The following is a 121,896-nucleotide window of genomic DNA, read 5'->3' as shown; positions in this document are numbered from 1 at the left end:
CTCTTGCATACAGCCATATATTTCACTTTTTGTGTTTCAGTGATTAGATTCATAAACTCTCGTGACCAAATTAAAGAAAAACAACTCATGTTTGCTCTGTTTGCATGACTGCTTACTCATGGTTACATTACCCAGGGCTAACGGAATTAACTTAGTTTTCTGGGCTTGCACGATACACACTGGACCGTGCACTATTCCTGCGGGGTTCACATCTGCTTCCATAAAATATAGTGGACTACAGTAGTTTGTAGCACAGCGTGTTGTGCAAACACAAACTACCCCTGGCTTGACACATCACACTAAGCATAGCTTGCTGAACTGTGGTTTACTGAATATACCGCAGTTGGTTTATCCTACAAGCCAAACACTGCTCAGAATCAAACGTACTTATAATACAGTACCTGCAGTGTAACAATTTTCTATCAAAACTGCTGGAAAGATAAATTACTTCGACTACTGCACGTTGTGCAATGAGTTCAGGGTCCAGCCAGTAGGTGGAGCTAAACAGGAGGCGGGGGAGCGATCGCTCTAGGAAGGAATCGGGATAGAGAAAACGGCGGGGAAAGCGAAGCGTTTGTCGATGAGTTTGAAGCTGCTGCAAGGAAAAGGGTTGGGGCTTATCTGCCTCTGAAGTCAAGTTAGGTAAATATTTCCTTTGACTTAATGTTGCCCGTTTCGTGCTTTTTCTCTTTCATGCAACTTTTGCAAAAAGTGGTAATTATGGGGGGAACAGTGAGCCACCAAATCCTCATGCGGTTTCTATGCGAGGCTGCAGTTGCGCGAGCAACCGGTGCAAAGGAATTAAGGAATTAAGGAATAAAATTAAGGAGGTGAGACCAGCAGCCTTCCGGGAACCGTGTCATCTCATATCAATGATCCTAACCAAGCCAGTTATATTCTACTTTAATGTGATGGTCTGGTTCACATCCCCTGATAAGAAAATGGGTTCCAAGTTAAGGCTGGTCCATGTTGTGAAGCATCTTAAGACTTGCGATGTGTGTGGCTTTGTCCACCTGTTTTGGACCTTCCCCCACTGAGCTCTAATTCAGTTCTTGAGAGTAGATTGTCTGCATGCAATTTTATACAGTAATGCATTATTGGGTAAAGTGCTGTTTCTGTGTTGTGTGTGTCAAAGCAAAGCCCTTATGTCATCCCTACATGACTAGGGATGTGATTCTGGGGACACAGGTGGAGGATAGTAGCATGTCTTGCTTATGGTTCTAGAAACGATTCAACTGTCTCTCTTTTCTATCTAGGCTCTCAGTCCAGGGATGATCCTCCGCGAAGGGCTGTGTCCTGGCCTCTCCGCTGAAATGGTCCAGGCACTAAAAGCCAATGGCATCAAAACAGGTAGCTGATTGGGGTGGTGGAGATTTAGCAGCAAGTTGTCCCACAATTTAGGGGTTACATTGGCTATCGTGAACAGAGTGGAGTAGATTCTTCAGAGAGTCCACAGATCTCTTTGAATTCTAATTTTTGTGTAGTTGGAAGTTGCAGTATGATTGGAAGAATGATCAGGGTGAGGTTAAGGGAAGAGAGAAGGACATAGCTATGATGGGACAGTATGATCAAGGAAGGAACAATAATTACTTTTAGAAAACTCTGGAAACGCTTTATGGACTTTTTGCTGAAAATGGATAAAAATGAATGGGTGATTTCGGGATTTACTGATTAAAAATTTTTTGTTTATGGGAAGAAGGGAACCATGATATGGTGAAAATTGCAATTACTATGTTTCTAACTGCTGCAAAGAAGATCAGAAGCCGCTTCTTTAGATATCTTTTTTCTTTTTCTTTTATCTTTCATTTTTTCTTTTATTCTTTCGTATTTCCTTCTTTTTTCTATTTTTCTTTTTTGTTTCTGAAGTTTTTTAAGCTTATGTAAAATCTTCTTTTAATAAAATTACATTAAAAAAAGCTGTGATGGGATAAACCAGAGATCTATATTTCTCCACCCCCTGCATTTTCCCATTTGTTTTAATAGAGGTATTGTACTAGCTTTCACCAAAGTGGGGGCTGTCACATGCCTTGTGATGGCATTTCCCAGGATTCCATAGCAGCATGGTGAAAGAGTATTAAAATCCATAATAGAGTCTGGATTGATGCATCATGCTAAGCCAGTGGTTCCTAAACTGTTTGACCTGATTTCCCCTTTTCCTAGTCTCAAATAATGTTATTACCCCTACAGGAAAAACAACAACAACAGACTGTCATTTTATACAAGTGTCTTGGAAGCAGTGGTCCCAAATTGGATCTTCGACTCACAAACAAGCAATTACAAATTGTTCCAATTCTCCCAGGATATGCCCAAATTACCCCCAGTTTAAGAACCACAGTGCTTAATTTACTTTAACTATGATTTGTTGAAGAAGTCAAAATGGCTGAATTTACATTCAGTTGAAGCCAGGACTAAACAATCCAGATTCTAGGGCAATGCAATGTATGATCCAATGACAGGAGAGCCAGTGGTGGGTCATGGACAGAGGCTTGGTAAATTGGGCGTGTGTTCTGATGAAAGAGAAATTTTGTAGCATCGCTGGGTAGTTTGTAGATTTTTCCAGCTGAAGTTTTTTCCTATTTTTCATTTCCTCTCATCTGTTTTCCCAAATGTTTTATAGTGGTTGATCTTGTCTCATCGGATCTGGAGGAAATTGCCCAGAAGTATTCCTTATCGTACAAGGCAAGTACAAGAGTCTCTAGAGATGGATTTATTATTGCATATTTCAGCACGCAAAATGTTGCATAGTTCTGGCTCATCAGGTCCTAAAAAAACAAGAAACAAATATCCCCTGAGATTTCATTGTGGATGGAGGGATAAGATTTACATTTGTTTTTGTAGAACTTGAAAAATGTTGAGAAACTCTGATAATCATTTCTGTGATGGGTTTTATTATAGGCTGATCTCTGAAATGCTAGTTTAAAGGTTGCCTATCTTTAGGGCCATGAGCGTGTTAGAGACTCAAAAGAGTAACCTGGGTGCCACCAAAACTAAGCCTCATGAGGGTGTTTGCAGGGGTTCAGGAGGGCCAATGATGACGCAGTCAGTGGCATATATGTGATCATGTCAATGTGTGTGTGCTGTCATTTTGGTGTCATCACAGTTTGCAACTGATGCTGCTTGGCCAACCAGAAATTATTGGGGATCTCTTTTCTCCCTCTGTATAATTGTACATGTGTGTTTGGCTGATTTTTTCTCCTCTTCCTTATACTCTAGTTGATGTTCTGTCCCCCCACATGGCTCATGTTCCTCCCTTCTCCCCATTGATCTTTCTAGCCCCTTTTTCTCATCCCCTATGCTGCCCCATAATTTGTCCTCAGGCCCCCTAATTTTTTTTTCTTTCAGTATCAGCTGATTGTCAAGCAGCATAAAGTTGACTTGCAGCTGTGGAGTTGTAGGCCTGAGGTCTGCTTTATCCAGAATAAACAGGGAAAAAAAGAAATAATTAAAATGTTTGCTTTAATCAGGAGGGGTAAGGGGCTTTGGTGGGCACAGTAGAGAACAGTACCTTGAACGTTAGTTCATAGATAGGATAATTTCTTGGCCTGAATATTAGCCTGGAAGGCCTTTTGTTCCTCTAGCTCAGCGTTTCCCAACTGTGGCAACTTTCAGAGGTGTGGAGTTCAATTCTCAGAATAATGGCTATGCTGGCTGGGGAATTCTGGGTACCGAAGGCCATACATCAGGAAGTTGCCATGGCTGAGAAACACTGCTCCAGCTGCTGGTTATTTTACTGCTTGTTCATGCTAAGGCTGCAGGCGGTAAAGGATTGGCAATCTTCTGTTACAGACCTTAGTTGCAGTACGACGTGTGTTGCTGGTGCAGTTTTCCTCCTTCCCGGTCAATGGGGCAGATCTCTATGAAGAGCTGAAGCACACCACAGCAATCTTGTCTACTGGAATTGAGAGGCAAGGGGTTATTAATCAGAACACAGTGTTGAGGGGGACATCTTGTCTAAAACAGACCTGCTCCATTAATTTTCAAGCTCACATGTATAAGAGCTTCACCACAGAGATGCAGGGAGCATTGTTCCACATCCTTGGAGAGCCATGTACCAGGACAGCTTTCCATTGCTTTATTTCAAAAGCAGAACATAGCTAGTGGCTGTACTGTCACAACATGCTTACATACAGTTAACTGAACCATGGTTTTACTTCACCCCATTTCCTGTGTTTGCAAATCACACTAGGTTAAAATGAAGTTCACTAGCTTGTGGTTCAGTCTGTGTATGAATCCCAGAAGGTGGACTGATTGAATAAGCCATGATTTAGTTGACTGTGGATAAGCAGTTCATGCTAACTCAATCACCATATCAGCTGTTATGATAGCACTGTTGTTAACTGAGGAGGGGGGTAGGAATGGAGTGAGACTTTGGGGCTAAATTCCATCTGGAGACCTCCAGGTTCCATAGGCTTCTTCCTCATAGTGTATTGTGAGGATAAAAGCAGGGAAAGGACCTGATGGAAAATTAGTGGGAAAGGCACATGTAAAAATCAAAGGAATCCATTTAGTGTTTTTCCCCCTATCTATTCAATAATACGTGTTTGAGAAATAATAGTAATAATAACTTATTAAATTTATATGCCTCCCAAGTCCCAGCAATTCTGGGTGCTTCTATTTTAACCCAGGAAGGCTTGGCATTATCATCAAATGTGGTGGTGGTGTTGAGGACTTTATTTTTCTAAAAAGAAAGTAGCCCTCTGAAAATTGGGTTCATTGGCTGAGTTTGGAGCTAGAGGGAGCAGAAAAATGAAAATTAACAATCCCGATGGAGATAAGCATGAGCTTTAATCAGCGATACTTTGGTTTCTTTATCTCACTCTTCCTCCAGGAGTTCAAGGTGGTTCCAGGAAAGGCATGTTATAAATCTAATGAATAAATAAACAGTTAAATAACAACCTGGTGAGGGAAGTGAGCTAAGAGATAATGACTGCCCTAAATTGCCCAATTAATTTCCATGGTTGAGGATGTTTTTGAATATGGGTCTGAGCACATTAAGCAGTATCCTGTACTGGTCCTGTTATGGATCATTGTCTATCCAAAGCAACCATCTCCTGGGCTCCTGGTTTGCTGTAAGTTCATTTTTTCCCTCTTAATATGGCAAAGGACAGTCTTCTCCTTCCTAGTGGCTTGTAGAAAGATTGGCCTGGAGTGATTAGTCAGGATAGCCTTGGTGGTTGGGATGACAAGAGCTGTAGCCTGACATGTTTGAAGGCTTCTGGGCTGAGCAAGGCTGATGGGCAGATGAGCTGTTCTAAAAACTGTGACAGGACAGGGGTGAAACTGGCAGTTCGGTCACTCCTTGGTTTGCTGTGCCCTCTGTTTATTTTGGGCAAGCAGCAGAACTGAATTTCCAAGCCTAAATGGAGACCCCTCTTTTGTCCTTCAGAGAGAAGACACTCAGAGAGAGAGGTCCACGTGAAAAAGTGAAAGATGAAGACTGGGATGTGCATGTCCTGAAATTCTCATTTTTCTCCTCTTTTGCTGTTTTAGCTTGGACAAGCTTCTTGACTCAGGTTTATACACGGGGGAACTGACAGAACTTGTTGGAGCACCCAGTGCTGGCAAAACTCAGGTTGGCTGTTCTTGACATATTTGGTTATTAGAACAAATTGTATGTTGCCTTCTCATTGGACTTTAGACAGAGTACAGTCTTACAAACGTGCAATATGTATACTAACATCATGAACAAAACCATGTTTTACTCAACTACTGTCAAATGTGGAGGACTCTTCATTTCAAAGGCCCTATAAAAAACAACTTGTCTGGTTTTGATGTTTGTTTTGCTTTATGCTAGCAAAATGCCTTTTGTTACCCAGGTGTATATATCTAGGGAGAATTTGTATATTGCAAGACTGTATGGGAGATGGGATGGATTCAACACTGTTCCAGGTTGTCAGAGATAGGTTAGGCTCTCCCTGTAGGAGTTTTGATAATGGATATTGGTTTACCTTATATGAAAGAGGGAGGGCAGGATTTGAATTAATGTGTCCTGTTCTTTAGGGGGTTGAAATCCAGCTTTTCCTGCAGAGATGGGGCTGTCAGAAGATTGGCCTGAATGGTAGTTTGAGGCAAAGGACAAGATAATACCTTCCTTTTTCATGTAGGGAAGCCAGGGGCATTTTTATTTCTAGTAGTGGGGAAATCTTCTCTACTACACTTGAGAGCAGCAGTCTTCTATCCAATAGGGTAGGGCAAGAAGCAATGGGTGGAAGCTTGTCAGAGGGAGATCCAACCTGGAAATAAGGAAGAGTTATGCAGTGGAACAGCCTGTCTCCTGGAGTTGTGGGTAGTCCATCACTGGAGGTTTTCAAGAAAAGATTGGACAACCATATGTCCGAGATGGTATGAAGACTCCTGCCTTGGGCAGGGGGTTGGACTGGAAGACCTCCAGGGTCCCTCCCAACCCTATGATTCTATGATTCTGAAATTGGAGGATGTGCTGCACTAGAAGCCGGCTAAAGAAAGAGCTTTGTATATTTTTATAGTTTCTGATTATGGCAGACTAATTTCTCCCTCATGAAAGACAGATCAAAGCATTTTCTCCATGTCTGATTATTTAGCCCAAGATTTTCTGCAAGTAGCATAAAACTTTGATGTGATGGATGTAGGTGTTTCTGAGTCATGGTGCCCTCAGCTTGGTACATTCCCAAGCTGATCTTGCTCACAAACACCATTAGTCATTATAACAATCCATTCCTGCCTCTTTGAAAATTGGCTGCCTTCTGGAGCCTTCTGACTGGATGGCATCCGTGTGCATGGCCTTGTGTTAGGAATAGCAAAATCCTTGATCTGGCAGACATCCTGGCACCATAGCAGCCTTTTTTCTTCTTTTTTCTATATAATTGCATTAAGTCACCTGGTTTTTAGTCACAAAATCTCTTGGAGTAGCCTGCATGAGTTTTATCTCAAGGGGCACAGTCTCTACCTGTGGGCTTATAATATCAGCTATCGCTGACCTGCTGCTTGTAGATATGTTGGATTTGGTCATCTGGAACTCTTTCCAGCACATCTGCAGCCATCAGATATGGAAGCCTAGGATGAAACACAAAAAAATGGGGGACATGGAGAGGAAATAAGCAAAGCTAGGTGGTTGCCTTTTAAAGTTAGACTTGGCTCACATATTACGCTAAGCCATGGATTGTTTAATCCATAGTTGTCTGGCTTCATACATCATTGTAAGCCGAAAGGAAAACAAAGCACGTTATGATGTACGTATAATTACTGGCTTCAGTGGGACACATTCAGGAAGGGGAAAATCCCAATGATTGCTGTTTTTTTTCAGGAGGGAGGTCAGTGCAGTGGAACCTTTTCTTATCCATGTGGAATTGTCTGGGTTGTGAGTCACTTCCAACCCCAAAGTTGTTTTTCCTTGGCTCTTAGCAACCTGTCCAAGTATTCGTTCAAGTGTGGTGAAAAATTAACTGCACAGTTTCACTTGTAAGGAGAAGAACAATGGTTTTCCTTTTAAGAAATCAAACTGCTTATGAACCAAAAAAACGTACTGTAGGGCAAAAAAAATGGGTTTTGCTTAATGATGCATGCATGCGTGCTAGAAAGCCCTGCCTTAGAAAAATGTTTCTTTCTGCTTGAGAATGTGGAGGAAGAAGGTCTTTTGTAAACAGATGCTCACCACTGGGGAATTTTTGCATGGCCCACTCAGCTAAATATATTAGATAATGTGCTTGGGTGTCCTCTCGTTTTGCTTCCATGTGCCTGCAGCTCGGTAATCAAGCTTTGTGGCTTATCACGCTATCTGAGCTCCAAGTGGCTGCCATCTCATGTCCCCCAAATTCAGGATCCATAATCTATGACAAATCTTTGTGATTTGCAGGCTTTTCCCAAACTTTTGGAAGGTAAGCTGTGACAGGCTGCCTTTGAGCAACCTAATTTCAGAAATCACACATGAGTCTTAAGCTCTGCCTCTTGTTATGTCTCTAGGTGTGCCTCACTGTAGCTGCAAATGTATCCCATAGCCTCAAGCAGACTGTCCTGTACATTGACTCCACTGGGGGTTTCACCGGTATCCGTCTGCTGGAGCTGTTGAATTGCCTGACTGAGGATGAGGAGGAGCAGGTCAGCCAAGTAGAAAGTACTTGTTATGGGTGTTGGTTCCTAGAAGAGTATCTTCAGTTTCTTAGGTTCACTGGCCAAATAAAGAGGCACCACTGGAATTCTCTCAGCTGGGATGTATCATAGTCCTCTAAGCCAGTGTTTCTCAACTGTGGCAACTTTAAGATGTGGGGACTTCAACTCCCAGAATTCCCCAGCAATATGTCCACAGATCTTGAAGTTGCCAAGGTTGAAAAACACTGCTCTAAGCTGTAATAGGATGCTAAACTACCAAATACTGGAAGGTCAGGTCATTATCTGGAATAAAGGAGGATTAGATTTGAAGAACTTCTGATCCCCCTGTACTTTTGTTTTGGAAAGTTGGTTCAAATCCCAGCCTCTCCATATAAAGCATACTTGGTCTTTGGGTGATGTGTCAGAGTTGTACTCCAAAAATTAGTAAGACTGGGGAATGATTTCAATATGACTTTTCATTTACATATAAACATAATTAAAATGCAATAAATCTGAGTATTCACCAGTTGTATATTTAACAATTTCCCTCCTTTGCCATATTAAATATAACAATTGTGCTACAAGTTTTGTGAGATCTCTGGGGATCCCACACTAGGTTTTGGGAGCTCCATGTAACCTGGGACCACAGTTTATGCATGAGATTGTGCATTAAGGTGTTGTATTTTGATAAGGACGGTGGGACACATTCAAGACATCTTTCAGCTATGAAGTTTAGTGATTTTTAAGTTGGGCCAGTTGCTATCTCTCAGACCAATCAGTCTCACAGAATAGTTGCCACAATAGTAAAATTAGAGGTAACCCCTATATGAGTCTCCTGGAGCTCTCAGAGGAAAGTTAGGATAGAAATATCGATATGATGATGATGATATCATCTAAGGGAACCCTCTTCTCCAAATCCAGTTCATTGGGTTCTGGATTAGTATGATTAATATGATTTCTGCCTTTAGGGTTTAAACATTTTTGCTTGTTGTGCTAAAGCTGAGGTTTTCGAAAGAGCAAATTGTATACATAAGAAACATTTAGTGTTGGAATAGCATAATTGTTAGAGGACTATGCTTGAAACAAACAGTACTGAGTCTGAATTTCACCTCTGCCAAGGGGAGTAAATGCAGGTTAGCCTTTTTCAATCCAGTGTTCTTTGGGTGTCTTGAACTACAATTCCATATAATAAAAAATGTATTGAATTGGTGGGGATTATGAGTGTTGTAATCCAGTCAGTCTAGAAGGCATCTTCGAATCATGTCTACTGACTGATGCTGGCTGGGGAATTCTGGGAGTTGAAGTCCACATACCTTAAAGTTGCCAAGGTTGAGAAACACTGGTCTAATCAGTACCCAATAGACTTCAAAGTCCTCTCCCCACCAAGGCCATGCTGGTTGGGGATTCTTGGCTTTTAGTCCCAACAAATTCGAACGGTTCTAGGTGGGAAAGTCTAACCTAAACATTTACTGATAATCAGTACTTGATTTTGAGTTATCAAAAGCAATGTTAAATAAATGCTTAGAATTAAGATGGTTCTTCTATTGCAGAATGTTGAGCATTAGGGCATCTTCAGTCAAAAAAGTCAAGATGGTGGGGTGAAGCTTTGATCTCATGCTTGTGGCTACCATCTTGATTTTTTTACCCTCATCCAGTGAGCATGCAGACTTAACAAGGGCATCCATGATGTATTATCTTACCCTGTTCCTTACCTCATTACCTTGTAGGCTGAGGCATTGCGGAGGATCCAGGTTTTTCATGCATTTGACGCCTACAAAATGCTTGATGTGCTGCAGGAAGTCCGCAGCTATATGGCCCAGCAGGTGGGTGCTTCTTGAATCATGTCTACTGACTGACGTTTGTTGATTTTTCTAGCCAGTTGAGGTCATGGTATTGCTTGCCCTGCAGTGTTGGCCTCTGTAATTCCAGAAGCTTTAGGACTAAAGTTTTGCGGTCCTGTCATGTTAAGGCATTGGACTGGCCTCAGAGAGACCCAGGTTCAAATCTGCTCCCAGCCACATAAGCTACCTGGGTGGCTTTGGGCCAATCACTGTTTTGCAGCCCAGCCCACCTCACAGAGTTGTTGAGGGGGGAAGTAAGAGGAAGGAGTGATCTGTAGATTGCGTTGAGCTCCTGAACAAAATGTTGGATATAAATCTAATAAACAAAGAATCACACCCTTCTTTGTTATTAACATAAATAATAAGCATATTTTTTTCAGATAAGAGCTGAATTTGGTCTTTATGTGGCAGGCAGGGAGCTGCACTCTAAAAGTTTGCTGGGGCAGGAGAGGAACAAGGGGTACAGCTAAGACAAGAACCGATTTTAAATTAGAATTTATCAAATTAAATACCTTTAACAATGTTCCCCATATTTTTAATAAAATTCTGTCACATTGAGGTGGTGGGAGGGTTACGCTGCAACTGAGCCTGAGATCTCAAATTGTGCTTCTTACATTTTCTAGGACTGAGTTCTGCCATTGGAAGCAAGGAGCTTCCTTTCTCTTATGTTCCACTCTTTCTGGCTTTCTGCCAGTAAAAAGCTTTCAAGCACTTCTTTAAAACACATGCACACACACACAAAATAACAAAATCCTTAAAATACAAAATCAGTGCAGATGCTGTAAATGCTTCCTAGCTTCCTGATTTTATGAATTTCTCCAGGGATATTTCTACTCTGGTTTCCTTGAAGAAGAGAACATTGTCTTGGGGGAGAGGTGGAATTAGGTTGTGATTATTGTAAACATGCAAGTAGAACTAAAGCAAAACCAGCATCTGGGAATAACAATGTGGATATTTGCAGCTTCCAGGCATCCTCCCTTAGTCAGTTTTCAGTTCAGTTATTTTGGCTCTTCAGAACCACCTCCAATGAATTCAGACTGGCTCCATGCTGTGTCTGCTTCCTTCCAAAGCTGCTGGCAAATGCCACTTTTGCAAAGGCTGAAAGCCATTATGGACACATTTTCAGTTCATTGATGAACATTTGCATTCTTTAATTAGAGTGCAAACTCTAATAGAATCATACTTTCTGCTACCTGGAATAAACGTGGTTGGGACTACAGCTCTAAAGATTCTCAGTCAGTTTGTGGCCATGGTGGCTGGGGAATGCTGAGAGTTGGAGTCTCAACACATTTGCAGAATGCCAGGTTGAGGTAGGCTGGTTTAGGCAAAATTGTACACTCTGTTTATGGATTCAGAATACATGAATGCTAGAAGGATGGAGGAGAGCAGGGTGGGTAACATTTTTTAGGCCAAGGGCCAGGCTGGTTTTTGAGTGGTATGTTGGGGGACTGCACACCAAAAAATGAGTAGGGCCAAAACGAGTTTTAGATTAACTGCTTTTCAATTTTAATTTGATTTAACATTACCCTAAATAAATGAAATACAGTTAATATGCATACTTCTACATATTGAAATATTTCAGCCATTTGTTACATTAAACATGAAACTTTTGGAGGGTACCACAAGCTGTGTTCTCTGTTTAGAGAGGTAGATTGTGCGTGCTGGCCATTATCCCCCAATATTTGCAAGCATGACTGGCCCATTGCCTTATTGTTTGATCAGGGAAATCTGAAGGGGAGTGGAATGGTCTCTGTGATCATGGTATTATTTTATCACACTTTGTGACTGCACAACGAGTTTCACCAGCAGGTGAGCTGGCCTTCAGATCTGCCTGGACAGACGAGATTTGAGGCTGAAGGAAGGGGATGGAGATAATGCACAGAGAGCAAGGCCGGCATTGCACGGTCCCTGTTTGGCTTAATCCCTTTTACTGGGACTCACACCCCTATTCTTCCTTCCTGTTCAGGAAATTGCTTTTCACTAGTGAAGCAACAGGGAAGACTGGAGTCATTGGTCTGCTTTAACTTTTTCAGATCTAGCAGATATGCATGTTCTTTTCTCTTGGTGTCTGTTGCCATCTCTAGCCACTTAATCTCTGACTCCATCTTTTTCATCTTGATGAGAGCCTTCCAGTGATGCCCTGTACTGCTTCATCAGGCAGTGAAATAAATCCTGCAGAGTGTCCTGCATTCAGCCAATATTCATGCTGCTTCTAAAATCTTCCTACTTGGGGTTGGGAGGTCTTGCCATTTCTCAGGTGCATGGACTGGAATCTAACACATTCATGGCTGCCTTTCTCATTCCTAGCAACTAGAACTAAAACTCCATATATGCTTGGTTGCTCCTTGTTCTTAGGGAGAAATCTCATATTTCTTCCTTAATACCATGTAAATCAAAGGAGAAAATGTACATAAATAAAAACCAGAGGTGTTTATTGCTCAGTTTACGCTGTGTTGTCCTCCAGTGTTTATAATTTGACTGGTGCTACCACGTACTAGGTTGAGTCCTTTAATCTGGGGTCATTTCTTATCCCTTCTTTGGCTTCCTATCACTCTTAACCTTTTCCCAGCCAGGTGCCAACCCAAGGATGCTCTCCTGGTGTAGCAGGTCTTTTACTTTTGGGGGGTGGATTGCTACTATCTTAGCATAGGAGGAGGGAGGAAATCCCTTCCTCCAGAGAAAACAGGAAACCCTTTTGCTTCTTCAAGTTTGCTATCACGTTTGATATAATTGGAGAAAACTGATGGCTGGACTGAAGGTTCTAGCCTTTAATAAACCTTGCAGTCAAGTGTCCAAACTGGTTTTAATAGGACAGCTGTGCAGGCAGGAGAACAGTCTTGAACATATAGGACCTCAAATAATAATCTAATAGTTACTGCCTAGTCACTGTCCCTTCTCCATCCTACCAACCAACCCCAACTTTCTCCTTTCCTTTCCTAACCCATTACTGGTGATCAACCACCACGGTCTCACCATTCCACCTAGCTTTGTTTCTGTTCTTCTGAATTCCTGAAGAGGGCTATGGTTACAGAACTACTCAATATAATTAAAATAGACAAACTTCCAGGCTATTCAGATGCCTTTGTTCTGAGACTAGTATTTCCTGGTGTGGAATTTAGGCATAGATAACATAGGATGTGTGAACGCATGGTTTTAAACTATATGCAACATTGAATTTTTGAATGCTTCATGTTCCCAATCTATTCTCATATTCCAAAGAAAAGTACCTTTTGGTTTTTTGTAACTTTCTGATTTGTGTCATTTGCTTTTTGCTTTTATTTATTTTTTTAGATATTCAGTACCTCTGGACCAGTGAAGCTTCTTATTGTGGATTCCGTTTCTGCTGTGATTTGCCCTTTCTTGGGACTTCGGCAGCCTGATGGTCAGTAGTGGACATCTATCATCTCAGGGAACGTTTCTTAATATGCTTCATTAATGGACATATTGTTTTGCAGAGTCATATCCTAGACAGGTCCATGGTTTAAAGAGTTTACAATATAATATTTTGAAACATGGAAGACAATGGAGAGAGAAGCATAAAAGTACAGTACACAAGGATCAGAAAAGGCCACACCATAGCCACCTAAGGTTGCTTGTGGCATACAAATAATTGTGAATAAACATATCATAGCTTAATCTTTATTCTAGTTTCTAGGGTGTGGTGTGACAGCTTCCACATCTTTCAGCCTCTGTGGTTCCAGCTCCTTTGCACCAGATTGGTGAAAGCTGTCACAAAATATCATTGGACCTTTCATTCATGCTAGTAATCAGCATAGTTAGTTATGTATTTGATTCTCAAGGGATAAGGTTTACATAACCGACTTAATCCTAAACCTGAATTAATACAATTGCTATGTTTGCTAATTAGGCTGTGTCCAAAGAACTAAACAAGTTATAATGTAAAGTGATAACTTGATTCACACAATGTGCTAAGTCAATGGTCAGGTTCCCACTACATGATGAACCACAAATGACCTAACTCTAGTTTAGTTTAGTCTAGCAAGTTGTACAAGTCTAAAACCCAGAAGGCTTTAGTTATCTTGCTCCTTGGCCACTGTGGATTAGTGGGAACTTGTCATAGATGATATCGTTCATCTTCAGCATGGTGAGAAACCTTTTTGAGCTTATATATGGTTTTTGTAATTGTAACATATAGCTTTGAGAATTAGACTGTCAACAAGATGGTACAAAGAAAAATGGTACGAAGATGCCTTTGAATTGTGATGCCGGACAAAACAGTTGAGAATACCTTGGAATGTAAGAAGAACTAATTGTTCAAATTTAGATGATGTAAAGCCAGATTATTCACTAGAAGCACTAATAATGATGCTAAAGCTTAGATATTTTGGATATCTAATGCAAAAGCCAGAGTCATTGGAGGAGACTGATGCTGTGAAAAATCAAAGGTAATTGAAAAAGAGGCTGACAGAAATCAAGGTGGCAAAATACTTCCATTGTTGACTCAAGCAGGAGCTTACAAGAACTCACTGAAGCAATTATTGACAGACAGTCCCTCTGTCAAACAATGTCCTTTGTTTGACAGAAGCCACCTAAGGCCATAAGATGCCCATCCCAATCTAGGGCATCATTTCCCTATTTGGTGTCTCAAAAATGTGCTGCGTTACAACTGTCTTCCAAATAAGCATCCTTAGGATCACACTTCTGCCAGTTGGATACTTGTAAATACTTACAGCTAAAGAAATGATTTTTAAAAAATCTGAAGTAACAAATGGGCAGGGCCCTTTTAAAATCAGAGAGCTAAATGTTGTAGCTAATACAATTTTGGAAGGCTTCTCCTCCTGTATGGATGTGATCCAGAAAGTTTTACCTGTTTCCCTTCTGCAGGATGAGTGTACACTTTGGGGCAACCCTCAGTGTCTAGGGGAAATACAATAAATACAGTTAATTGTATAGCTTCAAGCGCAGTGATCTCCCTTTCTCTCTTCATAGGCATGGCCCTCATGATGCATTTGGCTAGGGAGATGAAAACACTTGCCAAAGAGTTTGGGATCGCCATCTTGGTAAGTACGGGGACCAGGCTTTTCCTTATGCTTGCTTTTGGCTTTATGGGCACAGGGATGCTTCAGTTCTGCTCTTCTAGTGTGAGCTAGTTCAGATATTGTGCTGCCACCCTCCGCCCACTTTTTACTCTAAAAGTAGTTTAATTTAAAAAAACGGGTAGCCTGGATTCGGTAAAGCAAAGCTTCAACCTCCAGCATTATCTTTATTTCTAAGATTTTTTTCCCCAGATGGGCCCCATGAGCCTTTTAGAATATAAAAATGAAGAATCACTCCAGCTCATTGCTCTTTCGGAAATTACAGGTGATCTTTCACTGATGGTCTCATATCCATGATTGATAATTAGATATCAGACCTCAGATTTTGTGTATCTGCAGTTTTGATTCTCTGTTTTGTTACTTGCATAACATGGCATTTGTGCATCTGTAAAATATGTGTTTTAAGAGTTAGGTTGTCTGTACAATGTACCTGTATTTACTGCCCCTCCTTCTTGCTTGGCCATAGCAGATCTTGCTGGGTCATCCTGGTTGTGAGACTCAACGTGGCAAAGAAGGAGGTGGCCTTCTTCCCAGCATCTCATTGGGCTGGTTGATGGAGGGAGCTGCCCCAGTTGCACGAGTGGCTCACCCTGGTTCTTTTGCTGTTTACGTGATCTTGGTGGATAAGCCTCTTCCTTGTGCCACTGGACATGGTGCTGCATGCAGTCCTTGTGCAGCTTGCTCTGCTGGCTGTGAGCAGCTCGATTGAAATGCTCCTCCATCAAAATTGTGAAAGCGTATAAAATATGGCATAATCCTTGAGAAGATCATTTGAAAGTTGTTGTCCTATCGCTCTATCAAGGGATGAAATCTTATTTTGGGCATTTAGCACATTCTGCCTATTCTCTTAGGTTCTTTAGATAAAATGTCCCATGCAGTTGTAGCCCATCTGGTGGCAGGTGAATGCTTGACCAGCCAACCAAAAACAAAGAGTACTGAAATGATGAAACCATCTGCTATCTTTTAGTTGACAAATCATGTGACCAGAGATACTAGTGGCGGTTTTAAACCAGCATTGGGTCGCTCGTGGAGTTTCATACCTAATACTCGGCTGCTGCTGGAGAAGAGAAAAGACACTTCTGAGAAAGCAGGTCGAGTCGCATCTTTGATGAAATCTTCTCGACAGGTGAGAACGTGTGGCAACTGTCTATGCTGTAGGCTCCATATATCAAACTTCTCCAACCTAGTGATGTTGAGATGTGTTGGAAATACATCTCTCAGAATTCCTTGCCAGTATAGCCAAAGGCAATCACTTATTGACAATGTAACCTAATACTTAGGAAGCAGAAAATTCCCTTTGTTCTTGATTTATTGCGAGTCTTACAATAGGGTTGTAAGACTCTTGTAGAGACTATTTTCCAGGGGGGTTGTTTGTCAGGGGGTGCCGGGGAGATGCATGGGAGCAAGTAAGAGATCTGCAGCTCCTTCATAATAGCCACCTTTCATGTTAAACACCATTCATATCCCTTCTCCCTTTCCCAAGAGAACAGCCTTGGCAAATTTGGCATCTCTGGATAAGCTGTACTACAATAGCTTGCATGACTCTTAGCCAGCCTGTTTACTAACTACAATTCCCCTCAGCCTCAACCACTGTGGCCAGGTTACATGCTTGCTGAGAATTGTGAATATTGCAGTCCAACAGTTCTGGAAGGCACCAAGATTAAGAAAGAGTTAGTAGAGTTTTGGAAATGCAGAAAAGCCATATAGACTTATTATGTGCGCACACTGTAATGCAGAAGTAGAGATGTCAGCACTCACTGTTTTTGTCTGAATGTGACAGGCCTTATCAGTTGCTAGTACTGGCTGAAGCTGATGGGAGCTGATGTCTAAGAGAATTTAGAAAATGCAACTCTAGGGAAGTTTATTTATTAGTATGATTAAGAAATGGGACTATGTTAGGAACTGTATTAAGAAAGAAGCAAAGCTAAAAAGATAGGAACAGTTGCAATTGTCAAGGGCTCTCATTTTGTTCTAAAAGCTACAACTGATTTGTGTTTTTTTTGGGTTCTGAGCAGTAAACATATCCTATCTGTCCCTTTTGATATTGATGGGCATGTAATTTTAATTGCATCGTGTAGTTTTCAAGCATATATATGAAAGGATAGGAAGCATGGAAAGGTTAATTGTCTTAGAGTAATGGGCATATTTGGAGTTTTGAGAACATATCGGCATTTTCACAAAATAGCCCCCATTTTGGTAAAAACTAGTGAGATTACCCCCCCCCGGCTATCTTTTCTAGCCCATTTACTTTTGGGGGGGCACTTTTCTAAACAAAGCACCAGACTAACTTTTTGTTGTTGTTCAGCCATTAAGTCGTGTCCAACTCTTTGTGACCCAATGAACCATATCGCGCCAGGCCTTCCTGTTCCTCACTGCCTCCCGGAGTTTGCTCAATTTCATATTCATTGCTTCGGTGATGCTATCTAACCATCTCATCCTCTGCTGTCCCCTTCTCCTTTTGCCTGCAATCTTTCCCGGCATCAAGGTCTTTTCCAAAGAGTCCTCTTTTCGCATTAGGTGGCCATTTGAGTTTGAGCTTCATTATCAATCCTTCCAATGAGCAGTCAGGGTTGATTTCCTTTAGGATTGACTGGTTTGACCTCCTAGCAGTCCAAGGGACTCTTAAAAGTCTTTCCAGCACCACAGTTCAAAGGCATCAATTCTTCGGTGCTCAGCCTTCTTTATGGTCCAGCTCTCACAGCCATACATTGCTACTGGAACCAGACTAACTACCCAATATTTTATTTTATAAGAATGAATAGGTGGCCTTTATTTACAGAGGCATTCTTGTAAATTAATGACATTGGAGTTCAAAATTTTACTTTTCAGGTTGTAAGAGTCTCATTTAATGTTTAATTTTGGAGCTGTTCCATGGGAAGTGTCTGTGAGAACATTGGTGTGTAGTGCTCAGATTCAGAGGGCGTGTCTCTGACTGAACAACTCCAGCTGTTAAGGTTGGCCTTCCCTTCAGTAAGATAGGAGGGATGTGCCAAACATTTCAACCCCAGAACGGGCAGTTTGAGTGTCCCAAGTATGGCTATTGCTCATTCCAAGATAGGATTGGCTTTAGAACACATGTAATGGCTTGTGCTGGGGTGAGGATGTTTTGTCATAGAAAGTCTTGCACATCCCTATCAGGTAGTAAAAATCCTACCACTCTCCAGTGGTAGAAGTAACAAGAATATTCATTATTTAATTTCTATACTGCTTCTCATTGATAAACAGTGACCTAAGTGTTCAACAGTGGTTTGAGAGAAACACACTTTGGAAGTTTTCAAATCTCTGTGTTACCAGAATACTGTCTAGGACTGCAGATGTAGGGGCCTAAATTTAGAGAAAAAATAGTCACACAGGCCAATCCTTCTTAGGATTTTTACCATGTATTTTCTGCTATGTACTTGTATTGGGACTCTTACAGTGTTCTTCTCTTTTACAGCCTTTTGGGATTCAGGCAGAATTAGACCTGAGGAACTGGGAAGTGAGAAAAAGCAGTCCAATGACATCAGGAGAGGGACTGAACAATAGAATGGTGTGTCTTTCTGATCCACAGTTGGTTTCCTGAATATGCAGATCTGAAAGTGGAAAGAATAGTTCAGTTTTTAGAGGAATGGAAAATAAAGACCAGTATCAGCCTTCTCCAAACAGATGTCTTCCGGATTTATTGGATTTCAGCTCCCAGAATCCCCAGAGAACATGGCCTACATAGCAGAGCTGATTTGAAGTCAAAAACTTTTGGAGGATACAGTTCCTTCTGTTGGAACACTCATATTGTGTTGGATAATTAAGAAAATATGCATGTGGATTAGCTAAAGTTATGGCTCACTTTTTCAGCAGTTGCAACTTTTGTAGGTAAATGTACAGTTTGTCAATAATAAAGGGACATTGAATGGAATTGTTTATCCAAGGGAGTCTCCATGTTCTTCCCAGTATTGGTACAATGTATTGACATCCTGACCCTTGCTCTGTGAAATGGACTAGTCAAATGTAGGGGTTATATTGATTTTGCTTAACAGATCAAGGACGTTTGATATTATATTCTATAAACAGGAGAAAAGGTAGAATATAAATCAAACGATTTCTCAGGGCTCTTGTAGACCTTTTTTATCAGGTTGTTTGATGAACCAGAATGCTACTTTGGGCTGTTTGTATCAGTGATGAGTCCGGTGCCTTTAAGATGTTTGAAACTTCAACTCATATTGGCCCCAGTCCACATGGGCCACGGCAAGGGATTGTGCAGGTTCTTGTCCAGGACACCTTATTCCTGGTTTATACAATGGAATTATTTTTCATACAGAAATATTAACGTACACAGTCTAATATACTTTCAGATAATGTATATTCTCAAGCCCCCCAAGTGCTATGTTATCCTTCAATTATAACAAAAGAGTGCTCAGACTGCAGTACTAAATATTTCACTTACATTGAAATAAATTCCATTGAACTCTGTTAATATTATTTGATTTGTATCCCATCGTTTTGTCCTGCATAAGATTTAACTTTCAGTGTACTTCTGGATAGATTGCATAAAATTGCAATTAAAAATATGTGAGCTCTTGGAATGTTCAAACAACACTATTATCTACAAACGAACTATTACAGCTTAGTGTGTTGTATGAACCTAGTCACTAGATGGCTTGCACACTATTTATTGCAAGCATTTTTATGTCTATTCTTTTAATTAGGTTTGGTTTTTGCTTGAAGTGGTGCATGAACCCAGCCATAATGTTTGGTTTGCACAGTATTTATTGCAAACATTTATTTGCTGGCTATTCCTTTAATTTGGTTTGGTTTTTGCTTGAAGTGGTACATGAACCAGCCATGCAGTTTCTAAACCATGATTATTTCTTAGATCAGGGTTCTCAAACTTTGCAATACTGTGAACGGATAAAAAAATAAATGAATTTGTGCAACCCCCCCCCCAAAATGATTTTGTTGGATTTGGGGTTTGGACAAAAAGACCAACATATACCATTTATTATAAGATAACTTCCATCATGCTTTCCTAATTTAGGCTTACTTTTATCAGCATTATTAGTAGGTTGGTCAACTTTTGATTTTCTCTTACTCAAGAGATGTTTCCGTTTTGAAAGGGTAGAAATTTAAAATAATAGAAAAAATAAGTTTCACTAACATACTTATACAGACACTCCAAAGACTACAGATACAGTATTACATATCACATGGCAAGTTACCAGCCAGTGCAAAATGGTAGACTGACAGGTTTAGTCATATCTCAAAAGTTGCTCCTGGTAGGTGAATTTTGACAGTGCTTCCACTCTGCTTGTGCAAGCCTGTTCAACTTTAAATTGTGAACTCCCTTGACATTTCTAGTAATCTCCACTTTCAGATTCCTTGTCTTAAGCCTCTTATGCTGGTTGGGAAATATGGGAGATGTAGTCCCAACCTGAACTGGAGCACCCTGGCTCAGGAAGGATCTTCTAGAGTCTAGACCTAGACTTTTCCTTTTCTGGGGTGGAAAGAAACCCAAAGCACTGAATCACAGACTGTCAAGGTTGGGGTAAACCAAGGAGATGATCTAGTCAACCCCTCTGCCAAATGTGGAATCCACCGTACAGCTTTTTGCTTTTAGTTCTGGATTCCTCATTTTCATTCATTACATTTCCTAGCCTTTCATTTGGTGGAGAGTTACTGTAATTTCCCCCCTTCTCCAGACCAGGTTTTTCTCATTTCTTTCAAATTCTTGGCTTGTCCACCTGTTTGCTTGCTAATTTAACAGGAAGGAATCAAAATAAAATATAAAAAGAACAAAAAATTCCAAAACAGCAAGGATAGTTACTACAGTGACCATATTGTATGTCCTTTATTTCAGAAAGCTGTCCTTTACATTTATTTATTTTCTTGGTTTTGCTCTTGAATTTTCCTTTGTAAATCAAAGTTATAAACATAAGCAATTTTTTAAAATCCTTATGACCCTCTCAGATTTGCCCCTTTTTCAGATTTGTCCTTTATTTTTTTCCAAGAAAATATGGTCACTATATATATAACTGATGCATTGCAATTCGGCTATTTCTGGAATTTCAAATATACAAGAACGTACACAACCACGTCCTGAATGTTTAATAGTGTAGAAAAAAATGATTTCTTTTGTTTTATCCTTCAAAGCAATATTGGAACTCGCGAATACTTATCGTTTGTCAACATTTCCCTCCACGCTGAGGTAAATGATTACTTTCACCTCCCAGGTGGCCTCTCTTGCCTTAATCTCGTTTCCCTCTCTGTGGCGTGAGCCGCTCAGCTTCGCTACCCTCCCCTTCAAAACCTCAACCATAGATAAAAAGCGACAATCCCAACGCAGCTTTGCTCTTTAGCACCACGCCAACGTAGCTCCGCCTCCCCGTTGCCATAGCAGCGGGGCAGCAGCCAAAGGCTGGGCGACCGTCAGCCAGGCGGGCGGCCGAGGGGTGGCGCCTTACCCTGGCCCCGCCCACTTACCATCTGGCCGAGGCAGTTGGAGCCTGGCCTTCGAGGGAGGAGGAGGCGCCGCTGTGTCGCGGAGGTCGGGAGCGGAGCTTTCTCTGTGGTGAAATGTAAGGAGGGAGAGTGGAAGCCGGTCAGGAAATGGCAGCAAAAATCAGAAGAAAATCTTCTTTCTTGCTGCTTTTAGGAGGACTCTGCGCTCGTTTGGTGGTTGGGGTATCTCAGGTCTGGAGTGTGGAGGAAGATGTGGGAAAATGAATGTGATAAAGGCTATGGGCTAGTGTAAGTCTTGTTAAACTCGGGAGAGTAAACACATTTCGAAGGAGGGGATGTGTCACTTCCTTGATCTCTTGTTGAAGTTTGGCTTAGCTTTTTTGCAGCCCCAGCTGGTATTTCCCAACCTGTTGCTCTCCAGGTGTGTTGGGTTATAACCCCACCATTTCCAGCTGCTGCAGCCATGCAGTTGCAGCCCTATGAGAGTTGTAGGAGGCCATCAGGCTGGGGAAGCTTATTCTAGTGGAAATGCATCCCCTCCTCTCAGAAAACAAAATACACTTCTTGACTCTGAAAATGGATCAATAGCAAAGGCATTGAAAGCCCAGAAAGCAGGGCATGAGCTGTGACTCAGGCTGTGTGGTGATCTGATCATATATAAAGATTATTTTTTTATGAAAGCTGAAATATTGAAAAACATAGCATGATGCTTTTTATGTACAAACAGGGCTGCAAGAATATTTGTTTATGCTTCCAGCCCTACAGTCTGCTGTTGTCCAGATGGGCTGGGTCTACCCAACAGCCAAGCTGGCTGGGAAAGTCTGTGGCAGCTGGAGAACACCAGGATGGGGAGGGTTGGTCTGCACTGCCTTCCAGCTGATGTCATCTCTGGTAACTGAGAGGAAGGTCCCTAGGATCCCATGCAAGTCTGGCTTCTGTTTACTGTGCTGGTAATCAAGTTGAGAAATTTTTTTTGCACTCTGTTCATTTGCATGATGCCTCCAAGTGCAGTAAAACATTCGCTTGTGAAAATATCTTCTGGTTTGACAGTTGGATTGTAGACAATATTTTATGTTATGATTAATAGTAATCACATGACGGCTTTCTTAAATCCTTCCACTGCTTTCTTATCTGCTTCTGCATCCAGCATAAGCTCCTTGTCCTTGATTTCAGAATCTTCATGGCTCTAAGCCTATTTTATCTTGTTCATTTCTTTTCTTCTGCAGTTCAAAGGTTTTCCTTCTTCTCCTCAGGAGATTTGCCGTTTCCAGAATTATCGCCTCTGTGCTTGGAATTGGCTCTACAAACAGTTGTATCATACCACTCATTTTTCTCAAAAGTAACATTTTCCACAATGCTTTTGACACCATCTGTATCTTATTTCCAATGTAAACCTGTAACTAACCCCCCAGCCCCAACGCATATAGCTGAAACAGAAGCTAGTATGGTGTAGTGGTTTAGGGCCAGGGAGACTGAGGTTCAAAGTCCACCCTTAGCCATTGGAAACTTATTGGGTGACTTTCAGCTAGTCACGGATTTGCAGCCCAGCCTACTTCACAGGATTGTGGAGATGAAATGAAGAGAGATCCTTGTGTAGGCCACCTTGAGCTCTTGGATGAAAGGTGGGATATAAATCTAACAAAATAAATATTTTTCTAATTTATGTAACCTCACTTTCCTTTGTTTTCTTAGACCATAAGCTACTCACAGCTAGAATCCCGCTTACTTGGGTATACAGCTTTCTTGTAGCAGGGAGCTACACATTAAAAAAAAAAAGGTTTTGGAGATCTGACTGGTAAAATGATATCACCAGAGTAGGTAGGTTTATTATTATTTTTTTTGGCCTTTTTGGGCTTTTGGATTCTAAGGGGCAAATTTTGCTCTATAAAATACTCCCCAGCTAAACAAAATGACCCAAAGAATTTCCTTAGGAATGAAATAAGTACCTAACATTTTTCAATGCTTATTCATTTTGCCCCTTAAAATTCCCTTTCCTCCAAACAAATGAAACCCAGATCAAATGACCTGCTCTTTCCGGAGGGAGCTCTTTAGGGCCTCAAAGTAAGTAAGTGGTGGAACCTGAGGTTATCAGTCAAATACTATTGCTGCATGATAGCTCTACATTAATTGTAATAATATAATAAAAGATTAATACTTCAAAACTGCGTTCTTCTCCAAATATTGCCCCAATCCAATGTCACTTTAGATGGATCAAACCTCCTATCAGCTCCAGCCACTTGACCAGTTGTGGATGGTGGAAATTCATATCCAAAATACAATGGAAGATAGTAGGTTAGGGGAGTTGTGCTCAACTCTCACTATGTCCTTCCTATTTTCTTACAACAACATGACGTGGTTTGTGTTGTCTTTTTCCGGGATTTCATTACCTCCTTGCAGTGCAGAGTTTATTTTTTCCTTGTAGTTGAATACATTTAAAACTGGTATGCATTAAACAGCACGTGGTGTAATTTGATGTGTGGGTTGCCCTCAGACTTGTGAAGTACCACAAGCCTTTTCTTCCTTGTTTTCTGTCTGACATAAATAAGGAACAAGAGGAAGTAGGTCTTAAATTTCAGCATTCTCCTGAACTGTGATGTAGTTTAGAAAAATGGTGTTTGTTTTCTTGTTTACCCCAAATAAACAAACAGTTTAGAAAACAATAGTATATTAACAAACCCCAGTTAAGATCAAAATTGATCCTTGAGATAATCTCAACTAGCTGCCTGTTGATTTTGTTGGAAGATGTTGCATGGGGCAACAGGAAATGCACACATTCCATGAATCAACATGGCTTGTACATTCTTCTTGGGTGTAATGAGATCTTGATAAACATGTAGCCAGTGTTGCATGGTGACTTGTGAGAATCAGTAATGTAATTGCTCAGAAGAAACCCGTGGAGATGGTTGTACGGTAAATGTATGCTGTTCTCAAGGCTAGAATATTGTGATCTCATACGGTTTAATGGGCTTGGAGCAAAACAGGATACTGCAGCAGCAGAGGTCTTTGCTGTTCACCACATATGTATAAATATGATGATGAATTGTAAAAAATACAGATCCTGCAGTATTCTTTACGGTCTGATTTAGATAGCTATATCCTCAAACCTATGAACATTACCCATTTTTAAAGTGACATAATCTTTTAGACATAGGAGGAGGAGACCTATATGGTAGCCCAAAATCAGGAGGAGTCTGGTAGTACTTTTTCACACTGAATTCAGTAGAATTTACTTTCTAGTGAGCTTAAGGGTAGAATTGCATTCTAATTGAGAGTTTTAAAAAATTATAAAGGGCCTTATATGCTTCTCCTGATTACTTGTTAGAGAGCACAGTCTTTATGATGGTTTCTGAGAAAAAAACCCTATATGTGGTTATATGTAGTTTATGCTGTCAAATGATCATAGAAAGATGTGTATATGTGATAGCTGAAAATAATCCTGGGGTTTCTTTTCTAAGGAATCACATTGTCTTGATGTAACAGCATTAAGATAAGAACTAAGAAAGTGGATAATGTAAGTAAGGTAAAGGCTGCTTATTTTATTGTTTCATCAGTGTTTCACAGCCTCCAATTAGTATTTTGGTTGATATCTTTGGCTTGGCTATGAGGTGACAGTATTAGCACCAATATGCTTTGGGAAAGGCTGTGTTATGTTGTGCTAGTGAAGATTACAGAGTTTGTTCTCCAAATCTGATAGTGTTTTATAGATAATTCAAGGGGGAAAATCATAGGCTGATCTAGTCTTAACTAGTAAGAAGCAGATGTCAATCTGAATTGCTACTGGATTCTAAGACAACTCTTGCTTTGAACCTGTTTAGATAGCTAATATAGTTATTGCATCTTGCTTATTCCTATATCAGAAGTTTTGGAAGAGAATTGTGTTTCCTAGCCTGCTGCAGTTTGTGAGGATACCAATGATACCCGCACATTCTGATATGAAGTTGCGCTTTTCATTATTGGACCTGCTGGCTGAGGCTACTGGGAGTTATAGGTCAGCAGCATGTGGAGGGCCACATGTTCTGATGAAGCAACCGGTCCAGCTAGCCCAGTATTGTCTATTTAATTATCAATTGATTTCTGGTATCTTTCCTAACCTTGTTATCTGAGGGTTTTTTTGACAAGTGTCATTAGAATTGGTCTGATTGAAGTGATGCAAATAAATTTCCATTCCATACTGAGACATTGTAATCATCCACCATCAATTCTTGCTGCAATTTCCATCTTCTATGATGACATAATTTATGATCTTGCATAATGCACTCCATGTATACTCATATTCTCTAGAGCTTTTTTGTTTCCTCATATAGCTGTGGCTCAGGAAACCTGCCGAGCGTTCACATTCCGATGGCAGAAGGACTTGATTGTCAATAGTTGCATAGGCTCAAAACTAGTTTGTACTACTTCAATCAGTCACATTTCTGTTAAGTGTGGAATATGATTGAAGTCCTGGAAGAACATGTTTAGCTAAATTGCCTTATACTGGGAAAGTTTGTGTAGCACAGCAAGCGTAATACGGCTTAACAATGAATAAATGGTATGATAGCACATGCTGTTGTGATTATACCTGCCTGCTTCTCCTGCAGACAGGGACAGCTAAGAAGTCATTGACAGCTCAGTGGATAGCTTGTATGAACCAGGAAATCTGGTGTCTTGAAAAGAACAAGTCAGAGTTCTTGATTCTCATAAAACACTAAACAAATCATAAATAGAGCTGTCCATGGTTTGTCAGCTGCATCTTCTTGTAAGAAGAATTGATACAATCAAAATAACTGCCGTTGAAGCAACTGGCATCAACATGGTGCTCATTAGCCATATTATGGTCTTCTGTGTTCTGCAATTAGTCCACCTAGCTTTGGGAAATCAAAACATCCTAGAAAAACACAATTGCAAATTACTTTTGTATCATTCCAAGAAAACTGCATAGATATGTCATGTAAATTGCCAGCTCATCTCAAATGTGCTTTTTCACATTTTAGCCTTGTGTGATATTCTCACTAACTGGCTCTGGAGAACCAAAGTTTAGGCAAGCATCTTTTGCCCCACTACCTGGAGTGATTTATTCTAAGGACTTTTTTTTAATTTGGGCATTAGATTTGGTTTTTGAGAATTAGGGAATCTTTGTCATCATGCAGCATATATGAGAATGCTGGTTAGTACTTAATAGCAGAAAGCACCCATGTTTTGAAAGTGCTGTGCTGCAGAAATAATGTACAATCATTTGTTTTAGTAGTTTATACAACATTTGTGGGATTACTCCTCCAGGACCAGGCAGTCTTACACACTGCTTTTCCCACCCCCTTTAAAAAAAATTATGGGATTTGTTGGATTTATTTAAATTTGTGTTTCTAACTATCTTGTAAACCACTTTGGGCTCCTTGGGAAGAAGAGCAATATAGAAATCATTAAGAATAATAGATGGTAGGTACCTAGAAAGTGCCAGGGCCTATGTATAGGCAGGGCATTAAAAGTCTCTCAGTTGTTTCAGGTCACAGCACATTCTGAAAGGAGCTTCAGTAAACATTAGAGCAGGTGTGCAAATGATTGCTATAGTAATCAGCAGAGTCTGTTTAGAAGTAGTTTGTGCCAATGTGAACTTTTGAAAATCCTTTCCAACTAGGATCTTGCTGGTGGGAAACTTCTATCTTGCTAATGTTGTTTTTTTGGAACATTTGCAAAGTATGTGCATTTATGCTAGATAGATAGAAGTGTGCTTTATACCTTTATCTGCAGAACAAGAAGGCATCCAAAGTCAGATAACAAAGTATGTTGCTTCTGCTGCTGAGATATCTTCCTAGCTTTCAGCTGTTGATTAAACTCATGCGTCATAAGAGCAGGTTGGATAGAACTTTCGAGTCCTGTGGCCTCTTCTATGTAGTAGTGGCTTGAGGCTGTCTAGAAACTCACAAGTAGTGCTTGAAAGAACATCCTCTCCTGCCATGTTAGTTATATTTAGAGGTGTTTCAACTGAACCCTAACCCTGCCTGCCAAAAATACAATAGCTGCTTTCAAATATCACATGAAGCCATAATGTGTGTTTGGTTTTACACAAACTGTGAACCCAATTGTTGTGTTTTTTAGCCATGGTTTATAATTTACTGTTATATGTGAACCCAATCATTGTGGCTTATAAAGCAAACTATGGCTTAGTATAATGTGTGAATGCTATTGTAGTGCAGCTTGTGTGGCTCTTAAGTTGATGCAGGCCTTTCTATGCAACGATGGTCACTTGCTGTCATTAGGTAGGCTTGGAAACTTCTGTTTTTCAGCTGGGAAGGATTCAGGATGTCAACCTTTGCATTGATTTCAGTGCATAATCATGGTGGCGTAGCCATATTTCTCCCTCACAAAGTTTTTTTTGCTGGTGCATCTTAAAGCTTTATTCCATTCATGCATTCCAGTGCCAGCTGATAAGATATTTCAGATATTCTGCTGTTTAGCCAGGGTACATGTTTTGTGGAAGAAAGTCTCCAGAGGATTATTTTTTATCTGTGAAGTTGGTTTACAGGCTAAGCATGAGAAAAGGATTTGTAATATTAGCACTCCAGTAAATTCCTAGATCCCTGATTGTTCATTGGAAGGACTGATAATGAAGCTCAAGCTCAGATACTTTGGTCACCTAATGCGAAGAGAGGAGTCTTTGGAAAAGACCCTGATGCTGGGAAAGATTGAAGGCAAAAGGAGAAGAGGACAGCAGAGGATGAGATGGTTAGATAGCATCACTGAAGCAATGAGCATGAAACTGAGCAAACTCAGGGAGGCAGTGAAGGACAGGAAGGCCTGGCGCAATATGGTTCCTGGGGTCACGAAGAGTCGGACACGACTTAACGACTGAACAACAACAACAACAAAATTCCTAGATATCCTCCAGAAGTTTTAGATTGCAATTATCAGAATCATTGGCCTGCTGATTGAGCTCATGGAGTTATAATCCAAAACTTCTGGAAGGTCCAAGTTACCTACCCTTTCACTGAATTGTTCTGAGAGCAAAATCTGTGCTACAGCTCCTATTCACACCAGTTCAATTTGCTTACTGTATGCTGGAGGAGTTCATCCTCCCATCACCTTTGCCTGCTTCAATCAAGTGAGTTCCTTTTGAAAATTCAGAGTCAAAGTGTTTGTAACTATTGTTAGTTTTTTTGCTAAGCTGGTTGCTCTATTCACAGAAATCTCCCATCAAACTTTGTAGTCATGGAAGGACTCCAGTTGTGTCATTTTGACTAACTCGACAGTATTTTGGGGTTCATTTTATGCCTTCTTCCCAATGCAAGAGGGTTATACAAGTAGAGGATCCAAAGGCAAGATTACAAGTTTGGTTATGCAAATTCCTTATAAAGCAGAAGGGAGAACAGAATTTAAAGTATGGTATGACTGGGTTATATACTATGCTAGGATAGGCTAAAATGGGAAAAGGTAGTTTGTGATTCAAAGTGTTTATTTATTTAAATAATTTATGTGGCTGCCCATCTCACAAGAGTGATTCTGGGTGGCATATAGGGCCTAAAATAAAAACTACAATATAAAACCCGTGGTGCCTGAGGTTAAAATAGTAAACATCAATCACAGAACAGAAATATATCAACAGCAGCAGAGCTGACCTATCCCCCTGGCCCAAACATCTGGGGAAACAGCCAGGTATTCAGAGCCTTGTGAAAGGCTAACAGGATCAAGGCCTGGATTTCTGGTTGGATGCTGTTCCACAGGGCAGGTGTTGCCGGTGAGAAGGCAGAGCTCTGGGGTCCAACAAGATGACACTGTTTGATAGAAGGGATCCAAAGCATGCCTTCTCTACTAGATCTGTTGAGGCAAGCAGAAACAGTAGGAGAGAGGCAGTTCTGCAAATAGCCTGGCCCTATGCCATATAGGATTTTATACGTAATAACCAGAACCTTGAATCACACCTGAAAGCCTACTTGGGAGCCAGCACAGTTTGTGAAGCAGAACTTTTATATGAGTGTAATGAGAAACACCAAATATTGCCCACACTGCTGCATTCTGGACCAGCTGCAGCTTCTGAATGCTTTTCAAGGGCAGTCCGATGTAGAGTGCATTACAGTAATCCAAACAGAAGGTGACTGAGGCATGAGTCACTATGAGCAATGCCTCCTGGTCCAAGAATAGGCACAATTGGTGTAGAAGGTGAACTTGTGCAAAGGCTTCCCTCATCATGGCTGCCAGCTGCTCTTTTGAGTAGGAGCTGCGAATCCAGGAGGACCGCCAAACCGCACACCAATTTTGACTGGGGAAGTGTACCCCTGAGCAGAGTTAAAGATGGAATATCTTTGGAGGCTGGGGGACTAGGATTGAACTAAAGCCTGTTTTTCCCCATCCAGATCCTCATAGCCTCCAGGCACTCGGAAAGGACCTCCACAGCGTCGCTTGGTCAACCCAGGGTGGAGATGTACAAATGGGTATCATCTGTATACTGTTGATATTGCACCCCATGGTGATGGATGACCTCACCCCAGCTTCATATAGATTCTAAATAGGAGTGGGAAGAAGGTAGAACCCTGAGGCACCCGTTTGTTGGAAGCTGCAAGTCGTGGTCATGTGAGGTCCTTGCTTAATGACCCGCAATTCTCACTTAACAACAGCAACAGGGACTGCCAGGATTGCTGTTACTAAGCAATGTGGTCACTTTTATGACTGCATTGCTTAATGATGGAAATTCTGGTCCCAATTACCATCGTTAAGTGAGGACTACCTGTACATTGCATTTTGTTAACTGGGATTTAAGGTTTAATATAGTTTTCTTGAGCAAGGAGGCCTCAGACTTGGTTAACAAATCTAGCTTTTGTAATTTTGGAAGAAACCAGGAAAGCTGATTCCAATATTCCTTTTCCTCTATACGTCCTTTCTTTGTAGGCTGTTATCCTCCTGATTCATGGTGCTATTTTGTACTTTCATGCATAAACTGGAGAATTCTTACTGAGAAGAAATATGAGAAATTGCTGCAGGCATTTATGTATGCAAGCTTTACTAAAGAAAGCAATAGAAATGGGATTTGTAGCTGCAACTAATAAGTTGGATCTGATATGTCTAAATTAGCACTGTTTGTTTTCCAGTGTTTCAGGAGGACTGGGAAGACTTTCCTAGTGCTGTATCTAATGATTTTTCTAAGTGGACATTCTGGAGATTAAACTTGTGACTGTGCTTGCCACAGAGACATAGCTTTTCTTTGATATTGGTAGTCTTGCTTCTTTTATGGAAATGCATTCTTCTAGGTACAGGGAGAAACAGCTGTGATAAATACCAGTAGGCCCTTCCAGCTGAAATGTTTTGAAGCAGCCATGGAGTGGAGGTTGATTAATGCTTTGACGGAAAGTATTAAAGCTTATGGTGACTTGGATTTATACAGAACAGCTTTTATCCCACTGGTGCTAATGTAGAGTTGCTTGTAACTGTTTAAAAAAATATGTTGGCATACCTCGTTCCAATCAAACAGCATGCCTATAAAGGCGCTGGTTGGTGCATAAAGTTAGTAGGCTTGCAATGCCATTAAGGACTTACTTAATTCTGTCTGCTAGAAAGCTCCCTTGTATAAGCCCCATGGAAGGGCTTACAAATAAATGAGTGTGAAAGCAGAAGGGTCCTGAAAGATCATGTTTTATGTTAGTGGGAGCACTTTGCTTAAGATAGTGAGATGTTTGGATATCATTGCTGCCTTGTCACAAATGAGCTCTTGACCAATTTCTTCTGAGTGGAGGAGGGGATGTTCAGTATATGTTTATTTCTTTATTATTTCAGTTTTGAGGCTGCCAACTCCATAGTGACTCTGGATACTTTACAATTAAAAATTTAAAAGAAAAGTTAATTCAGCCACTCCTTCTTTAGTAACTACATTGGTTAGCAATTGTTCACTAATACGATGGTAATAAATGGTAGCAAACAAATCATTTTCCGACCAATGTGTGTACTCAATACCAGATTTCTATGCTTGATAACAATGTGCGCCAAAGTAAGAGTAATGGGGCATTGCTGCATGAGAGAGCTTTATCTAAATGAGATGGCAGCAACCAGTGATCTTCGCAGCATCTCTCTCTCAGGCATGTGGTTGGCTTAGTGACCATTTCACTTAACAGCAGTTGCTGGAATGGATTTCAGTCGCTAAATGAGGAGAGGGCGTATATCAAAGAAAAAGTGTTAGCTGACTAGAGACAGAACCCAAACCCAAAGTGGCTCAACCACCATCCTAGTCTAAGGCCTTTAACAATCTGTGGAAATTCAAAAGGGTAGGAGCAGTAGATGGATCTCCAGTCTACAGGGTATGAGCCATCACCCAGAAGGGACGCTCCCTGGGTTCCACAAAGTGACACTGCTTAACCAACAGAACCCGGAGCATGTCCACTCTAGTTGACTTCACAAGAGGGGTAGAAACATATGGAGACAGTCAGGTCCTATGCCACAAAGGTTTTATAAGTGATAAGCAGCACCTTGAATTGTACCATGAAGTGAATTGGTAGCCAGTGCAGCTCATGAAGCAAGGGTGTGTGCCATGTGTGTACCATGACATGCCCATCATTGCCTGTGCAGCTGCATTCTGAGTAGTCTGCAAGGGCAGCCCATATAAATATTACAGTAGTTAAGAGGTGATCAAGGAGTGAGTCACTGTCTGAAGAACCTCTGGAGAAGGAATAAGGAATGGTCTTAAAGGACAGGAGGAAGAGCTGCTACCAAGGCAATGGTCAGATAAGTGGGGCTTGAGCCTGGGCCAAGAAAATAATTTGAGAAAATGTCTCAGATAAGCTTACATGGATAAAGTGAGGGAGGGGGAAACACCTTCAGACTTGCAAGATTCTGTTACTATAGCTGTTACAATAAAAAGTAGTCCTGACCTATATGGCATTGGTTTCTTAGTCTGCTCTACCTTGTTGGGCTGACAGCTCCCAGTCCAGAAACGGATATAACTGGCACACCAGATGAACCTGTGCAAAGGCTCTCTTGGTCACAGCTGTCTTCTCTTCTTCGAGCAGGAGCTGTAAATCTAAGAGGACCCCTAGATTTCACACTAGTCTTGCATGGAGAAGTGCAACCCCATTAAAGACTAAAGACGGAATGTCCCCAGAACCAGGGGAATCAAACAAAGCCACTCAGTCTTGTCAGGATTGAGCCTGAGTGTGTTCCTCCCCATTCAGGCCTGCATAACCTCCAAGCACTAGTCAGGACTTCAACAGCATTGCTTGGTCAGCCTGGAATCAAGAATTATAATTGGGTATTGTCAGCATATTATTGATACCTGATCCCAAACTGATGGCTGTCACACAGTAGTTTCATGTAGATGTTAAACAAAAGGGGAGAGAGAGTTAAGTTCTGTGGTATCCTACAGTGAGGGGCCACAGGCGTAATCTCTCACCCTGATTGAAACTGGCCACAGAGAAAGGAGGAGAACCACTGCAAAACAGTGCCTCCCACTCCTAACCCAATTGGATACTGTGGTTGATGGAACTGAAAGCTGCTAAGAGGTCAAGGAGCACCAGGGTGGATGCACCACCCCCTCCTGGCTCTACCACAGGTTATCAACAAGTACAACTAATGCTGTCTCTGTACTGAACCCTGACCTGATCCCCAGCTGAAGTGGATGTAGATAATCTGCTTCTTCCAGGGCAGTCTTTATATCCTGTGTTGCTCTATAATGAAACCAGAACAATGTATGTTGGGATGCAGTGTATTTTTCCATCCAGTAGCTGACCCAATCCAGGCCACCTTAGCTTTGTTAGATAATGGTTAGTTAGATAATGGTTTCATTATCTAACTTCAGATCAGTCTCTATTACAGTAAGACAGTGTTGAAAAGAAAGGAACTGCAAAGGAGTTTCATTCGGCTCTATTCTTTTTAATGCTGTGCCCAGAAGGCCTGTAGGGTTTTGGATCCTGGTCCAACAACTTTGTATTTAATGTTGTTATATCCCCAGATGTACAATACATATTCTAAATGCATCAGGCAAAAAAGTTTATGGTACAGTATGAAGGAAGTGGCTTGCCCATAGCTCTGGCTTTTTTCTTCTTCTTAAGTGTCACTAGGAACAAGAATGCCATTAGGAGCAGGACCAAATCTTAATCTTCATTTTTGCTTAATGTGGTATGTGACTCCACCTGTTGAGGCTCACATGCTTGCTTATTTATTCATTTATATATACAATTTACAGACTGTCAACTTCCAAAAGGACTTGAGGCAGTTTACACTGTAAAGAAAAACAACAATTAAAGCCATCATCAATTAACTAAGGCAGCCCAAGTGCTCAACACAATAAAAACTCTTTCTGTCAGCTCAGCTGTCTCCTTGGATTTGGTGAGAATGATGCTGTTCAGTGCCCTTCCATTGATCTCTGAACGATTCTCCATTGGCAGCTGTACAGACCCCCCCCTTCACGGGCCACAAACCCAGTGCCATCAAATTCTTTGGCTAGTCAAAAACCACTGCTGTTGCACTGACTGCTGCTTCTCTCTCCACCACCCAGGATCTGGCAGGTACCATCTGGTATAATCTTCAGATCTTCCGCTTTCTTTCTGATGTTTTTCTCTTCCACTTTCTCCATTCCTCCCTCTACCATCTGTCTTGTTCTTCAGTTGTGATAGTACCCATTCCTTCACTTTATCATTTTAAACACAATTGCATAGAAGCAAATAGAAGAGGATCTGCAATCTGAGAATGGCATATTAATGCATTTTCATGTGCCACAATTAACAATCCAGGATAACTGGACTGGCTAGCCAATGGCCATTTATTTTTGTCCAAACCATTGTTTATGGCATGGTGTATCTGTGAACCAGATCTCTATGGTTTATCTAAAAATCATAGTTAAGGTAAACTGGTTTGCATTATATTGAGTTCAGTCACTCTATTGAGGTATGTGAAAACTCAGCTGATTTTAATCAGCTTTTTGATCTAGTTCTTGCATTTTATTAAACTATAGTTTGCTTAAACATTCACTGAGTAACTACAATTGGCTGACTTCATGCATTACACCATAAATATATTGGCAGAATTCTCGTAACTTGCTAGGCCAGTATCAAACAAACCACATTATGGATTAATGTGATATGTGAATCTAATCTGTGATTGCATAACCATGTGATGTTAAGTCAGGATTTAATGTTACATGTATGAGCTCTGGAAGTAAAGCCTTGAGACTGTACATCACTTGGGCCCCATTCCTCTTCCTGCACATCTAGGAAGAGGATTCTTGCTGTGTTCTTGATTTGTGTATTACTGGTCATGGTTCAATACCAACTCTTGTTAACTAAGCCATGTATTTTTGGCTTGTTTAGCAAGTGGCTACAATTTGTAATAGATGCTCAGAGATATTAAAACTATAATTTAGCATTATTTAAATAATCTTGAATATAATACTGGCTCCATATTTCTGCTTTTCTACATGGCTAATCAAAATGTGCTATATTCCTGATTTGTCTTTTGTTATTAAGTTACCTTGAGCAGAGTTTCCTGTTTGATAGAATTATTTTTAATTCTAGAAAACGGTGGTTCATGAAATAGCTGTGTTTGGAATATCTAAGACTACCTATATCCACTTACAAGTTCAGATGATTTTAAATCTATTATTTTTATAGTTCAAAGTATTTTTATACTTACAATCTTCATTCTCCCCACCTGCTGAAAATGATGCAACACTTCAAGTTAGTGTTTATTTATTTATTTTTCCAATTTATATAGCCACCCAAGCGACTCTGGGTGGCTTACAACAAAGTTAAAACAGCAACAATAAATGCCTAAAAACCACTCTAATTATTAACAATTAAAACATCAAAAACTATAAGAACCGAGCTAAAACAAAAGTAGATGAAGGGATGTTAATAATAATGGAGCCATCTCACTAGCTCACCTGTAACCTGGGGTCCCCAGGCCTGCCAACATAACCAAGTCTTCAGGGGCCTCTGGAAGCTCAGAAGCGATAAGGCCAACCTCACCTCAGGGGGAAGAAAATTCCACAATGCGGCCACCACCACAGAAAAGGCCCACCACCTAGGGCCTGCTAAATGTAGCTCCCTAGATGATGGAACCTGTAACATGCCCTCTCTGGTGGGATGGGCAGATGAAATCGGGGAGAGGTGGTCCCTCAGGTAGCCTGGCCCCATGCCACGAAGGGTGTTGACTCCTGGTGACTGCCTGGGCAAGTTTCCGCAGTTTTCTTGGCAACATTTTCAGGTTTGCCATTGCTTCCTTCCTAGGGCTGAGAGAATGACTCGCCCAAAGTCACCCAACTGACTTTGTGCTTGAGGCAGGACTAGAACTCACAGTCTCCTGGTTTCTAGCCTGGTGCCTTAACCATTACACCTAACACAGTAAATGGTAAAACCAATCCTGTGCATATTAAATGCCACTTTCTCTCACAAGGAGAAGGTATGCCTTCATCTTTTTAAAAATCAAACATGCCACTTCTTCTGAGTAGTTGGTGTCAGGTTTGGCATTATTTTATGGCTTGTGTGAACTACAAAATCTGTGCTGCCCAATTATGGTCTCTTTTCTTCTGTATGGATCTCTCCATGCATTGGGATGAGCACTGGAGGCTGGACTCTGTTGGGCAGGAGGTGATGGGCATGCAGAACAGGCCCTTCCTGGTTCTAGTGGTTACATGGTAGCCTTGCTTCCTAAGCGAAACCCACGGCTTCCAGTATTGCTCACTACTTGCAACATGATTAAAAAAAGTAAAAAAACTGTGGGGTAAATGTAAGTTTTTTTGCTGTTAAGATTTATTTTTGTGGCTATGGTGTAATTTCTTGATAGGATTCTATGTGCTTTAGTGGCTCTGGGTATCCTTAGATTAAACAAACAAAAAAAAAAGCTTAAGACTCCTTTGGGTCAAGTTCAGCTGGTAGCTTTCTTCAAACAATATGGGAGAGGCTTGCTACTCCCTTCTTTCTGCATATTTTTTTTACTTCTGAATCTAGTCTGCAACTCTAGGATTTCCTGGTGATCTCATCTATGTGCTAACTAGGTCCCAACTTGTTTAGTTTGTTGAGATCAGCCAAGCTTCATTAAGTGCTACTAGACAATTTATATATTTTATGTAAAAAAAAGGTCCCACAAAGGCCTTGTTAAGATGGTTGTCCTGTGTTACGTCCCTGAGTGCAGAGGCAAATGTTTCGGAGAATAGGTAGCAAATAGCTGGCCTCACATGTTTTTTGAGCTATGGTTTGTATAACAATAGTTTATTAAATCACAGTCAGCTGGCTGTTCATAACACATTAAAACCAAACCAAACAAATCATATTTTGGCTTCAGCAGTATGTGAACCCAGACAGTTTGTCTTTATGAATGACAGCAGTACTGTTTTTGGTCTTATTATATCTAGCATTCAACTACATTTAGTAGAAACAGGAGAACCTCCTGCTTTCTGGTCTGCATTATTGAATTTATAAACTGCTACCAAACTAAATGGCATTTCTTCTGACAAGCCAAACAACAAGATGTCAAGAAACAGAATTAGGTCACTGTGTAAAAATTGGGGTTAACCCCTTCCCCACCAAAATCTGAAACACTACATCATATGGGTTTAATGTTGGCCTACCCCACAGAGCTTTCTAGAAGGACTGATAAAACATTACTTATGAAATGTACTTACATATATAAATGCCACGAGTGGGTATCCTATTAGACACCTATTTTGTTTAGCTTTAAAAAGATTCCTGCCAGGCCAAATATAAACCATAGCACAACTTGCATTCTGAAAAATGATATTTCCTTCCATTTGAAAGATACGATGATTCTATGCAGGGCAGAACTAAAGCAGCATTTTATAGTAGTTTAGATTCAGCCACCAGTTTTTTTCTTACGTGGTTAAAGAACAGGTTTTCCCTGTTAATTTCTTATTTGGACTGTACCTTCCACTTTGTGTCACTGATTAGAGCACAAAAGATTGTTTTGATCAAATTCCAGCTGCATACAGCAAATGTTCATAAACAGAAGGAAGTGAAGCAATCTTGGTTTCAGGCAGTAGATAAAAACTGAAGTGACTTAATATATACTATTTTGTTGATAGTTTATTTCTGATAATGAATTTAAACATCTGAAATCGGCATTACTACCATTTATCTGCAACTTCACCTTTTCTCAGTAGGATATAATCTTTTCTGTGTTTTGCAAGGTATGCAGAGTTTTGTGCTGGCTTTGTGTTTTGCCTTGAAGCAATCCAAACCCATCCCCAGTGAACTGATGAAGCTGGTTATGCCATTTCAGATCAGTGTGCAACAGGGTTTGGCTAGCTTGGTGAGCTTTGGTTCATGGCAGTGGCTGCATTCACACACGTTGCTAAGTGAAGAGACTTTAACTGTGGCTTGCTGAACAAGCCATAGTATCTTAGTTCACAGGCAATGCTAAACAGTTAGTGAGTTCATGCATCACACTAACCCAAAAATAAAATCCAACCACTGTGATAGTTTTGTTGCTTTTTGGAAAACCCCTTGATTATATCTGAAGGTCAAATTAGAAAACCAGATCATATGGATAAGGGTATGTGTGTGCCGGAATATAGGGAGACTACAAACTGGATAAAACTATGAGTTTTCATTTTGACTTCATGAAATATATGCCCCTTTTTCAGATTGGGTAGTCAATGGATCAATAGTTTCGTAAGTTACACACACACACACACACGCACACACATTTCTGTAACATTTTAATATCCAACTTCTAAAATAGTAAGGTCATTTTGTCTCTTATAAAGATGAGCTAGACTAGTATGGCATAGGGCATGTCTTAAAACATGTAAGTTATAGATAGTGGCTGAGTATTGGGTTTAGCAAATCACTTACTTGGAAGGAGCTGTTCCTTTTCCTGAGTGAGGGGGTAACTGCTTCTCTGGTTTAATTGTGGAATAATCTGAATTTCACTGGATTAAGTCAAATGGAACTTTTGGGACTCCTGAATTGGGCTCTGAGTAAAAATTGTGTAGCTGGTCATACTGGCTTGTTGTGCATTGCTAGATGAATCATCTGACCTTTCATACAGTTAATTTTCCCCTATTGCAATTACTTCCTTGATTAAATTGTAGCAATAGTTGTCTTAACTTTCACTTCTTGTCTCCCTGGTGCTTTGACACCATGTCACTATGAAATCTTTTTTGTAACAATAATTTTCAAAAACTGGTTCAGCACATTCAGGATTTAGGAAATAGCAGGCTGGACTTCTAGTTGACAGAAGCTGCTACTAACATAATTTTACTGGGCAAGTTACTTATTTTGCACTATCAATAGTTCCACAATTTATTTTCTATGATGCAGAATTTCTTTTTGCTCTTTGCTGTTGTCTTTTACCTTTGATCTGGCAAATGGTACATTAAGAAGTGAGTGGCTATATTAAATCAAATAAAGAAAGAAAGAATAAAGCATGGCATATTCCATTAACTCTGCATGCTGATGAAGGTTTGAAACTACAATCAACTTGGGTCCAGACACTAGCCTATTTAGTCCAATGTTGCCTATTCAGATTTTCAGCAGATTTTCTGAAGTTTTGGGAGGGGGAAAAAAGATTTTCCAGTATTGCAACATTTGACCCTACAATCTCTTTGCATTTTGTGGAATTACCTGTGACAAAAATCAGTAAGATGGTTTCTCATCATTTTGCTGTAGGAAACATATAACATAGCCTCTTTATTGGCCTTAGAATTTTTTTAAAAAATACACGAACCACTTCCCCCCAGGACAGTTGATATTGTTCGCACGTAAAGTAGGTGCTCTTTGATAGTATTGCTGGCAACCATACAAATTTGATTAATAATAAATAAAACCAAGAAAAACATTCAATTCCAAGTTGTAATTCACACATTCCCAAAATCTCATGTCATTAATTTTGTCTCCCCCCAAAATCAGTACATGCTAAAAAGAATATGAAGTAAAATTAGAATGTCCCCTTTGTCTCTTAGCTGTTCCTCCTGCCAAAAGAGAGGTATGTGCATCTACTGGTAAAGTAAACTGCAGAGGTGCAAGTAGAAAAACTCCCTATATTTCAAAAGTCACATTTCTATATTCAAAGAATGTGTCAGTGGGGTACAAGAACTGAGGGCCAAAATATAATCGCTGGTGATATCAGCCTCATTCCAAAACTGCTTGTTGCTGTTGTACAAAGGAATCATGTCTATTTATGGCTTGAAAGTTTTGTTGAGATTGGTTTGAATTTATTTGTGTTATACCAATTATGAGTGATGGGGTCCAATAAATTTTATCTGCAAAGTTATGAGACTTAGTTAAATATCCCTTTCTTGCATTTGGAGTTGTCCTTAAACTTCCTGATCATTGGCCACTCTTGGTGGGGTGCCAGGAACAGACATGGTATTGCCATTCAGTCAGTACCAGGGAACCTAAGGAAGCAACTATTGGTCTATCATTGCCATATTGGTTGTCAGCTATTCTTCATAGGCAATGTTTGGGCAATGATCCAGTGACACAACTCTACTAAAACTCTGATTAAAGGGACAGCAGTAACTGGAATGGGAAGGGAAGGCAGGTAAACCTGTGTGCAGTAACTGAGATCATCCTTGCTTTCTTTGTCTAAGAAGAGAGAGGAACTCTAAAATCTTATGTGATTTGTGAGGTAGACAACTGGACTATATTTTTAAAGATATCATTACATATGTATAGCACTCTTATAAAAAGTTAGCAATGCTTTTATAGTATTGTTTTAAGGCGGGCTAGTATATTATTTCGAATTTGTTCAAATTTGTAGAAGCTGAAGCCAAGCTAATGAATTCATAGGTCTGGGGAGACTTGAACAAGGGATTTGTAGCTCAAACTCTAATCCTTTCCATTATAAACATGTGAGCACATCAGCTCCACACTTATTTATGAGATTCATATCCTGCCTTTCTTCTAGAATATAGCATTTGGATACCAACCAGACATTGGTCTCCTATATATTTGGAAAAGACATTTTGGAGCATATGGGAGTATGAATGTTGTACCTGTATACAACTCTTTAAAACAGCCTTGTCTTTTCTCAGGATAGTGCAGCTGCTTTCAGTATTGTATTTTTATTTTTCCTCTGATCTGCTTTCAGTGGGTAGGTTTTACTTAAAGAAAAAAATGGCTGAACTTATTCCACTTTCCTTTTACTGAAGGATGTTCTTGTATTGGTTGTCAAAGTGTTTATTATAGCAGAAAGGATTAACTGTTTAAGTAGACAAAGATGTACAGATTGGTCCTTAGAAACCTTATAAAAGATATCAACAATGTCACATGACGTGACTTTAGGAGGCATGAGTTTTGATTGTTGTGTTTTGGAGTTTAAAATCCAATACATTTTAACTGAACAAAACAAATTCCCCCATCTAGAAAACTAGAAGTTTAGAGAGGTGATCCATTGCAGCTTACTCCAGACGTGGCCTCAGCACAAGCAAACAGCCCAGCTTTAGAACCTATAAATTGAACTTGTCCAGTTAATAAGGAGGTGCAGCACTTCTGCTCTTAATGAGATTGAGCCATTTTGTCATGCTATGAAACAAGATAGTTTATGAGAATCACCTCTGTAGAAGGGAGAATTTGTCTCTTAAATCGCAAGAAAAATTATGCTGTGCTTTGGTTGTCTCTTTTTCCTGCTTTCTAAGGTCTTCTTTCAAGCCAAGAAAACTGGCTTCTTTATCCTGTTGACTGACTTTTTAAAAAAAATTCACAGCTATCATGTGGGCGGCGTGTTGCAACTGGTTTTGCCTGAATGGACAGCCTGAGGATATGCAACATTGCTCGCAGCCAGGAACTCGAGCATACTCCAATGCTGGCTACAGCTCCTTCCCGTCTCCTACCGCTTCCGAGCAGAGTTGCAAAGCCTGTGGGGTGCATTTCAGCAGCTCCTTCCTTAAGGTGAGTGATAAGATTCTTTGGGACTTGTTATTGTTATTGGAAGAGGCCTTCATTTTAGCCTTATTTTAGTATATGCAACATTTAGTGCCAGTGCAGGATGATTTAAAGCCCCTACATCATATGCTGAAACAGATCAAGCTGCAGTGTAGAAAAGTTGGAGGCTTCTTTTTAAACAAAAGTTTGAGATCAATATTAAATCAGAGATTTGCAACTCCCAAATTTTAATCTGAGCTGGTCATGCTGGTTGGGGCTGATGGGAGTAGGCATTCACAGGTGGAGAGGACCCAATTCCTACTTTTGCTTGTAATGTTTGGTATGTGTAGCTTCATTGAAGTTAAGAGCATAGAATCCTGTAGTTGAAAAGTACTGCAGAGAACATCTAGTCCAAGCCTTTGCTCAATGCAAGATCTGCCAAAATATTTTGGGCAGATGGCTATCTAGCATCTGTTTGAAGGCTTCCAATGAGAGGAAGCATAAACTACCACACACCCCGTTCCACTGGTTGACCGCTCTCACTGTCAGGAAATTATTCCCAATATCTAATTGAATCTGCTTCATGCAGTTTCAGCCCATTGGTTCTAGTCCTGCTCTCTGGGATAATAAAGAATGATGGCTCAACAGCTATGATGGTACAAGAAAAGTAGGTGATGACTCGTATGAGAACTACTCTAGAATCCCCCTCTTCCCCAGGATAGGTCCATTTTGATACATAAAGAGATCAAAGAACTACAGTTTGAGATAGAGGAGGGGCTTGTAGCTGTGAGAATTGGGTAATTGCTTCCTTCCCTAAAGCAGGGACATACAACCTTTTTCTGGCCAATAACCATACTTGGCCAGTGAGTGGTGTAGACAGGCTAGAATGAAAACTAAATTTGATTTAACTTAATTTATATTGAACACTAAATTAAACGTTGTCAATAGTTTGATTGACTGATCGATTATGTGCCATCCAGTCATTTTCAGCTCCTAGCGACCACATAGATAGATCTTCTCCCTGATGATTTATCCCTAACCTCTTCTTTCAAGTCTCCCAATGATGCACTCATTGCCACTGTAACTGATCCATCCATCTTGCTGCTGGTCATCCTCTTCTTCTCTTTCCTTCCACCTTTCATATGTTTAATACATTTCCCTCCTGGCACAGTAAAAATTACAACTGGTACCAACTTTTGAAGAGGCTGTGAGGCCTGATATGCAGGCCTGAGTCCCAAGGTTAGGCTCTCTGTTAGTATGACAGCGCTCATAAGGCCGAAAGAGAAAGTGTGGGTTAAGAGAAAGCTCCTTATACACACTAATCTGTTTACCTTGGAATTCTAATCTATCTTCATAGATCCTTCTTTTACCCTGCTCTAGGAAAAATTAAAACAAAACAAAAAGAAGGTGCTCTAGATAAACTGCTCATATATATAGAATAGGTTTCAAATGCATGTGAAATGCCCCAACTCAAAAAATAGCTTAGTCATACAGTTCTAAAAATGGGAAAGGTTTTAGAGGGAATTACTTTTAAAATAATGTTGTCAAGTATCCAGCTAAAAAAATAAAAAGAAACAAAACCAGGGAAGGCAGTTATTACACACTGGATTCCAAATAAACTCCAGTACTTTCAAGCTGATCTTGCAGGTTTATTTTTTCTCTACTTGAAAACAATGTTGAATTTCAGAATATCTGCAGAATGCTGTGTAGTAAGAAGGATCAGAGAGAGGGAGTGCATGATTGGATTAGTTGTTTCATATAACGACTGGTGTCTAGGAAAACATTCCCCTAATTGGGATGAACTGTTTTGCCTGCTGTCAGTGGTATAGCCAACCAGTTGAGACTTTAAACCACTCTTCCCCACTTCAGCACCCTCTGGATTTACTGGGACTGCAATTCCCAGAATTTCTCCGGCCTTTCTTCAAGCATACTTGGAGTTGCAGTCCTGATTTCTCTGAAGGGTGCAAGGTTGGGAAGACTGATCTGCAGGTTACATTTAACTAAATCAATTTTATCCGTGTTGAAAGAGTTGCAGATTTCAGTTGAAGCAAAAGTAAGATGTGATATATTAATGAATTTCCTGTGATACCGCAGGAATGGGCAGGCAGCTGCTATCCTGAAGTTTTAGATTACAGCTTTCATCTTACTTTATCTCTGGCGAAACTGGCAGTGTTGATAAGAGTTGAAATACAAACAACCTAGAGGGTTCTTAGGTTGCCTACTCCCTCTTGATGGGTCATTGTTAATCTTTATCACAATAGAGGCGGCTGTCACAGAAAATAAGTACAGCTATTTCAAAATACAAACAAGACGTATTGCGATCTTACTCCAAAAGGAACCAAACCCAGATAAAATCTGCAAATCTTGACATTCTTCCTAGTTATGCACCCACACCTCACTTCTCCAAGCTATAATGAACATTTTGTCATAACTTCTGGTCCCTAGTAATAACTGAGCTACAGCTGAGACAAACTAATGTTGTGTCTGAGAAGAGAAGAAGGATCCTCTATTGCTGTTGTGAGGTATAGTCTACAGCAGTGGTTCTCAAACATTTTGGTCTCAGGAACCTTTTACATTCTTAAAAATGATTGAGGACCCCAAAGAGCTTTGCTTTATGTGGGTTATATCTATCAATATGTACTGTTTTAGAAATTAAAACTGGGAAACGTTAAAATATTTATTTGACTTCACAGACCCCTGAAGGGTCTCGGGAACCCCCAGGTGTCCCCAGGCCACACTTTGAGAACCACTGGTCTACAGCACTGTTTCTCAATCGTGGCAACTTTAAGATGCATGGCTGGGGAGTTCTGGGATTTGAAGTCTTGAAGCTGCCAAGGTTGAGAAATGCTGGTCTACAGGATGAATTACAAGCTCAGCTGACAGTTTATCCTCACCTCTGAGGGCTTTCGTAGCAAAAAGATCAGAGCAACTTATGCTCTGTTGATGAAATTTGTCTCCCACTTTGCCAACTTATGGGCAGACAGCCCCTTTCTCTGAAAAATCTAGACTAGTCTGGAGCCCAAATGGTGGTGGGAGATTGCTCTGAATGGATGAAAGAATTGTGCTGCAGTTCCATCCCCTTAGTAAGTATAATCACTGAGACTGTCCATAAAAATACATCCAGAAGTTGAACAATAGAATAACCTCCATCACCTATTTATTGCCTTGCTATTCCTTAAGGCAGAGGCAGAAGTTGGATTTTCTAGCTATTCTTGTCCTGTGTACTTAATTCTTGTGCACCTGACCTCTCCAGAACCACCAGGGTCCTGTGAAACAGGACATAATCAGCATACTTCTCCCAAGAAATATTTATTTCAGTAAGGAGTTTCCCAAAGTGTTTTTCCCCCTCCTCTGGGAAGTCCTTCCAAGAAATGGCAGGAATCCAAGCTTTTAGTTTCTCAGCAAGTATCTGATCTGCTGCATGTTCTCAGACAAAATATGGTGAGCAAGAGGGGGAGGGGGATGTCTGAATGGGCATGTGGCCTTTAGAATAGACAAGAGTGTGTCCTTTTGCATCCCCCCCCCCCAAAAGAATTGGGACTGACTTCAGCAACTGATAGCATTGGGCAACTGCCAGGACGACCAGTCATGGTACCTTGTTGCAGCCTCTTGTTGGTTTCTTGGATTTATGGTCTGCCATTTGTTCAGGAGCTCAAGGCTGTGCATGTAGCATTCTTTTCCCCATTTTCCTCACCACAATCCTGGGAAGTAGATTGGGTTGAGAGGGAGCAATTGCCTCATGGTGGACTGGAACAATTCTGAAGCAGTTAAAGAAACTTGCAACAAACAAGACTGAATTATATGTGTAGTTTGCAACTGACTCTCTTTCCTTATATTAAATGTGTAAAGCCAAAATCTGAACTCTAATCTTCCCTCTCAGCAGCTTGCTTTTCAAAATTTGCTTCAATATGCAGGGGTTAAAAGAAGAGATAATTTTTCTCTGTTGACAACGAGTTTTTAATTTTTAAAAGCTTCCCTGGGGGAGAGGTTTTAAATCTTCACTGCATTTAATTCAGGACCCACGTGTTTACTCTAAGGAGTGCCTACTCTAAGCTCTAAGTTTTAATAAGTTTAAAGCAGTGTTTTTCAAACTTGGCAACTTTATGCTGGCAGGAGAATTCTGGGAGTTGAAATCCATACATCTTAAAGCCTTAAAGCCATTGCTTTAAGCCCTAAAATGTGGTTTATTTCAGGTTAGCTTGGTGTGATATAAAATTGTATAAGGCATGCCATCAGTCATTAGTTGTGGCATAGTTATAATTTCATATATTATGGATTGGCAGGAGGTAAGAACTAAGTCTGTGTATTTCCTGCATCATGGGGTTTAATCTTTAGTTAGCAGATCATAAGTTTCAGTTGATCTATTTTAATTCTGTAAAAGTTTTCATACGTGAAAGATATGAAAGGAGAGAGGTATAACTCCTTTCTGATTTTAGAGAAGTCAAGGATGTGTTGCAAACCTCGCTCTAGAGGAGGTGTTTCCCGTTTGTTTATCTGTCACTTGCCATTTTTATTGATGATTCTGCGTAGCAGGCCTGGTACATTATGGTAGCAGATGCCAGAAGGAAATTGTTCACTCTGATGACAGGATTTATTTCTATTTATCAGCTCTAACTTCTTCATATGGGATGATAACAAGGATTGGTATGGCTGTGAACGTTATTTAATGAGATTAAGTTAGTTTTGACTCCTCTGGAGCATAGACGATGTGTGATATGAGTCTTATCTGAACTGACAAGGAACATTAATTTCTCATTTGCATGAGAAGAGGTTCAGACAGAAAGGATTTGCTTTGCTTGTTCTTTAGTCAAAGCAGTGAACCCAGATGGGTTGCTTAGGGAGACTTGTGAAACATGTGGGACAACACTTCCTTTTGTTAATTTCCCATGTTCTTAAGACATAAATTGGGAAACATTTGACCCAAAGTGACCAGAATTTTCTGGGATAGAAAGGACATAATTACCACAAGTTTTTCAGGCTGTGTTTGTTTTGGAAGCACTTTTACTGAAAAGGCTTTTATGGATATAGAGGAACAGCACTCTCTGATTGCTTCGTGCCAGTGAGGAATCAAGTGCTTAATGCAGAAAGTCTGCCACAATCTACATTTTGTTTCAGGAAAACTGTACCCACAAAAGCTCTCTGGCACTGCCCTGCGCTAGAACTAAAGCCCACACTTTGGCAGCTGAAAAATCTGCAAGTATTCAAGTTTGACAAAGAGTTCTGGCCTGCATGAAACTTTTGCATGTTAATTATGCCCGTGACCACCATTGAATCTGTTTATGTTAGGCACTGAGTGGACGGTTGCGATAGGCATCTACACTGTACATTATGTGAGGTAGAGGATGGGTCAATAGTGGAATAAGCACCGGAGGGAGGAGTTGGATGGAAGGCAGGCAGCAAGATATCAGAGAGGGAGAGACTGGAGAGAGCTTGTGCAAAATAGCAGGTAGCTTGTGCATAATAAATGTAATGGGTTATAATTTAAATAAATAAATATAACATAAATAAGGGAGGACATGTGATATTGTCAAGCTCCCAAAGTATTCTTGAGAAGAAAAATGAGCATATTGGCAACTTAAAAGAAGCAAGGACACTTTTCTCTTATGGACGCTGCAAGTTCGTTGGCTGTTATAAAAAAAAAGAAAGATAATGGAATCCCACACATTAACTGAATTCGTTGCAAGTTTGTTGGCTGTTACAAAAATAAACAGATAATGGAATCCCACACATTAACTGAATTCCAACCCATATATAGTGATAAATACGTCTCAGTAAATAGCAGCCCGCCAGTTTAGTTTTCTCAATGTAAGTGTTCCATTGCTCTTTCTGTCTTGTCACAGGTCTTCTCTCCATTGCCCTGCCATCCTGACCCATGTCTCACCCTTTTGCTGTTTCTCTGTATTCTCTCTCCTCATTCCACTGCTTGTCCTTCAAGTTATAACCAGTAGAGGTTTGGAGCTACAGTTTAAGCAGAGTTTAGTCCATTGTTTTCTTTCATTGTACACTTCTGCGGTTGGTTCTAATGACTTTTTATTTATGCAATTTCTATAGCCGCCCATCTCAATCTAAGTGACTAATGATTGTGTTCACTTCTGAGATGCTAGCATTTGATAAAGTTGTATTTTCAGATAGCAGCAGCAACTGGTGCTTTACCACCCAACAGAGTAGCTAGACTGGAAAATTGAGCAGGCATCCCAGTGTAGCACCCTTCTTGCTTCACAGAAACTGGTGCTGTGAAACTGGCTTCTCATGACTTAAATCATTGCCAAACCAGAATGTGGGAATCTGTTGTTCTCTGGGGATTGATGGGAAGATGGTTAGCCTGCCTGCATGTTTCTGATGATTGACAAGCCACATGTTCTCATTATTCACGAGCAGTGTCATGAGCTTTTGAGAAAATGCAAAAATGTAATCTCCTCTATGGTTTCTCTGCCTCTGATGTTTTCCTGTGACATTCTTCTCCCTTTTCCCCCTTCTGAGCAGCATGTCTGCTTGGACTGCAAAAAGAACTTCTGCCCTTCCTGTTCACACCAGCCTGAGAGTGGCCCCTGCCTCTGCCACCTCTGCGAGCGATTCCGAGCTACAGCCTTTCAACGGGAAGAACTCATCAAAATGAAAGTGAAGGACTTGCGAGATTATCTGGAACTCCGGGAGATCTCCACGGAGATGTGCCGTGAGAAAGATGAGCTGGTGTGCTTGATCATCGGTCAGCAGCCCTTGAATCCCCAAAGAGTACCCCCAGTTCCTCACCCAGTGTCAGTTTCTGTTACCCAGGAGGAGTGTACAACTATGCCAGCCTCACTGGATTATTCTCCAGAGCAAATTTCCAGAAACTCTGCCTTGCAGACTGAGGAGCATCCACAGGTATAAATGCCTTTGCCACCCTCGTCCAGGTACCTGTGTACTCAATTAGATGCCTTGGCGCAAAGTCCTGTTGGCTGCTGCTGTCCAGTGTGAAGATGTAGCTGGAGTGTAGAATTTTTAAAAAAGGAGGCCTTATACAATGTATTGGGGAGGAAGCTAGATAGCGGAGTATGTACTTTGTATGCAGAACCTCCCAAGTTCAGCCTCCTGGCATCTTTAGTCAAAAGAAGGGTAATCTCAGAGAGGCATTTGCTGTAAACCTGGAATACTTTAGACAGCTTTCTAAATTTTGAAATGCTCTTAAAATCGGATGGGTCAGGGTCTCCAACTCAGCCAAGTTGCTCTAATCCTTGTTTGTTTAGCCATCCTCTCCTCTCCTCGTAGCTGAGAGACTGGGAAAGGCTACATCTCTTGAAGTGTTTGCTTTTCAGTTTAAAAGAATTAGTAGTAGTGGTGATGTGAGAAGCCTAGCAGTTCAGTATTGGGTGGGTTCTGTCCCCTGACACCTCCAACCTCTTGTTCTTAATTACACCTCCCAAGATTTTTTGTACTTCTAGGGGAAAATAATGCAGAAATGCCCTCAATCCTGGGAGTGAAAGCTGCAAGCAGGTTTGAGGGGCATATGAAGGAACCATGTTTCTATCCAGTGTTTAGTCTTGACTGAGTATACTTATGTTTGTATAATCTGCCCCAAATTTAGAACTATAAGAATTGCCTTCCCCCTCAAAGTATCTGTCCAGTTTTTCTGGATTTATTATTATAAAGACCCATTGCCAATAGAAGGGGAGAGGCTTGCACTGAGCTCAGAGCTTCCCTACAGAAGTCTTTTAACTTCCCTTTTGTTTTTTCAAAGAGTAGATTACACAAAAGTTACCTTCACCTGTGCAGAATACAGGAAGAGAAGTGAGTTAAAGCTTTATGGTTAAAGATGCCCCCCTCCTTTTGCCAGGTTATGACAAAATCTGAGACGACAAGCTTTGACTCTACAGTGGAAATGTTTCACTTTCTGCAACTCCCCCATCCTGCCATTAGTAGTTAAAATGAGTTTCTTCTGTTCTTACCTTGCTTGACTTCATGGGAGCTTTTTTGTGGCTTGGGCACATGCATGTGACTTGATGCTTTTAGTCAGTGAATCCTAAATAGGTAGGTCCTTGTTCTCTTCAGACATTGCTGTGGGAAATGCATGGCCACCTTCCAGAGAGAGGGCATTTGTGTCATAAAAATGCCTTGCATTCTCCATGATGTCGTGTTGTGTCACAATGGAAGGCAGCAGAGCAGAGCCAGGACTTCACAGCACGGTCTCCTGCTAGTTCCCTACAACTCCATCATGACTGGCTTGGCTCTGCTTCCTTGGAGATACCACCCAAGGGCCTTCCTACTTGAGCCAAGGCAGTCCTAACAGGGCTTAGCCAACAGCAAGGTGAGGATCTCAACCTAAAGCAAGTCCCTTATCCAGTTTTGAAGTGCTGATGATGCTCTGGCTTCTCATTATTGCTTGTGCATTTTCTTGGGCTCTTGATGATCACATGAGGGAACAAGAGAAGGCCAGCTGGCCTCTCCCCATCCTCCTCCCCAAATTTTCTGAGCAATTCAGTCACATTTTTTCTTCTTAGGCAAATGGGCATGTGCTGCCGAGCCAGGACGATATGGCAGAAGTTGAGAATGCAGTGGAAACACTGACTGAGGAGGAGACACAGGTAAGGGAGTTTCATTGCCTGCTTTTCAGGGGCTGGATGTTGGAAAGGGGAAGGCTGTTTTTCTTGCATGGCTGATACAGTCTGAGTCATCCCTCTAGTGCTAACAGTGGTATCAGAAACTGAAGAAGTCTTTTATATGCTGAGAAATGCTATGGAAATAACTATGTTTTGAAATGAAAAGAAGTGCAATTCTGTAATGGGTTTGGAGCTGGAAGAGGTAGGATCAAGTCTGCTCTGACCACAGGATTCTTTTGTGTGGCCTTAAAAAAAACTCAGCTGCTTAATCCCAGTGGCAGGACAGCTATATAGCACTTACAGTGAGCCTTCCTTAGACATGATAATCCCAGCTTCTGTACTCCCCTGCATTCTTGCTCCCCACTTGCTGAATCCCAACGACGGAGCATATTCTGTGCTGCTCTGATTTCAAAATGCCAGGTCAGATGTATGTATACAGTGGGGCAAAAAAGTATTTAGTCAGCCACCAATTGTGCAAGTTCTCCCACTTAAAAAGATGAGAGAGGCCTGTAATTTTCATCATAGGTATACCTCAACTATGAGAGACAAAATGGGGAAAAAAATCAAGAAAATCACATTGTCTGATTTTTAAAGAATTTATTTGCAAATCATGGTGGAAAATAAGTATTTGGTCACCTACAAACAAGCAAGATGTCTGGCTCTCACAGACCTGTAACTACTTCTTTAAGAGGCTCCTCTGTCCTCCACTTGTTACCTGTAGTAATGGCACCTGTTTGACCTTGTTATCAGTATAAAAGACACCTGTCCACAGCCTCAAACAGTCACACTCCAAACTCCACTATGGCCAGGACCAAAGAGCTGTCGAAGGACACCAGAAACAAAATTGTAGACCTGCACCAGGCTGGGAAGACTGAATCTGCAATAGGCAAGCAGCTTGGTGTGAAGAAATCAACTGTGGGAGCAATAATTAGAAAATGGAAGACATACAAGACCACTGATAATCTCCCTTGATCTGGGGCTCCACGCAAGATCTCACCCCGTGGGGTCAAAATGATCACAAGAACGGTGAGCAAAAATCCCAGAACCATACGGGGGGACCTAGTGAATGACTTGCAGAGAGCTGGGACCAAAGTAACAAAGGCTATCATCAGTAACACACTACGCCGCCAGGGACTCAAATCCTGCAGTGCCAGACGTGTCCCCCTGCTTAAGCCAGTACATGTCTGGGCCCGTCTGAAGTTTGCTAGAGAGCATTTGGATGATCCAGAAGAGGATTGGGAGAATGTCATATGGTCAGATGAAACCAAAGTAGAACGTTTTGGTCTAAACTCAACTTGTCATGTTTGGAGGAGAGAGAATGCTGAGTTGCATCCAAAGAACACCATACCTACTGTGAAGCATGGGGGTGGAAACATCATGCTTTGGGGCTGTTTTTCTGCAAAGGGACCAGGACGACTGATCCATGTAAAGGAAAGAATGAATGGGGCCATGTATCGTGAGATTTTGAGTGAACACCTCCTTCCATCAGCAAGGGCACTGAAGATGAAACATGGCTGGGTCTTTCAGCATGACAATGATCCCAAACACACCGCCCGGGCAACGAAGGGGTGGCTTCGTAAGAAGCATTTCAAGGTCCTGGAGTGGCCTAGCCAGTCTCCAGATCTCAACCCCATGGAAAACCTTTGGAGGGAGTTGAAAGTCCGTGTTGCCCAGCGACAGCCCCAAAACATCACTGCTCTAGAGGAGATCTGCATGGAGGAATGGGCCAAAGTACCAGCAACAGTGTGTGAAAACCTTGTGAAGACTTACAGAAAACGTTTGACCTCTGTCATTGCCAACAAAGGATATATAACAAAGTATTGAGATGAACTTTTTATATTGACCAAATACTTATTTTCCACCATGATTTGCAAATAAATTCTTTAAAAATCAGACAATGTGATTTTCTGGATTTTTTCCCCCATTTTGTCTCTCATAGTTGAGGTATACCTATGATGAAAATTACAGGCCTCTCTCATCTTTTTAAGTGGGAGAACTTGCACAATTGGTGGCTGACTAAATACTTTTTTGCCCCACTGTATGTATAGACAGTCCTTCGTACTTTTTTAGCCAACACTGACCCCCAAAGCAAGTCAAATTTTACTGTATGATAGAATAACAGGGGACTTTGTGTATTGATTTATTTATCAAATTTCTAGGCCACTAATTCGAAAATGACTTTGGGTGGTTTCACAAAGTTAAACAAAACAGTATTACATAAAACAGCTATACACAAAACATTAACCATCTGAGAATACACCACCCATCCTTCCAGTCCACCACCATTGCCCCCCTCAGCTTAAAGGGGCCCACCCAACCATCCTAACCAAAGGCCTAGGGAAAAAGCCAGTTCTTAAAAAAAACATATGAAGGTGGGAAAGATATGGAACATATGAATCTTCAGAGGGATGTTGTTCTAAATACAAATACAAATTTAATAATAAATAAAATAAATGGCAGGAGCAGTGGCAAAGAAGTCATGTCTCCTGGGTCTCAATAGATGACATTGCACAATCTACTGGACATGCTGACTTTGTTGGGACACCCAGGACGGGATGTCCCCATGGAAGATGTGCAAGCCCTCATTTGAGGGTATTGAGGATAATGAAGAGGGGGTGATTATAGCTTACTGCTGTAGCTTTGTTATTTTTTTCTGTTGTAGCTTCTTAATTTTTTTCCTTGTGTTTTGCTTTGCCCTTGGTTGTTTGATTTCATTCCTGTTGTGAATGTCTAATTTGTTCTATTTCAGTCCACGGATTCAGAAGATAACCTCGTTGCGGGACGGAGGGCATCCCTTTCTGACCTAACAAGCGTGAGAGATATTGATGCCCTCTCAGTGAGGCAGTTGAAGGAGATCCTGGCTCGCAACTTTGTTAACTACAAGGGCTGTTGTGAGAAATGGGAGCTGATGGAGAGGGTGACCCGCCTTTACAAAGAGAAGGACCTCCAGCAGCTGGGTATGAAATTCCTCCTCCCGTTGCCTTTTACTTGTATACATTAATGACAGTTAAGAGGGATTATTTGGACTTTAAAATTCCAGTGGGCCTATGGAGGAAGCAGTTCCTTTGGCTGACTTGCGCTCATTGATATCATTGTCTTTGGGAGAGTATTGGCACTGGAACAGATCAATAGCTGTGTTTATACAACATGCTTAACCAGGTCAAGTAATCAAGCAGGAGCATTTGTACATATGCTAGGTCTAAATCTGATAAGCTTGGTTAATATTAACCTTTGCCAGGTTTTCATGGCCTAACAACCCCTGCCCTTTTAATTTAGTTTATAGTTTAAATATAGTGGGAAGTCAGAAAAAGAATTAATTCACTGTTCAGGCAGAGCATGTGATATGAGTGCTGTCACAAATATAATAATAACAACCTGAGTTCTCCTTCTGCCAAATAACATTTTCTGCCTTTCATCCAATTACCTTAAAAAAATGGAAAGGAAGATGATGGTTACATTAATTTATCTTGCATCCTATGGCAAACTCATGCTTTTCTTTCCTATTTCAGTTTCAGATACAGATGATCAAACTGGTAAGCATGTTCTTTTTGTCTTCTCAAAGTTGTAAGCTGCAGCTATTTCAATAGAAATACTTATTCCCTTCCAGTCTTAAACTGATATAATTTGGTTGCCTTATTTGAGCCAGTAGACATGTGTATGCCTTAGTGTTTGTGCTAATACCAAAACTGTGACACACGGTGATGTCATCATGTAAATGTACTTTATGTACATCAATATTATGTACTTTTGGAATGGAAGACCATAGATGTAGTATTTAATGAAAGCTCCAGAAATTACTTTAGATACTGGCCACTTTTTCTCTGCCAATGCAGTGGTTCAAAATTATGGGACAAATGCACAGGGATCAGTATAATAAGCAGTTTAGGCAGAAGAGAAAACAAGTGCATTTGCATAATGCACCTAGCATTACTGAATTAATTCATTTTCTGAGTTCATGCTGTGCACTGAACCATAGATTAACCAAATAAGGATGGTTTTCCACAACGTAGTAAGCCTCAACAAAACCTTATTGTATGAGCTCTTGATGTAATGAATTCTGTTTTGCTAGAGATCTTCAAACAGAGGCTGAAGGATCATCTGTCAGGAATGCAGAGGTGGATCTTATACTAGGCAGAAGTTTGAACTAGATGACTTCTGTTGTACCTCCCAACTCCATGATTTTATGAATCTTATCAAGATTAACCCTAATGGAGCTTAGCATGTTGTGTGAGTTCATCTACTATACACATGGTTAAACATGTCGTATATACTCAGCCCATATGCTGCTCAGAGTTTCCTGAGTATATGGCCTATGGCCAAGAATTGTGCCCTAGTCTTGAAACTGTTGCAGAATGTGGAGATAGCTACAAGCATGAGTTTTTTTTTAAAAAAAGAAATACATGAAAAAGGAGAGGCATTGCGTATCTCTCTTATACACACACACACACACACACACACACACGCACTCTCACTTTGTCCGAAGGGGAAAAGACATGCTGAGGAGCAAGAGTGTGCCTAGAAGATATGGAAAATAAAGGAAGCAGACAGAAACTTCTGAGTTGGTAGCATGCAATTTTTCTTCCTCCTAAAGCAATAAAGAGACAGAGCAGTGGCATCATGTAAGGGGGTACACTTTATTACCTTGTTTTTGATGTTTTAAGTGTATTAAACCCAGTCACTCCTTATTTCGTTTGCTTCCTGCCAGAAATTGTGTCTCCCATGCTCAAAAATCTTCTCTTGTTGTTCTAGCTCCATCTGGTAATGCCACACTCCCTGGCTCTGAAGAAAATCTCTGCAAGATCTGTATGGACTCCATCATTGACTGTGTCCTATTGGAGTGTGGCCACATGGTGACTTGCACAAAGTGTGGGAAACGCATGAATGAGTGTCCCATTTGCCGGCAATATGTGATAAGAGCCGTCCACGTTTTCAGGACTTAAGGGCACAGGAAGCAGGACTAATATTGTCTTAGATTCTTCCACTGTGACAGAAAGCGCCAGTCCCAGCTACCCAGTCCCCATTCTTAAGAAGCCCACAGATGATAGGTGAGATGAAGGATGGAGGGCTGCGAAGACTTGAGCTGTGATTGGCTGCATACCCCGTCTAATACTGTGCATTATACCACAGTGCCTGGAGAGCTGGACATCCTCAGTAGATCTAGAAAGCAACATGCCTTTCCTTTCTTTGTCTGCTTTTGACAGGGCATAAAGAAACTCTTGATGTTTCCAAGACATTGAGGCTCTTCCCCTCTGGAGTGAATAAACAAGGTGATCTAAAGAGGAAGAGAGATTTGCTCCTCTCAATTCTCCTTTCTCTTTGTCTAAAACCTTGAAGGGGAGGGTATGTATTCCTTTTTTAGGATATGTAATTTTTTAAACTTTGGTTTATTAGGTAGCCTTGCAGGTCAGGCTGAAAGTTGCCTCTTCCATTGCCTTGGATTCTTATACAGAGTAAATCTGTATCCTACCACAGTGGCCATGGTGACATATCTATGTATGAATGGGGCTGTGGGTGAGGACAGGACTTACAAAGATGGAGATTAAATTTTGCTAGGTTTGTAGTGAATGGGTATCTCAGGGATACTTTTTTTTTTATAATTCTGTCACGATCAAAATGTGGTGGCCTTTAAGGAGATTAAGTTGCATTATAATTGATTTGTCTTGTGTTATCATTGGGGAAAACCCCTATATTTGTATTGGATCTTGCTCATGGAATTTGCATTGGGGACAATAAGGAAGAACCAGTCCCATTTTTAAAGGCCATTGTCTGATCATAAACTACATTAGGGCCTATCCTTGGCAAAGGATCCTCTTCATTTCATTCTTTTGTTCTATGTTGGTATTCATTACCTTTCTGATATGGTATCTCATACTGAGATGAACAGATGTCCAGATGCTTTCTTCAGGAGTCCAACTACTTGATTTTTTAAAGTATATATATTTTGCCTTTGAATGCCAAGTGTTGGCTTTTCATTTGCTTCTGTTCTAAAAAAAAAAAAAAACTTCTATCCTTTCATAATTCAGTGAAGCACTGGTAGAAATTGGATGCACGAGGTTAGAGATGGGACTTTTCACTCGTAAGGTGGAGGGGCTTCTGCCATGTTCTGCTGAGACCATTTTTGAGTGACTATGCAAATGTGTTCAGCTGTCAGACTACAGTTCATGAATTCCCATGAACCTTGGCCTGAATCCTACTTTTACAAGTGATGGAGAGGACTGTTTTAGGAAGAACCATGGAGAAAGCTCATCAGTAATTGTTAAAAATGGCTTGGAAAAAATCCAGGAGAACTACTTAGTTGTTTACATACTACCTTCTTCCAAGGGTATTTCAGAAAGGCTGTTTTTCTCTCCATGTTGTATAAAAGCCTTAAGAAATATGACACTTTTATATCAGCTGCTTCCTTCACTGTTGTGTCTTAATTCCCAGTCAACCCAAGTGCTTTCTCAAATTCTGGCTGTTTCCCAAATTGTTAAATGCCTTGCAGGTTGAAGATGCCTTAATTTGCCTTAAACCCACAGTACACAATCTGGTACCTTCCAGATGTTTTGTACTGCAATTCTTTTAGCCTTAGCAGCAAGGGAATTGTGCTTCAGAACATGGGAAGTGCACGATCCCTGCCTTAAGTTCTGAGGTGTGTGTAAAATAAGAGGAACTTAGGCATTTTCTTTACAGGTTGCACTGATGGGTAGATTGGTTTATTGTGGAGAGGCTGCATCACAAATCTTTCCCCCCCTTTCCCCTTCTCCCATAGATTCCACAGGCACCCAAAGCAAGCTTTTTTAGAAATTAGTGTGCACATGCAGTATATATTATATAAATTACCTTCCTCTCCCTTACTGTTTCCAAAGATCTAGCTTCAAAATTGCACTATTGGGCATGGCGATATCCCAAATGCCTGGCACATCAGCCTCGGTCCTTGTTAACCTCTGTTCCATCTGCTTTTTCTAAACAGCTTTTGATAACATTTTGCAAGATATAACCTCTACATGTATATCTGTAACCTCTGCAACCACTATCATTGTTTGTGGATAGTAAAAAGCTTTTTTTGGGGGGGGGCGCGCTTTGGTGCAATTTTAAACTGAAGAGTAACATGGATTGGCACTGTATCAAACCAAAGTTGGAAACAATTTATATCCCATTTCTTTGGGATGGGGGGCGGGAGACAGGAAAAAACTACTTTTTTCATATAGGAAATCTTAAAACTTCAGTTAATGTTAGAAATCTTATTTGAGTCACTGCTATTTTGCTCTTAAACTTCCCTTTTCCCTCTTAGGAAGGACTTTTGCTTTTTGCTTTACATTCCAGTTCTGGGCAGTTAATGAATAAAGGAGCATATATGGTGAATATTGTGAACATAGATGTTGAACATGCATAAGAGAAAATTGCTGGTACGGGTAACAGTGGTGAAGAAGAGGTAGGAAGCTGAAGAAGGAAAATACCCAAGTCTACCTGTGACTAAAGTCCAATGTGAACAGGGAGGTGACTTAACGAATTAGTTGCTGCTGGGCCTTCCCAAAGTGTTGGGCTATTCTGATCCTTCCCACTCAGGAAAAAAAGGAGTTGGGAGGAGGACAATTGCACTCCAATAATGGGCAAAACAATTGGCTTGTTTCCTTCTTGGCATCACTTGGTTCAATCATTAAGTTCCCACTGCCACCCTGTTTTGATTCAAAATTTGGTATTTTCCATGACTCTGATTTGAATTTTGGTGAAGTGAAATCTTCTCCATAAAGTGATGCTGCTTTGCGACTGATAGGAGGCTGCTGCTGCTGCTGCTGCACTAAGCTGTGGAGGATTTCTTTTGTTCTGCCAGAAAAAATTAATACAGCAATGTATGCTTGTCTGAACAGTGGGAAAGTTAATCTTGACTGTGAGAAGCTGTCTTTCAACAGGCCTCATTAGCACAGAGTTCTGCTTTATAATTTTATAATAAAATGGAAATGTGTTACTAAATTATGCTCCTCTTCACTTTTTAACAAAGAATATATTTCAGGTTTCACATGAGGTACTTGATACTTTGATAATGAAAGCTGGAAACCTATCCTTGTGTGTGACTATGTCTTGGTGGTGTAACAGTTTGAACCAGAGCATGTTGTGCTACCAGTGTAAGTGAAACTCCAGTAGCATCCAACAAATTCACTTAACTGTTCCTTCCACTTTTTGCAATGGATAATTTAAAATCCCCCTTGACCATTTTTTCTGCAAGTTGCAGGTGGGTATTGTACCACCTCATTTACTCTTGTGGCTCTCAGATGAAAAGCAAAGCCTTGCTTTGAGTTCCATTATCTATGACATAATGCTCAAAACCGTCTGGAACGAAATGCTCCATTTTGTCCTAAATTTGGGGGGAAATTCCCCCCCACAGTATTTTGTTTTCAGTTCAGAAGATTTCACAACTCCTGCAAAATAGACCAGCTCTAATTATCAGTAGATATGACTGGTTAATGTGAACTTCCATGAAAAATGCAGTTGGGCTGTTAAGTTAAAAAACTGTTTTGTAAGAATGCAAATGCAGACAAGTCTTTTCCCTGCCTTTCTCCCAGATGGAGTACCACAGCAGAACTAATAGAACATTGAAGCCACCTCTGTGGTCCATGAATTCCTACTAGCACCTTTAGAATCATAGGGTTGGAAGGGACCTTGGAGGTCTTCAGGTCCACTCCCATCCAGGGCAGAAATTTTCATACCATCTCAGACAAATGGCTGTCCACTCTGCTTGAGAACCTCCAGTGATGGACCACCCATGACGACAGGAGGCAATCTGTTCCACTGCTTAAGAGCTCTCAAGGTCAGAAAATTCTTCCTTATTTTGAGTTTAGATTTCCCTTTGCAAATCATCCATCCATTGGTTTTAGTCCTACCCTTGGGAGCTATGGAAAATAAATCCACTCCCTCTTTTCTGGGACAGCATTGGAAGACTGCTATCATGTCTCCCCTTAGTCTTCTTTTCTTTAGGCTGAACATACCCAATGCCTCTAAGACCTTCATCATCTGGTTGTTCTCTGCACCATTACAGTTTCTTAGCATCCTTGGATTGTGACAGAACTGGATGCAATATTTCAGGTGTGGTCTTACCAATGTAGCATAGAGTAAAGCACTCATGTCCTGTGATCTTGACACTGTACCTCTGATGATGCAGCCCAAGTTTGCATTAGCTCTTTCAGCAGCTGAACATACTGCTGCTGGCTCATGCTTAACTTACTGTCTACCAGGATGCCCAGACTCTTCTCACAAGTACTACTGCTGACCCAGGTACCAGCTATTTTGTACCTATGCATGTTTTTTCCTAAGTGTAGAACCCTATACAGGTAGTCCTTAACCATTTGTCCAGTGACCAAGTTACGACAGCGTTGAATGAATGATAGTTATGACTGGTTCTTGAAGTTACGGCTGTTACAGCATCCCTCCAGTCACATGTTCAAAATTTGGGCACTTGGCAACCCACCTGCATTTATGACTACAGCATGTGTGTCAACACCCCCCCGCACTCCTCCCTTATCTCTGCCCTTTTGGCTGCCCCACCGCTCTGCACCCATGCCACCCCCAGCTGACCTTTGCTGTCTTCTTCCTGCCACTGCGCCTTGGCCAGGTGTGCCTCAGCAGCAGGAGGAGTAAGACGATGGCAAAGGTCAGCTGGGGATAGCTGGGATGGCTGAGTGCCGGGCATGAAATATCACGAAGAGTCAGCAGCTGCCTTGGTTGGGTGTGCCACATCAGCAGCGGGAGGAAGATGATGGTCAGCTGAGGGTGGTGAGGGTAGGTGGTGGAATGCAGGGTGGCCAGAGGTTGGGGGGAGAGGAAGCCAAGGTGACTCTGGCAGGGCAGCAGAGGCTCATCTGCAGAATGGAGCTCACTGAGCCTGGCTAGGGAGAAGACAGCAGGATGGAGCCTGCAGTTTGCGCAGAGCAGGAGAAGTGTGAGCTCCTCACCGAATGATGGCGTGGTTCTTGCCTAATGACCGCAACCAGGACTGCCAGAACTGCTGTCGCTAAGTGGTGCGGTCACATGATGTTCTGCCTAGCTACTGCTTTGCTTAGCTAGGGAAATTCCAGTCCCAATTAGGGTCGTTAAGAGAGGACTACCTGTATATCTTCCCACTGAATTGCATTTTGTTGGATAGGGCCCAACGTTCAAGTCTATCCGTATCTTTATGAACCTTGAACCTGTCTTCTGAGGTGTTAGAAATCTCTAGCTTTGTGTCATCTCAAATTTGGTTAAGTGTCCTTTCTGTCATTTTATCTAAGTCATTTATGAAAATACTGAGCATTAGGTCCAGGACAGAACCCTGAGCTACCTCACTGGATGCTGTTCTCCATGTTGACATAGTACCGTTAAAGACCATGTGTTGGTATGGTTGTTCAGCCCCTGCAAATCCATCTGGTAATGAGACCATCCATTCAAAATTCTATCAAAAAGGAGCAGTGTTTCACTTCAAACAAAACATAGCAGATAAGTGCATGCTAGTGACTTTTCTAAAAAGCACTAGGCGCAAACAAGGATAAACTAAACTGTCAAGCAGTGAAGGGCTGAGAAATAGAAATGACTAGACACACATGGTTATGTAGTGCCAAATTGATCTTTAAAAAGTTGTATACACAATTTCTGCACAACGTTCTGTTATGAAGAACTGATTTGTTTTATGGCACACGTGAGTCATAATTAGGGAAGGGGGCTTCCAGATAAGGTTTTTTCCCCCTATATTTCATTAAAAAACCTGAACATTAAAAACAAGTGGAAATACTTTAAATTAATTTCTATTAAGTTAGTTTTTCATTCGGTACGTAATTCATTCCAGATGGTGCTTATTTAACGGGTGCAGTTAAGGAGTCTCCAAATGTAACCATGTTTTCCACTGGAACTATTTGCTTACAACAGATAATCTAGCAGGGAGTTACCAGCCTTCTCTTTCGAATGCATTCCCAAATCCACTCAGGGGACACATGCTTAGCAGTTGGGTTGTCTTCCATCCTCTCCATCACGTGGGTTGCTGAAGTAGCATCATACTCTTGAACCAGGTCTCCATTATAGGCTATGAAATAACGCTTGAGTTTCCCGAAACCCTCCACAGAAGGAGGAAGATAAAGCTTAACCCCAGTGAATATGTCCAGTAGCATCTGCTGTTTTGAGGCAGGAAACGAGAGGATGATGAACAGGCAGTGAGAATTATTTTGTTTTTTAAAGGTTTTTAAACAGATGGAAACAGGGCTGTTGCAATCTATGCTAACAACTTTCATTTAGAGAAATGTACTATAACATTCAGAGGCGCTCTTCACACAACATGCTTAAACAGGTCTGCTGAAGATTCCACAGCAGCTGCATTTGCTGAAAATGCTAAGCTTGATTAGAATTAACCTTAGTTTTTTTTTCTTGCTTAGCATGCTATGGGAACCCAGACTATTTGGTTAAATGTGCTGTGTGAGCCTAGAAAATAGGTTATTTTAGTGAGCATGTTTTGTGTGAATACCATCAGTGCTAGAATTTAATTCTACACCGACTCAGGAAACATACAATAAAAAAGAATGAGCGATGAAATAATCCAAGAATCTTGTTTTACTTCAAGAGAAGGAAGATCAAGGAAACAGTAAAACATTTGAGAAACTGATTTGCGATGCATTGGTGACCTGTGATGACCAGCAGGGAAAAAATGAACAGCCTCCCAGTCAGCTGGAGAATCACCCTTCGGCATAGATTCTAGCCCTCAAGGTTGAAAATGCACACACAGGTTGCTTGCTGAATTGCAAGGCGGTTGCACCCAGCATCGTTTCTTGCCTTCCTCCCACACCCAGATAAATTTTCTATAGCTTGATGGGGGGGGGGGTGCACTCATGCGGGAGTGCAAAGCTGCCAAAATTCAAATTAATCAGCCAATTGGTTTTTTTGCGTTTTTTTCTTTAAGTGAGAAAGCTGGCTTTTAAAATCTACGAACAGGAGCAGAACAGTCAGGTTTACTGCAGTCATTTAATGGCTAAGTCTGATGGTACTTTACTGGGTCTCAAATAGGGCCTGGTGTTCTCACTGCCTTCCTTTGCACAAGAGAGAACTGCTCTGCCAGCTCTCCAGTTCATCTTCTCTGCAAGGAAAACAACAGCTGTGCTGAAGAACTCACTAATCCAGCTTTGTGATGGGCATGCGGTGCTTGAAGCTTTTAACAACGAATCTGCTTGCTGAGACTATCTAGTTCAACATTTGTTTCTAACAAGGAGGAAGGAGACGTGGCCAATCAGATGCTTTTGGGAACCTTTCAGCTCTGTTCTCAGCATATCCTCAATAGGTGATTGGCAGCAGATCATCTTTTAATGGAGAAATGCAATTCAGTTATATTAGCCAATAAATGTGGATCAGACAATCCTGTCTGACTCTTCTCTAGAACAGTTCCAGTTTGGGCAACACAACCTGCTCAGGTATTTCCTCAAGAATCAGCACTGAAGTGGAAAAGAAATTTGGAAATACAGATTGACTGCTAGTATGAAATGCCTGGGAAATGGAACAGACGCAGGTAACATATACTTGGGGCATGAAGTTCAGCTCTCCATCCTTATAGAAAGCTTAGAATGTACAGAATAGATGACAAGGGGGTTCCGTTCACAGAATCTGCAAATTTGTTTACATGGAGACTCTTACCTTTCTTTTGTCCGCCTCCAGCTCGGGTGCCTTCCTTTTTTCTCCTCTCTTTCCCTCAGTTTTCTTCAGTGGAGACCTTTCTACTGGTTTGCTGACTAATGAAAAAAAAAACATTTCTAGATCAGCGATGAGGAGATGGCAAAAAACAATGAAAAAAAATTCCCATAAGGAAGACAATCTTGCCTGTGCAAATAAAGGCAGAGGACACCTTCAGACAGGCTCTGCAGCCATTCCCTCTGAGAAATATTGTATTGGAAAATAACAAATGTTTTAGTCTACAATTTTAAAGACTAAAAAAGTCCTGATTTTATAGCCGCCTTCATCTTAAGATTCAAAGTGGGCAACAGGTAGTTAACATTGTTTCTGCAATGACTGGAATGCAATATGTACCTTCTCACACTGACCACTAAAAAGCAACTTGGGGAAAAGCTCATCTTTATATTGTACTCCAGCTTGACTAGAAATTGGGGTAAAGAGCACTCTGAACACTGGTGGCAGAAATCAAAACAGAACCTGATCCAATTTCTGCTGGATTACAGTCCTACATGAGAAGGGAACTGTTGTTAAGCGTAGAGAACAGCCCAAAAGCATTTTAGAGCTTTCAAAACAGACAGTGGTAATTAGCCCCACATATATGTATCACTTGTATAGTGAGATGGGCGGCATACAAATTTGATTTATAAAATAAATAAGTATCTACCAAACAAGCCCTAAAACAATATCATTACTGATTTAATAGATTGCCTAAGTATTGGATACCTGACAATTTAAATGGCAGCCACGAAAAAAGTGCTTAAGTTGCAAAAAAGGCGTTGCAATGTTAGGTTTCTAGAGGAAATACAGTATATGGGGTGCACTGCAATTATTCCAAAAGCCACGGTCCTCTCTGAGATCTTTACAGAGCAAGCCCTTAGCAGAGAAATCCAACTGGGGGAAAGTAGAAATGGATCCTGGGAGAAACTTTAATACCTTTTCCCCACTGTTTACCTTCAGGCTTCTTGGCTTTTGCGGGGGACTTCCCGGAGTGTTGTTTTGCAGCCTTCTGAGGAGAAGATGACTTGGGCTGGCCCTCAGTCTCTCCACTGCTGCCTGCTGTAGAGTTCTCCTCCTCCGCAGCTACCACCAGGAAGTCCGATTTCTCTTTGGACAACTGGTACAGCTCCTGCCCACAAAGGCCAGAGAGTTCCATGAAGGGGAAAAAAAAAGACTTTCTAGCAAGCCCCTCCATAACCTCCCACTTCTATTTGCAAGGTATAACACAAAAAGTCAGGTTCTTCTGGAACAGACGGGAGAATAGGTAGTTGAATTATTCCCAATGAAACTTCTGGGTAACAAACAATCTCTGTTTGCTTAGAAACATCCATAATTACTAGAGGGGTTTGTGGCAAAGGATTCAAGAAAGGATTGTGGCAATCAGCTATACTGGCTAAGAGGTATGAACGCTGAATACCACGATCAAAATGCTTCTAATGCAGCAGCTAGTTCTCAAGAAGTTTGAGAAAGAAGATCAGTGGTTGGCCTTAATACCAAAGCAAAATGTGATGTATTTTCAGGAAATAGTGGGATACAAATGTATACATTCTTCCTAGTGGCGGCCCAGAAGAGATACTTGGGAGAAACGCCAGATTCCAGCTCAACGGGAATGGGGGAAATTTTGGATTATCAGAAGCCTCAATTTGCTGTCCTACTTTAATATCTTTTCTTTGGTGTGTACATACTAACATTTTATTTTTCATTACTAATACTGTTGAGTATTTTCTCTGGGATTCTGTAATATTAACAGGAAATAGAACTTAGACGCCTTCATTCAAGCCAACATCTTCCAGATAGATTTGTTTGAACTATCCCCAGTGAACTTTGGGCAAAAGCTGATCTACAAGACCAGATGATCAGAAGCAGCAACCCAGGATCCCATTTCCACAAGTTGTCACCCATATGCTTTTCAAAAAATTCACCAGTGCAATTTAGAGGGCAGGAGTCTTCCCCACAGTATTTCTGCAAGATGAGGAACCCAGAAACATACCGAGGGACCCATTCCTACATTTCGTGGCTAGCAACAATAAACAATTCCCCCTTTCCTGTTCCTTATCCCTAGCACTGCCACTGAAAAATGGAGGTATCTTATAGCTATCTTGAATAAGTAGGAGATTCAGGAGTCAAGGATTCTCTTAAAAAAAGGTAGCCTGAGATATAATGGGAGTAGGGAAAACATATGTAAGCAACAGAGAAAGATGAATTGTGTGTTGGTAAAGAGAGATTGACAAGAAGGCTGCTAAGCTGGAGGAGGAGAACTGGGATATATGCATCATGCAGAAATACTGAGTTATCTGAAATACCAGTAGAATCATACCTCTTAGATACGGATCTCAGTATATGCATGCTCAGAATATATATGCAACATGGCTATGTCCATGGAACAAATGTCTCACCCTGAGTTGTGGGAGGGTAGTGGACGTCGTCCAATCTTTGTCATCTCGGATACGAGTACACCGGGGGAAGCGGATGGAGATCCCATCAGCAGTGTGGGCCTCTGCTTTAGAGAATTCAGCACCTGTGATCTCCCAGACTGGTGCTTCCTAAGACAAATGGTAACAATTGGAAAAATCCTCCTCCTTGCCAATAAAGCAAGAGATGGAGTACTGCCTGCAGACACCACGGGTAATGTGGAGTCCCTGGTGCTCTCTGAGCTTGGTTGTTTCATTACCCAACTAGGTGACATCATTGATGTTACCTAGTTGGGTAATGAAACAACCAAGTTCAGAGAGCACCAAGGTCTCCACAGTTCAACCCTAAGCTACAGATATTCTCTTCTATTGGAACCATGAGTAACCTTGGTTCATTAATTCCATATATATTTTTGTGCTTTTTATTAATTTTAAGAGACAAACATGGAATTTAGCAGTTTCTGGATTGTGTGAGCTCAATTTGAATTATCGTATCAGATAATTTAGCCAATCAGACGAATCAATTCAAAGTCCTGAACTGATTCAAATTTCTGAATCCAATAACTGAATTAATCCAAATCATTATGTTGATTTGCTTTGAGGAAAAAAGTCTTTTTATGCCACTGAAATACTGGATCAGTTTGGAAGCATCCAATCTGGCTTTAATTAAATCATCAATTCAGAAGGGTTTTTTTGATTATGACATTCAAATGAATCACCTTTAGACTGATGTTTTGCAGTCCTAACAGCATAACAGAGGACATTTAGGGCAGTGAATCCAAAATAAAACATTCCTGACAGAAGGTTATCTGTCTCTTCTTGAATATCTCAAGGCAATATCCAGCAGATAATCAGGGCTTTAGTGCAATTTTTGCATAAAGTGTGACTCTGGCACAGAACATTGCATCATGAGACTTGCTGAACTTCATTCTATTTTTTTTCAAATTTCTAATTCTTATGGCTTCAAAATGGGTATGAATGTACATAACTACTATAAGATGCAGTTTCGTACGCCCATTGTTCCCGGCTTTCCATAATTAGATTGGTTTTTATCTGCTCTCAGGGAGGCAGTGAAGGACAGGAAGGCCTGGCGCAATATGGTTCATGGGGTCACGAAGAGTCGGACACGATTTAACGACTGAACAACAAAAAGTATTCTTGCAAGATTTTCCTGTCAACGCATTCAGAAGCCTAGAGAGAAGTAGGGTTATACAATGCTATTTAAATTTCCTCTGTAACTTTGAGAAGATGAACTTTGTAAACAGAATGAAATCATAGGGAAAAATGTGAAAGAACAAAGGTCCTTTCCTGCACTGCAGTGGACCTTTAGTGGATTCCCTTCCGTGGGATTGGTCATAGCTACGCCGGTTTCACTTCAGCAGTACTGCTGCATCTAAGGCCTGCAAACGACTTAAAAAAGCTCTCCCAGGAGGGGTTCATGGTAGGGAAACCACTTTTGCCCAGGAAACACCCACTCCCACAAGACATTTTACCTTTGGGTCTGGAACAATGAAATCAGGATAATAATTCTTATTAATCTTTAGCCAGTCTGGAATTTTACTGGGATCCTAGGAAGTGGAAGAAACAGAGGCACCCATCAATTTAACCCCTTATTATAGGATGGGAAACACTTTAATAATGATTAAAGGGGAAAATGGCTCCCAAATCACACTGCAGTTTCCAAGGCTTCTGACAGAGAAGGGGACAATCTGCCACCAGTGAGCATTTAATACCTGAATAATCCGAGGAGGTTAGAGGCCTAGTTTAAAGCAAGGCAGACTCCTCCAGAGACTGAACCAAGAGCCTGTGTTCAAGCATTTCAGAAGCTCTGCTGACCGGCACAACTCTTTGTTATTTCAGAATCAGAATAAACAAGGTTATTCTAGCTTTCTTTCAAATTAGCAACCTATATCTGGCTTCAATGAGGCAATGTCAATGAGGCAATAAAATCTGAGACTGAGGCCTGAGATATTCTGGGGTGTTCAGTAGTCTAGAAGGCAGGACCAACGAAAGAATAGTTTCACTTTTCTAACAGCATGAAGATTTTGAGTAACTGGGTTCACACACTGTGTGGTGGGACTGGGCCCACAGATCATGGTCTAACCATGATTAGCTAATGTCACAATTACAGAACTCCCTATTGTCAGAAACCATGATTTACAAACTGTAGTATCTGTACAACATACTAAGCAAAAACCAAATCACAGAAGATTATTTTCAATAGGACTTTGGCTGTTATTGTGTTTGTGGGAAACTGTTAATTATTTCATAATTGTAACTGCTTTATGGTACATGGAGTTTTATAATAGGGATGATATAGAAGCATTGCAAATAAGTTTTAGCTTACTATAGGTGAGTAGGTTAGAAACTTATCATAGGCCAGGCCTTATCTCAAACCAGCATTATTCTGAGATACTAGAGAAAGCGACAAAGTGATTAGAAGAATAATTCAGTTTCAATATAATAACAAATAGGAATGAGAAGGAGCAACCCTTAGACTTCTGCACCTCTTCCCTATTTATCTGTGAGGGAATTTTATAAGCTTCTGCTTTGCAAAACCATGTTTGTTATCAAGTTAGGACCAAACTATGGTTTGGAAAAACAGCTTGCTACATGTGGATAACATGACAAATTTTGGCTTATCGGAGATTAGAAATAGAAGCTTTTAATCTTCCTTTGGATGCAGAGATAGAGAGAAAGAAGCATGGTCCTCCATGAACTTTAAAAACCCAGACCTGGAAGATCATGTACATCTTTTTATATAGTTAATTTTTAACTAAATTAATGTGGATATTTATATTTTTAACTGTTTGGGGGTTTTATTTTAATTGTGAGCCACCCAGAGTCACCCTCTGGGGGAGATGAGTGGCATATTAAATAAATAAACACATAAATATCATCTGAATATAATATTTGTGTGCATAGGCAAATGAGCAAAAGAAAAAGAAACTGGATCTTGGTATACTGGAGAAGATAGATTTTAATGCTAAAAAAGTTACTTTTATCTATAGTATTTCCAAGTTAGAGCATGAACTTGGTGGTTTCCCTGCAAGACAAGAGCCACAGGGGGCTTCCAAACACAAACCTTGCTGATTTTCACCATGTCCAATTCCTTCTGCAGCCGGGCAAGTGTGGCATCATCATGTCCACCAGCACATTTGGTCACTGTGCACCACTTCTGGCTGTCAGGATCATAGCACCCCATGAGAAAGATGGACATCATCCCACCTAAAGCGACGAGAGGCAGACAAAAAGGATCATCTGGGGAGTTAAATCTATTTTATCTTCCAGAAACTCTTCTCATAAAGACACACAGAATTTGCAATGGAAGCAACCTCAAAACTTTGTTTTTTGAACGTTGCATGCCACCCAATGCTAGCACTCTCAGTGGTGGGAATTTTTATTGGCCATGACTTAGTTGCTGGCCTACCACTTTGCTATCCTAAACATTGTGTAGGTTGGAAGTGAATTATATTGTGAAGTTTTGGTATTTTTTGGATTTTTAGGTAGATGTTTCCTGAGAATTGGTTAAAAGGTTGAGAAAAGCTGCCTGAGGCTCTGAAAAGCCACTGCAAAGCAATGCACACAGGATTAAGCTAAAAGTAGGCTTATAATGAGACAGATCCCTAATCCAATCAGTTCTTTATGTAGCACCGTGAGGATTAGACTCTTACTATTACAAAACATCCCATAGTTTATTTTTTATTTATTTATTTGTTATTAATTTTGTATGCTGCCCATCTCCCCCCAACAGGTGACTCTTTTAATAATCAACCATGTGTCCTGCATGTACAAATTCCTGTGTTCCACCCCCAATAACTCCATTAGGATAGAAATTCCAATCTGAAATCCTGGAGAGCTATAGTCAGTGACTCTAAACAACAGTGACTACACTGACTCAGCATAAATGTAGGCATTTCTGTTCCTTATTGAGCTGCATGTAGGAGTTCCTACTTCAAACTTCAACATCTCAAAACTCCCCTCTAAAACCGTGGAGAACTACAGCGGGTCAGTATGAGCTAGAAAGAAAGAGTCTGGATTCTCAGTCTGGATTCTTAAAGACACCCACCTTTGCTCCCCTGGCCATAGAAGGCACCCAAAACCACCAGGTCTGCTGTGTCTGCCATTGCTCCCTCGTTCAGATAGTCCTTTTTCACTTTGAGCCAGTGGCGTTTTCCTGGTTCATAAATACTCTACCCAAAGCAAAAGCAGAAAGGGAATGAGATAGACTCCAAAGATGGAAGGCCAGCACCATTCTCTCTACGCAGAGCCCACTTTTGGAGGCCTTTAATTGGTATGTGCATTCGAAAAGGTAAAGAGGGGAGCCAGGTCAGAAGACAACTTAAATTACATTCAGTATGGTTCTCATGATTACTCCTTATGTATTTTACCAATTTCCTCTTTGGTCACAACAAAAATTTCAATTCAGCAGCAGCTTTTAGAGGAACTCTGGGAAGTTTTTTGGGAGTTGCATGCAATCCCGGAGCCTCAAACTGCATAATTCCACTCAAGAGCGTATCACATCCAGAATTAAATATGTCACTTTTTAAAAAAAGGAACGGTGTATTGGTTAAGATGTCAGATTACCATTGGGGAAACCCAAGTTAAAGTCCACCTTCAACCACAGAAACACACTGAGTGACTTTGGGCCAGTCTCTCTCAACCCATCCTACCTCACAGGGTTGCTGCTGTGGAGAAAAATGGGAGGATGGAGCACTATATAGGCTGCCTTGAGCTCATGACCAAAAAGGTAGGTCCAACAAGGAGACACAAAAGTAACAAATGCACAAATATCTGCTGGTATTTTATTCTGTGCCCTCAAGTCAGTGATGAATCCTGTCAACTGCTTAGAGCAGTTCTCTTGGCAAGATTTTCAGAAGTGGTTTGCCACTGCTTCCTTCCTAGGGCTGAGAGTGACTGGCCCAAGGTCACCCTGCCGGCTTTGTGCCTAAGGCAGGACTAGAACTCACGGTTTCCCACTTTCTAGCCTTAACCATTACACCAAACTGGCTCTCAAAATAAGCTTAGCTTACTAAAAAATGAAGTAATTCCCCTACTCCTTCCCTAAGAATCCTAGGGATTTTTGTTCCTGGCTGTAGCACAGTCTCCCACTTTGCATCAATACCCCACTCACTCTAGGCCTTCACCCCCCCAAATATTAAGTGCAGCCTCTACAGAAGCCACCTGTTCCAATTCACAGCTGTTCTCCAGGATCAAGGCTGGGAGGTCTTCCAAGTGCTACCTAAGTGGGGATCTGTGGAAATTGCCTCAGGAATTAGCAACAAGGGCTTCATCTGGACCTCAGGGAGCTAAGGGGTCTCCTGAACACATTTATACTGGCCACTGGGAAAACAGCAATTGATCAGCCTGCTGCGGGAAACCAACAATGTACTGTGTCTTCAACAACTTTTCTATCCCTTTCTAGAGGTCTGTTTATCTTCAACAAGGAATTTGTGACTTAACAACAATTATTTTACAGCCCTTTCTAGCTCTGAGTTCCTCTGAAACAGTACCAGATGCCTTGACAGAGTCGGGGTAATGAATGTAAGTGGCTTCTCCAGAATCCCTTTCTTTTTATCGTCCTGGGATTAAGCTCTTTTTTCTTGGAGATTTGGGAGGAATGCTGAAGAGGACAGTCAAAATGATCAGATTGTACATCTTTCCTACAACAACAGGCTTGAAAATGGGGAAAATCTTGAGCTAGGAAAAAGAAGGGATGTAACTGAGGTGTATAAAATCAAGCAAGTCATAGAGGAAGCAGACAGGGTGATTTCCCCCTCTCTCAAAACACCAGGAGCAGGACCATCTAATGAAGCTGACTAGAAGGAGATTAAGAACAAGCAAAAGGAAGTTCCTCACAAAGTACATACAGTCTTTGGAACTTATGACTGTAAGATGGATGGTTGCTGACCTGGATAGCTTTAAAAGGAAACTGAATATATTCATGACAATATCAAGGCCTATTAGTCTTTAATATGGGATGGGAGGATGACACTAGGACATTTCTGAAGTCAGAAAGCAGATGCTTTCCAGTTACATATTTTCAGTTTTACAGACTTTGCAGCCTGCAGGCATAAATGGGCATGGCAAAAAAAGAAGCCTACGTACCTTCACATCTTTCAGCACTAATCCCTCCAGCCCTTCGCGGATGACCCGGTTGATCATGTCTGCAAGGTCTGAGGCTTTCTGGAAAGAAGGAAAACAGAAAGTTACAAAGGCAGGACTGAGATTAGGGACCCCACTAGACATTTAAATGTTACTGAAAGTCTTATCCAGAAAATCTAATTGGCCTATTGCCCACTTTATTTCAGATAACAAGCCAGCCACATAACCTAGGGGGAAACGCACTCTTTCATTTTGCTTGAAAATTCCCTCCCTACCAAAGACTTTCTACCTCTTATGACCTATGTTTGGCATACATACCTTTCATGAATTATAAAGTTAGAGGAGTTAGCATCCCATTACAGCCCATTTGTCTTAATTGTGCTACCTATTCCATTTCCTCAGACCAGACCAGAAAATCAGTTCCACAGAAACACCAGAACTATACTATACTGAGATTGGCTATAACAACAGAATCTTGCAACCTTGACTGTTCTTTACCTCCCCTCCTTTTTATACCCCAGTGAATCAGGGAAGAGCCTGCTTGAGTCGCTTCCGAATACTATTTTGCTTCCCAGGATTTATTGTTTCAGCCCTCTTCGCTTAAGTAACAGTTCTTGCATATTTCTGTCAAGGGTATTTCCCTTACTCTTGACACCATTCTCTACTCATCCAGGTGTGCTGGGAGATGACAGGAGTTGTACACAACACCTCTGAAGGGCCCCAGGATGGGGAATCTGGAAAGAACACTTCATAGCTGGTCTGGCACCTGGGGGGAGGGGTGCTGTTGTTTTTATTTTGTTTTTATTGCTTGTTGTGTGCTGCCTAGAATCACTGTATGAGATGGGCAGCTATATAAGTTCTATAAATGAATGAATGAATGAATGAATGAATGAATGAATGAATGAATGGCATCAGGCTGGGCAAGAGCACACAAACTTTTGTGAGACACAGAAGGTTAAGCATCCAATGGCTCACCCATGTATGGAAGATCCAGAGAACCTTCCAGCGTACATTTTTAAGCTTCTCCAAGTCTCATTTTTGCCATCCAAAATGGCACCTACCGTGACATGCTTCATCTCTGAAAAGAGAATTCGGTTGGGGATTTCCACCATGTTATCATGGAGAAATCTGCGACGCTCACGCAGAGGCCTAAAGGAAACAGACACGGGCAAGTCACCAGACGAAAGAAGTGGGTGGGAGAAAGTCCCTTTAGTGATTCTAATGTCAAGCAGATCCTGCACTTTTGCACATACTTTGTTGACCACGACCAAAAATAATCATCTCCAACTGGACATTCTCCCAGAGTGCTGGCTGGGAATTCTGGGAGTTAAGGTGTTCACAGACGAGGTAGGTCAAAGAAGGAAACTGACTGTTGTTCTCTTAAAAGCTTCTGGATGGCTTCGCCAAGGTCATCTTTATGGGCAGCAGATTTAAAATACTCTGGAACATCCATGTTCTGCTTATTGTACATTCCACCACAAGCCAACAGTCTTTTTTCGCATGAACTCACAGGACCACATAGTGGTGCCTGGCACAGGTGAACTGACAGTATCTTCCTTGCTTAGAAAGGGTTAAGCTAATACCTTCACAGCTCTGTGGCTCATGGTCAACTCTGTTTTCTTGACCCATCAATCTTTTTCTCTCTTGGTCACTCCAAATAAAGGGGGCAGCTTCTTGCAATGAAGAGGAGAGGCTCTTCATTCAGACAGAGACAATGTTGATTCAATGCAAGTCTTAGGTCAGGGTTATGTAGAACTGTATGACTTGCACTTCTTTGCACCTCCTGCCACTCACTTGCTAAGCCAGAAATCCTGGCTTACAAACCAGAACTGGCTGTGTTTGAACAATACCTTAAGCCAAACCAACCACAAAGTAGCTCAGGAAAATGTCTATGTCTATGTTCACACAACATGATTAAGATGGTTACTGAATCAAACCATCTTTTGGGTCCACTCAATACACTGAACCATCAGTTAATCAAACAGGCTAGGCTTGCATGTGCTTAGCTATACATATACACATCTAACCAAACCACACTGTAGAATGTTGTGTGAATCACCTGTTAGGTCTTTATCTAAGCTCTTTAAGTAGGTTGTGGGAACACAGTTACCATGATTTAGTTTGGAGCCTTTGTGTAGAATCAGTTTAAACATACAGGGTGCATGTAGTCTGGCACAGATTTACATGGAGCAGAGACCCATATAACTAAAAACATAGGCCTTGGTTTTCTTTGCTCAGATTCAGGCTGATATAAGAAACAATGATAGTGACACAGGGTTCTACTAGGCCCATCTTGCTGGAGAGGAGGAATGGCACTCATTATGCACTCACCTGTCCATCAGACTGACATCATTGAAATAGATGCAGTCAAAGACAAAAAGGCAGACATTGGCATCTTGGAAAGCAGCTTTCTGCAAAAGGACAGCAAAGAAGCTGAAATGTAACATCATTTTATGAGCAGCAACAAACAAGGCTATTCTATTCTGGAGAGGGACAAAGCTCTAAGCTAGGGATAGATAACCTGTGGCCCTCCTGTGCACCCCTTGCAGATTATTTTTGTTTGCATTTTTTATAAAAACAGTCACAGAATTGGAGAGGGCAAACCAATTTCCTCCCTTTAAAAAGCACCCTCCCTATTGCATAGAACTGTGATGCTGAAATCTGGCCATTTTGCCTTTTAACCAAATTAACTCCAGTTCTAGTATTACAAGGGGGAAAAAAACCCTCTGTGTCCATTTTTTCTACATCATGTATTCTAGTATAAATCTACAGCACCACAGCCTTTGCTAATGTGGGATGAGAATTCTGGAAGCCACCTCTCTGGAGAACTATGTTGGAGAAAGTTGGGCTCCATTCTCTCCCCATAATCTTTTCATTACTGCATTCTTTCTATTAAATAAAGGCTGTTCACTCCCTGTACTATAAAGAAAGGCTGCTATAGATTACTCCATCTCTTTCGCGATGGGAGAGATCATCTTCTGATGTACCTTATGCACCCCGAGGGTCCCAAAAGGCAGAGGCTTCCCTATCCTGGTGTCAATCAGAAGAACTTCAGCGTCCAAGATCATACTGTGCCCTCCTGGAAAGGCCTTGGGGATGAAGTCCTTAAAATGAGCCACCTGATGAAATGCAAGCAAGCAAATATATTCTGTGAATTTTTCAGCGTATCCACTGGCCAAAGAACTACTATATGGTACTTAAAGCAGACAGAAAGTTTAGACTTGCCCACTGTTTCTCAACCTCAGCAGCTTTGAAATGTGTGGACTTCAACTCCCAGTACTTTTCTCCAGAGGCAACCCATCAACTCCACTAACCTTGTGAGGGAGAACTGGTTTCAGACTGCGGCTGAAATAGCTGAAATGATCTCCCTTTTTGTGCACTTGGACACGCTCTCCATCATACTTAATTTCTGCATACATGCCATTGGGACACTTTTTCATGGCATACTCAATAGATTTGCAAGCTTCGGCCTTAACAGAATAGGGAAGAGAGAAAAATCCAGTTTATAACTCTTAGCTTATAACTTCTGGCAAAGGAGACATGGCCCCACCCAGAGCAACCCTCCCCAACCAAGCACCTCTCAGATACCCTGGACTATAATTCCCAGAATTCCTAGCCAGCATGGCCAAGGACTTGTGCACATACAGGTTCTTGTTTGGATGGAAGCCAGTGCAGATACAACTGCATGCATGAGGGGTCCCTCTTTAGAGATCTCTGTATAGGTGTCTGAGAGAAGAATAAGTCTCATAAATGATGCCAGAGGGCAACACTGTCCACGTATGCAGAGCAGCTTTTCGGGGAATGCCAGACTAGGACTAGGGACAACGTAGGGTAAGCAGTGCTGTGTAGGCTGAATGACAAAGCAATACAGATGATCAACAAGATTTTTGCTTTCCAGGAAATACACTGCAAGGAGGAGCCTCACTTTCCTATTTTTAGAACAGTAAGAGAATTAGCTTTAATTTGATCATGGCCTAGAAATGCACCATCAACAGCTGTAAACTCTCCAAAATGCATAGTTAAAGGACTATACAAGGGTTCTCAAGTATGGCAGACAAGCTAACAAAAATCAATGGAACTCTTCATTTTATCCTTGGTTTGATTTTTTTATACTGCAGGTTTGATTATATTGTTCTACAGCTGCTTTGTAAATTGCTGAGTGATGGACACAATGCAAACAAATAAAAGAATAAAAAAAACATTAAGATGTTGGGCTTGGACTACTGAGACCTTGGTTCAAGTAGCCACTCAACCATATAGCATACTGGGTGACTTTGGCCAATCCCTCTCTCTCAGTCCTGATGTCAGGGTAAAATCAGAGAAGTCTCTTATAGGCCCCTTTCTGCTCTCAGAAAAAAGGAAGACTATAACTAAATCAATGCTTAAACTAAGTAAATACATGCTTAACTACCAATAAAACCTGAAAGTAACAGGATGACACAGATAAAGAGGTTGTTCCAGAGCCTGATGCTGCAGCTGAGAAACTGTTGTTCCTTACCAGCATGGGCTGAACTGGGGTCATCAGGGCTGCCTGGACACTAAGAATTTTCTTCATGCCTGGCTGAGACTCTTGCTGGTTTTTCAGCACTCGCTCCACCACGTCATGGAGGTTACGGGATGCTTTGAAAGCCTCAAAAGCATTGGGGTCCAATGCATCAAGTCTGGATATGAAAAGAGCAGGATAATTATTGTTTAGAAAAGGAATGAATGTAGTGTAGCTGGACAAGAATTGGGGAGCCTCAGGTTTAAGTCCATCCTTACCCATGGAAGCTGACAGGTGACCTTGGGCCAGTCATTTTCTCCCTATCCTAAAGGGATACTGTTGTGGGGAAAAAAATAGGAGGAATTGCTGTGTGTGCTATCCTGACTTTCTAGAGGAAGGGCTGGGTTTAAATCTAAAGAACGGATGCATAAACAAATTTTAAAAATGACTGCTTCTAGATTCTACCTGTTCGGTTAAGACAGATTTCTCCAAGTTGCATCCGTCTAAATATCTTGAATTTACTTTCCAATTATTAGTGATGTTGACTGGGGCTGGTGGGAGGTTTAGTTCAACAGCATCTGGAGATGTTATTAAGGGTGCGTGTTTAGTTGGAGAGACGATTTATGGTAGACAACAGAATCTCTATGACAGGGACTCCTTGAGTGTAAGGCTGTTCCTCAAGGCACCCTATTTTAACACTTTCAGCCTTTTAAAGAAAAGTAATAATTACTCTTTTAATAACAAAAGCTTTGCAAGGTCACGCTGCAAAGGCTATCTAGTCCAGCATGGATTCTGGGAAGTCTCTGGACCAAGCCTGAAAGGAACGCCTTTCTTCCACTGTGACTGACAATCAGAGTTCAAAGGTTCTTGGAACTAATTAGCAGACCTCTTGTCTATCCAATTATTTAATCTCCTTACTCACACCACTGACATGCTCTGTTTTTAAATTTCTGACATTCTCCTCAACCTGATCTCAACTTACACATGCTTCGCGCCAGCGTTCATTTTCAAGTCGTGCTTAATCAGCCGAATGATGCACTTCAGGTCATTAGCGGTGCACCTAAAAATAGAGAGGCATACAAATGCAGTATGCTTATGTGAATACGCAGCTGAGAACCTGGGCCTCTAGTTTTATATTTTGTGTATGTTTATGCTGCCCCAAAACAGGACCTCTATCATAGGGAATGGGAGCAGAACCTGTTAAGCTCTGGAAGCACTAACCAATGTCTGAACACACATCTAAGCATGCATACTTGCTCCAATTTGATCACCCCCCCCTTTTCAAATCATAAATCTTTCCTTTTTTACCTCAGTGCAATCTCTTGCAGTAGGTTTTGTTGCTCCTCTTCTTTGGAAAGTTTGGATAACTGCGTCAGGAACTCATCAACTTCCTGGATTGTCAAAAGGCTCTTGGCAGCAGGAGGGCAAGACCTGCTTTGCTCAAAAAAGATCCGCACCGTTTCCGAAACATCACCCTGATTTAAAGCAAAAAAGGAGACAGCTGCAAAGAGCACTGCGGCATGCAGAGGAAGAGGCGTCTTTGGCTTGTAATTTGGAGTGTTTTATTGATTAGTCTTGAATGAGTATGACTGAAATTTCACTGGACTTACATTTAAATGTAATTAACCTTTTTTTTTTTCTGGCATCACCCACTTTGGGGAATGGAAGTTCTGAGTGCCTTTTACAGCTCAGAAATCAGATGCCTTTCTTCCCAAGGGCTAGAGTGGATGTGCAGAAGCCATTAGCTAGTAAACTATCAACGAAACCTGCTTGAAGTGTCAAGCTAAAAGTATTTGCAAAAAAAAAAAATCACTAAGACGTTGCAGGCTGCCCCAAGTGAATGGGATTGAGCAGAGGTGCACAATTTTCGGAGCAATGGTACAATTTTGGGAGTGATGGTGGGCACATTTAGAATTTGGGAATATGATGGGGGTAAACTTGCAGACTCTGACACAATGTGTCTGCTGGAGAAGAAGAGTTACAAGCCAGCTACTTAACCAAATGCTACTTGACACTTTCTCTCTCTCCCCCTTCTTATAGGACACTTCTTCCTATTCCTATTTTTCTTTTCTGGACAGCTTTTTCTTCAAAAAGAAAAAAAGTATCCATCATTTTCTAAAAAGCTGGTGGATTTTGTTTAGGGTCCAAAATCATTTTGGTAATAAAGATAACAATAGAGGCTGTTGCTCTGTTTTGCAGACAGGCCAGTTTGCCATTTTTTAAATTATTATTCTTTTTAAGTAAAAAAATCAAGTAGGAAAAGGAATCTAGTAAGCACCAAACAAATTGCCTGTGCAAACTGGCACTCTTGGAGTACCAAGCTGGAGATTTTCTCTAAAGAGGCATGTTGTATGCAGTAGAGCCCTTGGTGCTCTCCGAGCTTGGCTGTTTGCTTGCAGACATTTCATTACCCGACTAGGTAATGTCATCAGTGCCAGAGAGAGTGGGGTTTGCTCTCTCTTTATACACAGGAGCTTGTTATACACAGGAATACAGTCAACCAAAAATCCAACTCCTTTTTGCCCACCTGCTCCAGGTCTCGAACCATGTCTTCCTGGCTGCAGCTGAATATCCTACTGAAGAGCTTGATGATCTGTTTGTCATTCAAGTTGTAAACACTCTTAATGACTCCGGGCAAAAGTAACTTTACTGTTAGGTAGAGATCACCACGAAAGCCATCTGGAAGAGGTACAGATGTTTGCCAAGGGTCAGCAGAGAGAGGCTACTCTTTTCCAGACTGGCAGCTGACTCAGCCTCCCTACTCCTGTTCTAGGCTGCATTTGATGAGAAGAATAATGCTAACCATTAGGGATAACAGACACCTCCCTCCCCAGGTCAACATCTGCTAGGTGATCCTGTGCCTTTCTTAGTATTGTGCTATTTCAGTGCTTTTATCAATAGAGATCCTGCTACTCCCCCCACTCCTAGTGCCCTCCCCCAGGGCATCTCTTATCCTTAGTATTATAATAAATCACACACACACACAATACATTGCTATTAAATTATAATAAACATTATGTTTATCCCCCATTTGAGTTGCCTCTGCCCAGACCTGAGTGCGCCTGCCAATGAAAACAAAGAGAAATAGGTTGTACCTCCACTGCTTCCCTTCTGCAAAAAGTCCTGAATTATCTGAGTTTTGACATTGTAACTGGATTTGTCAGCCACCATCGCACACAGCTTCCTGAATTCCCGCAGCAAACAGTCTTTGTGTTTTGGATCACTCTTCTCGGCGGACAAGCTTGGCTTGTGGGAAGAGCCAGAGGTAGCTATTTCCTCAGAAGTGCCTGCCTTTGCTGAGCAGACAAAGAATTTCAGAGCAAACAGAAATGTCCTGATTTTATTTATCTACTTACTATATTTTTATTTTATACATTTTGGGCAGTTCAAGGCAGCAAACATACCTAATGCTTTCTCCTTTTATTTTCCCCACAACGACAACCCTTTGAGGTGGGCTGGAGTGAGAGAAAATGACTGGTCCAAAGTCACCCAGCCAGTTTTCATGCTTAACAGAAGCCTAGAACTCAAGTTTCCTGGTTCCTAGGCCAGCACCTTAACCACTACATCAAACTGGCTTTCTTATATGTTTATAGGAGGGCTTATATGCCGCCCTGATCATTATTGATTCTGAGCGACATAAGCATCTGATACGGTAATTAGATTAAAAACGATACAAGTAAGAAAGATTTATCAGGATTGCCCAGTGTGAGACTGGGCTGAAGCTGCCATAACCTAAAGATGAAGCAGGCACGTAAGCAGAGAGGACAAAAGCCAGGAAACTTATCTATGAGATCCCTTCAGGGAGGTAGATAAGAAGGAAGCAAGGTTAAGGAAAAAAACAAAGGACCTGAACCAGAAAAAGGAAGTTGGGCCTGAGCACATGGAAACCCTCACCCCAATCCCATCAACTTGTAAATCAACCCAGCAAGGACTTTTGGGGTAAAAGGGGTCTCAAAGCCCCCCCACTCTGAGTCGTTTGAGTCATCTGAGTCACCTTTGGATCCAGACTTGGCTGCTTCCGTCCCTCTAGCTAGTGCCTGGCAGCTTAGTTGGGAAGGACATGGGTAAGTGTGGATGTGTGTGTGTATGAGAAAGAGCAAATGTACCTTGCAACCAGTAAAGTTTTGCTGTTACTTTAAATTCACTGGGTCTCTGTGTATTACAAAGAACCTCTTGTGCCTCAGTGTTCGGTTGGAAGTGATTTGTGTGTATCCCTAATTATTTCCTGGCTCCAGCCGCACCTATTTGGAAAACCCAGGTAGAAAGCAAGGGGAGCTGACAAGATCCGCGTGCCTCAACAGGCTGTGAGTGTGTGAGTGACCATAAGCTGAACCTGGGAGCAGTGTATGTACGCTGTTAACAACCAATCTTGTACAACATTCCCCATTGCAGGAGGAATCAAAGTCTGCTCAGCATCTCATGCTACAAAAGCATGCTGGAAAAGCACAAAGTCTTTAGAGCTTTTCAAACATTCAGGATAGGCGTTGGTTTGATCTCCAGGGGAAAACTATTTCAGAGAAAGGGAAGTATCACAGCCAATTCTACCCCCTCATCTATTTGTATTTACATCTGTATTTACAACCCCCCAAAGTAGGCAATATAGTTCCTCCCCAATGTTTTTTTGTCTGTAATGCTCATAAGCTCCAGCAAGTCTACCTTATCATGAAGACTTTATAATCCAAATCATTTGGGGAACATAACATTGTCTACCACTATTCTAGTCCGTCCTATTCCCAGAACAGTGACAGATAATATTAGGGTTTTTTTTCACTTCAGTAGAAATAAAACAGTGGCCACATTCGCATAATATATTTAACCGCCAACACAATACCAGGAGGTTGCCCCAAGTTGGAAATCCAAGAATTCCTGTGTTGGGGAAAGGCTGGAATAGCAGAGACTGACCACTGCATATCATCTAGACCAGGGTTTCTCAAACTTGGCAAGTTTCAGCTGTGTGGACTTCAACTCCCAGAATTCCCCAGCCAGCCATGATGGCTAGGGAATTCTGGGAGTCGAAGTCCACACAGCTGAAACTTGCCAAGTTTGAGAAACACTGATCTAGACTCAGAAAATTAATTTGATATCAGCCTTCTCTTCAGGCTGAGGGCACAGAGATAGGAAGCTAAACTTTTTGGGGGGGAAAAAGAGGTGGCCGCTTCTACCTGTAAGGGCGGGTTCTCATACCTGCAAGCACATCTGCTGTCAGCAAAAAGACCCAAATTCTTACCAGTTCAAAGACCCATTAGAAACGTCCAAAGGCGCCACCCTAACCTTTTAGGAGATGAATGGGTCCGCAATGGAAACCGTTCAGTTGCTGAAATTTTGGTAACTCTATCCCTTTCACTTCAACAGATAGATGTTGCTAGAGAAGACTCTGGTGCTGGGAAAAAGGCTTATTTTCAGGTTGAGGCAGCTCCCAAGAACCTGACCGGAGTCGCTCTGGCTCTTTGCCCTCCCACTGCATCCAGGCTAAGTCAGATCCCGAGTCGGCTGATGGAGCCTTCCACATTTATTTCTTATGCTATTTAAAAAAAGACAGGAGGGGACAGCTGGCTGGCCACCGTAAAGATGGCTGGCACACTGCCAAAGATGGCCAGTCTTTAGTAAACGGAAGCAGTCCTCAGTTTGCAGACCAACCTGCCACTCAGTCACTGGGGAAGTGACCGATCTGTAGTTAGGGCAAGCATGGCTGAGCATTTCATGAGAACGTAACATTTTTTTCAAAACCTCTGACAGCAGAGATACACTTTGCCTCTTGGTTACAACCGAACAATTAAATCCTGGCTCTGCCAGAAGGCCTGGGGGCCGGAGGGGGGCCCGCGCCTGTGGAGATGGCTGGTGGGGCGATGGGTTTGCCCCCCCCACCCCCCAGCATCTTGCAGGTTTTTAGGGCTAAAAATTATAGGAGGTTTTAGGGCATTTTTAATGTATGTTTTTTAATTATTTATAGGTTTTATCCACGGTTGGAGGGACTTGTGTTTTTTCTTTTTTATTACTGTGAGCCGCCCAGAGTCACCCGTTGGGGGAGATGGGTGGCATACAAGTTTGATAATAAAATAAATAAACAAACAAACAAACAAACACAGAGTTGTAAAATACTTAACATTAAGAAAGGGAAAAAGCACCAATCTCATCCTGAATTTTGGGACAACAAAGGCCTTTATTTTGCTCAGCCCTATAAAATTTGTAAGTTTGCAGGATACACTGTGCTACTCTGCCTAGTTAACATGAACAGGTACCCTTCTGTTTTATCCTGTCCACTTCAACCAGTCAGTGGCTTTTTTAATACTGAACACGTCTCTGAACTTCAATCAGATATCATTTTTACTTAGCATTAACTGAAATCTGAAACAATTGTCCTTAATCTACTCCCTTCTTTAGAAGTTAAAAATTGCTAATAGGTTGCTGAACCAAGATCAGCCACAGCTTATTATTTTTCTTCCACTGCTACCCTGACTCAAAATGAAATGTCAGCAATATGTTGCAAGAAAGTAAAAGTTCTCACATACCTGTAAAACCTGAAAATTTCTTTGGCGAAGGATCTGAAGAAACCAGAGGCATTTTCTTGGGTGACGTTATTTGTCCACCAGGAGAAATCTTTGCCTGGATGATGGCCTTTTTCTTTGGAGTGTTTGCAGTTTTGGAAGAAAGTTCTGTGAACAGATGGGGAGTTATTCATTATTCTGTGTCCTGAATTCTGGAACAACAGAGAACAGGTCTTGATATTCTTAAAAAAATGAGACATTTATTTGAAAAGTGCTAAATTGCCCTATGAAGGTCCTGACAGGGCCTTCATAGGGCAATTTCCAAACTTCTGATAATCCTCATTGCCCTTCTCCAAACCTGTCCTCCTGTGTAATTTGACAGAATCAGTCATGCAGTTTGACTCTAACAGCCTCAAAATATCCAGAATTTATTCTACCTCTCCACAGGGGTCATGCAAAGAGATATTCGGGAAACCTTACTTTATTTGGAACCACCACCATCACCACCCTGATGCACAGCTGACCTGAGATGTGCTGATTGATCATCTCCTTTTCACCCTCCTGCAGTTCCTCCCAGCCTTCCAGATCTGTGATATCTTCAATCTTCTTTGTTGTGGCCCGAGCCCTCTCCAGTTTCTCAAATATGCACTTGACATGATACCACTCCTTCATGTCTCCACCAGATTCAGTGAAGGGATTGGGCACCACTTTTCCAATGCGTACCATCCCCTTGAGAATCTTCTCTTTGCACTTCTTGCAGCCAGCGGTGCCTCGCTTGGCATAGTCCACGCAGTACCGCTGCTCTGCCATCTCAGAGGCGGTGCACAGGGGCGTCAGATGACAAGCATGCAAAGCTGCTGGGAGGGGAAAGCTAGAGACGCCGGGTTGGTGGTACCACAGGCTGGTCAAAGGCAAGGCACCCGTGTTTTGGAATCTGAACACACCGGTGTGACTGCGTGTCTTCTTTGGCAGCAAGGCCAATTTCTCACTTCTGCTAAGGGTCCTGGCTGCCTTCAGAAAAGCTCTGAGAGAAAGTAGCATGCAATTTCCTTTGCTTAGTTTGATGCTGTGAAAAAGAAATTATTATTATTAGGGGGGAGACAATGGTTATTGCAGCTCAACCACAGAGAGAAAAGCTGCATTAGTCTATTGCAAAAGCAGGAAACAACCCCCAACCAAAGACCATGTGATCTGGGGGAGGGAACAAGTAGACAACCCAAATAGACCACCTTGAACTTTGGGGGAAAAAAGTCCTCGGGGGGCAGCCATCCAGCTTCGAGAAGGTCGGCCACGGGCTGCCCAGAGATATTGGCAATGTTATTATGAAGGCTGATGATGCGAGACCTGGGGCTTCAGAGACCACCGTTCGCGCGCCCCCCACCACTTCTCCGCCTGATCCTCCTCCACGCGCACGTTCTCCCCCCTCCAGCGCTGGGTTAGCCTCTCACCAGGGCCTCGCACCTCGCTGGGAGAACGCGAAAAGGAAGGGCAGCCGCTTTACCAGCAGAGAGATCCCGCGAAGAGAGACGGCATGAAGGGGAACGAATCCCCCTCACTCGCTCGCCGTCCCCAACTATGCCCGCGCGCACTCCTCCCCACAGCGGGTTTGGTTCTCACGTGGCCTGGGCCACAAGGACAAGGAAGGGGCGGGGCAAGCAACTAGGAGGCGTGTCTGCCAGACGCCCCGCCTCCCTCCGAAAGCGTGAGAGGGCCATAGCCACGCCCCAGCACCTCAGCCTACCCACGGCAGGCTATCCCCCGCCCACCTTTGCTTTGACCGTGCCTGGGCGGCGGAGATGGCGGCGGCAGCCCCTTTCAATTCAGGCCGCGCCTTTCGAATGCGGACAAAAGGCACGGGCGCTCGGCGGCATGACGTCAACACGCTTCTCGCGCGCTGGCGCGGTAACGCCCCCTCGTTTTTTCTTTCCTAACCGATGGCGTGTTGGGAAAAAGGCAAAGCCACGCCTCCCTACCATTGCCCCGCCTACCTGCGTACGAGGCACGCCCCGACCTAGATGAGATGGAATGTTTTGTTGCTGGCTGGGGAATTCTGGGAGTTGAAGTCCCCATATCTTAAAGGTGCTGAGGCTGAGTGGCGTAGCAGGCTTCACTCTGTGGCCCATTATTTTGAAGGAAAGCTTATTGAAATGTTCATTTTATTGTAATTTCTTTGTTTGACTGTTGTGAGCCACCCAGAGTTGTTGAGAGTTGGATAGCATACAAGTTTAATAAATTACAGGTAGTCCTCGGCTTATGTCCATTTGTTCAAAGTTATGGCGGCACTGAAAAAAATGGATGTACAACTGGTCCTTGAAGTTCTGGCCATTGCAGCACCCTCGTGGTCATGTGATCATAATCTGGTACTTGGGTGCCTGGCTCACAATTACAATGTCACAGGGAGCCTCAGTCATGGGATCACCATTTGCGACCTTCCCTGCCGGCTTCTTACAAGCAAAGTCAATGGGATGACTGGCAGGGCAGGTTGGAAGTTGTTCTGGCAAGTTGCTCTTGCTTTTTCACCTGCTCACAGCACCTCCCCCCCCGCCCCCAGTGTGCAGACTGCACCGGCCCTCCCAGGCACTCCCCCCCCCCGCACCCCTATGCTCCTTACCTGGGACTTCTGCCGCTTCCCTCTTAATGACCCGTGTTGGGGTTATGATGGCATGCAGGTCTGCTGGGATTGCTGTCGCTAAGCGATGTGGTCACATGATGTTGTGCTTTACGATTGCATCGCTTAGAGATGGCAATCCTGGTCCCAATTGCTGTCGTAACCTGAGTCACCTAGGTGATGATGAAAAGCATGCATACATCTGGCTGCAATCAAGGTTGGGACAGGCTGACCACTTATTCTTTGGCAAAACCAAAGAAGAAAATTGTCACTCAGTAGGTGGGAGACAAGTGATTTGCATATATGTTCTTATTTATAAGTGTGGCTGCAAACTTGTCATAACTGTAACTTAAAAGACTGGCTGTGTTCTCACAGCATGGGGTTAAGTCAAAACATTTTAAATAATATTATAAGCTTATTGTATAAACAACAATCATGGGTTTTTGTAACACAGTAAACATAATTAAACCACAGCATGGCTATGTGAATCTAATCATTCTGCTAAGCAACCCTGCAATTTGGTTGGTTTTGTGTACTAAGTAATTTCAGATTATTGTCATTTATTTAGTGAACCATGGTTAAACAAACCATAGGTTAGTGCAATGTGAAATTAGCCAGTTTGCTCAGTTGGGCTTCTTCCTGGTAAGTATATTTAGGAATAGTCTTTATTTATTTTATTCTTTACATTATTAATTAATCAATAATGCTCTGAATGGTATTTTACTTTTTTTTAAAAGAATATTTTTACAAGGTTTTGTTTTAAATTGTGTTTCAATCCACCCAGAGAACTATTCTTAAAGAATAAATAAATACACCAATTTGGTTGTACTGGAGAATGCATCATTTCTTTGCACGTATGAGCCAATTTTTGACAGCTAGAGCAAATGGAGTAAGATGAGGGGAAGTTTCTGGGTCTGCATCTCACCTGGCATATTGTTAGTTGAATCAATCCCTGTGATTAAGAGGCAGTAGAAACTTCCTGACTCTTCCTTTTTCTTGTGCTTCAAGATGTAGCTTGGGCAGAATGTGTTTCTTTAAAAAAATCTAAATATAATGAATATCTGTTAGCATCACTGATAGCTGGACAAAGCTTGTATTTGGATCCAAGACAATTATAGTATGAACGTTTTTTTTTTTTATGGGAACTTCTGCCACTTAGTTATACTGTACAGTACTCTTTTAGCACTCTGCATATGCTCAGAGGCATATCCTCTAACAAGCGTATCCTGTAACAGTTTCCAAGAGGAGGGGATCCTGTTGAGGAGACATTCTTCTGAATGAATATACAGATTTCATAGTCAGAGATGGAAATGATGCATATTTTGGAATAAAGCCCTGGTGAAAATAAATAAAGGTATCTGCAGAGGTCCAGCGGCAACTGGTGAGAAAAGCTGCACATTTTTTTACACACACACACACCTTAAAATGCATTGTGAGTTTTAACTCGTTTCTCTGTATATTAAAAGAGAAAGTATTGTCATAATTATGCTCCTCCCACATATACACACACACTGTGTTAATGAAGAGCATTGCTTTTGTGAGTTAGAACAGAGGTATAATGTACAAACTGTGTTAAGGTTGTTTGTTAGGGCTTTTCTAAATAGGTATCTTGCAAGTTTTGCTGATTTCCCTTCAGAGGAGGGTTGGTTTTGATCTAACAGTAGACATCCAGAGGTACATTTAAATGGGTATCATATAAACATGAAGGCAGAAGTTAAAGGACTTTGGAGGATCGTAGGAGGAAAAAACAAGATTGTTTGCAATTTAAGAACAAGCAAAAAGGATGGGGGAAGGGGAAGAAAATTTGTTTCCTCACAAGTCATTATGTGAAATGTTTGCTAAAAGGAATTCGTTTTCAATTTAAACTTATATCTGGCTTTAAAAACACACAGAAGCTTGTTAACAAGGCTAGCAGGAAGCAAATAAAAGTGTTTCAGTATAGTTGCTTTTCTCTACCATTCTAAATTATTTCAAACAATGCATATAATGTGCTGACTGTATTCATGCCACACATCTAACCTGACCTAATTATTGAATTAACCCATTTTCTGGATTTGCACAATTCTATGCCATCAGTTAGCCAAATGGCCAAGCTTGCACAACATGCTAAGATGCACATATGGACAAAACTAACCAAGGTTAACAGCCTGAGCATGTGGTGCAAATGCACTTCCTAGTATAACTGATCTGGTGAAATATGTATTGGGAACGTAGTAGATTGTTCACACATTGGTGTAAATAAGCCATAATATGTTTTGTAAATGTTGGTTGTTGGGGAAGCCTGACCATTTGTGACTTATTTTCTAAACACAGTCAAGCCACAGCTTAGGACAAAATATAAATGCAGCAATTGTGACTCATTCAGCAAAGTGTAATTATAGATACATTTGTTCTTCATGGCTATATATCCCTGATATTTGGAATCTTATCGAGACATGAAAAAAATATGATATTTTTGGCAAGGGGCTGGCTGAAAGAATGATTATGCAATACTGGAAGGAGAAATATACACTGGATTTACAGCAGAGGATTAGTGATATCTGTTTGTTAGCCTTTAATTTAGTTTGTGGCCTTTGGTTCTTTTGGACAAAGAGGGAAAGAGACTTTCAAGGAACGTGGCCAGATTTTTTGGAGTTGGGTTTACAGATTGCTTTTCCAAGCCCTTCCCCACCCCTTTCTAATAACATGATAATTAATTTTGAAGTTATATAATATGAATAGTGCTGTATGCATCTACAGTATATTGTAGTTAATTATTTTAATATATTTTTAAAATGTGATTAAGAGGATCATGGCTTAGCATGTTGGTGATTCCAGCCAGTAGATACCAACTGTGATTATAAGCCTTTTTCTCAAGCTCCTTTAGGCTGAAGAGAGATTTTAGAGGATAATGAAGTACAGTAACTAAGATGAATTAGCAACATGAACACAAAATTGGCCCTTAATGGTCAATGGGGGAGAGGAAGGGGCTGTGTTTGGTAAAGCAGAGGTGCTGAATGGGCACGGCTTGATCATATGTACAGGTGTGGTTGAAATTTTCTTTCTGGGTTGGGGTGGGAACAAACTGGGTTTTTCCTTTGGTTTTTAAAAGGGTGTTAAGCCTTTGTGAGGACTTGCTCATCAGGGTTTGTGTTTCTCACCTGAAACTCTGCCAGTTTCAGCCCTTCTCAGGAGGAGGACTTGAGGCCGTGCAAGATGTCTTGTTGCTCCTGTGCCCCCTAGTGCTCTAAGGCTATTTGTCTCTTACAGAATTAATCACAAAATATTATTTCATTTATCCTTGTCTCTCGTTTTTGGTCCTCTTTGATTTTCTCTCTCGCATTAGTATGTAGATTGTGAGCTATCTTGGGCAAGGGCAGGGATGTGGAAAGTGATGAATTATTAACAAAACACCCTGATGTTGTCAGGTGGAAACTCCACATGTTCTGTAAGGATGGGCAAGCTGGTGCCTTCCAGGTCTTTTGGACTATAACCACAAGCAAGCATGAGTAATGTCTAGGATTCTGGTAGCTTTAATTCAAAACCTCTCTATGGTAATAACACAATCTTCAGAGGTCATGCAGTTGGAAAGGCTCAATTTAGTTTATAGTTTAAAGCATAGGTATTCTTTCATGCAGATGATTAGAAAAAGCCATTGCACAATCTATTTTGTTCCTGAAGGTATGGTGTAGGAGAAGCTGAAGCTCTGACTTAAGCATAGGTAGGTAAGGTCTCTGTTGACTTAAGAGCAACTTCTGGGGACTCCATGGACATATTAAGGTCATCTGCAAGATAGGATGAGGCTAGATAAACTGAAGTGAATCTTGTTGATTATTATTGTTATTTAAATTTATTGGCCACCCAACTCCAGTGGACTCTGGATTAGTAGATCTATTCTCCATATGATGAGCAAAATAACTCTATGTTGGATTAATATGTGGGATATGAAGTCGATATAACACAGAGTCCCCCCCCCCCACAACAATGGCTGTGTATTCACCTGCATTCATTTTTAGTAGTGCGAATAGTTTATATTTCCACATATTATGTGAATCTAGAAATGAGTTAATTCAAGGCTTTTTCTCACACCCCTGGTGATGTGTTTTCATCTCATCCTCAAAGTGGGAGGAAAGTATGTCAGCTGGAAATCCACTGCCCCACAGTGTTCCTCTTGCTGTGCTTCTGAATGATGTCAGTGAGACTTGCTGTCAGATATACAGGTAGACCTTGCTCACCAACTGCCTTGTCTAGGGACCATTCAAAGTTATGATGGCACTTAAAAAGTAATTTTACGACTAGTCCTCACATTTATGACTGTCACAGCATCCCACAATCACGTGATTGCCATTTGTGTACTTCGGAACTGGCTTGCAACAAGCAGAGTCAATGGAGAAGCCAGCAATAAAATCCCAAGTTGCAATCACATGTTGTCTTGCTTAACACTCCACAGTGACTCGCTTAACAACCGCAGAAATGATAAGTCTATCACAGTTGTGTGATGTTTTGCTTAGCAACCTGTGGTGACTCGCTTAACAGCTGAATGGAAAGTGATGTCGTAAGTCTGTCATGGTCACATGATTTTCCACTTAGCAACTGTGGGGCTTAGCCACAGCATTGGGGAGGCATCTGGCTATTGTAGCACTGCAGCCACCTCTGCCCATGTGCAGAATACCTGTGACCAGTGCTGGTGCCTCTGTGCCATCAATCCACCCTTCCTTTCCTTTTGGCAGGCAAGTTTTCAGCAGCTGGGAAAAATGGGCAGCCCCTTTCCAACCTCCGGGAAATGGAAATGACCAGCCCGATGTGGCTCTACTCCACCTGGAAGTAAGGGGGCTGTCTCAGGATGTAGTATGGGAAGCAGGACACTTGGATGAGGAGGAGCAGGCTATGGGCATCTCCTCCAGGACAGCTGCTGCTGGAGGAGCTTCCAGTGTACAGCTGCAACTTAGAGCAGCCACTCCTTTAATTTGTGTGTATGTGTGCATGCACAAAAGGGGATATCAGTCTTTTAGAAAGTCTTCCATGACGTTGATATTCCCTCTACTGCAGAAAAAAATGACTGCTAGAGTGAGCTCAGTTTTCTCTGGCAACTGAAGCACAAATGGCCACCAAGGCATGGAGCCCCACAGCTGGGGGGAAGGGGGTGGGCCTGCAGGGGGCCAACTGCAGCCCTGCAGGGTTGCCCACCTCCCTCAGGCTCCAACTTAGTGCAACACTGAACATTTGGCTAGCTAGGCAGTGTTTCTCAAACTTGGCAACTTTAAGACATGGATTTCAACTCGCAGAATGCTGGCTGAAGGATTCTGGGAGTTGAAGTCCACATGTCTTAAACTTGCCAAGGTTGAGAAACCCTGAGCTAGAGGAAGGTTTGTTCATTTTCCAATGGAAAATACTGTGAAGCTCCCCACAGCTGCATAAGATCAAGAAAGCCAGAATTATACAGACTTCAATAAGGTGTTTTCAATGCTAGGATCAGGGGTAGATGCAGAATCTTGGGTAAATGCAAAAGGCATTTCCAACCCTCACTCATTAGTTTCTTAAGGCAGAACCTCTCAGAACATTTTTAAATAGCTTTTCCCAGATTTCTTACTACCTGGACTTAGTTGCTGTTTATGAGAGAAGCTCTCAAGAGACTCTCCTGACAGTTTTATGTCTAACATTCCTTCCATTGCTCTCCCAGCACCCCCATAACCTCTCACAAATCCTAGCTTCCTGTTGGATCCCCTTGATCCCACATCTGCTTGTCTCTGCAGTTGGGAGACAATGAAATTGGTATTTCTTGTGAGGACACGTCCTCAAGAAATGATAACCAGCCCCCTTCAGCACCACCTCAGGACAAGGAGGAGTGGTGGATGAACCTGCAGTAATGCAGATTAAATATGTCTGAAGGAAGCCAGTGTGTAGTTATCCGGAACGCTATTCTCTATCGATTACAGTGGGAAAGGAAATAATGTCTGAGTTTCAGACTTTAATGCTCGATGGGCCTAAATATTACCCTCCTTGGGGGATCCACAGATCCAACATTTTCTGTGCTATCCTGACCTCATGAGATATGGATCTGGAATCTCATTGATCAGGCAGCGTTAAACTCTTACCATTTCAATATTTTCTTACAGGCCAAAGTTAAGTTTATTGCTTTAGAGCAAGTACAAGCGCCAGGGATTGATTCACAATATAGTAGAAATGCAAATGAAGGTTGTTTCAATTCAACTTGGGGGAGGCTTTTGTGTACTGTGAGCTGAAATACATTGAACCTCTGAAATTAGTAACTAGCAAATAACTAGCAGATGCTGGTTGTAGATAGAGATGACGTGATGGAATAATAATGTTAAATGAAATGGTCTCGTATATGGTACAGACAGCTGTTGATCACTGACAATCACATCTCAGTAATGGAGGATGTCAGGGGAGCTAGTACAAGCTAGGATCTTTGAAGATCAGGTAGTTCCAAGGCTAAACTAGTTGCCAGAGCATTCAAATGGCTGTGAAATGAGTGGTTTCAGTACAGCCATTAACATGAATAGAACATTAATCTATGTTAGGCAGGATAGATCATGGCTGAGGGATTCTGGGAGTCTAAATCCACACATCTTAAAATTGCTAAGGTTGAGAAAGACTGATCTAGGGAATGCTGGGGACACATGAAATCAATATACACTCCTGAACGATTTCAGAACTGCAGTAGCTTCCATGCAGACTTTTACTTTGGCTTCTTAGCAGTCTAGGTTTTTATATTCTAAAGACAGAAACCTTAGATTCCCTAACGGATTATGTGATCTTGGAATATTCAATTTTTGCGACCCATTCCCACCTGTATACAGATTATTGAACCTAAAATCCTCATTTCTATAAGCTTTGTTTCTCTTCCTCCCAAGTTAGTCTTTTCATTTTACTATCAATAGCACTGTTTCTTCTTCTGCTTCTGTGATCTCAGTGGTAAAGGGATTTTTAAGTGCATTTAGCTCCATTATAATGAAAAACTGTTCATGCTAAAATGCAAAATGCAGCTCTTGTACCTTGGGGATTTTCCACAGCAGACGCGTAGGAAGATTTTTCATAGCTGAAGACAAGACACAAGGAGGCTACATTTGTATGCCTGGTCACCATGCTCTCTCTTCATAACTTCCTAATAGTGAAATTTGTTAGTTATTAATTTCAACTTCCCAGTCTACCTGACAACCTTTGAATGTCCAGGTGGTCTCCCATCCAAACGCCAATGTTTTCTGAGATCAGCCAAGTTTGGCTGGGTGCTGCCTCCTAACTTTTTTTTAAATAATGGATTTATTTATGATCTCAATTTTTACTGTTGCCCGCCCATACACAGCTCAGGGTAAAAACTGGATAATAGTTTAAAACAAAATTCCAACAGTTGTACCGGGGAAAAACCATACCATTCCATCTCAATCATGATATCCCAAACTTCCTAGTCCGGTGCCGGTGGAAAGAACCAGGTCTTCAGCACTCTCTTAAAGAGAGGCAGGGTCAGGGCTGTGCAGATCTTGGGAGAAATGTTGTTCCAGAGTGCAGGAGTAGTCACAGAGAAGGTGTTCCTCCTGAGTCCCAGAAAGTGAGATTGCTTAATAGAAGGGACTTCCCAACAATGTTGGATTTTTTCAGACAGGCAGACACAATTTATAGAGATATAAAGCCATGTAACATGTAGAGCTTTATAGATGAAAACTAGCACCTTGAACTGCACCTGGAAGCCCACTGGTAACCAGGACAGCCTGCGTAGTAGAGATGCTATGTGGGTCTACGCAGCGTGCCTATAACTACTTGCAGCATCACATTGTGGACCAGCTTCTAAGTGGTCTTCAAGGGCAGCCTCAGTGTAGAACACACTGCATTTCCACCTGTGTGGCAACTACAGCATGAGTGACTGTGAGGAGCGCCTCCCAATCCAGGAAAGGCTGCAATTGGTGCACCAGGCTAATCTGTGCGAAGGCTGTCCTGACTATAGCTGCCATTTGCTCCTCTAGCAGGAGCTGGGAGTCCAGAAAAAAAAAAAAATCCAAATGGTGCATTCATGCTGTCTGGGGAAGTGCCATCCCATCCAGAGCTAAAGTTAGTAAATCCCCAGAACCAGATGTACAGAAATCAATGAACCCAAGCCACTTCACCTTGCAGGGTTGAGCTTGCTAGAGCCCTGAGCCCTGAGGAACTCTGCAAACCAGGTCCTCGAGCTAAATCTCTCAACCCGCTGCCCCACTGCAACCCCAACCATGAAGAAAGGAGGAGAACTACCACAACATTGTACGCCGTCCAGAGTTACTTGTTGAGATGGGCGGCTGTAGAAATCAAATAAATAAATAAATTATGGCTCCTGTAATGAATGAATGGAATGAAGGGAACAGGACAGTTGACGTTCTCTCTCTTCCCTAGGAAGAAGTCAATGTCAAACCAACTCCAAAAAGGTTGCCAAGAAAACTGCAAGGACATTGTCCCTTGTAGCATTAGGAGTCAAGGTTGACTTGATGGATCATACCATAGCAGGGGCAGTATGTATTCACCCATGTGATGAGGACAACAACAACAAAACCAATAATGCATGGCACAGAGGTATTTGAAGTAGCAGACATGAAATAGATGTGAAATACATGTCATAACTCTGCACAACTGCCTTGCCTTAGTACATTTCAGGCTTGTCAGATTCTCTAGGAGAGTAAGAGGATGCTGTGAAGTTGGGCTCAGTTATTGGAGGCAGGAGCACATGTGCAGGTGCGTGACCTGTAAGATTCTTGAGATCTAGAAATTAATGTCCAATTCACATACTAAAATTCCCCACTCCCGCTGAAATTCCCCACCCCTTCTGGGCTACTGGATTTTGCTCCACCAGAGGTGTCCATAGGGTATGGTAAAAAAAAAAAAAAAATCAAGATGGTAGCTGTGATGGTGTGGTCAAAGCTCTTTTTATGTGTGGCTGGGTGAGTGAGTGAGTGAGTGAGTGGTGAGTGAGTGGGATCTCTAGTTGTCTGGCTCTGACTGCAGTTACACAAGATGCTTGGTTGAACCAGTTGAAAAACCTAGTGGTTGCATTTTTTCAACATTCTAAGCATGGTCCTGATACTTCTGGTTGGATTTTTTGTATAGGATGGGTCTAGTCCTCTTGATGGTTTATATATGGTGGAGTTGATTGTGTAGTACTGGAAAATGGGTTCATTCAGTAATCAGGTTAAGCATGTTGTATGATTATCCACTGCATGACCACAGAGTGTCCATGTGTCTATATTTATATGCTCTCCAGATACATTTTATGGTTGTACCTATTTCCTGATCTCCCTGCAGTTCACTAGCTGAGGAGGCTGCTGGCTGTCATATTACACGATCTCAGGAGATACTCTGCAAAATTAAAAATGCGCTGAATTGCCTTGAGGTTTCTAATACCATTAATTTTTAAGGACCTGCCTGTCTCCTTCAAGGTATCCATTGTTATTAGTATTAAATGGTCCACCCAGAATTAGAAGAAATAAGAAATCTCATCCCATCCATAGACACATGAGAGATTTTACAAGCTATTCCAGAGATCTCTCTGCTACCATTAATGGACGACTTTGCAAACTGATTATATTAATAACGTGCTCAGTAGTTAATTGGCGTTCAGTTTGGGAAGCAGGGCAGCAAGTGATGAAAAATAGCTGCTTCTTTTAAGCCCTCTACTATTTCGTTCAAACATGCATATGCATGAATACACAGCTGAGATAAAATGCTGAGGGAATGCCAAAAGAACATGAAGGATTTATATTGCATTTTGCATCAAAGGAATGGTTAACACCAGGGGGAGAACTTTTGCTTCCCTCCTTGAAGCTACTATAATGTCGTTGTCCTGATTCAAATGGGTTTCCTGGAGAGCTCTAAACCCCTGTGTACCCAAGTACTTGCAGGATCATCGGCTTAAAAGAGCATCTACGCAGCCAATGCACACATCCCAGATACTGATCCCATGGGAGATCTAGAAAGCAATGCTTTCTCCATTGGGGTACCACCCCTTTGGAACGGCCTCCTTCCGGAGATCTGGACGGTGCCCCCTCCTGCTCCTCAGGAAACCAAGCCATCCAGAAAAGCCTTTAAGATCACTGTCTTTTGGGATGCCTGTAGATGCAGTAGAGGTAGTAATAATAAAAATAACGAGCTTGCTCCTTTTAGTAAAATTGTTTTATGATTTAATAATGGCATTTAAATTTACTCTTGTACAACTGTTGTTTTTAAGTTGTAAACAGCCACAAATCCTCTGGAATGTGGTTATATAGAATTATAGTATGTAAGTAAACTAACTCACGAAGTGCTTTTAGAGATTCAATTTGGTCTAGTGGTGAAGGTGCCAGGCTAAAAACCAGGAGACGGTGAGTTCTAGTCCTCCCTCGGGCATGAAAACTGGCTAGTCACTTTGGGCTACAAAGTGACTAGCTGGCCTTCATGCCCAAGGGAGGACTAGAACTCACCGTCTCCTGGTTTTTAGCCGTTAGTCACTCCCTCTCAGCCCAACCCACCTCACAGGGTTGTAAGAGGAGGAGGAAGCATTAAGTACACCACCTTGGGCTGCAAAAAATAGAGAATCAAATAAATAAATGCATTATAACTATATTCTGTTGTATAGTTCACTGGTGCTATCATAAACAAATAAATGCATTGTGACTGTTCAGTAGTCAGTTTTGGGGTTGGCTGGTTCCCTAGTCTTACCTTTGACCGATATTATCTGGTCACAGGCTGAAATAATATCACCATTTCTTGGATTTTATTGTATTTAATAATTGTATTTTTATTTGTATTATTTATGTTTTTACTGATTTTAAATTGTTTTGTTGTGAACCGCCCAGAGTCCCTCCTTGTGGGGGAGTTGGGCGGTGATATAAATTTGACATATAAATAAATAAATAAAATTTGGTTGTATAGTTCACTGGTGCTTGCCTGTGTTAAGCACATGAAACGATTGTCACTTGTTCAACCATACGATCAAAGCCCCACGTACACTCCTTTGTACATGGCTTATGAACACATCAAAAAGGGGGTGGGGCTTTGATCCCATGGTTGTGGCCACCATCCTGACTTTTTTGACCCCCTCCCTGTGGATACCCTTGCTTCAGAGAACATTAAAAGAACATTGCTGGGTTGGTCCAGAAGTCCACCCATTTCTGCTTCCCATTTCCCATCCAGCTGTTCCGCTGTTATGAACTTTATCATCCGTGGTGTTTTCTTTCTTTAATGAAAACTGACTATCCCAACATTGATTTGAGCCCCCAGGAAGCCATTTTCCTAGTGCCAACCAAGTGCTTTTTCTGAAATCTCATATGGCATTCCTCTATTCTGTTTCAGCCGACACCAATGTTTATGTCTGGAAATTTGAATTTTGCCCCTTGGTGTTGTAGGATGCAGAGAGGAAACCACCAGGATGCTCAAGGACCAAAAGCTGTCTTCATGCACCCAGTCAGAGATGTCTGCAAAGCCCACAAGCAGCTCACAAGAGGAAAAGCATTGTAAGAACAGTGGTGCATAAAGCAATACTGTACATCAGTATTTTTTTAATCAATCAGGGCCTTGAAACCGATTTAACCAGAGTTGCTGAAAGGTTTCTCTGCAAAAAAATTACTGCAGCTCGGGTCAGAAGTACAGATCCGAAGAACCCCGTGCTGCATGTATGTTCTCTCCCAAATCTTGAATGCAATCCCCAGAGCTGCTAAAAATTGTAATTTTTAATGGGATGGAAGAGGCAATTATTAATATATGGGGATTACATGTCAGGCCTAGCCCAAGGAACTCCAAGAGACCATGTACATTCAATCCAGCTATGTTTATTAGCTACAACCTCTAGCAAGAATCTTCCCAGACTGAAACCCCAGCTCCCAAATAATGCCAGCCACAACATTGTGAATTCCTCAGGGAGGTGCCAGTCTCATCCTCTTGTATCTCCCACGCTCCTCAGGAGATGTAAGAAAATGTTTTTCTCCCTGAGCCTGGCCCTCATAATTCCATTCCATCACATCACGTCTATGAATTGTATTTCATTAATTGAATATTCATTACTTTGCCTTTAATTACACCAAATCAAATTTAGCTTTTTCCCACTTTTTGGAGTCCATTATCCAAAGGCCAAGAGTGCCCTTAGGCATAAAAAAATCTTTACCTCCCCATGGCCTAGGCTGCCTTTGACTATAAATGTCTGGACATTATCCCTGTGTCCTAACTGTATAGCATTGCCTTTGAATAGTCAAATGCACATATTTATTACTAACGAAAGAAAAAAGAAAAAGGCACATGGAAAGGAAAGGAAATCCAGCAAGAGAACAGGAATTTTTCTTGCTGGAAAATGTTTTCCAGCAAACATTTCAAACCCCCTCCCCAAAAAAGGCAGAATTTTCTCCGGAAAGGGGATCTATGAGCCTGTTACTTAAAGACTGTTGAGGAAAGACCACGATGGATGTTGCATTACCTTAATGCCACCACAGAAAAATCTACCTCTCACATCATCCTGGCTTGTACGTCATACAATATGAATAGCAGGGTGTCCAAAGATTCTTTTAATGTGCACAAAGGCTCTATTTACTTATTCTTGGCACTGTCATAATTGTATTTTAGATAGTTGCACTACCCCACCGTCAACCCTTCCCCTCCGTAAGATTATCTCCTACCCCAAGACGGGGACCTCGTAGGTGTAAAAATGGCTAATTAAAACAAACGCAGTAGCATTTCTACTCTTGTGGGGGATGCAACTATTGTGCAGAGATTTTTGTTATTAACAATTTCTATTAAGCCCAGTTGAAATATATGAAAGCTTTCAGACCATTTGTGTAAAAACACCCTGGGTTTGTGCTACGGTGTGCTACGCTACAATGGAAGCTTTCTAATTAATTGAGACGGCCGTGGAGATAATGGGTTTATGGAAATAGAAGGTTCCTGCAGGAAGAGACTCTGAGCTACAAAAGCATTAGCCTTAATGGGATTTTCTTGCCTTTCCTTCCTACTATTTGTGCTTTATTGCAGCTTGTAAATGTTTTTATTCTTCCACGCCTGTTTGTGGCTTTAAAACTAAGTCTAACTCTTAAACTAAGTCTTACGAGGTGAGATTGAGGGAGCTTGGTATGTTTATCCTTAAAAATAGGCGACAGGGGAGGGGGATGTAATTGCACTCTTCACACAGATAGGCAAGACCTGTTCTCTATCACACCAGAACGCAGGGCACGGAACAGTGTTTCTCAACCTCGGCAACTTTAAGACAGGGAATTCTGGGAGTTGAAGTCCACACGTCTTAAAGTTGCCGAGGTTGAGAAGCACTGGCATGGAATAATGGTCTCAGGTTATTGGGAAGCAACTTCAGGTTGATTGTCAGGACAAATAGCCTAAGAGTTAAGAACAATTTGACACTGAGATGATTATTTTACCATTTGACAGAGAGGTGCTCTTTATGCAGAGAGATGGTGGGCTCCCCTTCACTGGATGTGTCAAGGTAGAGACTTGACAGCCATGTCTTGGGACAACTTTCACTTAGATTTTTATTCTGAGCAAGGGACTGAGTTCAGTGGGATGAACGTTCCCTCCCAACTCTAGAATCCAGTAGGTTTTTCCCCACTTGCATCTAGTCACAATCTTTTCCACACTTGCACCTAGCCCTGGCCACCTCTTTACTTTTGCTATGTTACCCTGATATCGTCCATCCGTTTGCAAGTGAGGCAGGTCTGAGTCAACCTTAGTTGTTAAAGTTGTGTTTCCCCTCTTCAGCTGACAGCAGCCCATGGCAGTTCCAAGGTATGTAAAATCTGTCATGTTTCACTGGTGATTGGAAGGAGATGACAGCCACTCACTATCTATTGACCACTTTAGGCTGGTGCATTTCCTTGAGTCCCAGGAACTTCCTTCTGCTACCGATCTTTTCTCTCTTTGTCTCTGGGCAGAAAGAACTGGGTATGTCAATGACAGTTTTTTGGGTTTTTTTATGTGCAATGAAGCTTTGTCACACCATCATGGCTGCCATCTTGACTTTTGTTAACCACACCGTATGGACACCCCGCATCCAGCCCTCTGAACAGCCATTTGGTAGGATGCAAGGAGCTGCTGGGATTGATGGACGGCTTAAAGTTTTGAAAATTGTGTTCTGCTTTGATAGCAACTCCCCAAGTGCCATCCCCTTCTTCTGAATGGAGGATTGTCTCTGCCAGCTGGTGACATTCAGAAAGTGGGAAGAAAGCAGCAACATCAGACAGTTTAACCAATTCTCTGTTTAACACACCATGTACACCCGAAATCAGGACAACACCATTCGGTAACAAGCCAAACAAAGAGATTATATGCATTTGAGTCTCAGCAATGGAGACAGAAACATTTAGGCTGGTAGTTTTCCACTGGTTCAGGAACTGGAGGAGAACAATTTAACTGAGCAGTCATCATCATCTCAATCAAACCAATTATACTTGTAAGTTTATATTAATTTATTTGTCACATGTACATGTGAACCAACTTATGCTTGAACCATGTATTTGAAAAAATATTTGTGCATACTTACTAAACATTTGCCATTCTCATTTATTCTTGAGTCTCCAAATGACCTAATCATATGTTGTTTGGTTCTCTCTCATTTTCCTCCCACTCATCCATCCACATCACCTGATTTTCACCAAATCTCATCTCTGTTTTTTCTGTTGTCAGCATTTACTACATCTATTACCAATCTATGGATTCCTTTATTCATATGCACCCAAAATAAACTACTGTAGATGATACCCATACATGCTTTCTGACATATTTTTAGTGCTTTCGTTTATACACAAACCTATGCCTTATTTCCCTGCACGTATTGATAACTCCACTCTACAAGATCATGCCATCTTTATTTGAAATCCCCTTTCTCTTAGTTTCTTAGGACACCTATCTGTTTTTGTTTCTTTAATTTCACTCATCAATTCACACTCTTTACCACTGATTTCTCTTACATTCCAAGTCATAATCGCCTATATGCAATATGGCCAACATCAGATGGGCCCATAGGTATTGACCTCCAATGATCAGCATGTCTGTGGACTACTGGGGTTTTCACATAATGCTTTTTTAGTAATAAAGAAAAAGTGTAGGCTAGGTTACTGGTCTTAGCTACGGTTACCACTTAGCTACACCCATACCAGCTACAGTATTACCAGGACAGTACTGTTAAGTTTGGGCACATGTTGGCCATTATGCCACAAGTGCAACCAAAGCCCGGTTTTGCTCCAACCAGGCTTACGTTACTGTATGCAGGCTAGGATGTCTAATCTAGAAACTACTTTGCAAGCTAATATAATAATGCTGTCACTTTACTAATTCAGTGGGAAATGCATTATACTGACACAGGATGCCAAAGCAGGTATGTAATCAAAGCCAGACAGGTACCAGTAGCCCAAGCAGCAGGACTTTAGGCTCTGTTCTCCCACTAAAACATGTTACTTAGGCAGAAAAGTCAGCTGTGAAGATAGTACTTGATAATTCACATAGTGACATTCAAAATGTAGCCCTAGAATCACAGAATCACAGGGTTGGAAAGGACTTTGGAGGTCCTCAAGTCTTCTTCCTGCCCCTTGACCAGTGCAAGAATCTCAGACCATCTCAGACCAATAACTGTCAACCTCTTGCTTGAAAACTTCCAGTGACGAAATGTTCACAACTCCAGGAGGCAGACTCTTTCACTGTTAATAGGTTTAACAGTCAAGAAATTCCTCCTTATTTCAAGTTTGGATCTCTTTCTGTAAAGCTTCCATGCACTGGTTCTTGTCCTACCTTGAGGTGCTATGGAGAGTACATTCACAGACTCTTCCCTGTGACACCCCTTCATGTATTGGAAGACTGCTATCATGGCTCCCCAGAGAGATTAAAGAAGGTGACCTTGATGGAGATATGTAGGAACCGCTGCCTAGGCAAGAGAGGCTGAAGCATATCTCCATCAAGGTCATCTTTCTTACTCTCTACATTCCCTTAGCCTTCTCTTCGTTGGGTTAAACATACCAAATTCCTTTAACCACTCTTCATAGGATTTAGCCTCCAAACCTTCGCCGTGCTCTTCTCCGCATTCTTTCCATTTCCTCAGCATCCTTTCTATATTGTGACAACCAAAACAGGGCACAGTATTCCAGCTGCGGTCTGACAGTGCAGCCTGGAGCACTTCCCATGATCTCAACTTTATGCCTTTGAGGATGCAGCCCCCAAAAGCTGAGAGGAGGCAAAGATCTTCATAAGTGATATTAGACGATAACATATAAACCAGGGGAAAATAATGGGAGACCTCCTGGTACCCATGTGCCCATAAACACCACCTTCAGTGCTCATCCCCAGATTTCATTTATTTTTAAAATATTCTTTCAGTCATAAATGGAAATAAGAAGCTGGCCTGCTCCCAAAGCAGAACATCAGCTTCTAACTAGATTCCCACGAATGCCCCACAGGCATTCTTAAAAAATGAAAATGGTGGTAGCTGCAGACCAGGACCTTCCTTGGAAATACGTTCACCTGCCCAGAAGAACAAAGACCTAGGAGCCCACCATGACAGCCATTTTGTGAATAAGAACCCCTCCCTCCTATGGTAGCCATTTAATGGAAGTGTCCACAGTATGTTCTCAAATTATCAAATCAACCCACCAGCCCCAAAGGCGGTTGCCCTTAATTCAAGGCAGAAACTGAGAACCAGATGGCACCAAGTCTTCCATTTAATCTCTTGGCCACCAGGGGCTGCTGCTGTTCTACTGAAAAACTCCAAAGCAGCAAACCTCGATGGCATCTTTTTTTGGTTCGTCCTGCATCTTTGGTGCACATGGCAAATTTATTTGCTACAGCTGCCTTCTGATCTGCTGCTTCAGCAAGCCTTGACCTCCAACTTTCATTTTCTCAACTCAGACTCCAGACATGAGTCATTTGGGACTTTTGTTGTTCTCGTTTTAAATTTCACCAACAAGAATTAATGCTCCATAGCCAAATGTACGGAAGAGTCTTTAGAAATGTAGAATTGTCTTTTGATTTGGGGGGATGCTGCAGCCATTTGATCAGTTCTGTATATGTCCTCCAACTCCTGTATGGCTACAGAAGGAAGGTCCTATTTCCCAAATCTAAACCTGGAGAGAAATGGAAAAACGGTCAACTTCGTCACGTTTCATTGTATATAACAATTTAACTGAGCTGTGCTGGAATAATGATGATAACCTGTAGAATTTCATGCCTCAGTTTCTGCCAGTTGCAAGAAAAGATGCCCAGTATGTGCATTCAATTTCAGTTGGGAAAAAAAAAATCAACTTTTTTTTTTTTTTTTGCATTCCTGAAAAAGAGTCTTCCTAGTGGGTTTTTGTAATTGGATGAAGGGCGAATGGGATGATGGGAACAAAAGTTAATCCAGGTTGAAAAAGGATTAGATGTATCCCCAGTTTCATAGTTCTCATGGGCAGGATAGTTTCCAAAGCTCCAAAATGTAGGTTGGCCAGGCATTGACTACACGCATCTTGCAGCGTCACCTTGTTCAGAGACAACCATGAATATCAAAATAGTGTGAAACACTCAGTTTGCTGAGAACGGGCTAAGGGCATCCTTTACATTTGCCGTAGCCAAGAATAATTGCCCCATTTTTGCTGTCTGCATTTTGATAAATGTCAAAATAATTCCTATGAACATAGACATAAAATAAGATGATTGTGTGTCTGTATGCGAAGGGGAGAGTTTTGATCTACACAAGTAGAATAGTCCCAGGGGTGTAACTGTATTGTCCATTAGGGTGCTCTATGAAAAGAGACCCCAGTCGTTTGAAAACAGCATCTTAGAGTACAGTAATCATTTCACAGAGCACACCAGTTTCCCCATTATCATAATCTTCCTGGGATTCTTAAACATTCTTCAGCTGAAAGCACACTGGCACATTTCCAGTTTTCTGCCGCTAAAATGGCTAACGTCACAATCAAATTCCCCACTAATTCTTGGTGATCCTGATAAAGCTCACCCCATGTAAATCCTGATATGAAACACGTGGGACTCAGAGGGAAAGCAAAGTATCTTAGCACATTTCCCTAGTGCTGTTTTGAATTTCTTAATAGCAGGTTTACGGCCCCACGTTCCCACATCTTGGACGATTCCTCTACCATGAATCGATAACATTAGCAGGCATGGTCACTGCTTGACAATAGATGAGTTTCATGCTTCTGTTGAGCCTTTGCAATTTCCATTGGCACACTGGCTCAGTCTTTTTACACAAACTGAACTTCAGAATAGATCACTGACTCATAAAATCATAAGGTGATTATCTTTAAAGCCCGGCATGGCGTAGGACCTACTTACTTGAGGGACCACCTTCTCCCAAGAACATCTGTCTGCCCCACACACTTCCATAGACAGGACATGCTCCAGCTTCCTCCTTTCAAATCTTGTCATCTTATGGGACTTAGGAAGTGTGCCTTTTCTGTGGTTGCCCCAGTTTTCTGGAATGATCTCCCCCCCCCCCGAATATGACAGGTCCCAACTCTTCTCACCTTTAGGAAAGCCATTGAGACATGGCTCTTCCCCCAGGGATTATTTATTGATTGATTTATACATCACATTTATATAGCCACCCGTCTCACACAAAGTGACTCTGGGCGGCATTAGGGGTCAGGTAAGTTGGGGTTGCCTTCTGATTGTTTTGCTATGTGCTTGGTTGTTATTTTATATTTATAACTTGTATTGTTTATTGTTATGTGGGGTTTTTTTCTTTGATTTATTGTTTATTTTTATGTTGTACACCACCCAGAGTCACACTGGTTGAGTCGGGTGGCCTTATGAATCTTATACATACATACATACATACATACATACATACATACATACATACGGGTCTTATAGGCCATGTAGTCCAACTCCTGGCTTAGTGCAGGATCTGTTGAAACCTTTTGGACGGATGGCTGCCCAGCCTCTGGTTGAAAACCTCCAGCGAAGACAAATGTGCCACTTTGTGAAGCTGCCTGTCCCAAAGGTTGACTGCTCTTATTGCCAGAAAGTTCTCCATCTGTCGCTCTGGAGTTTCCACCTGCGGCTTCTGGACCTGCCCTTTGGGGCGACAGATGCACCGACTGAACCTGAGCCTAAAAGAGCACACAAACGTCCGGTTCCACTTACTCCAATATTATGAGATAATCCATATTATCATTATATACACGGTGTACCAAAAGTCGGGCCCCCTAGGCCAGTCACAAAGTTTTATTAATTTTATTCATTAATTTTTTTTTCAATGAAGATGTTACTTAGGAATGTTGAAAGGCCATGTGCCAAAGGAGTAAGCAAGTGTTTAGAACAGGGGTTCCTAAACTTTTTGCCATCCCACCTCCCTCTAGTGTAATCTTAATCTACACACCTCCCCTAAAAACCCAAACACCAACATGAAACCAAATGAACAAGGAAAATAATACAACGAAACTTTGGGAAAAGTGGATTGAATATAACAGTGGAACTTAAAGGTTCTTCACACCTCCCCTGGACTCTGTCTGCACCTCCCCAAGGGAAGTACACCTCACAGTTTGGGAAATCCTGGGTTGGAACAAAACAGCAACCAATCTGAACATTTAATGTACTGTAATTTATATAATAAATTGTCTATTGTGCCTGACTTTTGGTATTCCCAGTGTGTGTGTGTGTGTGTGTGTGTGTGTGTGTGTATGTATGTATCTTATGGTATGCTGCTCCTAAACATGGAGGTTCCATAAAGCTGGCTGGTGTAGCAATGATTCCTAATGGTCTTTCCTCTTTGAATTTGTCTTATTTCTTTTTCAGGTCATCAAATCCTATGGATCATCCCCCCTTTGAGGCAGCGGTTCCCAGACATTCTTTCTCCATGATGGGGAGAAGTTGTGTTAGTCCATCCAGAATGGTGTTTTTCAACCTTGGCAACTTTAAGACGTGTGGACTTCAACTCCCAGAATTCCCCAGCCAGCCATGCTGGCTGGGGAATTCTGGAAGTTGAAGTCCACACGTCTTAAAGTTGCCAAGGTTGAGAAACATTGACCCAGAACGTCCTGCCTCCTCACCCACTTCTGGAGGCAGGCAGCTACTGGCTGAGTAGCTGACAGAGGCTTTCCAAGGCTGCTCAAATTAATCAGCCGATATTTGCCCAGTTCTTCTCAATTACAGGACAGAGCCTTAACATGGCTATCACTCCTTTGTTGATATTGAGTGAGGAAGGACCCGCCAGGGACCAAACATTCTCCGGGAGGAGGCCTCTTTTCACACAATTGCAACAGGACCCAATCCATGCAGATGTTTTGGTGCCACAATGATGTGATCAGAGCTTGCCTGTTTTTAAGGTGTGGTGCGTTTATATAATTTTGTGTTTGGTCTCAATCTAAGCCAGAAACAATGGCTTTAGCAGCAATCCTCAGTTAATTCAGAACATACAGATCAATATTTGTACTGATCCTCTCTCTCATGGATGTGATGATCTAAAAAGGCCCAACACGAAAAGAAAAAAGAGGTGCGGAGGGGAGAGGAAAACAAGGACACTTGTTTCTTAATATTAGGCAGATTTTACCTCCTGGACTGCCAGTGTAATGCTAAAATGGCTGACATGAAACTGGAAGTAGCTGATCAACTTATCGTCATCCTCAAATTGCTGAAAGAACAGCCCTGCTTCCTAGCACTCTGTCCCCACAGCCTGCAAGTATGGTGGGACATCCCTGGGAGGGCCCAAGATCTCATGGCCTGGCTTGTCAGCAGAGATTCTGCTGTTCTCTTCATCCTCTAAGATGGCCTGAGAGAAAGGATTTCTACAGAGTCAGCTTTTCAGCCCACCTATCTCAGTATTAACTGGCTGCGGATTTCCAAGATGTGAGATCTCCTGGTTCTTCCTCTCCTTTTAACTGGGATTTGAATTTGGGACCTTTGCATGCCAAGAATGTGCTGCTCAGCCAGGGTCTCCCTTGCAGACACAACAAACATCCATGGAGTGACGCCCAAAGACTTGCAGCCCAGCTCCCCCATCACCCAAACAATTTCCAAATACCGTGTATCTTTTCTTACCACGGAAACCAAGACGTGCTACAGATTAGAACCAGCTCCTATTCTTGACCGGCAGGTGGCAGCCTTGCATCAGGAAGCACCACAGTGCAGCAGACTGTAAGATTTATTAACTTTTCTCAGAGCAGGTTGGGAGGAAATAAAATGGGGAGGGAAGGGAAAAGAAAGGAAACAGATTCAATTCCACTCTCAAGTATTCTTCCTCCGTCCCATCAGTAAACTACAAAAACTGGGGAGAAACCTGGCTGAGCGGACTCAAGATATATTCCCTAGCAAAAGAAATAGGTGGCTGTTGGGGTGGGGGCAGAGGACAGGACGGTGGATAATGGGAAAGAGAAGTACCAAGATATTGGCTTGGCTGTCTGGTGAACTGAAAAATGTACGGCTTTGCAAATGTGACTGTTAATGCTTTATCTGACAAATTGTCTCTTATTGCAGAGCTGTGCGTGACACTCTCTTAGGTGATAATAGAATTCTACTCAGAAACCACGGGAGACTGGTTCCACGCATTTAATTTGTGAAACTGCCACAAACCACAAATCTCTAAAGAGGTTTTTATCTGATTCTCTCTCCTTTCTCTCTCCCTGTCTCCCTTTCTCATGTGCTTCCTTTTATTTTATTTTATTTTATTTTATTTTATTTTATTTTATTTTATTTTATTTTATATTTATTTTATTTTAATTTAATTTTACTTTATTTTATTTTTTAATTTAATTTAATTTAATTTAATTTTATTTTAATTTTTTGCCCACCGAAAACAAGAGGTTAGATGTATCTTTTTGCCTTTGCATGTAGATGGGTGCTGGCTAATAGGATTAATGTCTCAAGTTGTATGTGGCAAATGGAACCTTGTTAAGTGGGCCATTATGAGAGAGTTATATTTAGGGTAGAGGGCAAATGCATAGAAAGCAAGAAGAGTGCTGTGTTGGAGCAGTTGTGTTAATTCTTAGCAGTGAGGGAGCTGGCAGCAATGCCCGGTTGACTTCTGATTCCCGATACATGCTCCACGCAAATATAGGTAGCTGTTCTTGCAGGTGTCAGATCTCAGAACTAAATGTCTCTCAGAGGTTAGGTTTACGTGGACAAGAATCTCTCACTGGTCCTGCCAAGATGAGCTCTGCCCTATCTTGTGGGGGGGGGGGGGGGAGAGGAGAGGGCAAAGAAGCTACAAGGAATTGGTCCCTGCACTGTGATGGTAACCTCCAGCCAGCTCCTAAACTGGAGGCCACAAGGGACAAAATTGATCAAGCCTACCTGATCAATCATTCAATCAGTCTGATGACAGGTACTGAAATGAACAGATTTCAGTCCAAAAGCTTTTCTTCCCCTTTTGTCAGACGACAGACACCATAGCAGAAACTTGTACAATGGCATGGCTACCAAAGTATTTTTGAAAATGATGGTTATCTCATGAGATTGCCACTTGTCATGAGATCTTGTCTGAGGACACTGTGAAAATTAGTAGGCTCGTGAAAATCGGGACTTTTTTTTTTTTTTAAACACAGGGGTATTGCAGACACCATTTAGGAGAACTGTCAGGGCTTTGCCTCTCCTGACTAACACGCTATGTTCCTGAACTTGGAGCACAGATACACTGGAAATAGTGTCACTAGTCACCTTCAGAGTAGAAGATGGAAGCTACAGCTGATCCAGAACATGGTAGCACGAATGATCGTGGGCATGCCCCAATATGCCCACATAACATTGCTGCTACAAAAATTTCCAGTAGGCTTTTGGGAGCAATACATGGTTATCTGTAAAGCCCTAAATCTCCAGTCATGTCTAGCTGCCCTATAAGAACTGACCAGGGAGGCATGCTTTGGCTCCCGTCTATCAAACTGTGCCATCTAATGGGACCTAGAAGGTGTGTCTTCTCCATCATGGTGCCTGGCTTCAGGAATACTATCTCAAGTTCTGTACAGCCCCAATCAGGAGTGTCTGCAAGGTATGCTCAAAACAAGTCAGGATGGTGGTTGTAATGGTGTGACTGAAGCTCCACCCATTTTTTAGGGGCATCACATGTAACCTTCCCACCAGCGCTGGCTCCAATAATTGAGAAATTCAATCTGAAACATGACTTCAGTAGAAACAATCAGGCAGCAGATACAATCGGCAATAAAATTATCCACAAGATGTCCTGAGGATAAAATTGCACTGCTAACTTAATAAACTGGTAGGTTTCCTATATGTATTGCTTTATTCACAGTGTCTGTAGGGGGATCAAAAAAAGTCAAGGGGGTGGCCACCATGGCCACAACCATGTGATTGAAGCCCCACCCCTTTTTCATGTGCATTACAGCATACATAAAAAAGGGGTGGGCTCTAATGATATAGATGTGGCTGCCATCTTGATTTTTTTGACCCCCTTCCTGTGGACACCCCTGACTTGATTGACTGATATCCTTTTTTCTCCCTGTCTGTGTCATACAAAAACATTAGGACTGGGGCAAGGGAAGGAAAAATAGAAACCTTTATGTCTAGAAAAAGTGTATCTCTAACTTGGGCCTGGGGAACTCATGGCCTCCGGGGTATTGTTGAACTACCACATCTAAAAGCTTCTACCTGCACACCCATTGAGGAGGAATGCTGGGAGTTGTAGTTAGCAGCAACTGGCAGGCCACACCTTCTCCAACCATAGAGTAGATCAGCATGGGCAACTCATCCAAGTGGGGAGAATGTACTTTCTCCCCATTTTTTTCCTTCGACCTTCGAGGGCCACTGAGGTAGTAGTGTCACTTGAGGAAATATGGCCAGAATTTATGACTTTTGGGGGTGGGTCTGACTTTTAATCTAAAATGGATGCGCCTATTTTAATGCTCATTCTCAACAGTGGCAAGGAAAGTAGAAAATCATGCCAGCATAACTTCACTGTTCACAATGGACTTCAGCAACACTTTCTAGGTGACCCCAAAAAGGGGCTAGGGCAGGGTTCCTCAACCTTGGCAACTTTAAGATGGGTGGAGTTCAACTCCCAGAATTCCCCAGCCAGCAAGGCTGGGAGTTGAAGTCCACCCATCTTAAAGTTGCCAAGGTTGAGGAACCCTGGGCTAGGGGACCAGATAGATAGAAAGAGACAAAAAAATGAAGATGGCAGCCACAGATATGCAATCAAAGCCCTGCCCCCTTTTTGCATGCCTCGTGACAAATGCTCCCTATTTATGGATTTGATAACATAATTGTTGGCCATATCTTGACTTTTTTAATCCCCTGCAGAGACCACTGGGTGGAATGGATGGACGGATGGACAGACAGGCAGACAGACAGACACTAGGGCAAAGAACAGTATTCTAGGAAAGTAGCTGATTCCAGGTGTCTGTTTCAGTTTGCATGTCTGCCACGGTGCATTCCACAACGTTTTGCACAGTATCGATCCATTACCATATAGAGAACTTACCGATGCTGTCCACGCTCTGGTGCAATGGGCTGCGAAATTTGGGCTTTCCACCTGCAAGGCAGAGAGGGGCATAATCAGAGGCAATAAGCAGGATGTGTGAGTGGTGGAGGTGGGGTGTGATGGAAGAGTATTGTTGCTTTTTCCCCCAAAGGCTGGCTCCCTTGTTCCTCTTTGCTGAAGTTTCTGGTGACAAATTGCTGAGGTCCCTACGTCTTTCTCTGCTTTGATACATAGAACCTTTCAGTCTTGCTGACACTTACATTCATTCCAGGATATCTGATGTAACCCTACAGCTCTGTATTTTTGGAAAATGTATTCTTTCTTTTTTTCGCAAGCCATCTGATAAGAGTAGTGATAAACACCATCTCCAAGTTGCTGAGTGTTTTTTGTAACCTTAACATTCCCTGATCTCTGTGGTGCAAATGTTTTCCCATTCCTGCAAGTAAAACTGACATTGGCAGCTGCATGAAAGATGTCAGGTTGTATAGGACCATCAACTAAGCAGACCAGCTAAGAGAACAGAAAGGAAAAGAAAAAAGAAAAGAAAAGAAAAGAAAAGAAAAAAGAAAGGGAAGGAAGGGAGGGAGGGAGGGAGGGAGTGAGTGAGTGAGTGAGTTTAGGGTGTTTTATGCAGCTGACTTGGGTGTGTGCATTGTGTGAATATAGCCACACTGTGCTTATGGTTTTGGGTGATGGATTTTGACAGGGACTCTGAACAATCTTTAAAGGGCAGCGCGTTTGCCTACTTTTCAACCTGCCTTGGATAGGATCATAAGAGCAATTGGAAGCTGTTCCTGTAAGAGGCGTTCCATTGGAGCATATCAACAACCACACAATTCAATATTCTTTTTCGTGAAAAGGGTAACCTGAGGGGTGAGTGCCAGGAGGGGAGATGAGAGGGAGCACATGATAACCCATGCATAACTATGCCAGCAAGCGTCACATCTTACATACTTGTGTCAGACGTTGGAATGTGAGTATGTAAAGGCAGCATTTCTGTGATGATGTTGTCATGCAAGTGACATTTTTGCATCATCACAGGTTGCTGCAGATCTAGGAAATGCCTCAGCAAAAGGCTGACTCTACTATTAGGCAAAGTGAACCAGTTGTCTCAGGGAGCACTTTCTAAGCAGTGGTGGCAAGCTACTAGAAGAGATAAATGAGTCTTTTGCAGCCTTCCTATGTTCCCTAACCTAGCATCCTGACAGCCTGGTTTATTTTAACTACAGCTTGTTGGCTAAGCCAAAATGGCTAGCTTTGCAAAACATAATAAGATATAAACCATGGTTTATAAACTCTACTAACTGAGATCACATAAGGTAAGTTATGGTTTCTTTTAACTTTAGCTTGCTTCTGGCTTAGCACAGTGTGTAGACCATGTCATTGTTTGAAGATTAGGGTTCAAGAAAGATTCAGTGGCTAGTCCAGTTGATTTCTATACAGTGGAGTCTCAGGCCCATGTCCTGGGTAGGGCTACAAGTAAATCAAGAAGGCCTACAGCAACTCTATTCAGAGACATGCTGCCTCTAAATCTGGAGATTCCACTTACTAATTATAGCAAATTGATCTCAGTAGACATTTCTGATTTTACATAATTAACTATGATCATCTCTTGGGGGAATGAAATTCGTTAGCTGAACATTCGTATGGACAGTCTTGCCTCTGGCTTGCCAGTCAATTTCCTTTGATGATCCCATACTAGAAATATGGAGGGTAAGAATCCGGTGTTCGTTTATTTGTTTTGATGTAGTGTGGATAAAGTACTATTGCAGAAGGGAAGATATTGGAAACTGAAGTTGTCCTAGGCAGGGCCAGGACAGTGCCCATATAGGATCTTCTTGGCATTTATGTATCTGCTATTTTCTCCCTTCTCTCTCCCAGTCTGGCTCTTCTCAGCCACTAGGATGGGAAGGTTGATTGATTGATTATGTGCCATCAAGTTGGTGTCAACTCTTAGCGACCACATAGATAGATTTTTTCCCAGGACGATCTGTCCCTAACCTGGTCTTCCAGGTCTCCCAGTAGTGTCACTGAGTCCATCCATGTTGCTGCTGGTCATCATTTTCTCTTTCTTTCTACTTTTCCCAGCAGAGCCTTTTCCAGAGAGCTGGGTCTTCGCATAATGTGTCCCAGGTGGGATAATTGGAGCCTGGTCATTTGTGCCTCAAGTGAGAATTCTGGTTTGATTTATTTGATGATCCATTTGTAGACCACCACAATCCAATATTAGGTGAACTCCGTTCTCAATTCCTCAGCAGGACAAATGAGCAGGGTAAGAAGTTCATTTCAGCCACTGGCTTACTTTAAGCAAGACTTATTTTTAACCGGACAGCCTGAATGGGTCTCACATGAATAGAACATCACCCCTGCTGGACAATAACCCCATTACCCATTTTTTTCTGTCAAAAGAAGTTTGAACCAGTATCTTCGGTTTCCCTCAAGGAAAGGAGCTGGAAGCTGCCCATAAACAACCCACCAACTAGCTATCTTTCATTTCATGTGGTGTACATGTGAAATTGCATCTTGCACTTAAAAAGAGTACAGATAGTCCTCATTCAGGAACCACTTGTTCAGCGACCATTCGAAGTTACGATGGTGCTGAACAAGGGACTTATGACTGTTCCTTATAGTTGTGGCTGTTGCGGTATCCCCATGGTGCCATGATCACGAATCAGGTGCTTGGCAACCGGCTCGCAATTACGATGGTCGCAGCGTCCCGCAGTCACACAATCACCATTTACAACCTTCACTGCTGGCTTCTGACAAGCAAAGTCAATGGAGAAGCTGGCAGGAGGTTGCAAATGGCGATCGCATGACTGTGGGACGTCGCAACCATGTGGGATTTGCCATCATAAGTCAGTGCAGTCATGTGATGTTGCGCTTTATGACCGCATCACTTAGTGACAGAGTTGCCAGTCCCAATTACCAACATTAAGCAAGGAATACTACTTGTATTCCTGCAGTATAAACGCAAACCATGAAGAACTACATATGACCTTTTTATCACCTTGTGTTTCTAATTTTATGTTCTCCTCTCCATTCAAGAATAAATTATCTTCCTTGGGGTGAATATGTGGTTATGTGTGCGTGCGTGCAGTATTTTTCCAAGGTATGCGATCTGTACAGGCAGCATAACGTTTAGAAAAGAAGCTGCTAGATTTCCTTAGAAATCTAGAGAAAGAATCATCTCTGAATTCCATCTTCTGTCTGAATTTGTGATGAAGTTCTTCTCTCCCCCACCCCCCAAAATGCACTGAAAAAATAAAACAAAGCAGCCCTCCCAGGAACTTCTTTAATTATCAGCTACCGGCAATTTTCTGTGGAGTGATTTTTGAGCCTCTGGTGGTGCCCTGGGGCAAGTCTTTCATCTTGCTCTGTCTTATTGGGAAATAAGCGGTATGTTTATCTTTAATCCAATTTGGATGCACTACCTTTGATCACCTTCAAATTTTATACACTTAGTTGGTACTTGATAGCTTTCCTTCAGCAACTTCATTAAACTCCATCTGTTGACCAGCAGATGATCCTTCTTCTGTTCCTCCCCACCCACCTGGCAAATTCTGGATTCAGGGCATGAATTAACTGCAACTCCCGTTTCCCAAGGATTTGGAGGCACAGTCCCACCCCTTGAAATGCAACAGAGAGCAATGTGTTACCATCGGGTGTCCAAAGGTTGCTTATTGAACATGGAGCGATAAAATTCACGCAATTGTGAATGCCCTGCTGTGCAATTTTCCATAAGGTCACTCATATGGGCTTGAGTTGGTTCCTCCTCGAAACTTTGCAAGCTCAAAGCAAAGCAAGAGTTGGGATGCACCCCTTCTGCTGCTTCTGTTCAGCTCTACCCCATTCCTCTTCTGCTTCCCCTTTTGGATCCCAATGCTGCATCTCCCCACCTCCCTGCTCCTGTTTACTTACCATGGGGCACCACTACCACCATCCTCTGTGCCGTTGCAGCCCCAGTCTTGACCCCCTTCCTCAGGAGTGTCCATGGGGCAGGACTTAAAAAAGTCAGGAGAGCTACGACTATGCAGTCAAAGCCCCTCCCTTTTCACACATTTGTTTGATTGTCTTCTCCCCCACCTTGGGGCTCAGCTGCTGGATCTGGGAGAGGAGGCAGAAGATGATCTGACAGGTGTGGAGATGGGTACACCAAACCTATGTTTAAAAATAGGCTCAGGTGGAGGTTGTGCAGTGCAACTACCCAACTCTATTCTGGAAGAATCCTAAACCTGTGCTTAAAGCCAGCCCAAACATCAGCTGACAGGTTTAGGAAGGGTTACACCGTGGAGCAGTACAACTGTATGCAGTGCAGCTCCCCCCCCTGCCCCCATTGGTCAGGGGCTATTTGGGTTGATCCAGGTCTTCAAGTTGATTACCCCCACCACACAAAGCAGAATGACTCTAGTGGGGTGTGCCTACAGCCAGAGGGGAGGGTTCTTCCTGTAGCAGGAAGTGGCCACTTGGTGCTGGTCAGATGCCACCTGCAACATTAATTGAATGGTTGGTGAAATGCATTGGATTGTACCATGTGGTTTGTTGCCTGCTTAAGAAGAAAACACACACATACATATATATTTTGGGCCTGACTCCTGGCAATGGCCTGGACTAGTCCCTGCAGTTTTCTTGGTAAGATTTCAGAAGTGGTTTGCCATTGCCTTCTTCCTAGGGCTGAGAGAGAGTGACTGGCCCAGCTGGCTTCGTGCCTAAGGCAGCCTGGTGCTTTAACCCCCACGCCAAACTGGCTCTCCTATATATGGTCTGGAGACCAAATCCTAGGAAGAAAATTGAGTCAAACAAATATGCTGTGTTTGGAGATGCAAGCTGTGTTTGTGCAAATGTACAACTAGATTGGTTAAAAACCTAATGGCCACATTTGTACTACAAGCTAAAATTATGTAGCCCTTTGTGGCTTAGCCTGTTGTGTGGACTTAACTTATTCAGTTAATTTATGTTTCAATAGATTGTGCAAACCCAGGAAATGGGTTCATACAGTAACTAGCTTGAATGCACTGTGTGAAGATAGTCAATTGTTTGCTGATCTTTGAACATTGTTTTTCAAACTTGGCAACTTTAAGATGTGTGAACTTCGACTTCAAGAAGTCCACACATCTTAAAGTTGCTAAGTTTGAAAAGCACTGATGTAGATGGTGGAGCATATTTGTTTTCCATAACTCCGGGGAACAGGAACTGAGGCAATGGCTTCAAATTTCCAAGGAAAAGTATGTTGATTAAATGTCAGGAAGGATCTTATTCAAATGAATCATTCAGCCAAGGAAGAAATAGTCTTGGAAAGTAATAGACTTGTTTTCACTGGAAATGTTTAAGGAATAGTCTTTTTTTTTTTTTTTAAGGAAAGTCTGGTGGGCTTCTTATCAAGGATGTTTGATTCTTTTTGCACTGGGAATGGGTTGATATAAATGACCTTTAAGTTACCTTCCCTGATCTTATCCATGCAGGGAAAGGCAGATGCAAAGACATGAATGCATCACAGAGAGTCCAGTATTGTTTTACACACTGCAGCTCTGCCAGTCTACTTCCAGAGGTAGGTTAGCGTATCATTAGAAGTGTTAGGTTCTTCTAGAATTTCACTTGCCAAAAGCACAAACTTTCTTTGGGTTTTTTAAAGGTGAGGTCCAAAGATTGCAGAGGAAATAAAGAAATACAGCAGGCAGTGTGTAGCTCCCAGCACTTATATAAGTGGAAGGAGTTTGGCCAAAGATTCTTAGTACGAGACTTGGAACCTCAAAGGCACTTGCCAAAGTTTAGAGCAAATTGCTTCCCCAACCCAATGCCCCATAGATATGTGAGGTGGGGGAAGTGTTCTGCCTGAGGATAATGGGAACCAGAGTCCTCCATATGGAGAAAACCAGATTGCGTTGGTGGGTACAATTACCCACCTCTAAAGCAACCAGATGAACATTTGAATAAGAAGCTGTTCTCTTGGCCCATGTCCATAATGGCTTGTTCAAAAAGGATGGGGCTTGCATTGCAACACTGCATCCCCATCTTGCCTTTTTTGACCTCCTTCCATGGATGCCACTGCCTTCTACCAAGTGATAGTGATCTCCACCCATCCTTGAGTCAACAGAAAATTATACTAGCATGAAACTTGCTGTCCTTAGAACCAGTCCTTTCTTGCATTTGTTTCCAATCACTGCCATTCCCTCCATGATAAATGGGTGACCATCTAATAGATTTTATACACATGGAGGCCGCCCTTGGACAGTGTTGGAATAAGAGGGGAAATACTATTTTAGCAGTAGTTCAGCTAAGGGTGACTCTCTCATGATCAGGGCAGAGGATAAGTTGAAAGATGATGCCAGGGCATGTTCAAATGGAGAAGGGCCAAGAGAGAGAACTACTAACTAACTGACTGATTGTGTGCCATCCATTTGGTGTCAACTCTTACTGACAACATAGATTGATATTCTCTAGGACAGTGTTTCTCAACCTTGGCAACTTTAAGATGTGTGGACTTCAGCTCCCAGAATTCTTGCTGGCTGGGGGATTCTGGGAGTTGAAGTCCACACATCTTAAAGTTGCCAAGGTTGAGAAACACTGCTCTAGGAGGATCTATCTCCAATCTGGTCCCTCAGGTCTTCCAACAGTGCACCCATCGCCAGTGTAATTGAATCTATCCACCTTGATGCTGGATGTTCTCTTACTTTTTTCCCTTCCACCTTTCCCAGAATTATAGACTTAGTGCCTATGGATGGAATGAATGGAAGTAGTAGACATTCTTTGTGTCTACTAGGCTCCTAGACTTACCTGATTTTTTTGGGGTGGTGGTGGTGGAGGGATTCTTTTATTTTTTTTTTTTAAATGGAAGCTGACCTGCTGCCAAAGCAAGACACCTGTTTCTTATATTGTACATTTACAAACTGGGGGGTCACTTGCAGTCCACAAGTTCTATGTAGCTTCCAACCCATATTCTTGGCTCCCAGCACTGCAAAATGCAGGTGAAATTTGATAACTAAACACTCCAGCATTCAAAAATAAGGGTCAGGATGGGCACATTGGCCCACTGGAAGTCACAGCTCAGAAAAAAAACCCCAGCCTCGTTCTTTTGCATGACTTGACCTCAATTTGGATGCCCTCCTGCAGTCCTCCAGCAGGTCAGAAAGCTAAGTTGCAAACACTGTTTGGAAGTTACTCACCCCTGACCTGCAATATTGTTTCTGAGCATACCTGGGATCCACAGATACTCTTAGAAAATTAAAACGGTGAATGGTTGAAGCCCAGTCCTTTTGAAATGTGTCTATTACCTCAAAAATATGATAAAGGTAAGTCGCTAAGGCATTTAGTGGAAGTGGCAGAGATATGTTCTATCGGTCACCTTTATACCCACCTTAGCAGTTATTTTGTGAGAATACCTACAATCTACTGGTTAGGTTTTCATGGCCTGTATCTGTTGGGCAGTGGGGAGCTTCAGAGTTTAGTCTCTCAAGATACCAGCCTCAGTTGCCTGCCAAATGTCAGGAAATCTGCTGTCTAGACCATGGTCACAAACCCTGAGGCTCAGCACCGCTCAGTACCTGCAATGTATGCCCAACCAACAGTTCCCAAAAGTTTCTCTGTCTTTGTAGGTTCATATGCATCACAGTTCAGAGATTACAGGCTAGATCAACCAGGCCTAGTCTAAAATAAATGTAACCCTTCCCCATATAAAGGTGCTTGATACCCCTCCAAAGATTTTTTTAAAAATTCAGATCTGTAGATCAAGCAAATACTGTACATTGATGTGCTGAATTGCCTCTTTTGGAGGGGCAAAAAATACTCCTTTTGAAAAGAAAAGAGGTAATGCCATACATACATACAGTACATACATATATACAATTGCCTTATGTTACAGAATATCTCATGCATGTTGCTTTACCTCAGCCTTACTGTATTTAATTTATGTTTTTGCTGCATATACATGGAATTATTTGAGTTGTTATTATTGGCGTGCTTTCAAGCTTGCTTTCAATTCCCTGCAGTTTTCTTGGCAAGATTTTCATAAGTGTTTTGCTCTTGCCTTCCTCCTAGGGCTGAGAGAGAGTGACTGGCTTGAAGTCACCCAGCCAGATTCATGTCTAAGGCAGGACTAGGACTCATGGTCTCCCTAGCTTGGAGCCTTAACCACTAACCCAAACTGTCTCTTGCTATTTGAGTAGCCTTTTCTTATTTATTCAGAATTCATCTTGTAACCTCCTGCTTTGTTCTTGCCACACACCCATTTTTCTGTACTCTGCATATGGTCAGAGGAAGTGAATATATTGATTTCACTTGTGCTGGGGCTCTGCTCTGATGATGTATTACTTCACTCAGCACGTGTACTAATGCTGAAAACAGCTTCTAGGGTCAAGCTGTACCTCAATCATTGCAAGATTAAAGAAGTACAAATAATTGTATTCAACAACTACAATTAAAGATAAGCCTACGAAAACTATTTTCTACAACCAGAAATTATCTTCTTACAGAAAAGACACACATACATTTCAGGTGTAAACTTTTCATACATACATTTTGGAGCAGAAAAAATATTTTGACAGGAGTTGGACTCATTTAGTTGTCACAATAATTCATGGATGAATTATTGCAAGCTCGTGTTGCTTTCAAATTCTCCTCCTCTAACAGATGTTACAGGAAAGAGATCAGAACACTTATGAATCTTCCAACTTTTAGTTTTGTAGGTAGGTGCCATTGGGCTGGATCTAACCTTTGCCAACTGTACGGATGGAAAAACATTGGGAACAAATGATGAAAATAATAATTTTTTTTTTAAAAAAAGAACAAAACTACGGACACTCCAAATTTGTACAGCAGAGGAGAGAAAAGAAAAGAGGCAAACCATGCCTGCTGAAATTTTTGTCTTACACAAAGGCCAGCCACAGAATTAATCCATTTTTGGAGCTTGCATTTTACATTGAACTAAACTAATTAAAAAAAATTGGATTTGAACAATGTGCTGGCAACCCAGTTGCAAAGTTGTAAGCTAAGTACTTAGATTGCAGGATCTTCTAAGGAAGGGAGGTAAAGGGAGGTACAAATTTTGGGGAAGAGATAGGAAGTTCATCATCATAGACATGCTATCTGGCTCCAGGTTACTGTATATTTAACTAACCCTGCCCCAAAAGGACAGGCAATGGGTATGTGTGTGAGTGTGAGAAATAAATATGAAGGAGGAAAGCTAATTTGAGGTGGGATATTGTTTTTCCTATTGGATGGCCCAGAGGGGAAGAAAGGTACCCTTTAGAGTCTCCTGTTGCTGGCAAGCTTTGGTAGCAAGTGCAATACAGTAAGAATAAATTCTATAGGAGCTGTTTGTTTGGCAAATCACTGGGGGATTCAGCTCCCATCACACCATTGTGACGTCATCTTGACTTCTTTGACCACACCCTGCAGACACCCCTGATCAGCATCTTTTCTGTAAGCCTTCACACTTGCAGAAGAGCAAACATTTTTTGAAAAAGGCATGTCCACGTTAAAATCCTAGTTTTATATTAACATTTTATAGATAGACTTTTAGTTTCTATGAATGTTACTCACTTACTCATTATCCTATATATATTTTTTCCTGATTTTAATAGCACTGCTATATTTTTGGTTGTCCTTTATCATATCTTATGATATGTCCAGTCTAACAAAATGGAAAGAACAGCAAAGAGGTAATCTGAACAGGCATTTGGTTTTAGTGGCTGAGAGAGAATAATAGCAGAAGAGAAAGGCTGGCATAAGAAGGCAATGGAGTCAAGACACCGGTGGCTTGGTTAAATGGGACCGATAATCTTGCTGCCTCGAGAGATTTCTAGGCTTACTGAGAGTAAGGCTGGTAGCAAACAGAGAAACCTAAACAGGATTTGGTGCAAGTCCTAGCAGACAGCCTTGGCTAGAAGAAGCCGCTGATACAAATAGTCACCCTGGATGTGTGAAGGCAGTGGGAAAGGGCATGTCAGACATATCCATGGGTGTCTGTGTGTGTGTGTGAAAAAACATCAAGGTTGCATCCATGGCTGTGCAGTTAAAGTCCGACATACATAAAAATGGCCAGGGCATAGATTTTGTGGTTGCCATCCTGACGTTTTTGACACCCCTGATATTCCTGGATGTGTCTTTGCTCCTCCCTAACCCACCCTTGTCCTGGCCTTCATAATGATTGAAAAGATCTTTGGGAACTGAATTCAGAGTAGCCTCTCTGAGATTCTGCAGCTTGGAGGGGGTAATTACACTGTGGACAGTGATGGGAGGGGTCAAAATCAGCAAGGTGGCAGAAGTGAGCTGAGATCCAAGGCCCACTCTTTTGTCTGTGGGTGAGGTTTGATGAGGATATTTCTGTATGATCATAAGCATCTTGTGCTGTGGCTTGCTTTGTTTTGTTCAGTTCTGTGGATGAGGGAGACATTTGAACAAATTAGCATTTTGCTGTCTTACCACATGGCAAAATTGGTGCAAATTAGAGAGTTGGGGCAAGTCTGAACTGATAGAATCATAGAGTTGGGAGGGAATGCAGAGATGATCTAATCGAACCCCAGCCCCGAGGGGGACCCAATGTAGCATCCTGCAGCAGATGACCATCTAACCTCTGTTTGAAGACCTCTAGCAAGGGTGAACTCACCACATCATGTGACAACCTGTTCACTGGCCCACAGCTCATACAGTCAGGGAGTTCCTTCCTTGGATTTGTAAACCTTCTGCTCTGGTCCTGCCCTCTGGGGCAATCTATTCCTCCTCTTCTGTGTGACAGCCCTCCAGATATTTGAAGACTGCTATCCTATCTCTCCCCTTCATGGATCACTGCCTTGTCGTGGTGAAGGGGCTTGCGTAACTCAGCAAAGCCATGAGCTATACCGTGCAGGGCCACCCAAGACGGACAGGTCATGACAGAGAGTTCTGACAAAATGTGGTCCACTGGAGAAGGAAATGGCAACCCACTCCAGTATCCTTGCCAAGAAAACCCCATGGACAATGTTAAAAGGCTAAAAGATATGACGCCGGAAGATGAGCCCCTCAGGTCGGAAGGTGTCCAATATGCTACTGGGGAAGAGCGGAGGGCAATTCCAAGTAGCTCCAGAAAGAGTGAAGCGGCTGGGCCAAAGCCGAAAGGACGTTCAGCTGTGGATGTATCTGGAAGCGAAAAGAAGGTCCGATGCTGCAAAGAACAATATTGTATAGGTACCTGGAATGTAAGATCTATGAACCAAGGCAAGCTGGATGTGGTCAAACATGAGATGACAAGACTGAACATCGACATCTTGGGAATCAGCGAACTGAAATGGACGGGAATGGGTGAATTTAATTCGGGTGACCATTATATCTACTACTGTGGGCAAGAAACCCTTAGAAGAAATGGAGTAGTACTCATAGTCAATAAGAGAGTGGGAAAGGCAGTAATGGGGTAGACAGAGTGCCTGAAGAACTATGGACGGAGGTCTGTAACATTGTACAGGAGGCAGCAACTAAAACCATCCCAAAGAAAAAGAAATGCAAGAAAGCAAAATGGCTGTCTGATGAGGCTTTACAAATAGCTGTGGAAAGAAGGAATGCGAAAAGCAAGGGTGAAAGGGAAAAATATAAGCAACTGAATGCAGATTTCCAGAGAATAGCAAGGAGAGATAAGAAGGCCTTCTTAAATGAACAATGCAAAGAAATTGAGGAAAACAATAGAATGGGGAAGACTAGAGATCTCTACAAGAAAATTGGAGCTATGAAAGGAACGTTTAGTGCAAAGATGGGCATGATAAAGGACAAAAAAGGCAGGGACCTAACAGAAGCAGAAGAGATTAAGAAGAGGTGGCAAGAATACACAGAAGAACTATACAAGAAAGATCTTAATGTCCCCGATGTCCATACTGGTGTGGTCACTGACCTTGAGCCAGACATCCTAGAGAGTGAAGTCAAGTGGGCCTTAGGAAGCATTGCTAACAACAAAGCTAGTGGAGATGACAGTATTCCAGCTGAGTTATTTAAAATACTAAAAGACGATGGTGTTAAAGTGCTGCACTCAATATGCCAGCAAGTTTGGAAAACGCAACAGTGGCCACGGGATTGGAAAAGGTCAGTTTATGTTCCAATTCCAAAGAAGGGCAATGCCAAAGAATGCTCAAACTATCGCACAATTGCACTCATTTCACATGCTAGCAAGGTTATGCTCAAAATCCTACAAGCTAGGCTTCAGCAATACATGAACCGAGAACTACTGGATGTACAAGCTGGGTTTTGAAGAGGCAGAGGAACTAGAGATCAAATCGCCAACATTTGCTGGATCATGGAGAAAGCACGAGAGTTCCAGAAAAATATCTACTTCTGCTTCATTGACTTTGCAAAAGCCTTTGATTGTGTGGATCACAACAAACTGTGGCAAATTCTTAAAGAGATGGGAGTATCAGACCACCTTACCTGTCTCCTGAGAAATCTGTATGCGGGCCAAGAAGCAACGGTTAGAACCGGTCATGGAACAACCGATTGGTTCAAAATAGGGAAAGGTGTACGACAAGGCTGTATACTGTCACCCTGCTTATTTAACCTATATGCAGAGTACATCATGAGAAATGCCAGGCTGGAAGAATCACAAGCTGGAATTAAGATTGCAGGGAGAATCATCAACAACCTCAGATATGCAGACGATACCACCCTAATGGCAGAAAGTGAAGAAGAACTAAAGAGCCTCTTGATGAGGATGAAAGAGGAGAATGCAAAAGCTGGCTTGAAACTCAACATTAAAAAAACTAAGATCATGGCATCTGGCCCCATCAATTCCTGGCAAATAGAAGGGGTAGAAATGGAAGCAGTAACAGACTTCATTTATTTGGGCTCCAAGATCACCGCAGACGGAGACTGCAGCCATGAAATTAAAAGACGCTTGCTCCTTGGGAGGAAAGCTATGGCAAGCCTAGATAGCATATTAAAAAGCAGAGACGTCACCTTGCCGACAAAGATCCGCATAGTCAAAGCTATGGTTTTTCCAGTAGTAATGTATGGCTGTGAGAGCTGGACCATAAAGAAGGCTGAGCGCCGAAGAATTGATGCCTTTGAACTGTGGTGCTGGAGAAGACTCTTGAGAGTCCCCTGGACTGCTAG

General features: G+C 41.8%; 3 protein-coding genes across 14 annotated transcripts; 2 read left to right on the top strand and 1 right to left on the bottom strand.

Moving 5' to 3' along the window:
* The first annotated feature begins 540 nt into the window (after positions 1-540).
* Positions 541-19,882, top strand: RAD51D (RAD51 paralog D). Of its 2 annotated transcripts, XM_007436160.3 has the most exons (11): positions 541-642; positions 1,257-1,350; positions 2,618-2,679; positions 3,787-3,905; positions 5,491-5,572; positions 7,939-8,073; positions 9,792-9,887; positions 13,197-13,287; positions 14,856-14,926; positions 15,930-16,088; positions 18,399-19,877. In XM_007436160.3, exons 2-11 carry the CDS (start codon positions 1,272-1,274, stop codon positions 18,522-18,524), a joined length of 1,020 nt encoding a protein of 339 aa, XP_007436222.1. In that variant the 5' UTR covers positions 541-642; positions 1,257-1,271; the 3' UTR covers positions 18,525-19,877. The 2 variants fall into 2 exon arrangements, with proteins under 2 accessions (XP_007436222.1, XP_088008520.1); XM_088152394.1 differs by lacking the exon at positions 3,787-3,905 and having other exon boundaries at positions 18,399-19,882.
* Positions 19,883-21,438: 1,556 nt separating this feature from the next.
* Positions 21,439-54,685, top strand: RFFL (ring finger and FYVE like domain containing E3 ubiquitin protein ligase). 4 transcript variants are annotated; one of them, XM_025171816.2, is made up of 8 exons: positions 21,439-21,510; positions 22,152-22,344; positions 41,012-41,196; positions 47,653-48,033; positions 49,647-49,730; positions 52,495-52,702; positions 53,255-53,278; positions 54,495-54,685. In XM_025171816.2, exons 3-8 carry the CDS (start codon positions 41,017-41,019, stop codon positions 54,683-54,685), a joined length of 1,068 nt encoding a protein of 355 aa, XP_025027584.2. In that variant the 5' UTR covers positions 21,439-21,510; positions 22,152-22,344; positions 41,012-41,016. The 4 variants fall into 4 exon arrangements, with proteins under 4 accessions (XP_025027584.2, XP_007436224.2, XP_025027585.2 ...); XM_007436162.3 differs by lacking the exon at positions 22,152-22,344; XM_025171817.2 differs by lacking the exons at positions 21,439-21,510; positions 22,152-22,344 and adding an exon at positions 21,566-21,682.
* A 176-nt stretch (positions 54,686-54,861) lies between these two features.
* LIG3 (DNA ligase 3) lies at positions 54,862-83,786 on the bottom strand. Of its 8 annotated transcripts, none has more exons than XM_088152432.1 (20): positions 83,385-83,539; positions 82,408-82,949; positions 81,908-82,051; positions 78,494-78,694; positions 77,926-78,077; positions 76,707-76,873; positions 76,381-76,458; positions 75,414-75,576; positions 74,230-74,385; positions 73,903-74,034; positions 73,247-73,326; positions 71,977-72,064; positions 70,919-70,996; positions 68,880-69,003; positions 67,896-68,038; positions 66,304-66,378; positions 64,796-64,942; positions 63,354-63,528; positions 62,367-62,461; positions 54,862-55,017 (listed from the first exon to the last, which is right to left on the bottom strand). In XM_088152432.1, the coding sequence occupies exons 1-20, from the start codon at positions 83,414-83,416 to the stop codon at positions 54,862-54,864; spliced, it is 2,928 nt and encodes a 975-aa protein (XP_088008558.1). In that variant the 5' UTR covers positions 83,417-83,539. The 8 variants fall into 8 exon arrangements, with proteins under 8 accessions (XP_088008558.1, XP_025027581.1, XP_007436225.1 ...); XM_025171813.2 differs by lacking the exons at positions 54,862-55,017; positions 83,385-83,539 and adding exons at positions 55,723-60,862; positions 83,650-83,786; XM_007436163.4 differs by lacking the exon at positions 54,862-55,017 and adding an exon at positions 55,723-60,862.
* Positions 83,787-121,896: the final 38,110 nt, after the last annotated feature.

The sequence above is a fragment of the Python bivittatus genome, unplaced genomic scaffold (genome assembly GCF_059951505.1).
Source record: "Python bivittatus isolate LINGU-HERP-01145 unplaced genomic scaffold, Pbiv_v1 ctg000690_np1212, whole genome shotgun sequence".
Lineage (NCBI taxonomy): Eukaryota > Metazoa > Chordata > Lepidosauria > Squamata > Pythonidae > Python > Python bivittatus.
The sequence above is the reverse complement of the archived record's forward strand: the minus strand, read 5'-3'. Positions and strand labels throughout refer to the sequence as shown.

Coding starts and splice junctions, on each gene's coding strand:
- LIG3 (XM_007436163.4), bottom strand. CDS start 83,416: ATGCCGTCTCTCTTCGCGGGATCTCTCTGCTG. Junction 82,950..83,384: donor TTCGCGGGATCTCTCTGCTG/GTAAAGCGGCTG, acceptor TCTTTTTCACAG/CATCAAACTAAGCAAAGGAA. Junction 75,577..76,380: donor AACGCTGGCGCGAAGCATGT/GTAAGTTGAGAT, acceptor TTTCATATCCAG/ACTTGATGCATTGGACCCCA.
- RFFL (XM_088152434.1), top strand. Junction 48,034..49,646: donor AGACTGAGGAGCATCCACAG/GTATAAATGCCT, acceptor TTTTCTTCTTAG/GCAAATGGGCATGTGCTGCC. Junction 49,731..52,494: donor TGACTGAGGAGGAGACACAG/GTAAGGGAGTTT, acceptor GTTCTATTTCAG/TCCACGGATTCAGAAGATAA.
- RAD51D (XM_007436160.3), top strand. CDS start 1,272: ATGATCCTCCGCGAAGGGCTGTGTCCTGGCCTCTCCGCTGAAATGGTC. Junction 1,351..2,617: donor AGCCAATGGCATCAAAACAG/GTAGCTGATTGG, acceptor AATGTTTTATAG/TGGTTGATCTTGTCTCATCG. Junction 16,089..18,398: donor TGATGAAATCTTCTCGACAG/GTGAGAACGTGT, acceptor TCTCTTTTACAG/CCTTTTGGGATTCAGGCAGA.